At 39.4% G+C, this 144,179-nt stretch overlaps 2 protein-coding genes and 2 long non-coding RNA genes across 7 annotated transcripts; 3 read left to right on the forward strand and 1 right to left on the reverse strand.

Annotated features, from left to right (window-relative positions):
• Positions 1-5,667: 5,667 nt before the first annotated feature.
• LOC100052006 (MHC class II DR-beta chain) lies at positions 5,668-105,088 on the reverse strand. 4 transcript variants are annotated; one of them, XM_070245391.1, is made up of 15 exons: positions 104,712-105,088; positions 101,175-101,313; positions 100,660-100,683; positions 100,010-100,044; positions 72,418-72,533; positions 32,744-32,911; positions 31,963-32,144; positions 30,755-31,067; positions 20,379-20,444; positions 16,525-17,331; positions 10,663-10,932; positions 7,878-8,159; positions 6,795-6,905; positions 6,311-6,334; positions 5,668-6,011 (listed from the first exon to the last, which is right to left on the reverse strand). In XM_070245391.1, exons 10-15 carry the CDS (start codon positions 16,622-16,624, stop codon positions 5,998-6,000), a joined length of 801 nt encoding a protein of 266 aa, XP_070101492.1. In that variant the 5' UTR covers positions 16,625-17,331; positions 20,379-20,444; positions 30,755-31,067; positions 31,963-32,144; positions 32,744-32,911; positions 72,418-72,533; positions 100,010-100,044; positions 100,660-100,683; positions 101,175-101,313; positions 104,712-105,088; the 3' UTR covers positions 5,668-5,997. The 4 variants fall into 4 exon arrangements, with proteins under 4 accessions (XP_070101492.1, XP_070101494.1, XP_070101495.1 ...); XM_070245393.1 differs by lacking the exons at positions 30,755-31,067; positions 31,963-32,144; positions 32,744-32,911; positions 101,175-101,313 and having other exon boundaries at positions 16,525-16,843; positions 104,712-105,027; XM_070245394.1 differs by lacking the exons at positions 31,963-32,144; positions 32,744-32,911; positions 72,418-72,533; ... (2 more) ...; positions 101,175-101,313; positions 104,712-105,088 and having other exon boundaries at positions 30,740-30,945.
• Positions 16,844-27,721, forward strand: LOC111769304 (uncharacterized). The gene is made up of 3 exons (XR_011430008.1): positions 16,844-16,954; positions 26,602-26,706; positions 27,510-27,721. It is a non-coding gene; the product is annotated as an uncharacterized lncRNA (long non-coding RNA).
• LOC100052063 (MHC class II DQ-alpha chain) lies at positions 80,341-88,149 on the forward strand. The gene is made up of 5 exons (XM_070245399.1): positions 80,341-80,558; positions 83,688-83,936; positions 84,345-84,626; positions 84,878-85,052; positions 85,226-88,149. Exons 1-4 carry the CDS (start codon positions 80,477-80,479, stop codon positions 85,030-85,032), a joined length of 768 nt encoding a protein of 255 aa, XP_070101500.1. The 5' UTR covers positions 80,341-80,476; the 3' UTR covers positions 85,033-85,052; positions 85,226-88,149.
• Positions 105,089-112,566: 7,478 nt separating the features above from the next.
• Positions 112,567-115,467, forward strand: LOC138919472 (uncharacterized). The gene is made up of 2 exons (XR_011429673.1): positions 112,567-112,676; positions 113,693-115,467. It is a non-coding gene; the product is annotated as an uncharacterized lncRNA (long non-coding RNA).
• Positions 115,468-144,179: the final 28,712 nt, after the last annotated feature.

The raw sequence follows: 144,179 nt of genomic DNA on the forward strand, positions 1-144,179 counted from the left end.
CATTATAAAGATATTTTCCTGCCTTCTATCTACCTCCCCAAGTTCCCACACCATCATCATGAACTCGGCAACAGTTCTGGGAGGAGAATCAGCTGGCCCGGAAAAGTAGCCATATATTATATTTGGGAACTCTACAGATCCCAATCTATCACACAAGCCCACAGGGTTATTTAAAACTTTGCCAGTTTCTTCTTACCCCATCACAAACTCCCTTTCTGTGCCAGGGGCATTCTTCCACTCATGTTGATGTTCAGTAGACGACCCAAGGGAGGAGAGTGGGCGCTTGTCCCTCCTTACCCAAGCAGAAGTTGCCCATATCCAGAATTTGGCATTGTTACGTTTCTTTTCGTCTATAGCTCTTTGAAACAGAGACTTCAAAATGAGATTTTTTTCCATTTCATCCATTTAGTTTAGTTATTATTTTTCCTGTTCTTATGGTGGAAGTGATTGCCCTTTGTAACTTTTATCATCCTAACTGGCACTGTAACTTAAGATTTTTTTTCCCTAGCCATATTGATAATGCGAGTTCATTCATTTAAAACTCTGTACGTTATTCCTTTGTATGTTCATACCATAATTAATCTGTTCTCTATCTGAAAATTTAGAATGTTCCTTTTCTCTTCTATTTTTTACATGTCATCTTGGACATGTATGTGGGAATTTTTCTAGAGTGTCAATGCCTAGGATGGAAGTACTAGATTATCCAAACTACCCAAAGAGGTTTACCAGTTCATGCTCACATCACCATGCACAATGCTCAAATATCGTCCTGCAGCATGCTGTCATTTCACATATTTTTTTGTCTTTTGATGTACAGAATTTTTATAATCAAGACAAATTTATCAGTTTTTCTTTCTGAGTTTGAAAATGTTTTTATTATTCCAAACTCTGGTGCAGCAAACATTCAATTTTAGGTCTTCTGGGGCTCATGTAAGATTGTTTCTTTAAGAAAGATATCTAGAAGTTGATTTTTGTTATTGTTGATCCTGCAGCATTTGTATTTTTATCTATAATACTGCCAAGCTGTCACCTGTTCACGATCCTAATAACAGTATATGAGAGATTCCATTCCCATAGAATCTTCTAAATCCGTGATTTAAAAAATGAGCTATTATATTGGCCAATTTTGGGGAAGAAATATTTCTTCACATTGTTATTTGAATTTGTATGTTTCATATATTTTTTTTAAGTTGTATTTGAGGTATGCTCTCTTTTTGTTCTCTTTTTGGTGAGGAAGATTGGCCCTGAGCTAACATCTATTGCCAATATTCCCCTTTTTATTTTCTCCCCAAAGCCCCAGTACATAGTTGTATATTGTATTGTAAGTGCTTCTAGTTCTCCTATGTGGGATGCCACCACAGCAGGGCTTGATGAGAGGTGTATAAGTCCACACCCAGGATCTGAACTGGTGACCCCAGGCCACTGAAGTGGAGTGTGCAAACTTAACCACTACACCACTGGGCTGGTCCCTGTTTCATATTATTGATGAGTTTGAATAAATATTTCATGTTTATTGACCATTGGCATATTCTCTTCTATAAATAGTCAGTCTATATCCTTTGCCCAATTTTCTCTTGCACTTTTGTTCATTTATTTACTAGCTTGTTGGAAATTTTGCATAATAAGAAGACCCAATGTCTGCCTTGTGTGTTGCAAATTTTTTCCTGAGAGCTGCATATTTCTTTTAATTTTGTTATTTTCTCCATGCAAAGAAATTTTTAATTTTTATCAAATATATTTTTTCCTTTATATTTTCTGGATTTTGTCTTGCTTGGAGAGTTTGTTTTTTTTTTTTTTTTTTTTGAGGAAGATTAGCCCTGAGCTAACTACTGCCAGTCCTCCTCTTTCTGCTGAGGAAGCCTGGCCCTGAGCTAACATCGTGCCCATCTTCCTCTACTTTATATGCGGGACGCCTACCACAGCATGGCGTGCCAAGCAGTGCCATGTCCGCACCAGGGATCCAAACCGGCGAACCCCAGGCTACCAAGAAGCGGAATGTGCGAACTTAACTGCTGCGCCACTGGGCCAGCCCGAGAGATTTCTTTTTTAAAAGGTTGTTTTTAACAAGTTTATTGAGATATAATTTACATACCACAAAATTCACTCTTCATACATGGAAAATTCAATGATTTTAGTAAATTTACAGATGTGTGTAACTATCACCACAATCCAGTTTTAGAACATTTCCATCACCTCACAAAGTTCCCTGTTCACAGTTAATCCTCTCTGCCATCCCCAGCCCTAGGCACCCATTGATCTGCTCTTTCTTTCTACAAATTTGTCTTTTCTAGATATTTCATGTAAACAGAATCATGTAACTTGCAGTCTTTTGTGTCTGGCTCTTTTCACTTACTATAACATTTTTGAAGTTTATGCATTTTGTAGCATATATCATTATTTTCTTTCTATATTTTAGTTGTTCTGTTTTATTGCTGAATAGTATGCCATTGTATGGATATGCTATATTTTGTTTATCTATTCACTAATTGGTGAACATTTGGATTGTTTCCAGTTTGGGGCTGTTATAATTAATGCTGTTAAGAACATTTGCACACACATATTTGTGAGGACATATCTTTTCATTTCTCTTGGGTAGATTCCAAAGAGAGGAACTACTGGATCATATGGAAAATGTATGTTTAACTTTTTAGGAAATTGCCCAAGAGTTTGCCAAAGTAGTTGTAACATTATACTCTCCCATCGGCAATGCATCAGGTATTAGAAAGGCTTTTTATCTTCAGATATAATTATGACAGTGATGATGATAGTAATAGAAATAATAACAATCCCTGTTTTAGTTATTTTAAACTTTCTTTTTATGTTTCAATTTTTATTCATCAAGAAATCATTTTGTTGAAAGGAATGAGTTTGAGATATAACTTACCAATGACTTGAAATTCTCTATATTCAACTACCCAACTGTTCAAGGATCTAATTCTGGACTGTTCTACTGGTGCATTTAATCCGTAATGAATCAATGCAAAAAAAAAAGAGCTTATTAAATAGATGTATAATAGGTTTTGGCACCTTATAAAGGTAGTCACTCCTTATTATATGTCTTTTAAAAAGATTCCCTGGAAAATATATTTTTCCTCATAAAATTAAGAATCCTTATATTAAGTTATAAAAACAAAGAAATAATCTTCTTGCTTGCTTGCTTTTTTCTCTTGGCAATTGGGCTTATAGTTGACATTTAATACTCAGTGTTAAAATAAAACAAAACTTTGAATTGATGCTGCCCATCAAGAATCTATCATCCTTCATGAAATAATTGAAAATATAAACAATCTAATAGTACCAGATACTATAGCTTCCCTACTCTAAAATCACTCCCCCCACCCCATCTACCATTTCTTTCTTTCTAACAAAGATGATTTTGCTCCTTTTCTTCCCATGTGCATCAGAGGAGGCAGGCCATGTCACAAAGGGTGCATCATGGCTTGTCTGAGCTTACCATTGTAATCCCATGGTCCCCCTAATGTGTGGGGAAGTGGGTTTACCGTGAACACTCTGGGAAAAGTTTAGTTGCTCCTTATAAAAGCACATGAGAAGAGACAGTTCTCTTTCGCTGCCTTTAAGATCAATGACGATGCCACTGGCCTGATGAATTGACCAACTCTGGATATTCCCTACCTTGTGTCTATCTGCTATGTAAGATACTAAGTTAAAGAAAAATAAAGGCAATTAGGTTGGGTTTTCTGCTACTAGTAACAGAAAGCATCTTCATTGAACTATTCATACCATACCCTTTAAATCTACCTTATAATTTCATATCACAGGTCTCAAATAAAATGAGACAACTCATTTCTTCAAGTCAGAGAACAAAGTGAGAGTAAAGTTGCAACCCTGGGATCAAACAGAACTTATCCTAACCGTATGTGTACTGCAGACGTTACTATCAGCTTACTAAATTCCTACACAGTGATAACCTGTTTCACACAAATAATACATAGCATAATTAAAATATGCAAAAATAAGCTTTGAATTTTCTTGAAAATAAAGTAATAGTTGTCTCTGACAGTGGAGAAATTGTGTTCAAATGACTATTACTTTGAAATAAACTTCTCAATCAGTGATTTATTCTTTAGATTTGATTTACATTTGAAACTCACTCTTCAGATGGAACACAATTTCAGAACTCATTGTCTTCTTAACTGTTTTAGTTACCTTTGTATGAAACCTATCTAACGCCTCTGTATTACTGAAGTGTATAGAATTTAGAGCTATGTATTGATTTACAATTATAGTTCCAGTGTTTTATGCAAGGGTGAAAAAAGTTTGATTTACTTTTCTAGTTTCTTTCCTATCATATATGCTTTGTCAAGCTTGTTTCAATAGTTACAGTTTGTTTTTAGTTTTTATGTATTGCCTTTTTAAACTTTTGATTTAAATTTTTGATTATATAAAATATTTGAAATGTTCCTCAAGTTAAAACTATTAAATAAGATATATTCTGAAAGGTCAGGTTGCGTCTTTGTCCCTTCAACCTATTCCCTCATTTTGCCCTATAGGCGACCATTAGATAGATAGATACCAAGAATGCGTATAGCTATATATTCCTATTCCCCTCCTCTATTTTAGTAAATAAAATGCTATGTACTGTACAAGCTCTCCTGTACCTTACTCAAAATTCATTTTGGAGATTATTCCTCAGAGTATTCTCATTTTTTCTGCCAGCTGCAGAGTTCTTCATTGTTTGGATGAACATTAGTGTATTCATAGATTCTCTTTTGTTCCCAGCATTGTCTGATTTCTGCTAAGGTAACATCTAGAGAGGATACTCTTGTGACAGACAGTAAGTATGTCACATAATCTGGAGGCCCTCAGAAATGCCTTTTGTCGTTAAAGTTGTGGTTTCGTCTTGATGGCCTTCTGAGACCTATTTATGGGGAAGGATACAAGCCAAGCCAAAGAGTCAGCATGGCACTGTTTTTCATCTGAGAGACAGAGAAAGAGTGAAGTGTTGAAGCCCACCATTAGTCTAATAAAAGGGGAGTTTAACTATCCTGGCTTAGATACTTTCTTTTAAAGGTGAGGTTTTTTTGTTGTTTGTTGTATTCTTTTTTAGCTGTGTATTTTTCCTTTTTCTTCCCAACCCCCCCCCAGTACACTGTTGTATATTTTTACTTGTAAGTCCTTCTAGTTGTGCTATGTGGGGTGCCACCTCAGCATGGGTTCGTGAGTGGTGCCATGTCCAGCGAATCCCTGGGCTGCAGAAGTGGAGCACGGGAACCCAACCACTCGGCCACAGGGCCGGCCCCTAGATACTTTCTTTTAAAACATCAGAGAAAAAGAGACAAAAGCACATGATTATAAAAATTTTGAGGTCATCATATCCTAAAAGTTACCCGTGTTTCTTATATCTATAGTCGCTTCGCCGTATCCAATGATGGGAAGTGACTTGTGTGTTTATCTTTGAGAACACAAAAATGTAGGAGACCATCATGATATGGGGATATTAAGGGCTTTCTCCTAGCTCAGCTAAATATTCCTAATCAAAGAATACAGAAAACTCAAGATAAAATAGGGAATGTAGCAAAGAAACCTTCCTGATCCACATGTGACCAAAATACAGGAATATAAATAAAAAACATTATTGTATTGTGATGCAATCTTCTCTTTCTCTTTTCTTGCTACTTCTTGTCCTTGAAGTTGCACGAAGCAGAAGATTTTCACTCCATGTTTATTTGAGAAAAACTTTATAAAGAAATGTGGGCAGAGGTGAGTTCAGGGCATAGCAGGCCATAAGGGTTGAATACAATGGGGAGGGAGAAAGAATGTAGACACGGTACTGAAATCAATACTGGGGACTTCCAGGACTAGGGCAGGGGCTGAGGAAGCCACATGGATGACATTGTTTGCAGGGTCACTGAACCAGGACCAAACCAAATCCTGAGAAAGTATGCTCTTGGTAAAAGAATAAGGGCCAAGTAGGAAACCTTTTCATGCTGAGAAGCTGGGACAGAAGGTTCTTCTTTGAGTGTCGTCATCTACACTTCAGTTCAGGAGTCCTGCAGAAGACAGAGGAGAGTGTTGTTTCCAGACCTAACTCTACAAGCAGCTTCCTTTCCCCTCTCTCAGGGCCTCATGATAAAGCTCTGCAGTAAGAAGGGGAAAAAATTTTAATGTCACCTTGAGCCAATGCTACTTCAGGGAGCAGGCCACTTTATTAAGTGCAGAGAAGCTTTACAGAAAACTGCATGATCAGAATTCAAAGCCTTTCCCATTATTTCTTCTCTCATCTTGTCATCTCTATCATCCGTTCTAGGAAAACCAAACTGATCTCTAAAAGAGGATTAAATAGCATTACCTGCTGGCTGAAGTCCTGTGTGTCCTGGGAAAGAGAGGGGAAGATATATAGTTAAAGGTATGGAGGCCAATGTGTCCCCAAAGACGATGTTCCCAGCCTCCCCTCCTGAGATTTCTCTAATAGGACAACCCACAGGGCAGAGAGGAGAGCAGAAACTGAGAGTGTGTGACCCATGAAGTTTCTGTCACACAAATCCAGTGTAATTTCATCAGCCTTAGTGGCTCTTCCTGTGTTTGTCTCAGGATCTCAAAGCAAGATCTCCATGCACATTAACCCTTCTCTCATCTCTATGGGCCATAACTTCTGATGTTTCAACACAGTAACTATCCACTGTTGATTTCTCGATTTCCAGGAAATTTGAGGTTGATCAGTTACAGAAAGGCTTTATACAGGGTCACTGGTACACAGAGAACTAACTTGAGCAAAGCCATGATTCTTCCCCAAAAGGCCTGTGGGGAGTCTCAGCTGCTGACAGGGTCCTCACCTTTCTGGTTTCTGCAGTGGAGGAACAGCCCCGCCCCAAGGAAGAGCAGACCCAGCACGAAGCCGCCGACTCCACTCAGCATCTTGCTCTGCGCAGACTCAGACCGTGCCCCTGAGAAAAGAAGCCAGGTTTAGTGATTTTTATCCCAAATACAACTTCCCTAATTGAGACTCTGGGATTAAGATGCTTGAGAGGCTGGCTTGGTGGCACAGCGGTTAAGTGCGCACATTCTGCTTTGGCAGCCCGGGTTGGCCAGTTTGGATCCTGGGTGCAGACAAGGCACCGCTTGTCAAGCCATGGTGTAGGAGACGTCCCACATACAAAGTAGAGGAAGATGGGCACGGATGTTAGCTCAGAGCCAGTCTTCCTCAGCAAAAAGAGGAGGATTGGCAGTAGATGTTAGCTCAGGGCTGATTTTCCTCAAAAAAAAAAAAAAAAAAAAAAAGATGTTTGAGAACTGGGGAAGAAGGCTGCCCTGGAAGAACTACAATAGTAGGCCATTTCTGGAAAAGAGATTTAAAAATCACACTGAGTAGCTACAAGGTTGAGGCATTGAACTCATTTAAATATCACAACCCTGATATAGGGCCACTAGTTTAATATCTGAGGGAAGAGGAGGCTGGGACTCCGTGAGGTTGAGTAGCTTGTCTAGGGGGACACAGCTAATAAAAGGCAGAGCTGATATTGGGCTTCACTCATGTCAGGAAGGCCCCTACATTACAGAGGATGCGCCTGTGCTCAAATCACAAAGAATAACTCAGAGCAACAGTGCCAGGAGTACAAGCTCAGCCCGAGCAGAAGACTGGTGCCCAGAGCGAAGGGGGAACCATGACCTGTGATATCACAGAAGCCTCAAAACAGGGATAACCTCTCCTCTGCCTGCCAGGCATAACTTCCTCCCCAGGGGGCATAGGTATTTATAGAAACAATCACAGCTCTACCCTCTGTGACCTGTGCTGAAGGCAAGGGGAACAAGAAGCAAATGAAAATATGGTGTGCGGAGAGGAGAAACCTGACACCCAGGGATAAGCAAAGTGCCCTCCTTGGTGGGTGAGGAATTTATGGGGCCAGAGAGCTTCTCACTCCATTCCACTGTGACAGGGCTCGTCAGACTTGGGTGCTCCACTTGGCAGGTGTAGACCTCTCCACTCTGAGGAACTGTCTCAAGCATCACCATGGTCTGGAAGGTCCAGTCTCCATTACGGATCAGGCCTGTGGAGACGACCCCAGCCTCCTCTTCCTGGCCATTCCGGAACCATCTGACTTCAATGTGGCCTGGATAGAAACCATTCACAGAGCAGACGAGGAGGTTGTGGTGCTGCAGGGGCTGCGTCTTTGCAGGATACACAGTGACTGTAGGCTCAACTAGGAGGGAAAAGGAGGAGGGAGTAAGTGAGGAGGACAGAGGAAGCCTCCTTGGCTGGCTGCCTTTCTGCCTCCAGTCTCCAGTCCTCAGCTTCGGTCCGGGGCAGGCCTCCCTCAAAGCTGCCCAGGTGGCCCAACAGGAGTTAGTGTCTTAAGTGTGGAATTAATCCTTACAGCAGGGGCCCACTGGATTTGAGAGATGTTCAGGAAACTTGTGGGTTTTTTTCCATAGTATTAAATAGTTATTTATTGTTGAATGGAAGTGTTTACAAATCTTTGTAAGGCATTTAGTATATTAATTAAAAGTGTGATTTCTGGAGTCCAGGTTACCTGGGTTCAAATATAGGCTCTGTCTCTTCGGAGTGATCCTGGGAGAGTTTTTAAATTCCTCTATGCCTCAGCTCTCTCACCTACAAAGTGGGTAATAATGCTAACTTACCGCTTAGGGTTATTTGAGCATTAATGCACGTAAAGTGCATAAAACAATGGCTGGAATTTAGCCTTCAGTATACATCAGCTATTTCTCATCCTTGTTTGCTTGGAGAGAAAATACGATTCAAAGCAGTGTGGATAAACTGGGGAAAACTTCAAGGTAGATGGAGATAGAATGCGAAATTCTGGGAATGCTACACCACCACCTTAGAATGTCACAGAAATGGTTCTACCGTGGGAAGCAGGCGTCTTAGACAGAGGGGATTCCCTAAGTCTGTGAGTTCAGTCCCAAGAAGGGCGTGATTCCTGAAGGAGAGGGAAAGGAGCAAGGAAAGTCATTCATTTAAAAAGTTCTTACAATTACATGAGCAGATCAACCCCTCTCCTTTGCAAAATAAGCATATCTACTATTGGAATTGTTGTCGTTTCACAACTCTCTCACTTTAAGCTGACATTTGAGTTCAGGGCACGGTCTAGGATTCATTAACGCGTGCTCAGTGCCTGAGACAATTCCTGACACTGCCAGCCTCAATACATACAATTAAAAAAGAAAAGGATAAAATTAGGGGAAAACATCTTTATAATACCACAAAATGGTAGAATTAAGATTCCTGGTGAATCATTGCTAACAGTTTTGCAACATATTTTGTTAAATAAAAATGTTTAAATTCCTAGCATAGAAAGTAATCAACAGAATCAAAATATAAATCACAAACTGGAGAAAACGCTGAGTCAAATACCAGGAAACTGTTAATCTTACTCCATAAAGAACCACTAAAATCACTGAGAAAAACACTAGGACCCCAGAGGTGATAGACAACGATAATTCTTAGAGCAATAACAACAATTAGCCAATAAATAGTGACAATGTTCAAGAACTTTAGAAATCAAAGAACTAAAAGCTACAAATTAAAGAGAAATTTTCAACTGAGTATTTGGCAGTACTGAAAAAAAGTCTAACAAAAGGGAATCGGAGGTAAATTGTTACAACTGTAAAAAGAAATAATGTGTAACTACTTAACTATTAGCTTCTAAAAATAATAACATCAGTATAGTAAGTAACAAAATTATAATTCAAAAGATTAGTTTCACAATCATTTCAACTAGGTCAAGATTTACACACTAAGAAAAAAAACACACACACAGGAAACCCAGACCTAAAAGAAGCCTCAGAAAGATCAGAGATGCCTCAGAGTCGGCACCGGCTCAGTGGCAATGGTGGTGGGGTTTGTGCAATCCACTTCCATGGCCTGGGTCCGCATGTTGGATCCCGGTGCAGACCTGCACACCACTCATCAAGCCATACTGTGGCGGTGTCCACATATAAAATAGAGGAAGATTGCCACAGATGTTAGCTCAGCGACAATCTTCCTCACCAAAAAAGAAAAGAAAAGAAAAGAAAAAAACTGATACTTTTTTTTTCAATGAAATGCGTCTGCACAGCAACACAGGCACACTTATTTCAGAGGTTTCAGGATTAGGAAGGGCGGATGCTAAGATCAGTCTGTGACTGGTCTCCTCGCATTCTCCCAAACCTTTTACAGTCCTCATCTCTCCTCCACTAAAACTTTACCTCAAACACAGACCTCACCTTAAATGTCCCTCCTGATGTGTCTAACCACCCACCCCAACCAATGTTTCCTCCTTCTCCAGCTCCCTGTACTGCCACTGCACGACCCCCACCCCCACACCCCTCCCCCACAGCGGCCCTCAAAGCCGCCTGAAGCCGCCCTCCTGCACCCACCACCTCACACCTGCCCCCTCTCTCCCTCCTCAGACCCCAGACCCACTCCTCCCACCACACACATTCTCTCTGTCCCACCTCGGCTCACAGTACACCCCTCACACACACTCTGTCCCCCCCACAATCACACACTGACAACCACACACTCTCTCCACAACCCGCTCTCACACGGTCCCTCGTAACTTGTACTTGCTCACAGTCCTACACTCACCCGGACTGAGTCTCTCTCTGTCTCTGTCTGGGTTTTTATCTCTCTCTCTCTCTCTCTCTCTCACGCACACAAACACACACGCACACATACACACTCCCCCCATCCCCCGGGCTCACCTCGCCGCGGCACCAGGAAGCTCTCGCTGATGCCGTAGTTGTGCCTGCACAACGTGTCCACCGCGGCCCGCGCGTCATCCAGGAAGTCCTTCTGCCCGTTCCAGTACTCGGCGTCCGGCCGCCCCAGCTCGGTCACCGCCCGGTACTCCCCCACGTCGCTGTCGAAGCGCACGGTCTCCTTCCCGTTATAGAAGTATCTGTCCAGGAACCGCACCCGCTGAGTCCCGTTGGAGAAATGACACTCGGACGTAGTATACTCCAGGAAATGTGCTGTGGGGACAGGAACGATCCGGTCACCGAGGCGGGTTCCCGAGAAGAGACTGACGGCGACGGCCACCAATGCGGGGCGCCCAGGAGCAGGTGGGGCACTAGCACACCCCTGACTGGCTCCACTGGCACCTCGAACTACCAGCACCCCACGGGGTCGTCTTTCATCCGCCCGCGGAGGAGGGAGGCCTGGCCGGGCGGGCGGAGGAGACCCCTCTGGTCCGCAGCCATTCGGGATCCACTAGGCTTCCGCGCCTGGCTGCGGACCTCCAAGCAGGAGGTGGACTAGGATTGTCCCCATCACGACCTCCTCCTGGACACCTCCACCTGAGAGACTCTCACGGCTCCCTCCCCTTATCCCACAGCTCTTTCCCCATCTTCAACACGTCGCACCTCCTTCATTCTACAAACACCTCATTAATGCTGATTTTGTTTCAGGCCCCTGCTGTCTCCTGGGAATCCCAAGAAGGGAAAAACAGACATCTTCCCTCTACTCTCGAAGCTTAAAATTCAGTGAAAATGATGGACAAAACCCAGCCACACAAGATTTTATACAAGAGTGAGAAATGTCAGAAGAAAAGTGTGGAGTTCTAGGACAGAGAATAACAGGATGATCTCAATTACTTCAGGATGCCAGAGAAGTGGTCTCTGAGAGTGACATTTAAGATGTGACAAGAAAACTGAAGTTGATGTGGAATAGAGAAGAGTGAGTGTGTGTGTTTGAGAAAAAAGGGAGGCACATTTCAGGTAAAGGTAATGCCATGTGGAGAAGCTTGAAAGAATTGTTGCACCTCCTCAAGAAACCAGAAGAAACCAGTGCACTGAAGCACAGACAGTGAGAGGAAGGAGATAAAAGATTAGATGGAGAAATCAGGTGGATCCGGGACTTAAAAGCCTTGTAGGTGATGTTAGGATTTTGAATTTATACCAAATGTAGTGGGAGACTCCTGAAGAGATTTAAGGAGATTTAAACTATGATCCTAATATAGTTCCACAATTCTTATCTGAAAATCCAAATCCAGAAAGCTTGGAAACACAGATTTTTTTTTTTTTTTTTTTTTTTTTTTTTGCGGAAGATTAGCCCTGAGCTAACTACTGCCATTCTTCCTCTTTTGGCTGAAGAAGACTGGCCCTGAGCTAACATCTGTGCCCATCGTCCTCTACTTCATACATAGGATGCCTACCACAGCATGGCTTTTGCCAAGCGGTGCCATGTCTGCACCCGGGATCCGAACTGATGAATCCCAGTCCGCAGAGAAGCTGAACGTGCGAACTTACCCGCTGCGCCACCAGGCCAGCCTGAAACACAGATCTTTTAAAAAAATTTGATGCCAAACTCATTTGGCAAATCTGACCTGATGAGGTAAAGGGTCAGACATGTCTCACAGCTGTTATTTGTTAGCTGGTCACATGTGCTCCTGCAGTTTCAATATATGTAAACATATATATATGTAATATGTATACATAATATGTGTGTATGCATAATATATGCATACATGTATGCATATATATCTACATATATGTATATATTTTTGATGTCTTTTGTCTTCATATTTAACTGAACTGAGAAATTTTCAAAAAGAGATTAAAAAGTTAACCTTGTGGTTAATAGTGAGACAAATGGGAACATCTGACATTATCAGTAGAACAGAATATAGATTACTGCAAAAGTTTGATACATTTTACTGAAAAATATTTGTGACAGTCACAATTTATGACTTATAGAGGCAAGTTTTTGAAAGTTAACAGAGATCATGATGACCAAAACAATGAAATATTGCAAAAAATCACATAAGGCAACAAAACATAAAATGAAGATCTTGAGTTTGCATTGATTGAATGGATTCAACAAGAAAGTGGTGAATTTATGCAACTGTCTAGCTTGCTATATTTTTGTAATTAAACAAGCAAAAACAAACCACTAGTGACTGAATTGGGAGGTGAGTGTGTGTATAAAATGTGAGTCTAGAATTTTTGGAAGCAGCACAGTACAAACCAGCGTTTTCCACCTCAGCACTGTTGGCATTTTGGACAAGGGAGTTCTTTGTTGTGGGAGGGCTGTTCTGTACGTTGCGTGATGTCTACCAGCATCCCTAGCCTCTGCCCACTAGATGTCAGAAGAAAACTCTAGTTGTGACAACAAAAAATGGCTCCAGACATTGCCAAATGTCTCCTGGGGGGTGGAGGAACCATCCTTGACTGAGAACCTATTATACCATCTGAAAAGCCTATGGTGAAAAAGCTGCTGCTAATTACACAGCAGCTGAGAATTACATTGAAAAAATTGCCAACATTATATCTCATAAAAACTTTAGTCCTGAAGAAATTTATTTTGCTGGAAAAATAGCTCTGCACCAGGAACAGATTCCTAAAAATCATTTATAGTGCCTAATAAAAGAGTGTTAAGAGGGGCCAGCCAGATGAAGCAGCAGTTAAGTTCACACGTTCTGCTTTGGTGGCCTGGGGTTCGCTGGTTCAGATCCTGGGTACAGACCTATGCACCGCTTGTCAAGCCACGCTGTGCAGGCAACTCACATGTAAAGTAGAGGAAGATGGGCACAGATGTTAGCTCAGGACCAGTCTTCCTCAGCAAAAAAAGAGAAGAGGATTGGTGGTGGGTGTTAGTTCAGGGCTAATCTTCCTCAAAAAAAAAAAAAAAAGAAAAGAAAAGAAAAGAATATATTAAGAGCCAACCCTGATGGCCTAGCAATTAAAGTTGAACATGCTCTGCTTTAATGACCTGGGTTTTGTTCCCAGGCATAGAACCACACCACTGTCTGTCAGTAGCCACGCTGTGGTGGCAGTTCACATAGAAGAACTAGAAGGACTTACAGCCATATACAACTGGGGCTTTGAGGGGAAAAAAGGAAGAAAAAGGAAGAAGATTGGCAACAGATGTTAGATTAGGGGCAATCTTTGCCTGCAATAAAAACTAAATAAATAAATAAAAGAGTATTAAAAGCTGTTATGAATTTTAACCAAAAGATGACTGTTCTTGGGTGTGCTAATGCTTCAGCCTCTCCCAAAACAAAGTGGACAGTGATTGGAAAAATCCAAAATCCAGGATGTCTGAAAGGCGTAAGTATTTTACTTGGATATTATTTTTCAAAAAAGAAAATATAGATAACCAGGCATGTATTTTCTACCCAGTTCAATAACCACTTTGTCTCAATGCCTTACTTTATTACAGGCAAGCTGGACTACGAGAAAACTGTAAAATGTTATTGTCCCTGTACAATTACTCCACACGTTGCACTCCTGAACTTCTTATAAAAAGTAAAGTTTTTGGCCTTTAATTTCCCCCAGTATGACACCTGTGCTGAAATCTATGACCAAGGAATTTTTTGTCCCAGGAAGAGCAAGTAGAAACAATTTTTAAACTCCATTCTTGCTGCAGTTTACAGAGGCCTGCAAATCCATGGCTTTCTGAAAGAAGTCAATTGCTAGTGTTTATTATGAAGCTAATAATTAATAAATCAACCTTAACAAATGTTTGGTGAGATGCTGGGCTATATTCATGTTTGCGAATGAACTAGTAGATGAAGATTTTGAAAACTATCATGTCATTAATGAGAAGAGAATCATAACAAACTTCAATATATATAAAAGCTCATCAGACAAAAATCTAAATAAGTTTGAGGATGCTGACATCAAAAAAATATTGAGCACTGACAATAAGTTCCCCTTTGGACATTCCCTGAGTGATACAAAAATGGTAGTGTGACATTGAGAGCACACCCCCCTTGCACACTATGCTTCACCAACTCTTGCTTTCTTTCTGTCCCTTGAACACAGCAAACATCTTCCCACACTTCAGTCTTTTCCCCCTGTTCCCTCTCCCTGAAACTCTTGTCCCTTGGATCCTTCACTTGACTGGCTTCTTCCCATCATTCATGTCTCAACTAAATGTCACTTTCTCAGGGAGAGCTCCCTAGCCACCTGAACTGAAGTCAGATGACTCCAATTCACTCTGTTCCATAACTCTGATGCATTTTTTTCAGAGCACTTATTGCTCTCTGAAATTTTTTCTTTGTTAAGTATTTATTGGGCTTTTTCCTCTGTCATTAGGCAAGTTCCAAGACAGTAGGGGACTTTTCTGTCTTATTCAAATAGAATTCTCTAAGGCTAGAAGAGAGCCCAGTATTTAATAGCTGCTCAGAAAAATATTTGTGTCTAAATGAATAAACCCGGGGTTCTGGGAATTGATTATTGTGAGGATCCTGGAAAACAAGAAAGGGCTCAAGCTCCAACACTCTTTTATTCTGATGACACCTTATATCCCTTCAGTTGCCTGTGAGAAATTCAGACAGACTTCCTCTTTCTCCTCCTACTAGTTGAAAAGGAACATTCACAGGTAAGGAAAAGGTGATTTTTAAGAAAGAGGGAAAATTTCATTTCTTTTCATCTCATCCAGTGGATCTGTTATAGTGCTGAGGGTCTGTGCGAACTTTGGGGATTTTCAGTTATGGTGATGACGTAGCTGGAGAAAGAATAGGGAAGAACTGGAAGTAGAGGTAAACAAACATGGCTAATTAAGGAAAACAGAGGACACGATGAATGAACCTATGACATTTGGGATCAAGACCTCAGTAGGCCCATGAGTTCCCTCGACTTGCTTATTGGCTTCTAGCCCTATAGGAGGTAAACAACCTTCACACTCTTTATACTCTGCTCAGGTTGTATACTTTGAACCATACGAAATTGCTGATATTTGACTATTTTTGACTTACAAAGCCAGAATTTCATATAACTTATCCTATACTAGTTGAATCCCTTCTTGTGGGCTCTGGCCAGAGAAAGGGGAGAGATGTAAGAAACTGATAGCATAAAAAGGTTCAAAATTTATTCGTAATGAGCACTAACCTGTGCCAGTTTTCCAGAAGATGGCTTGAGTTCCTTAAGGCATCAAAGAACAGCCCATAGATGCTCCTAACTATAGAGTCATTCCAAGGTCTAAGGACCCCTGCTTCAGCTCCAGGGTGCTTTCCATGGGAGAAATACAGAGCACTAACACCAACTTCTGTCAGAGAACCCCCAGGACAGGGACACAGGCCTTGTAAACATTGGGGCTCAGGGAGAAAGGAAAGGAGATAATGGGGGAGACTCTTGATACATGCTCACATCGGGAGCGGAGCCAACATCATAGATCCTGTTTAAGACATCACACAGGATCTTCTAGGAGAGATCTTTCTAATTCCTTTCGATGCCTCATAAAATTTTCAGAGAAATCTTCCCTTTTTTCTGGCATAAATCAACATAATAAAGGGAACTACTGAATAAGGAATTATCTTGACATCATTATTTCTAACTCTTATCAAGATCCTGAGGGAATGGGATGCAAGGCTGTAGAGATTTTATTAGAGAAGAGATGAGAAGAAATGACCTATATATATGGAGGCTCCTCAAGCAGCTCTTGTAAAGAGCGCAAGCATCCAGGCTCCTTCTCTGGTGGAGTTGGGATCCATATGGTAAAGATAGGTGGTCACTGAAGAAAATGTCACAACTTTTAAGGGACATGGCCTGGACACAGTGACAAAATTAACTCCTTTCCTCCCCCCACCCCACAATAGCTCACCACACAAGGTGTGCACTTACGTTGGGTGTTCCTGGCCCAAGCGAGAGGAGGGCTCAGTACCATCAATATCACTGTTAGAGCTGCCATCCAGGAGCCTCCGGGGAACCGCAGACACACCATGCTGGAGAACAGCAGAGACAGGGTGCAAGGGAGCAGGCAAGTCTCACTCAGTGAGGACTATGACCCACCTCCACCAACACCCCAAGTAATACCAACTAGGGAACTCATTTCTTTCTTCCTGGATTGGGTAATCTCAGTGTTGAGAACCAATCAGCATCAGAGATGAACAGCATCATCAGTTGCTGGTCAAAGATTCAGTTTGAAGGTCCTCTTCTGAAACTTAGATTTCCTTAATTAGAAGGATTGTTTGAGTTTGGTGCTTCAAAAGTTTGATCCAGTTGTATCTGAAAATTTTTAATTGGGCTCCTATTTCAAGCCAGCTCTGTGCAGGTCAGTGATGTGTACATAAGTTTGAGCCTTTAGGGGCATTCATCTCTCTCACTTAAAGACAGAGCTGCTTTGACAAATATATATTTGTGTGTCTAGGAGTTGAGGTGGTGGAGGGAAGATAATTGCAAGTTAGGAGACCTTGAATCTGGTCCTTATTACACCATAACCTAGTGTTGTCGATTTGGGCAAATTACTTAATTTCTCACAGTTGAAATGAAGGCACTGTGATCTTTCAGGTATTTCAATACTGGAAAATGTGTGATTTTGTGGACAGTTCAAGAAGCAGTATCCCCTGGTAACTGATGATATGACAAAGTTATTGCTGTTGATTGGAGAATATGATGTACCTCCTTAAAGATAGGCATGCCCCTGATAAACTAAAGGAAATTGAAAGTTAGTCAGTAACTAAAGTGAAGTGAAAAGGTTTTTCAAGTTTGTCTCCTGATGCTGTCATTGAGTTTAATGGCACCTCCAGAATACACATAGAGAAAGGGACTTAGAGAAGGTGACCTATGTAGAAGGGAGGGTCTTGAAAGTACCTTTGTATGACACCTAACCTAATAATGTGATGAGGCCCACTGTCCAAATCAAAGTACGCAGGAGGCTGAGAGATTCATAAAAGACTCAAAGTCAGCCTTTAGCACAACAATTCTGCTTTAGAATAATTAATATTTTATGTGAAAAAGTGTTCAGTTTCTTACTCCTCATCCCCCTTATGATTTCCTCATTTTCTTGGCGATGTGTCCCTTTATTATCCACCTTCTCTTGCTCTAGCCCAAGGAAAGATATAAGAAGACTTTTCTAATAAATACATTATAGAGTGTTCAGGAAATAGAACACGATGGAAAAACTATGAATTACATCCTTTGATTTTAAACCTATAGAATTTCAAACCTATAATTCTACTTTTGGATGATTATTGCACATTATGTTAATATAGACGTAATCTCAGGTTCTGAATGGATTTAAAAGGACAACTCTATACCTAAAGTTCTGCATTAATTCTCACTCCACCATAGTTCTGATAAGCGGTTGTTCTTTATGTTCTTTAACATTTCTAGTGACAGAATGCTCACCATGCTGAATAAAAATAACTATAACTTGAGCAATTTTTTAGCATTTTAGTTGGTATCCAGAATTATACAAGGGCTTTTTATGTATTATATTTTTATGTAATTCTCACATCATCTCAGAGATTTAGGTACACTTTCCATCCCTGAAGATCAAGAGAATAAAATGGTGGAGGTTAAACAACTTTTGCAAGGATACAAGGCTAGTAAATGGTACACTCCAAATTGGGCCAAGTTACATGTGATCCCAAACCCTACAAACTCAACTGTTATTTCACACTGCCTCACATTCAATTTCTGAAGACAATAGTGTCCCTTATATTAAAACTATTTTTATCACTTTAATTCATGGATACATATATCAAAAGACTACTCCTTTTGATGAATGACAGCATTTTATGTAAATCGAGACAGCTATTACATAGCAATTCTACTTCCTTAAACAGATTCCCCTTGTTATCATTGTTACTCTCCTCTGGAAATGACAAAATCTTCATTTATCTTGTGTAATGACACCCATAGCTCCCACACAAGTCTCCTTCTTATTAAAGAGAACAGTGGCCTCCAAATTCCTAAATCATTATTTGACATTTTTGAGCAAAATGTAGTGCAAGTTTGAACATTTCAGAATAGAATAGAAATAGTACATCATTTACTGCAGAAAAATATATTTCTGTTAATGTGAAAGTTCAAAATTTTTTGGAGAAGTTGAGTAGGGTCACTATTGTTCCTGGATTTGAGAAGAAACTACGTCCCTGGACCCCGGTGATAATTCAGTACTGTTAGAAGTTGTGCAAATGCAACCAGGAGAATATCACATTTAACTGGACAAACAGAAAATCATAATTTACTCAGAATTGACTATTTGTGACATGTGATAATCTGGGGAAGCCAAGCCAAGTTTCATCCTTGTAGATTAACAAGTTTCTACTCTGAAAAAGTAAACTTACCAGTAAGTATTCTCCCCGAGGTGGAGAATGAGCTACTCCCTTTGTCTTGACATCTCTTCCCACGTGGTGTGCCTGTCAAACAAACCAGCTCTTTCAATATTGTAGAGAGGTTTTGAGAACACTGATTATTGCTGCACCCCTATTTTGGTCATATGTTCATTCCACAGGTTACAAGATAAAGGAACAATACTTGGTGCTATTACACATCCATCTAGAGATGCTAAAGATGATCTGTGTGCAAAAGATACCCTGTCAATCTCTATAGTTCAGAATTTGAGACCTGACCTTAGAGAAGAAGTTTTCAGAGGAATCCTGTTAGTTGTTAAAATAAGAACAAAGGGGCCAATTAATAATAATTAAAAAATCTAAACTATGACTACGCTATTAACCAGAGGAAAAATGTTTTCTAATAACTACAGTAGAAGATACATAAGGACTATTAAGAAGTTTAAGCTTCTCCAAAAGTGAGCAATCCTTTTCGCATTTACAATTTCTAACCTATGAAAAACACAAAAGCATAACAAGACTTGGTCCTATGGGCAATTGGTTCTGCCATCTCTGCAAAATATATTGCAGTTGTTTTATTTTCCTTCCACAACAGAAGTCAAAACCAAATTCTTTTAACTGTAAACATTTCCTTAAGTGCCATTGCTGTTAATTACAATATAGTTAGTCTTTTTATTTATGATTTTTTTTAAGATTGGCATCTGAGCTAACATTTGTTGCCGATCTTTCTTTTTCTTCTTCTTCTCCCCAAAGCCCCCCAGTACATAGTTGTATATTCTAGTTATAGGTCCTTCTAGTTGTGGCATGTGGGATGCCACCTCAGCATGGCTTGAAGAGTGGTGCTAGGTCGGCGGTCAGGCTCCCAACCAGCGAAACCTTGGGTCACCAAACCGGAGCACGCAAACTCAACTACTTGACCTGGGGGCCAGGTTTTACAGCCATTATGGTTTTACAGCCATGTGACTTCAGACCATCAGAAACAAACTGCTTGTTGTGCTCTATATGGGCAATTCACTGGAGTGTTTGCCTGGATAGTGTTCTAAGGGTGCCTGTAGTTGCCCTCTCTGTTAGTTAAAGACAGAGTCACTACCACGATAAAGAGTTAAACTAAGTGAGTTATAAAATTCTTGATAGGCTTAAAAATGTTCAAGAAGGCCATTAAATGTTGGGAGATGTTTGTGACATGCAGGAATCTCTGACACACTTCTGGCAGATCACTGTTGTAATATGAAAAGTACTAACATCAAATCACATTTAACTCTGTTGGCTCAGTCTGTCTCTCTCTATCTCTAATGAGTAACTGATATAATATAATATATGAATTCATAGGCTCAGTCCCGTTAAAATCATGAAACAAGAGGCCAGCCCAGTGGTGTAGTGGTTAAGTTGCATACTCACTTCAGCGGCCTGAAGTTCACAGGTTCTGATCCTGGGTGCAGGCATAGCACTGCTCATCAAACCACACTGTGGCAGCATCCCACATAAAATAGAGGAAGATTGGAACAGATATTAGCTCAGAGACAATCTTCCTCAAGTAAAAAGAAGATAGACAACAGATGTTAGCTTGTGGCCAATTTTCCTCACAAAATGAAAAAAATGAAAACAAACAAAATGAAAAAAAAATCATGAAACAAGAATGTATGCAAACTATTACAAATAGTGTTGAATATTGCACCAATAATTCTAGTTGATGAGAGATACTTGGAACAAAAGAGTAAACAAATACCAGAAACTCATTAAACTTTATACTAGAGTAACCTTTTGACAAGAATAATAAAAATTCAATAATTCTAACAGAGGTTCCTCAAAAAGTTAAAAATAGAATACTGAAAACACTAACTCAAAAAGATATATGCACCCCTGTGTTCATTACAACATTATTTACAATAGCCAAGATATGGAAAAAACCTAAGTATCCATTGACAGTTAGATAAATAAAGAAAATGTGGTATATATATATATATATATATAACACAATGGAATATTATTCAGCCATAAAAAACAATGAAATCTTGCCTTTTGCAACAACACAGATGGATCTTGAGGGCATTATGCTAAGTGAAATAAATCAGACACAGAAAAAGAAATGCTGTATGATCTCACTTATATGTGGAATCTAAAAAAAAAATAAACAGTTCATAGATACAGAGAAGAGATTAATGGTTGCCAGAGGCAGGGCGTAAGGAGGTGGGCAAAATGGGTGAAGAATGTCAAAAGTTACAAACTTCTAGTCATAAAATAAATAAGTCGTGGGGACGCAATGTACAGCATGATGAATATAGTTAATAATACTATTTTGTATATTTGAAAGTTGCTAAAAGAGTAAATCTTAAAAGTTTTCATCACAAGAAAAAAAATTCTGAAACTATGAAAAAAATAGATAATTTTAATATAAACTATATTCAAATAACACTGTAATAGGAAATATTCTAAATGATATGAAGAAATTCTACTACTTTATTAAGCAAAAAAACAAGGAAACCAAAACATGAACTCTCAGGCATTCCTTCTGGGAGTCACTTGGTCAATAAATGTCTAAAAAATTTTTTAAATATTCTTGTTCAAGATGTTGCCCTGGGATCACATACTGGACTCTTTTTTTCTCCTAAGATTTAAGTTTAATACCAAGCATCCATTTAAAAGGCAATTTAATGAAGTCATATAAAGAAACATTATTATCTGTGGTGTGGTTGTGGGGAAGATGACTGTAGGGTCAGTCATTGATGAAAATTTCAAGCTATTAAAAAGCAAGGGGTAGAAGGTAGCTCTCAGGTGTACGAGAGGATGAAGATAAACCCTCAAATAACTTCTAGAGGTATGGCCGAGGTGAGAAGTGTGCCAAAAGCAGAATTGGAGACTAGGGTATCAAAATTAAGTGTTTGCTGGATATATATCTTTTCACTAGCTATATCCATCATCACCGTCCCACCATCCCCAACCAAATTCAGATTGTCATCAAATAGGAAGGTGGGGGTTGAAGAATGGCACCAACCTGACATTTATTCCCAAGTATGTATAAACAAATAAATATACATAAATACATAAATTTGTAACAACATAAACAGATAAAGGGGAAAACAGCATTTTTTTTTAAATGAAAGGTCTAAAGAACTGGAGATACTTTTGTGAATATTGGAGCAGATAAAGAAGGCAAGTGCAGGAAAAGGAGGGGAAAAATTTCTTTGAGCACAAATCTTGTAGAGAAGGAGTTGGAACTGGGCAAAAAGCTGAGCATTGTGTTCTGTGGCAAAAAGCATGGTTCATGGGAAGTAGCACGTGAATCATGAAAGGACAGTAAGATATGGAAATGAATCAAGATGTGCTCTGGATCAGGGGTGCCGAAGTCTGGTCGAAAAAACGAAGTAATATCTCAGTAGCAACACTGAATAGGGATACTGAATAATGAGAAAATATTGGAACAAGTTACTGGTTTTCACAGGATATTTTAGGAAAGCTCTTGACCAGGGCATCAAAATAAACACACTACTAATGCTAGCTTCTTCTCACTGCATGGACTCCAGCATTTGGTATGGAGGAATGAGGAAATGAGAGATGGATCTCAACAGGGTCTGAAATAGATAATTCTATGTAATATCAAGATCCAGTTTTGACAAGATTTTTTGTGGATATGTTGAGGAGTGGGGAAAGTAGAAATAAAGGACATCCGGAAGACCCAAACGGCAGCATCCAGAAAACCTTTTGAGATTGATAATTGAACTGTGAAATCAAGAGCATTGGGTACTGTCTTGGACATGATCCTGGGAACAGTTAACCCTTGGTTACTAGTCAATTCATCCTCCCGTTTTCTAAGAAGAAATAGTTATTTATTTCTACATAGAAGAAATTGTTGGAGCCACACTGGAGCCACACAGGGTGGCAGCAGTAGGCAGTAATTTGGTGAAAAGACAATTTTGTGGAAGAGATTGTCCCTCTTTCACATATTTCAAAATCTAATATCCTCACAGTCAGAAAAATATTCTTTATATCTATCCTTCATATCTTTTTGCCGAAATGATGTTAACCGTTCACCATTTTGTAAATTTTAGCTGAGAACCCATCTCATATGCACATACATATACAATCTGGCTGGGGATACTGAATTCACAAGAAGTTTGTTGAGTGCTTCCTATCTGTGCAGAATTCTTCTGATGCTGGAAATATAAAGATATATATGATTTAGACTCTACTTTTAAGGAAACTAGAACCCTCGGTAAAGATAGACAAATAAAATTAATATAAAATAGCATGACAAGATCTACAATAGATGCATCTATAAAAAACAATCAAAATAAATTGGTGACATTGATTTTCAAGATGAAATGAAATGGTTAAATTTAAGTAAAATCTTGTAATTTACAGCACAAAGGAAGTATTTGTATAGATGTGAGTTCTAGAGGAAGTGAGACTTAGAACACAGAGGAACCGGTTATGTTTCAGTCCCCAGAGACTATCTGGGGACCAGGAACCATAGTGAAAAAGATGCGTGCAGGGGAGGGGGTGGTGGGTAGTGAGGAGTTTTGTTTTACAGGAATTGAAATTCCTCCTTAAGTCATGCTGGGAGATCAGAGTAGATATGCAGAGTCGAACTATGCTAGGAAAGGTACTGAAAAATTGGCAAAGAAGTTATATCTTCTAGAAAGATGGGAATTGGAGCAGAAAAAATATGAACTAGGAAGATCTTTAGCAATATAAGGTTAGTTATGGGAGATTGGGCATAGAGATTACTGTGATGACAATCAGCATAGACCTATAGAAATGGACCATAGGAATACTGTGCATATTTTGCACGGCCAGACATGCATTAAATACTGGTATTTGCTGAATAAGGAAGGAACATGAGGTCTTTCAAAGGGAATATATTTTCTTTCCTTTTGGAGATAACACCCAAAGGATCAGTTCTCATATTGGTACAGGTGTTGGCCTCTGAATGAGACACTTTGGAGAAGACAGAGAGATTTGTTGGAAATCCCCATCCTTGCTCAGATGACTGGTTTTTGTTTTTTTAAGTTTTTTTGATAACCAATGGGGATAAAGAGTGAGGCAGCATCACTTATCTCTAGCAGATACATCTGACAAGAAGTCTTATTTAATGTCTTGGGTAGGAGTCAGGGGAGGAAAAGATGACAAAGATAGATGTGATAAGAAAGGCGGAAAATTTCCTTTAGTGGAATGAATTAGGGCATGATTAGGTGGTTAGCCAGGAAAGAGCGTTTGCAGAGTAAAGTAAAATGTGGAGTGAGGATTGGAGGAGCTGGGCATTTAGAATGATAGAGACACGATGCCTAGTTTTTCATGCCTTTGTGGGAATCCCCAGGCCATGATTAAAAAGTACAAATAAAAAGCTATGGCGCTGGTATATCCCTGCTATTCCTGTCATAGAAGAGATGGGGACTGTGAAAGAGATCTATTATCCCAACTCTGACTGCACAGACAAAGGAAGTGGGAATCAGATAACAAATTATCACTTATTTTCTACCAGGCATGAGTTATGTACTTTCAGATACTTTATTTCATTAATTTTCATCATAACCTTTGCAACGGCTAAATTGTATCACACTATATTTTCAGTTAACTGCGGCATCCCCAGCCGGTTGAAAAATGCTGATCACTTAGTATAACTCAGTAAACATTGACCACTAGGATCTGATCTGGAAATTAAATATTTTACACTTTTAACATTTTATAGTGAAATAGAATACACATATAAAAATCACACAAAGCATAATTGTACAACTTATTAGATTATTTTAATGCCAACATCCACAGAACTAACTCTGAGATCAAGAAACAGAATATTTGGCCAATACCCTGTAAACCCATAATCTGCCTCTTCCTATCCACACTTGTCTCATTTCCCACCAAGATAACTTGCCATCCAGACTTGCTGTTCACTGCACTTTCCCAACCTGATATTTCTTTCTAAACATGTCTAGTGGCATTAGAGAAATTGAATCAGACAGTATTCTCGCTTTTGTGCCTTACTTGTTTTCAACTGAGCAGCCAGGAAAGGATGGTCTTGTCAATAAATGCAGCTCTATAAGTTGGATGTCCTTATTGAAAAAAGAAATCTGACACCCATCTCACACAATACACAAAATTAATTCCAGTTGAATTTATTTCAACATGTAAAAAACAATGCAATAAAACCTTCAGAAGATAATAGTAGCGAAACTTCATGACCATGAGGTAGAAAAAGATTTTTAAAATAGGATACAAAGTTCACTAGTCACAAAAAAAAGATTAACTGGTAGTCACAAGTATAACGCTTAAATAGGGACAGTAAGAAATTATTGGGCACAACTGATGAGTGTCATAGATGCACTAGGAAAACTCCTAAAAAAGGCCTTCAACGAGCACATTACACATGCTAGAAGCTGCTCATGAGGTTGGCTCCAGTGTTTGTGGTCAGGAAAAAGAGAAATAATAATGACAGAGGAGCACCTACACCCTCAGAACTTTGGAAGTCACTGAAAGGAAAGGGACAGTTAAATCTGGGAAACAAGGTGACCTTTAGGAAGGTGATGAACGGAAGTGTGCAGACACAGAGGGGAGGGGAGAGTGGCACGGCAGAGATTACCTCCCTAGTCATCACTTCCAAAGTCAGAAAAGCAATCTTTTCCCTAGCATCCATCTTAATTTTCTCTGCATGAAATAATATCAATGAAGCAGAAAATTTTACCTAATCACCTAAAAATGTCAAGCATTATGTTAAGTGGTATGTGGACTATAGAAGCATGGAGCATAACTGTGAAACTCAAGGAGCAAACACTTATTGAGCACTTCCTATGTGGAAAAGGGTGTGCTAGGGCCTAGGAATACCAAGACAAAGATCTCAGGAAGATCAATATCTACCAGGAAAGAAACATCCATAAAGCATATAACATAAAGAGACTTTATGTTCTTTGTGCACCATTCTCTCCTCAGTCCCTAGAGAAACACCTGGTTCAGATTGGGAATCATTAATAGTTGTTGAATTGATAAACAATATATTAAGGATAAATATAGGCATTATAAATTACAATGAAAATACAAATGGGTATCATTTAAAAGTAACAAGATTTAAAAATAGTAGAAAATGGGCATATCCTATAGGTTGGAGTATTTAAATGAAATGTGAAAATGTAGTTCTTTTGCAGAAGTGAGACTTGAAGCAGAGGAGGAAGAGGATATGATTCAGAAGAACAGCAGGGGAAAGGAACAATCACGAGCCACGTGATCAAGAGCAGTACTGGGTAGGGGTTGGACGTACTGCGGGGCAGGAGTGTATTAGTTTGAGAAGCCCTGATTACTGGAATGAGCATCCAGATTAAAGAACAGTGTGGCATAAGAGTAGGTATGCAGAGAGGACCTGTTGTATGAAAGGCCTGGGAAGCTGGGCAGACCAGTTCCTTCTTTAGGAAGGTGAGGAGCTGAAATGTACAAATGTAGAGTGGCAAAATGAACTGTGGTAACCCAGGTGCCATATAGGTAGAGCATCAAGACGAGGGAGGTGACAGTGAGACTAGAGGGCTGATATTATGGAATACTTTGTGTCATCACAAACTTGAGTAAGGGACTACTATTGGATAAGCAGGGAAAGAAAATGTAGAGCTTTTTGGAACTGTCTCTTTTCTTCTTTCAGGTACAGCATCCAAAGAGTCAGTCCTCCAAACTCCAAGGTTACTTTTCTATCCTGTGCCTTAGACTCTTTCTTTTAGGATAAAGCAGGCCAATTTGCTGGACAAAGGTACTTTATGAAAATTCTCATTACTTATTAATGTCCTTCCTATCCAATCAATAGGTGAAGTCACATCACGTGTCTCCACCAAATAATGCTACTGCAATGATCCTAGCATTAGTCTGGTTTCAAGATCCTGTGAGAAAGTTGAATAGGGGCAAGTTATAAGTTACATGGTGAGAGGAAGGTTTAACACCTAGAGTTCATGGGAAGAAACAGGACATGGCTATGTGGATTGCTGAGAAATTTCTCCTTTGGGTTTTCAAGAATGATTTACATGAGTGTAGAGTGCTATAATCAGGATACTTGCTCTTTTCAAGCATCATTGGAAAGCCCCTGGCCAAGATTAAATGGAAATGAAATTGCTATGATGCTAGTATCTTATTGCTGGTAGAAAATCAATGTCTGTGGTGGAGAGAAGATTGAGAGGAGAGACGAGTGAGATTAAGAACTCTCTCTCCACCTGCTGGTTATCATGAGAAAGTGCAGGGACTATGACGGAAAATGAAATCAATAGTTCTAGGCCCTGATGAGGCATTTTTCAATTATCTCATTTAATCTTTATAACAACTTTGCAAATAACATTTTATACCATTTTTGGAAGTGATAGTAAGAATATATAAATTATATTCTGACTTCAAAAAGAAAAAAACATTCTCTTTGGGGAATATAAATTTGAATTTATATAAATTTGAATACAAGTTTGAATTTACTGAACACTAATATTCTTGTAATTGTGTTAGGAAATATAATTTACTGAACAGGGAAAGATGAGTCCTTTTAGAAAGAACGTATCTTCTCTCTTTTCACAGGCAGCATCTACAGGCTCAGCCCTCAAACCCCAAATCTGCCTCATCAGTTAATTCAGGTTCGGGTTAATTCCTTTTTGGGAAGGCATCCCAGCTTTTTGCACTGAGGCATTTAAGCAAGAAAAGCATTCCTGGAAATCCCCATCCCTTCCTCCACCTTTCTCTTCAACCAATAGGGATACAAAGTGAAGCAGCATCACTTGTCTCCAGCAGATGTATCTACTAAGAAGGTCTGATCTGACCCCAAGTCTTGGGGGGAAGGTGGAGAAGTGGCAGGGTGACAGATAATGTGGTGAGAGGAACAGCTGACAGCCTAGTTTCTTGGAAAGAAATAATATACCACATGGAGACCCAAGAAACTACATTTTCTAGTTGTGAAAGAGAGTGGAGATTGAAGATCTAAGCATTTTGTGTTGGCTTGGAGAGGGAAGGGTACCTGATATTTTCCATTCATCTGTGGGAAGTCCCTGCTCAGTTTGAAAAAGAGAAGGAAATGGCTGTGACGCTGAACTCTCCCTACTGGTGATGAATGAGTACCTGTGGTGGACGAGATGGAAATCGTGAAAAAGTCCATAATCCCACCTGCTGATTGTCATAGGACAGTTTGAGGGAAAGTCAAAATATCCCATTCTTGATTATTTTGCCCTAGTGAAACAGCACTTCCAGATGTGTTCTCTCTCTATTAACCATCACAACAGACTTGCATTTTTGATAACTGCTGAATCTTCAGCACCTAGAATAGTTCTTAGTACTCAATAACATCTGGTTAATTATTAATGAATGGGTGGGATACTAAGAGAATCTGGAATAAAAGTTGAGTGAACCTTCATTCTATGAATTTCACACACCTCAACTTACCGTTTCCTTTTTCAATATCCCTCTAATATAAAGCAATATCTCACTTAATCAGAGTTACTCGGGAGCTCAGTTAGAATATACACTGTAGGGTGGAAAAAGCACTGTGTTCACTGTCATGAGATCAGAATTCTGCATCTGATCTATACGTTGGTCCAACGATTTACTCTTTTGAGCTTCTATTTCTTCATCACTAAAATTAAAGGGTTGAATTATATTATTTCCCATGTCAACACCTAACTGGTTCCTGGAACATGATAAATATTAACAACATTTAATTTTTTATCCCACTGTCATTGATCATTTCAGTAACTGAAAATAATTACAGAAAGGAGAAAGGGAATGGCCCGAAACCTGACTTCCGCAAAAAATAAGGATACATTTTTCGATTAATCCAGAGGAAAATGATTCCTCAATATGGCCAAACAATATTAACTAATAAGAATATTAGCCCTTTTTTGGGTTCTTTTTCAAGCATTCCTTAGAGGTAAGAGAAGCACACTTTTGTTGAAACTGTTCTGAGGAGAGCTGTGCTCACTATAATTTGGGCGTTAGCCAGTACACTGCTGTGCTCCTTGCCACCTGACGTAGAATTACCGAAGGGGATCTTCACTCTTTGGGTGAAAAATATGTCTCCCAAATTAAACAAAAGTCATTGTAGCTTAATTTTCGTCATTATGTATTCACTAACTTTCCAGTCCATTCCATGATTAACTGACTATGGAGGTAGAAATATTAGTTACCCTCTTGGCAACATCATGTCAATACTTCTCTGAAAACCTGGCAAAGGTTGTTTTTCTGAGACAAACGGACAACCTCATACTAGTCTAGGCACGCCAATTCCTAGGCAATGATGAAAAAGTGTAAATCCTTGGTTTGTAAATGAGCCAGCAGATTTTACTTCATGCAGACAGGAATATCCTTAAGTAGGACTTCCTGACGTACGCTATAGATATCCCTAGAATTTAGAAATACCTGTCAAGGAAGGATAGAAACGACTAAGTGATCTGCCATCTTCAGCATTGGAAAGAAAACATCAATAGTCATAATAGAGTTCTACTTTAGGCCTAAAAGTTGGCCCAGAATGAAACCTCCACATACGTGCAAAGAATGTAGGGAACTGGTCCATGCTTTCTTTAATGATCTATAATGTACAACAGAGTATTTTTACCGCAACACTGACTCACTGTTGCTGATTCTTAGCTACCTCTCAGTGAGGTTACTGGATGCTAGAAGAGTTCCAGGACTTCCAAAACCCAAGTCCATACAAGTACAGTATGTCATTTTTTATTTGCTTAAAAAAATTAAATATTAACACATTACTTTTCCTATTATAAAATAACACTTGTTCAATGAAGAAGATTGAAAGTCTACATAATTAATTAAGACAAATTAATCTGTTTCTGTTCTATCACGAGATAAGCATTGTAATCATTTCAATGTACATTTCAGTCTTTTTTCCAAAATATATGCATCTGTAATTTTTATAAAAGTGAGTTTATGATATAGAATTTTTTATCATGCATGTTGTGTAACACTGTATTTTAAATAATTCCTCTTCTTTATTATATTTCTATAAATATTCACTTTCAGGCAGAAATAATTATTCATGAAAACATGCTCCATGATTTTATCTGCCATTGTTTATTGCTATAGTGGGGAATATGTTCTGTTAATTAAGCTTGTTATTTTGCATAATTGTAGATCCACATGAAGTTGTAACAAACAATACAGAGAGATCTCATGTGCCCTTTACACAGTTGGCCCAGAGGGTAACGACTTAAAAAACTGTAGCATAATATCACAACTAGGATATTGACATCAACGCAGTCAAGATAAAGAATGTCACCACAAAGATCCCTCATGTTGCCCTGTTTTAGCCACATCTACTTCCCTCCCACCTCCCACACCCACCCCCAACCCTCCCCTTTACCTCTGGCAATCACTAACCTGTTCTTCATTTCTATGATTTTTTCATTTCAAATATGTATATAAGGAGATTGACTCCCAGCATGACAGTGTGAGGAACTCTGCTGACCTACCCTCCAGAAAAACCGATGAAAATTGAAAATATATGATAAAATATATATATATATATAATATATATGTATATAAAGCACTATTTAAAGCCTCTGGGTCAGAGGTTACAAGCTTACTGCAAATGATGAAACATCTATTGAAGAAAATCTATAAAAATTTAGTAAGAAAGGTGAGAATCTGTGGTTTGAGAAAGATTCTATCCCTCCCCACTTCCAGTTCAGCGAGGCAGAGACTCTCCACTCGAGACTGCTGCAGCCAAGAACACAGGGCTGTCTCTCCCCAGATTCAAGCCAGAGGGCTTTTTTTCCTGGGAGAACCACAACTTTAACATTGCTCACCATGTCTCCAGCTACCTGTTGCTGAGGCTAGGTCTCAAATGAGTAGAGTCTAGAGGTGGCAGGTCCCATCTTCTTCCCAAGCCCCACTCATGGAGTGGAGGCTCTATTTCGAGTGTGGCATGCTGGAAATACCGAGTCCCAATAGCCCTTTCCTCAGCTAATGAGGTGGTGATTCCATGCTAGCAGAGGCAAGTAAAGAAAACTTCAAGGTGTTGACCACTCCCTCCACCAAGTGCTCAACTCCCTCCTTTGAGTGTGGGTGTCACTCGAAGAGAAGCTTACCATTGTCCTCATACCCAGTTTCTGGGTATTGCCTGAGATATTTTGCCTGTGGGGAGAAACAAGCTTTAAACAGATTCCTCAACGTACTCAAAGAAAAAAAAACCATCAACAAAGTATCCTATGTCCAGGAAACCTATCATTCAAACATGAAGGAAAAGTAAAGACTTTCCCAGATAAACAAAAACTGAGATAATTTGTTGCTAGAAGACCTGCTTTGCAAGAGATGCTAAAGGAAGTTCTGGTGAAAGAAAGGACAAGAGACGGTAATTTGAATCCACACAAACAAAGAGGACTGCTAAAGGTGATTAAGTAATTACAAATGACACTATAAAAGCATATGTTTTCTCAATTCTTCCCTTGATTGATTTAAAAAACAATTGTTTGAAAAAGCATGGATTTTTTGCTACGCATGTCTAATATTATGCACTTTCTACTATTACAGTATCTATGCATATGTGTAGAAGACAATCTTAATAACTATTCAAAAAACAATGTCCTACAGGGACAATATGGCAACTCTCTTTCTACACCAGCACTGTGTAGTGGAAATATAATACAAGTTATGTATGTAATTTCAATTTTTTTAGTAGTCACATTTGAGAGCTGAAAAAAATGTGTTAATTTTAATAGAGTATATTATTTAACTTAATCTGTCTAAAATATTATGATTTCAACATGAAACCACAAAATTATTCACAAATATTTATATTCAAATTTTTATTTTAAATCTTTAAAATGCGACGTATTTTACGCTTACAGCACAACTCGATTTGGATACTAAATTTTCATAGGAAATCTGTATTTAGATTTCATAAAATTTATAGTTAAAAAAGTGGATTCATGTTTGAAAGTTGTTCAAAACATACTTAAGTTTTTCAACAACTGAAGTGAATATCAATTTTTAAAGTTAAATAAAATTTAAAACTCAATTGTGCAGTCACCTTGCCTTGTGTTTCAAGGTTTCCGTAGCCACATGTGGTTAGTGGCTCCTCTACTAGATAGTTCAGTGCTGGACTCTCAAACAACTCTCCTCACACACTAGGCCAGTTATTTCTTTCACTTCATCATCATGACATGGCATCTTTGTCTCTTTTACCTCCATGAGGTAGCTGGAAAACTTACCCTGGTAACAGAGAGAGAAACAGAATAGTATTCACAAATGTGTTTACCTTTGCCCTTAGCAATGTACATAGCAAACTCAACATGTAGCTAAATCTTGGTTTCTCTACTACACTGTTTTGCATGGAGGAATGAAAAGGTGTGCCATTTCTTATCGTAGAAAGTCAACACTTACCATCTGAGGCATTTTTCAGTCCCCAGATATTTTGGCTCTGCCACTACCATGCATTGGGGCCATCTCCTTCAACTCAGTATGTTGCGGGAACATGGGTTTAATTCTAATAATAAGCTAGTCAAACCACTATTGAGATGGTAACTCTGCTGCAAACAGATAATTCTTTATGAAGACAAGTATAAATTGAGGCCAAGGGATGATTTAATCTCAGCGGCAATGCTGTGCTAGTGGCCCACATACTAAAAAAGAGAGGAAGATTGGCATGGATGTTAGCTCAGAGCAAATCTTCCTCAGGAAAAAAAAAATAGAAAATATTGACTAAGAAGTTCTTCCAGTTAATTTGGTCTTAAAATCCTTAACTTCAACATCGGATATTATCTGATTTATCTACTTCCTCTAACATTTTATTTCTAAAATGTAAAACTTACCACAAAAATATAATCAATGTATTCAATAACTACATCAAAATCATCCTACGAAGCCTTCTTAGAGGCATCCACTCCTAGCCTCCTCTAGATGTCTCAGTATTGATGGTTTCAGCCAAATCTCCAAGTGGAAGGGTAAAGCTCACTCTAACCTTGGTCTTCTTATACCTTCTGTTGACAAAGAGCTCTTTTAGAAATTCCATAAAACATTGAGAAAGGAAAAAAAAATCCGTATAGTTCAATACCATCACTAATATCAAGGGTACCTTCTGGTCCAACTCTACCCATTTCCAGCATGTTGGACAGAATTCCCAAGGAGAATGCCTTGTGCACTTAAGCACACAACAAATATTTATTGGATTAAATTGTGTGGATCCTTTACAACTTCTTTCTTTTCATGGTATGACTTAATCTTCTTTTTTGAGGCAAAACTCGAAGACCAACTAGATTAAACCATAGGCAGGGTTAAATTTTAAAAAACACAATTGTATAAAATAATATACATATGACGTACTATGGGGTCTATAATATGTAAAAATATATGTTCAATATATTTGCCAATAACAGCATAAAGGATATGGGTGGGAGCAAACCTGTAATGGGCTAAGGAAATGACAGACGATAAAGTAATAATTATAACAATGTGTTGTTGGGTTTGCAACATTAATAGATATAATATATATAACAATAATACCACAAAATGAAGGAAAAAGTAATAGAGCTTTGTAGGAGGAACATTTATATATATTACTAAAATTAAGCTAGTATAACACTAAAACTGATTCTTTTAAGTCAACATGTATATAGTAAACCCTAGATCAACTATATATAGATATATAAATAATGAAATTAAAATGCTACATTAGAAAATATTCAGTAAATGTAAAAGTGTCATAAAGTTGCAATAGAGGAGCAAAATATGAAACTTAGAAAACAAAAAGTAAAATGGCAGATCTAAATCCAGTTATACAAAAATAACATTAAATTTGAATGGATTAAACAAGCAATCAAAAAGCAGAGATGAGGGGTGCTCTGCTTTGGCAGCCTGGGGTTTGTGGGTTCAGACCCTGGGTACAGACCTATACACCGTTCATCCAGCCACACAGTGGCAGTCCCCCACATACAAAATAGAGGAAGATTGGCACAGATGTTAGATCAGGGTCAATCTTCCTCAATCAAAAAGAGGAACATTGACAACAGATGTTAGCTCAGGCCCAATCTTCCTCACCAAAAAAAAATAAAAAGAAAAAAGAAAAAAAGGCTAAGATGATTATCAGATTGGACAAAAAAGATCCAATTGTATGTTGTCTATAGAAGACATACTTTATACCCAAAGATGCAAACAGATTTAAAATAAAAAGATGAAAAAAGGTATATCATCAAGCCACAACCACAGAAAAACTGAAATGGCTATACTAATACACCAAATAGACTTTAAAACAAAAAATCTTACTAGAGACAAAGAGGAACACTTTATAATGATGAAAGCATCACTCTATCAGAATGATGTAATAATTATAAACATATATACACCTAATAACAGAATGTCAAAGTACATGAAGTAAAATTTGACATAAATGAAGGGAGAAATAGACAATTCAAAAATAATAGTTGGAGACTTTAATACTCCACTTTTAATATGGATGGAACTAGGCAAAAGATCAACAAAGGAATAGAAGAGTTGGCTAACACTGCAAACCAACCAGAACTAACCAACATCTATGGAACACTCCACCCAATAACAAAATGTACATTCTTCTCAAGTGCACATAGAACATTCTCCAGGATAGACAACGTGGTAGACCATAAGACAAACTTCAGTACATTTAAAACGATAGAAATATTGCAAACCATATTCTTTGACTTCAATATGATGAAGTTAGAAATCAAGCAGGAAAAATTAGGAAACAACTATGTAGAAATTAAACAACACATCCGTAAATAACCAATAGTCAAAGAATAAATCAAAAGGGAAATCAGAAAATACTTTGAGATGAATGCAAATGAAGACAAACTATACCAAAACTTATGGAATGCAGCTAAAACAGTGCTTAGAGGGAAATTTGTAGTTCTAAATATCTATATTAAGAAAGAAGTAAGATTTTAAAAAAGCATTAATTTAACCTTGCACCTTAAGACACTGAAAAAGAGAGGGGTGACATCAGCACGATGAAGGGCTAGGAAGTCACAACACTTGTCTCCCTCCAAAAGCAATAAATATATAACCACAAACCAAACAAAATAGCTCAGGGTATGCTCTGGACTATGACAAAGTAGCAACAAAAACCCTATGGAGCTCAAAACCTGAGTCTAGCCACATAGAAAAATACAAGAAGAATTTTACCCATATCATCCCATCCACCAGGCCAGAACAGCTTGGTGCCATGAGGATTCCTTGGAGGAATTATACACCACAAGGAAAAGGAGAGCAGGAGAACTCCAGCCAGTCTCATCACTGTGGACACCTGAATCCTTTGTTACAGAGGTCTCCCACAGTCTCCACCAATGAGGATCCCAGCTGATGGAGATACTGGAGGTCTCCCATACCCTGCATCTACTCCCCAGGGCTGGAGATGTCACTGCAGTTAGCCCTGCCTTCAGGGACCCCAGTCAACGCTGTGCCCCACTCTCCAGGCTTGGGATGCCACAGCACCTCATCATATACAGCACCAGAGCTGCCACTGATCTGCACCTTACCCCAGGCCCCAGGTTGTAGCTTTGTCTCACTATTAATGGAAGTTGGGGCAGCTTCCATTGCCCTGAGCACCACCTCCTGTTCTAGGTCACGGCTCTGAACCATCATTTCCAGCAGCATTGCTGTTGCCCTAAGCCCTTGTTCCCTTGGGTCCTGACACATGGCTTTAATAGAGCACCACTGAGGACATCTTTCTTCTCTCCTATGACTTCTTTTATCCCTGGGTCCTGAGTTGGGACCTCGGCCCATCATCTCCAAGCTGCACTGCTGCTGCACCCTGTTCACTGGGTGCAAGCCACTGCTGCACTTTGTCATTCTTGGACCTGTGCTGGTGCTACATTCCCCTCACCAGAGTCACTACAGGGAGCCCCTGAGACCTAAATTCCAGGTCCATGGGAGAGCTGCACACATCCACATCTTAGACACCAGTGCCACTGCCTCAGAAAGCACACTTATGCACCCGGACCCAGGTGACGTGGTAGCTCTCTGTGCACCTGATCTCAGGACCCTGCCAGCATGCCAGAGCAGGTGCCAAGAGTGATCCTCTGGGCTAGAACTTCCACCCATGAGCAAAAAAACCCAGGAAGACCCCAGCAGCCTTTGCCCCCAAGGATCCCAATGGTCCTACCCACCACTGCCACCCACAGAAGCTCAGCAGTCTACACCACGGAAGGCCACTGCAGTCTGGCTGATGTCAAACTCAGCTGACAGAGCTATATGGAGACTGTGCCACTGTGCTTTCCAAGGAGCCAAGATGCTGCATCCCTCTCAGCCAGCATCATCACAGCCACCTTCAGGTGAAAGTCTTTCCCCACTGAAGTCAGTGCAAAATGGCTGGAAGAGATTACTGCACCCTCAAATGTGTGAGTATCATAAACATGAAAAAGCAAGAAAACATGACACCACCAAAGGAACACAATAATTTTCCAGTAACTGACCCCAAAGAAGTGGAGATCTTCAAGTTATCTGAAAAAGATTTCAAAATAATTATTTTAAGGAAGCTGAGTGAGATTTAAGAGAACACAGATATACAATTCAATGAACTCAGGTAAACAATACATGAAAAAACAAGAGATTCAACAAAGAGATAGAAATTATAAAAAAGAATCAAGCAAATGCTGGAGCTGAAGAATGCAATGAATAAAATGGATAAATACTTAGACTCATACAACCTCCCAAAATTGAAACAAGAAGAAATAGAGAATCTGAATAGACCAATCACAAGTAAAGAGATTGAAATAGTAATCAAAAATCTCCAAAAAAAAACAAAAGTCCAGGACCAGATGGCCTCTCTGGAGAATGCTATCAAAGATTCAAAGAAGACTTATTACCTATCCTTCTCAAACTATTCTAAAAAATTGAGGAAGATAGAACACTTCCTAACACATTTAACAAGGCCAACATTACGCTGATACCAAAACCAGACAAGGACAGCACAGAGAAGAAAAATTACAGGCCAATGTTGCTGATGAACAAAGATGCAAAAGTCCTCAATAAAATATTGGCAAACTGAACACAGCAATACACTAAAAAGATCACACACTATGATCAAGTAGGATTTATACCAGGGACACAGGGATGGTTCAACATCCACAAATCAATCAATGTGATACACAACATTAATAAAATGAGGAATAAAAACCACATGATAATTTCAATAGATGCCAAGAAAGCATTTGATAAGATCCAACATCCATTTATGATAAAAACTCTCAGTAAAATGGGTATAGAAAGAAAGTACCTCAACATAATAAAGTTCGTATATAACAAACTCACAGCCAACATCAAACTCACTTGGGGAGGGACAGAAAGCCATTACTCCGAGAACAGGAACAAGACAACGGTGCCCACCCTCACCACTCGTATTCTACATGGTACTGAAGGTTTGTGCCAGAACAATCAGGCAAGAGAAAGAAAGAAATGGAATCCAAATAGGAAATGAAGAAGTGAAATTCTTGCTGTTTGCAGATGGATGACATGATTTTATATATAGAAAACCATAAAGAATCCATCAGAAAACTATTAGAAATAATCAATAACTACAGTAAAGTTACAGGGTACCAAATCAACTTACAAAAATCAGTTACATTTCTATACTCTAATAATGAACCAACAGAAAGAGAACTCAAGAATCCAATCCTACTTACAATCGCAAAAAAGAATAAAATATCTCGGAATAAATTTAACCAGGGAGGTAAAAGACCTATACAATGAAAACTATAAGACATTACTGAAAGAAATCAATGATGACATAAAGAAATGGAAAAATATTCCACGCACATGGACTGGAAGAATAAACATGGTTAAAATGTCCATACTACCTAAAGCACTCTACAGATTCAGTGCAATCCCAGTCAGAATCCCAATGACATTCTTCACAGAAATAGAACAAAGAATCCTAAAATTCATATAAGGAAACAAAAGACTCTGAAGAGCTAAAGCAATCCTGAGAAAAAAGAACAAAGCTGGAATCCCTGACTTCAAAATATACTGCAAAGCTACACTGATCAACACAGCATGGTACTGGTACAAAAACAGGCACAGAGACTAAAGGAACAGAATGGAAAGCCCAGAAATAAAACCACACATCTGTGGTCGGCTAATCTTTGACAAAGGATCTAAGAACATACAATGGATAAAGGAAAGTCTCTTCAATAAATGGTGTTGGGAAAACTGGATAGCCACATGCTAAAGAATGAAAGTAGACCATTATCTTTCACCATACAAAAAAATAAACTCAAATGGATCAAGGACTTTAAGGTGAGACCTGAAACCATAAAACTTCTGGAAGAAAATATAGGCATTACACTCTGACATCAGTCTTGAAAGGATTTTTTCAAATACCATGTCCACTTGGACAAGGGAAATAAAAGATAAAATAAACAAGAGGGACTTCATCAGACTAAAGAGCTTGATCAAAACAAAAAGACAACCCACTAACTGAGAGAAAATATTTGCACATCATATATCTGACAAGGGGTTAATCTCCATAACATATAAAGAACTCACACAACTGAGCAACAAAAAATCAAACAACCCGATCAAAAAGCGGGCAGAGGATATGAACAGACGTTTTTCCAAAGAAGATATACAGATGGCCCATAGGCACATGAAAAGATGTTCAATATCAATAATCATCAGGGAAATGCAAATCAAAACTACACTTAGATATCACCTTACACCCATTAGAATGACTATAATCACCAAGAGAAAAAATAACAAATATTGGAGAGGTTGTGGAGAAAAGGGAACCCCCATCTACTGCTAGTGGGAATGCAAAATGTTGCAGCCACTATGGAAAATATTATTGATATTTCTCAAAAAATTAAAAATAGAAATACCATATGACCCAGCTATCCCACTACTGGGATTTATCCAAAGAACTTGAAATCAACAATTCAAAGAGACTTATACACCCCTATGTTCGTTGCAACATTATTCACCATAGCAAAGATGTGGAGAAGCAACCCAAGTGCCCACTGACTAATGAATGGATAAAGAAGATAAGGTATGTAGATACAGTGGAATATTACTCAGCCATAAAAAAACACAAAATTGTCCCACTCACAACAACATGGATGGACCTTGAGAGTATCACGTTAAGTGAAATAAGCCAGACAGAGAAAGACAAACACTGTGTGATTTCACTCATATGTGGAAGATAAACACACGGACAAAGAGAACAGTTTAGTAGTTACCAGGGGGAAAGGGTTCGGGGGGTGGGCATAAAGGGTGAAGGGGTACATTTATATGATGAGTGACAAATAATAATGTACAACTGAAATATCACAATGTTAAAAGCTATTGCAATCTCAATAAAAAAAACTCCCAACAAAGAAAAGTACAGGACCAGATGTTTTCACAGGTGAATTCTACCAAACATTTTTAAAGAAGAATTAATACCAATCCTTCTCAAAACCTTCCAAAATTTGAGTAGGAAGGAATACTTCTAAACTCATTTTATGAAGCCAGCATTACCTCAATACCAAAGCCAGAGAAGGATGCTACAAGAAAAGAAAAATTACAGGGCAATATCCCTGATGAACATAGATGCAAAAATCCCCAACAAATGCTAGCAGATCAAATTGAAGAACACATTAAAAGAATCATACATCGTGATCAAGTGGGATTCATTCCTGGGATGCAAGGATGGTTCAACATATGGGAATCAATAAATGTAATACACCATACTAATAGAATAAATGATAAAAATCATATGATCATCTCAATAGATGCGGAAAAAGCATTTGACAAAATTCAACATCCTTTCATGAGAAAAACTCTCAACAAATTGGGTATAGAAGGAATGTTCCTCAGCATAAAAAGGCCGTATATGACAAGCCCACAGCTAATATCATACTTAATGGTGAAAAGTTAAAAGCCTTTCCTCTAATATCGAGAACAAGACAAGAATATCCACTCTTGCCCTTTCTATTCAACATAAGTAGTGGAAGTCCTAACCATGGCATTTAGGTAAGAAAAAGCAATGAAAGACATACAAATCAGAAAGCAAGAAGTAAAGCTGACACTATTTGCAGATGGCGTTATCTTATATAGAGGAAATCCTAAAGATTCCACCAAAAAAACCTGTTGTAACTAAAAAATTAATTCAGGAAAGTTGCAGGATACAAAATCAATGTATAAAAATCAGTAGCATTTCTGTACACTAACAAGGAACCATCCCAAAGAGAAATTAAGAAGACAATCCTATTTACAATAGCATCAAAACCAATATGATACTTAGGAATAAATTTAACCAAGGAATTGAAAGACCTGTACACTGAAAACTATAAGACATTGATGCAATCAAAGAAGACATAAATAAATGGAAATATATTCCATCTTCTTGGATTAGACGAATTAATATTGTGAAAATGTCCATATTACTCAAAGCAATCTACAGATTCAATACAATCCCAATCAAAATTCTAGTAGCATTTTTTCACAGAAATAAGACAGACAATCCTAAAATTTATGTGGAACCACAAAAGATGCCAAATAGCCAAAGGAATCCTGAGAAAGCACAAAGTTGGAGGCATCACATTTCCTGATTTCAAGTTATACTACCAAGCTATCGTAATCAAAATAACAGCATACTAGCATAGAAACAGGCACACAGACCTGGAACAGAATAGAGAGCCCAGACAAAAACCCATGCATATGTGGTCAACTAACTTTTGACAAGGGTGCCAAGAACACACAAGGGGGACAGGACAGTCTCCTCAATAAACAGTGTTGGGAAAACTAGACATCCACGTGCAAAAGAAAATAATTGGTCCCCTATCTTACACCATTCATAAATATTAACTTGAAATGGATGGAAGACTTAAATGTAAGACTTGAAACCATAAAATTCCTAGGAGGAAACTTAGGTAAAAAGATCTTGACATTGGTCTCATCAAAGATTTCTTGAATAAGATATTAAAAGCACAGGCAACAAAAAATGAGACTACATTAAACTAAAGAGCTTCTTCACAGCAAAGGAAACAATAAATAAAATGAAAATGCAACCTGAAGAATGAGAGAAAATTTTGCAAACCATATATGTGATAAGGGGTTAACATCCAAAATGTATAAAGAACTTATACAATTCAATAGCAAAAAGTAAATAATCCAATTAAATAATTGGCAAAGGACCTAAATAGATGTTTTTCCAAAGACATACAAATGATCAATAGGTATATGAAAAGGTGCTCAGTATCACTAATCATCAGGGAAATGCAAATCAAAACCACAATGAGATATCACTTTACACCTGTTAGGATGGTTATTATCAAAACGACAAGAAATAAATGTTGGTGAGGAAGTGATGAAAAGAGAACCCTTATAACACTGTGGGAATGCAAAATGATACAGCCATCATGGAAATCAGTGTGGTGGTTCCTCAAAAAAAATGAAAAATTGAACTACCATATGATCCAGCAATCCCACTCCTGGGTATATATCTGAAGTAATTGAAATCAGTATCTCAAAGAGATATCTACACATTCATGTTCATTGCAGCATTATTCACAGTAGCCAAGATGTGGAAAGAACATAAATGTCCTTCAACAGATGAATGGATAAAGAAAGTGTGGCATGTAAGGTGGCATACAAATACATACTCCCAATGGAATATTATTCAGTCATAAAAAATGAAGAAATTCTGCTATTTGCGACAACATGGATGGAACTAGAAGGCATTAGGCTAAGTTAAATAAGGCAGACAGAGAAAGAAAAATACTATATGGTATCACTTGTATGTGGAATCTTAAAAAAAGGACATTTCATAAATAGAATAGAATGGTGGTTGCCAGGGGCTGGGGGAGGGGGAAATGAGGCTGTTTGGTCAAATTTTAAGTAATAAGAAGAAGAAGTTCTGAATAACTAATGTATAGTACATTGACTATAGTTAATAACATGGTATTGTGTACTTGAAAGTTGCTGAGAGTAGATCCTAAATATTCTTACTGCACACACACATAAAGAGAGTTAACTATGTTAACTATGTGAGGTCATGGCTGTGTTAATTATCTTGACCTTGGTAACCATGATATAATGTATATGTATATCAAATCATCACGTTGTATACTTTAAATATACACAATTATATTTGTCAATTATTTCTTAATGAACTTTCAAAAATTACACTGAAAAAGAAGAGCAAACTAAGCCTAAAGAAAGCAGAAGGAAGGAAACAAAAAATATTAGAGTGGCAACTAATGAAATATAAAGAAGAAAAACAGTAGAGAAAATCAATAAAACCAAAAGCTGGTTCTTTGAAAAGCTTAACAAAACTGACACACTTTTAACATTTCACCAAGAAAAAAAGAGAAAAATCAGAAATGAAAGGTGACATGTTAATACTGATCTCACAGAAATAAAAAGGATTATAAAGAAATACCATGAACAATTGTACATAAATAAATTAGATAACTTAGATGAAATGGACAAATTCCCAGAAAGACACAAGCTACCAAAGCTGAGTCCAGAAGAAGTAGCAATATGAAATCACCAGAATTCTATCATGGAAAAGCTTTCAGAAACATCCTCAGACTCTCTTCACCATTCACCAAGGATGCACAGAACCTTGATGTGAACATTCTGGTCAAAATGCTCCTAGTAGGGAAAGACATCAGTGCCTTTCACTGAACCGCACTCAAATTATCAGCCATCACATTTAGGAAATTCTGTAATACAAAGCAAATTTGGTCTGATTTATCAGATTTGCCATTGGGTGGGGTGAAGGGAGAGGAAGGTGCTAGCTGATTTAGCCCAGGCCCTGAAAGTTTCATTGTTCCAGAAAACAGACTTGTGCCCTTACTGATGACCCAGCATACGCACAGGACTCAAGGACTGGCCTCCAGTAGGGGGCTCTTTTGTTGCCTGGACACTGAGCTGGTGGTCAGCATGGTTCCGCTCTCTGCTCAAGTGTGAGCGCTACAGATCCAGCCCCCTGGTTAATGCAGTCCTTATGGTTCAAGCCCAGACTCTTTCGGATATGGAGACAGTGGCCCCAACTCTGTCTGACTGGCTCAGAGCTGGACACAACACTCACTATCATACCAAACAATTTCAGATCCTTCTTACTGCCACCGGTTTCCAAAATGCCTTTTTTAATTTTTGGAAACTTCTACAGTGTAGTTACTAATATGTTGGACTCATATGCCCAGGAAGTGTTCTGTGAAATATAACTCTTATTGAAAAGTTCCTTCACAATTGGGAGTGTTAACCTACACTCTTGATATCCTTATAAATAATTTGATTTTATGTTCTTCACATCTTGTGTGACGATTGGTGGAGGATTGACCAAAGGCTATATTGCTATCTAAGATTTACGCTGAAAATCTCAGAGAAACTAATAACACATTCAATGCTTATAGGAAGGGAGGAGGTATCTGGGCATAGGAAGTGGTTATTAGACCAGGGTTGAGGTTGAAGAGGAAGAATGATGACGTAAACCTTTGCATAAACCACATTTACACGAAACCGTGATATATCATCAAATAGTTTTCTTTCCAGCTAATGAGGCAAAGGAGGGAAGGCAGCATCATTTGTCTCTGGCAGATGAAACCATCAAGAAGGCATGCACAAAGTCGTGGTGGCAGGCAGGAGTGGGGAGAGAGAAATTCCATTAACGTCTCAATTCAGTGAAATTTGCATATGGATCATTTGTACATGGAGCATCCTGTAGAATTTCTGAAATTACCTGCCCATGCTGTCCCCACTATGTCTGTTCTCTGCTTTTCTTCTTCTCCCACAGGACTTCAAGGTCCCCCTGGGATCATGGCCACAAACACAAAAAGTTTCTAATATCTTAGTTGAGCTCTTAAGCCCACTTTTCAATCCTTTTACATATCTCCAGTCATTTCTGCTTCTTATTTCCCTTTAAAGTATTTTTTTTAACCACTTACCTCATGGAACTAAAATAATGACCTAATTTCACCTCACAGATAAAGAGAAGAGAAAAGATATGAACACTCCCTAAGTCTGATGAGCCTTACATTCTGAATCCATGAACCCTGTGGTGCTCAAGTCAACAGGGATAGAAGAGCACTACTGAGGTTCACAAACTTTTTGCTGCAAAAGGAAACTTTCAGAAGAAATGTCCAGTCTGCAGTGAAAGCACAGTAACTTCTGTGTTGGAACCTCTGGGATTGAGTGCAAGCCCTGACTCTTTAACCCCATTTAGCGATGGTCTCAGCTCAGGAACATTTCTTTGGTTATTTGATAAAGCTCGGAAGTTTTGTTAGCTTCAAAGTGTTCACACCTATAAGATTTCTAAGCAAGTCTGACTGAATAAAATTTCAGATTCCTCAGCTGATCATGAAGGCTCCAAAGTGTATCATCTTTTTAAATAACCTGCAGATAAATTATACTGCATCTGACCAGGAGTGTTCATTTGTGAATGTATGCATGAATCAAATGCATGTCAGGTATGAGAAACAAATCAAGGAAGAAGACCCCTTTTCTACCCATAGGAGTCCACATAGAAGAACTTAGTCAGCTGCAAAATTGCAACTTCCCACTTCTTTGGAAGAACTGAGTGGGTGGTTTAACAAGTGGTCCAGTGTCTGTGAGGGGAGTGTGGCATAAATGGCCTTCCGTGTCACAGTGTAGCACAGTCGCCCCTCTGGCACATCACTCTGAGGTTAAACTGCCTGGGCTTGATTTCTGGCTCCACCTTTTAATAATGGTGTAGCCTTAGACAAGGATCCAACTCCTCCATGTACAATTTCCTAACTGGTAACATGGGGAAGGGAAGTAATAATGATAGACCTGCCTCATGGTATCATAAAGATTAAGTGAGTAAATATAGTAAAAGCACTTGGAAGATTTATGGAATATAGTAGGCACTCAATAAATATCAGGCATTATTATCATTATTATTAATTATCTTTATCATGATGGCTGGAGGGCAACCTGGCAATCGGTCTTCATTTTCTCACCACCTTGGCTGTTAAGGATCCAATACATCTAGGGAGAAAGTCTCAGGGATAAAAGCTAAAAGAAGCCTGGCTTTCTTTATATTGGGTGGGAGAGGGGAGGAGGGAAGGAACATGAGAGGAACAGCCACTTCATGCTTTAGGTTCTGCCATCGTTCTACCCACCTTCAGGAAAATAACCAGCTCCCAGAGATCTGGGGAAACAGCTGGGTCTATACCCTCCATCCCGTCCCCCCATCCTGATTTCCCTTTCTACCACTTACACATCCCAGAATTTGTTGCTTGACTCTGAAATTGCAAGAATCAAGTTCACAACAGTAGGCCAAATTCACAGTAGATTTGGGGGCTTATTGGCAGTTTAGTAAACAGAGCCTAAACCACGTAGCATATCCTGGAACTCACTTGGGGCTGAGTGGACATAAAGAAATGAAGTATCCTCTGCATTTCCAGAAGTGTAAACCCTTAATCATCTGGAAGGCAGCATCTTAAAGATGTTGATATTTATAGTAGTCACTTCCCTGCAGACCTGTGGGTGTGAGCCCATCCTTGGTATAAGTTCCAACACTTGATTTTGACCTAGATCATAAGGGTAATACCTGTTCCTTCATCTGACTGCTGAGCCTTTCACTTCTCTTTGCATACAGGACATTTTTCTAGACAGAAAAGCAGAGCACCCTGGAAGGCACACCCATGTACTAAGTGTTATCTACATTTCCTCACCCAGCCCCCAACGTCCACAGCCCCAGTCCTCTCTAGCTAGGCTTTGGTTACAAACAACCTTTGCGGAACCTGGGTTTAAGTGAAACCAATATAAGACATTGGATACTTTCCCCTCAGACAAATCAAAACCATCTGGAAGGCAGCATCATTTGTCTCTGGCAGACTGAGCCATGAAAGACTGTAAGAAAAAATACTTAGTTACAGGAAAAGAAAAAAGTATCCATTAACAAGGGCAAAAAGTTATAAAACACTAAGTCATACATTTAACAAAGAATACAAAGAATCATCAGAGAAAATATTATGAAACTTTTCTGAGACCACAAAAGAGGATGAAAAAATGGAACAGAATACAATGTCTCCAGAGAGGAATATTATGTGTAGATTTAATGCAGTTTTAATCAAAATCTACATGGAATTTTAAATACTTATATTTTGTTTCCAAAAGCCAATATGCAAAGTGTCTTGATATATAAGATTGCCACTGTATTGAGCAATGTTTTTAAATAGTTAGCTTTGTCCTCCACTATATTGCTTAATTTCCAAAGGGCTCTGTTTCTTTCTTGTATTATTTTGTTCTTCTGGTATGGAGATGACTTATTCCATTATCTTTGATGGAATATTAATAATCATAGTTTTGGTATAAAGAGCTAAATCCTAGAGACAGGTTCAGGACACCACATCCAGAGTGGCTTTGCAGGCTTGCCTTGCTCTGTTCAACTGCCATGCCTTGTACCCACACAGAGAGCACAAGCTAAACTAGAATTTACTGACAAAGAGCATTTGCAGAAGTTGTGTTTAAGTGGAACAGCAATTTGACGCTGAATGTGTTCTCCCCAGCCAATGAGGATCAGACATAGAGCAGCATCACTCGTCTCTGGAAAACTAAGCTATCAAGAGAACTCACAGGAATAGAGCTACTATGTACTGAAAAAAGGGTCTCTCTTCACAACACCAAAAAAATGTAATATGTAAGAAACAAAGAATATAACAGAACTTTACTAATGTATTTAACATAACATGAATACTGAAGAGATATAAATCAAATGCAACATGAAATTCTAAAATTAACACTGCGATTCTAAAGGTCAATGGGATTGATGAATAGGCCAGACTAACGAACAACACTTTTCTCTTTTACTGAACTTATTGCTTAGTTTATAATTACTCTCTTCTCAACTATGATGTTTAATTGATAATTTGTCAAATATTTCTGTAGTTTACAGGGATGGGATATTTTCTAAAGTGAGTAGTTGGAAGGGGCACACAAGCACAGATTAACCCTTTGGCCCTACACACCCCACCAATAAAAACAGAGCTTTTCTGGTGTCTGCATTCCTCATGAAAGTGACCTGGACACTTGAGTGGTGAATTCCACCTTAGTTCTGATTGTAAACATTCAATTCCTTGTCACCTCACAGCCAACCACTAATCTCAGTAGTATATGTCTAGGTATTTGAGAAATACAAGGCTGGATAAAAGCATTCTGAAAAGCCTATGATTGCCTCAGCAGGCTTGGATTTTGGACGTGGGACCATGACAAACATATCTCCTCTCCCCATATCAGAGGCTCAGGCTGTCACCTATAAAATCTTGTCTCGTCAGTCTCTCAAACTCCACTGGCAAAGTTTTTTAAGGAACTAAGCTCTTTCAGGTTTATGACAATTTGTATTCAGTTATTTGAAGGACCAGGAATCCTTCTCAGCCCCAAAGATCTGCAGGACTCTAAGGAAAACAAATGCTCATCATACTAATCCATGGGATGGGGAGTGAGAAAACAGATTTGCATAATATAGAGGTAGTAATCACAGCATCATCTTTTTAACGTGATTTAGGCAGTAAGGACACTGGATCATTGCTGACTGGGCTGTTCACTACCTCATCACGTCCTAAAAGCTCATGACTTGCAGATCACGTGATCTCCTAGGTTCAGAAAGAAGGCCATGTTGGGCAGAAGTAGGGGATGGAATGCCATGTACTTCATCAGCATGGTTACTTGAATCTGGGTTCTAGGCTTGCATATGTCTCCTGTCCAGACTTTGTCCACTTAACAAAAATAAGATCCACAGATCCTGAAGCACAGCCTCTGTGTTTAAGGTATCCAGATGATACCACAAAACCTCTAAAAAATATCAGAGGCATTAATTTCATGGTCTACTAATATTTTATTTTGAATTTCCACAGCTTGACTGACACCCTCCCGCCACCCACCACCATCAGTCTCCTGATAAAGGGTCAGAATTCAAATGAACTCCAGCCATGCCCTGGATGTGGTGAAATGGGATTTCTCTCATAATATAGTCCAACCTGACACACCCATAGATATTGGAGAGAGATGCTGCAAATATTAGGGCAATCCAGACCTGTGTACATTATTGACTAGAGACTGTATCTTGTGCTTATTTCTTCCATTAATTGACATAGGAGAATCTACATTACACATTATGAGGGGGAGCTTGAAGTACTAAAGCATAGCTTTCAGGCAGTGAAGCATTGGATAAATGCAGCCTAATATGCCTTGAATATCAAGTACCACTATGAAAGCTAGAACTATCATCTCCTGCAAGCCACCACCAATATATCCCTCCATGAATCTCCTCTTAAAGAGGTTGAAATACAAGAGCACCCTGGAGTTCCCACTATCTAAAGGAGATTCAGTATGTGATGCCCAGATAGATACACCCTAGATCCATTAATTCAGGATCCCTGGGAGAGAAAACCAAACATCAGTATCTTTAAAGCTCCCCAGGTGATGCCAGAATGTAGCCAACTTGGGGACTAGTACTATGGAGCAGTGGTTCTCAATCAAGGGCAATCCTCACCCCAGCCCCACCAAGAGGACATTTGGCAATGTCTGGAGCATTTTTGGTTTTCACTGGCATCTAGCTGGTACAGGCCAGGGATGCTGCTAAACATCCTATAATACACGGGACAAGCCCCCATCAACGAAGAATTACCCCACCCCAAGTGTTAGTAGTGCCGAGGTGGAGAAACCATGCTCTAGAGCCATGTCACTCCAAGCACAATCTGCAGACTTGGGGAGTTTGTTAGAAATGCCAAATCTCGGGACCCACCACGGATCTTCTGAATCATAATCTGCATTTTAACAATATCCCTAGATGATATGGATGTGCAATAAAGTTCTACAAGCTCTTTTCCAGGGCTGAGCTCTCAAACAGCTGCGCATAAAAATCACCTGATGTCCGCACTCATAGGTGGAAATTAACATATTGACAAGGAGATCTGATCGGTGGTTACCAGGGAAAAGGGGGGGGTGGGGGGAGGGCACAAAGGGGGAAGTGGTGTACCCACAACATGACTAACAATAATGTACAACTGAAATCTCACAAGGTTGTAATCTATCATAAGACTAATTAAAAAAAAAATGAAAAAAAAATCACCTGATGTCCAGCCCTTCTTCCTAGTCAATTAAATGAGAATATATGAGAGTTGAGCAAAGCATATTTTAAAATCTGCCCAGGTGATCCTTATGCCCAGGCATGGCTGAGAACTACTGCTCTTATGTCAAAAAAATGGATATGACATGTAGCTCACCATCAGCCGCAATCAGTAGGGAGAAAAGGCCCCTGGCCTGCAGGCTTTGAGACCCGATTGAACACACCAGGAAACAAAGGGAAGATTCAGCAAATCTAGTGTTAGTACAGATGCAGAGTCACAGGCAGAACCACAGGACAGGAAAGGAAGGAGCAGGGTCCTGACCTCAGGCTGAGGTAGTGGACACAGACAGCCTGATCACAAGGTCTGCCTCCTAAAAGCTAAAAAAGAACACCTCCACAAATCCTTCCCCTAATTTGTCCCATAAACTCAGAGCAACTAAGTGGCTGTACATAAGAAAAGAACATATTGTGTATTACTCTGCAAAAGGAAGGAGGGACAGTACCAGTTGGTTGAGGCCTAAGATGGCATAGAAAAAAGAATTAAGAAGAAAATACAAAAGTATAAGCAGTAGAAAAACATTCCCTTATTTTCTCTTCATTGCCAAAGATAAATGAGAAGTGTTCTCTTTCTCTCTCTCTCATTATATGTGTGTGTATGTATATGTTTGTATATGTATATACATATAACAAAATTACAGAAATGTTGCAAGTGCAGTACAGATAACATTTTTTTTTCCTGAACCCATTTGAGGATAAGTTACTGACCTGGTGCATTACTCTCAAATACTTCAGTGTCTATTTCCTACAAACAAATACATTCTCTACACGGTAACAATAAACCCATCAAAATAAAAAAACTGATACATGACTACAATCTAATTTTCAGACCCAATTCAAGTTTCATCAATTAACCCAATAATAGCATTTACAGCAAAAAAATCAAGTTCAAAATCACATTGCATTTAGTTGTCATGTCATGTCAGTCTTCTTTAACACGGAACTGGTGTTTGCAAGTTCTTGACAGATATCAATCTTCAAATTTGTGAAGAAGATGTTAGAATTCTTGGGAATTCTCAGGAATTTATAAAATCATAAGTTTTCTGATATTTTTATACTTCCTCATTCAGTGTTTTAAAAAAATAATAAACATGGGGCTGGCCTGGTGGCGCAGCAGTTAAGTTCACATGTTCCGCTTCTCCATGGCCCGGGGTTTGCCAGTTCAGATCCCGGGTGCAGACACGGCACCACTTGGCAAAAGCCATGCTGTGGCAGGAGTCCCACATATAAAGTAGAGGAAGATGGGCATGGATGTTAGCTCAGGGCCAGTCTTCCTCAGCAAAAAAGAGGAGAATTGGCAATAGTTAGCTCAGGACTAATCTTTCTCAAAAAAAAAATAATAATAATAATAAACAGTGAATTATTTTTCTGTTACAGTGTTATTCTAACTTTTCAGAGGTTTTCTACAGAAAAGTAAACATATGGAAATAAATGCATGGTTTATTATTATAAAACAATACATTATAAAAATATATATTTTAATAACAATGTAAAATTATCTTTATCTGATATAAACATTTGATAATAGAAAACATTAAAAGAAGGGAACATAAGTCTGGTCCAGTGGCATACGGGTTATGTTCACACACTCCTCTTTGGTGGCCTGGGGTTTGCAGGTTCAGATCCCACGTGTGGACCTAGCACTGCTCATCAAGCCACACTGTGGTGTTATCCCACACGAAATAGAGGAAGATTGGAATAGATGTTAGCTCAGTGACAACTTTCTTCAAGCAAAAAGAGGAAAACTGGCACCAGATGTTAGCTCAGGGCCAATCTTCCTAATAAAAAACCAAAAAGGGAACATTAATGGAATACATATATGTCAAATAAAAACCACTTAAAATTTAAAAATATGACAAATTTCTAATATTTAAAAGAGCATTGTTAAATTAAAATTTTAACTGCCCCATCTGATAGCCTTACTCTTTCTTTCATGGCAAATTTTTCAGATATAGGACCATTTCTTTCATTTCGTGATGGTGTTGATCAAATTGCTAACAGTACCTCCAAAAACGTCTTCATCTGAGACTTTGGGATATGGTGACTCATGTAAGCTTGTTTCCTTTTTTAATGATGAAAATATTTTGTCTGCTTTACAAATGACTCCACCCTATCGTGAATATTGCAACATTCAACAGGGACGAGGCCAGCCAACATTGCTGAGTAGTATACAAATAACAACATTTGAATCTCCTAAGCAAGATTAACAACATTACACAGAATCATGTGTCAAAATTGTCAATTTAAGGGCTTATTTCACTTCTAAAGCTTGTTATTTCTTGGAACACCACTCATAGGGACTGTATAAAGTAAACTATGTATATAAACTTATTATCATTTATTGTATTTGTAAGAATGACTCACCATTATCAGCAGACAGGGACATAGACACACATGTGTAACATGCAACGGCTACAACCGACTGACTGATTCAGTCATGACTTTCTCTTTTATCAGCTCCTGACCCCCTTCCTGGAAATGTTGACCTTAACCTTTGACTCTGTGTGTCTGTGTTTTCAGCTCTTGCCTTGAACTTGCCGTGGTGGATTCCTTCAAACCAGTAACATTTCTACGTTGATTGGTAATTCTCTCCCACTCTCCTATTTCTCGACTGACTTTGGGGGATTCAAAATTTGGAAAACATAAACTTTATGAAAAGTGCCAAGAAGGAATACCCACATGAAATCATTACCTCAAATAGATGTTCAGTCCTCTCTTAATGTTCATAATCTTGACCCTCTTGAAGATTATAGACCAGTTATTAGGTAGATGGTATCTCAGTTTTAGGTTGTCTGATGTTTCCTCATCAGTAGATTCAGGTTATGCATCTTTGAAAGGGATGTCAGAGAAGCGATGCTGTGTTCTTCTACTGCATCCTACCAGAGGGCACTTCTTTTTCACTTGTTCCATTAATGATGGTTTATTTTGATTATTTGATAAAAATGGTGTCTTCCAGTCCTCTACACTGTTAATATATATTATTTGTCTCTTTGTAATTCTTATTATTTTGAGACATCTCTTTAAAACTAAGTAAATATATCTTTTCTTATAAATCATTTAATTTATTCAATTATTCATGTATGTATGTGTATGCAGACTCATGTTTTCCTATTTAATTCAGTGGGTTATAATCCATTACTATTATTATTTTCGTGTTCAAGTTTCCCAAAATTTGGCTACTGAGGACCTTTTCAAATTGGCTTCTGTGTCCCTTTGACATATTCTTATCACGCTTTGAGAATTCCCTTAATTTCTGTCACAAAAGACATTCCAGACTTGTCATGTTTTTTGTGATCCATCCCTGGAATCAGCCATTTCTTCAAGGAACACTGGGTACTTTCAGTTAGGAACAGTATTAGAAGACAAGATTTGGGTCTAAGTGTGCTCATTGCTCTCGGGGTGTTGCTGCTTCCAAACTCTCTCAGAAGACCTACGTAGGAACACACATACACACACACACACACATTTTCAAATATATCATGTATATATATTTACATATATATATTTACATATATATAACCATAATATCTCACTGATACCTCTGATTACAATCCAACATGACAGGATTCAATCTAGTTTTTTCCCTTCCTACCTTTGTACATTCCTTCACTGACAACAAAAAACCTGGATCCTGTTATTCCTAATTTTTTTACTTTCTTGAACAACCCCTCAGTATACAACCAATCTCCCATCTCTTCCCTAACCCTTTTCCCTGCACAGATGCTCTCTTCACACTAAAACTGAGCCACCACGCCATGTAGATGCCCTCTTTACTGTGCTCAGGCTCTGACACCCACATGAGACCATGCATTCATGTAGAAGTCCAATGCCTTCTCTAAAATATTCAAGCTCCACTACCCCAGGCCTGGCCACCCCTCTAAGTGCCTTTCTCATCTCACTTGGGCTCTGACTCCCTAATCTAGGCCACCTACCTTCACAGATGCTGTCTTCAAATTATTGGGCTCTGATGGACAACATGGCTTCTTCCATTTCAGTACAAATGACTGCTGTGTTCTACTCCCAATCCCTAACGGCTTTAGGACTAAATTGTTCAGGAAGAGAAGAAAGAAGAGGAAAAGGAAAAGTGCTACTTCCCTTGAAAGTAAGATTTGCTCATCCACTCATGTTCTACCAGTGTTACAGCCCAAGGGGTGGCGTCTGCTCATTGAAAGACATGCCAATAGTCAGGAGGCAAGGTGGCAGGAGAAGAAGAGTTTATTACAGCTTGCTAGCAAGAGGGAATATGGCTTACGCATGTCTGAAAGAACCATCTTACAGAACAAAGACTACAGACCAGTTATATACAGGGCTGGTCTCTAGGTAGGGGAGGTGGCTGGTCTCTGGGTGTGGCAGACATCTGGTCCCAGTTCCTGATAGTCCTTTGTTTTTGTTTTACTGGGTATGCATCAGAGAATGGATCAATGCCCTATACCCTGATCTTTCAGTTGTCATTGATGATGGCTATCAGCATATATCAGCATAGGCTCTCTGACAAGGAAGGGGGGGCAGGGAGGAGGGGGAAGGGTGAGAGAGGGGGTCATCACATTCCTAGAGAACTCAAAAGAACAAAATTATCATCTTAAAGCAGCTGGGAGGGGCCACAAAATCTACAGAGTATCCCTGGGGTAGTTAATCGGAAATCATTTAAAGTTACAATATGGTTTCTTTTCTACAATATGGCTTCACCTATGTCAACTTTGTGTTGAGCCGGTATCACCAGGCCCTGGCTAATATAACACTAAAGTCAATAACCCAGTCACTGGACGGGCACGAGCAAATTCTCTCAGCCTCTGGAAAAGCTCCAAGCAAGAGGCCAATATGGCACCAATGATCCAGGGGAGGAAAACAAGAGCCCACTCTCCAAGAAAAATAATCTATCATCCCCCTCTGCTTTAATGTAATCTCATGTCTAAGAAAATCAAGTCCCAAAATTTTAATCAACTTTTAGATTTTTTTTCCTCACTCACCCCACCTCTTCTTCCTCTATATGGTTGGAAAAGCCTCTTCAGACAGACAGTCTCATATCCAGCACTGGACTTTTTTATTTCCATCTTGGGGTTCCTATGTTTCTAACTTAGGAAATTTTGGCCTCAGAATAAAAACCCTAACATCTTGCTCTGAGAGCATTGAGTCTACTTCTGTTGAGATCAAGCCGTGAGTATCAATGTTTTTTGCTGTACCTTGATGTCTTCATATTTAATATTGAACCCCAACTGAGGCATAGAAGAGACACAGAGGTGCCAGGTGAGACTAATTCACTCTATGACCCTATCTAGAGGAAGAAAGGAACCAACTGCACCTTTGGAAGAGTGGATGAGGGAAAGGAAAAAGAAGAGGCATGTCCATTCATTATCCAAGAGGCCACTTCCTAAAATCCTACCTTAAAGAAAAATAAATAGTGCATTTTAATTGTAGATGAAGTGACTTCTGTACACTGAAAGGTAATTCAATCAGAATTCCAAAATATTCTTGCCCTGGGACAAGGGAAGCTCCACACTTGAATAAATCTCAACTTAGCATGGCCATCAAGGAACCATATAGGAAGCAAGGGATGTGCAAAAAAAGTTTGTAGAATACCTAATAAGTGATGCTAGAGTTGTTCTTTATCTTGTTGTACTTCATCCATTTGTAAGGGAACTTCCTGTCACTCCATGATCTAGGGAAAGAGACACTTATCTATAGAGTGGATTTGTTACCACCAAATGGGGGCCTCTGTTTGCTGCAAGACATGCCAAAAGTCAGGAGGCAAAGTGGTAGGAGAGAAAGGACTTTATTAGCTTGCTAGCAAGAAGGAAGATGGCCAACTCATGTCCAAAAGAACCATCTCACTGAACAAAGACTACAACCCAGTTATATAAAGGGCTATTCTCCAGGTGGGGGAGGTGGCTGGCCTCTGCGTGGGGCCAGGCATCTGGTCCCAGTTCCTGATAGTCCTTTGTTTTACTGGATATGCATCAGAGAATGGATCAATGCCCTATACCCTGATCTTTCAGCTGTCATTGACAATGGCTACCAGCATAGGCTCTGCCCTCTGCCCAGGGGTCATCACATTCCTAAGGAACTCAAAAGAACAAAGTTATCATCTTAAAGCAGCTGGGAGGGGCCACAAAATCTAATCTACAGAGTATATGTGGGTTAGTTAGTCAGAGTTCATTTAAAGTTACAGTATGGGGACTGGCCTGGTGGTGCAGAGGTTAAGTTCGCATGTTCTGCTTCACCGGCCTGGGGTTCGCTGGTTCAGATCTTGGGTGCAGACACGGCACCACTAAGCAAGCCATGCTCTGGCAGGCATCCCACATATAAAATAGAAGATGATGGGCACAGATGTTAGCTCAAGGCCAGTCTTCCTCAACAAAAAGGAAGATTGGCAGCAGATGTTAGATCATGACTAATATTCCTCCAAAAAATTTAAAGAATAAACTTACAATATGGTTTCTCTTCTACAATATGGCTTCCCTTATGTCAACCTTATGTTGAGCCAGTATCAGATTGTTCCCTATGGAAAATGTAGACCTCTTTTGGCATCAGCTGGATCCCATAACCATCCTAGTCAGAGCTGTGCTTCAAATTGCTCTTGGCTTCTTTTCATTCCAGTACGATCTGACTTTAGACCAGCTAGTATAGAAACCTTTCAGGAGGAGCAGATTAGGAGGTTGTGGTGGTTCGTGGACTCTGCGTTAGCAGGAGTAATGGCCGATGCAGACAGCACTGCAAGGAAGAGCAGTCGGAGACAAAGTGAGTGAGAAATACAAGGCAAGTTGGCCAGTCTCTCCATGGGGAGGAAGTCCTCCCTGTGAAATGCAGTGTGTTGAACAGAGTTCTAGCACTCAAAAGAGATCCTGGACTTGTTATTAAGATTGGGTGTAAATCTCATCTCAATAACCTACTAGACAAGTCAGTCTAATATCTGAGCCTTGGGGAAAGATCTCTTTCTCAAAAGTCTGCTCAAAAAAACAGATGAGAAGGGGCTGGCCCCGTGGCCGAGTGGTTAAGTTCGCGCGCTCCGCTGCAGGCGGCCCAGTGTTTCGTTGGTTCGAATCCTGGGCGCGGACATGGCACTGCTCATCAGACCACGCTGAGGCAGCGTCCCACATGTCACAACTAGAAGAACCCACAACGAAGAATACACAACTATGTACCGGGGGGCTTTGGGGAGAAAAAGGAAAAAATAAAATCTTTAAAAAAAAAAAAAAAAACAGATGAGAAATGCAATTGAAAATGTATTTTTCACATCTATTTCTAGACTCTGTATAATGTTTCATTAATTGATTTGTGTATCTGTCACTGACTAACACCCCCAAGTAACTCAAAGGATGTTTCCGAAGCACTTAACTGTTTCTCTTTTAGTTATATTAAGAGATGCAATTACCAACAGCCCAGAACTGGTGCAAACCCCACCGCAAGAGCTACACCTGCACAAACCAGTGGAGAAGTACCCAAAAGTCACCTTTGCTTCATTTTAATGTTAAGATCTCGGCCCCAGGAGGAGCTTGGGTCTTATTACAATAATATATGATGTAGGTGGAAGCACATTTTCAAACTGCATCTGTGTAAGTGAATATCCACCTCTACATGTGGTGATGAAAACTCCCTTTTGAATATTCATTCCCCATTTGAAATAAAAGGTACCTGTTTTCCCTTGATTGGGGGCCATGGCTTTGGAAACAATTCCCTGTGGTCTCATTATTTGCTACAAATAAATCTTACTTTGTGTGACAACGACTTCTGGTGAAGACTTTGATTTCAACACACCAAGAAGCAAACCCACTTTGGTTCAGTAACATATCCTGATACTGATGAGGGGTTGGCAAGCCGAGGAGTCGAAAGAAAGATTTCTTGGACACTTAAGTTCTGGGAGTACTGCTTTCAGGAGGAGCTGCTGCCATCATGGGGGTAGGACCCATGGGCAGTCAGAGCCGCTGCAAACATGGGTTGAGAGTAGGGCTAAATTTAAGGCATAGTGTGTGTGAGTTATCTCTTTACAAGACAAAGGAAAGAATATGTAAAAATTCATTAAAATGGTATCAGTGCTGGTGGGGTTTGGTTATCGGGTCCTATAACTTTAGATAAGAATCAGACCAGATTAAGTCAGGATGTCCTATGCTTCCTGGAGGATGTTGGTGGTGGGGAGATTCAGCTACATGAGGTTACCAGACAAGAACAATAAACAAGACTTAAGTCCTTGCCCTCCCCATTAAGAGTTTCTAGAGATAAGGTCATCCCCCCTTCCTCCTGGTGCAGAGAGGGAGACACCCCCACAGATGGAGACTTCCTTCACAAATGCAAATGTCTCTCATCAAAGGGCAAGCAAATTCCACTCCTCAGGGCCTGCTTCCCGTCTGCAGTTTTTAAAAGTAACCAGCCTAAAATAATCCTCATTATAAACCCCACCTGAACCCATTTGGCCCCAAAATCTTTTGGGGATATGGACGATGTTCAGTCTTCTGTAACTACTTCCGGCTGTACAAGGTTGTAGAGCTGTCCCTAAATGGGGCCATAGGTACAGGTAGGAGGTTCAGTGGACCTGAATGCTGTGCCCATGGAGTCCAAGGCTGACAAGGTATACAGAGTCTCTGGAGAGGAGAGAATCATTTGACAAGAGGTGGTTCCGGAGGTGAAACTTTGTTGAAGTGTGGAAGACAAACAACGAAATAGACAACAAATTATAATAAGAAATACAAGCAATACGATTAACCCAATGAATAAGTTTTGATAGTAGTCCAGAAACCTGGTCCTGACCAAGAGTTCAACCAATCATTTGGAGATAGGGTAGGGTCAGACATGGATTTAATTTGGTGGCTCATATCAGATAGGAAGCCAGAGATATTTTGATGGTAGTCAGGAATATAGACACAACATTCAGATTTTATAAGGGCACAAGTGCCCCCCTGTCCTGCTGTCAAGACATCCAGTGCCATTCGGTTTTGGAGGACTGCCTTACGCATTTGGGATACTTCTAAATCGAGCAGTGAAAGTCTATGTTGTGTATTATTTAATGCCTTCATAGTAAATTTATTTAGAGCTTCCATGAGTAAGATGACACTTTCGATTCCTAATTGAGGAAGGAAAATTGAGGCAACATGGTCATACCAGTGGAACACAGAGCGGGTCGAGCACTGTTGCAGGTTGAGTAGGTTAACAGGAGGAGATATAGTAAATGTAGTTCTACCTTGCATCCAGACAAAGCCTAGGGTGCATCGTCCAATCCATCCAGGTAGCAGCCAAGGCCATAAGTTGGAGCCACATAACCACTGAGTGCCATTAGGGGCTAACCAACATATGCTGGGCCGCCTGCCTGAGTCAGTCCCAAACCAATCAGTATTTTTTAAGGCTATGATATGAGAACACATATAACAGGGAATTTTTCCCATAGGTTGGGTGCTATTAGGCCATGTAGCACAGGTGTGATTGGTTTGTTCCCAACATAGAGTGGCCTTTTGACTGAGTTGACCACTAGTAGGAGTGAGCCAAATATATTCGTCCCAAATTTGATATAGTCCATCCTGTGTGTATCGATAAGTTGAGGACTTTACCTTTGGAACTTGTTTATGATCCATCTGTGACAAGGCAAATCTAGTCAGTATTTGGGCAGTAGTATTGAAGGAAAAGATTTGATTGTGGCCAGGGAGCTTCCAGGTATCAGAGAGGGACGGCCACAAGGAGCCAATATGATTAGTAATAGGTGAATCTTGTAGAAGAGAAGAGATAGAATCTAATATCCATGAATGCGTACTATAGCTTCTACTGAAACAATTTTTCTCTCTTTAAAATCACCTCATTTTTACAAGTTAGCCAAATTAAGATTAACTGGCTTGCAAAATAAGTGGTTTCAATAAAACTTCAATTATTTACATAAGTGCAGCAAGAATAGCAATTGATTATACAGGCTCTTTTAAATCTGCTTTGCTGGAATTTTTATGAGGAACCACAGATTGAACTGTAAAGGCCTCTCGAGGCCAGAAAAGCCAAGCCACGGACTTGCAATCAGATTTTGCCTGCAGTACCTACAGGTTTGGGTGGATTCCTCTCTTCTCGAGGTCCCCCAAAATATTCTGAGGTTCCTTGCACCTACCAGATAAGCAAGCTTCCTTACTTACCAGGTAAGATTCCCAGAATCTCTATAAACAAGGTACCAGGCCAATATTTCCAAGTGGCTTTATTCTAGAAAGTCCAATCTTTGCTCCTGAAAAGCTGTCTTGTCATATCCGAGCCTGTATGTTTCTCTCAAATATGACATTCCAGTCAAAGCCTTGGTAATATAACCAATGTATCCTGTTAGAAGGACAATAGATTCTTATTGAACTTATGCAAATAACTGTATTGCCATGAAATAACCATACTTACTCACAAAGGGTTTCCAAATTCTGGAGGGATAAGGTAGGGAGAAAAAGGTAAATCATTCAGTTTTACAATCCAAAAGTTTATCAGAAACCTGTAGTTTAGAATCTTGTGTCAGAATCATTTCCACGAATTTCTCTGAAGACGAAACATATTTGCAAAAGCAAAAACATCACAGTAAACCGGCAACTATCTGTAAATGGACAAAAGACTCAAAAGGGCAATTGACAAAGAAACTTGGTTACTTCTGTGCCATACAACACTTCTAGATAATAACTGGAATTATGACCGATAACCAGGACAGATTAGAATTTTAGGAATGCTACATAATTTTAAGACATCTATATCAATAGTATTTACCCACATAATACCACCTAAGAAATTTTATCATCACTTATTTGACAATGCTTCCCATGTAATTTAATAGACCAAATAAGCCTAATTAGTTTAGTATTTTCCTCCTCATAGGAAGACAGAGCAAATTTCTTTGAGCAGTCTCAGGGGCCCCCTAAAAATCCCCAGAGAAAATTTCCTCCTTCTTTCGGGTCAAAAGAAAGCCTTCATTCAGGATTTGAATATTTTTTTTGAGGGACAAGCTTGTCAAAAATATCAAAACTTTTTAAAACACTTGTTCATATAGCAAACAACGCTCACTGTGAAACAATGCTTAGGTATCCATTCAAAGTGACGACAGAAATAGTCAAGAGCAAACAACACAGTCAAAATATTTTAGAGAGACCTTTTTCTTTCTGAATATAGGAAATTTTAACAAAACAGATTTTCTGTCTTTTAGGTAGACTTACTCAAAGGAACACCTTTTATAACCTCTTTATCAAAAGAAGACCAAAAGTTCAAGAAAATTATCCTTCGAGAGAAAACCAAATTTTAATTTCTGCACCAGCTTATTTTTAACATTAAAACTCATTTACTTAATTGGCTTTACTTTAATCTTAGTCTACTTGACCAGGTGTAAAACTCCTTTCTGCATTTCTTTCACAAACCTTCTACAACTTTCTTTTTATATTCAGAATTTGTCCCATAATTAATTTAGAGGCCTCCTTAACTAAAAGAGCTGTAGCTGCTACAGCCCTTAAGCAGGCTGGCCATCCCAAAGCCACCGAGTCTAGAGTCTTTGAGAAATATCCAACAATTCGGGTCTTTGGGCCTAGTCTTTGGGTGAGGATACCGAGGGCCTGGCCCTGCTTTTCAGTAACATATAGAGTAAAAGGCTTGTTGGCATTAGGCAGAGCCAAGGCTGGGGCGTAAGACAATTGCTGTTGAATTGACAGAAAGACCTTGTCTTCCTTTTGTGTCCACTCCAGAGGTTCAGTATCAGGTCCTCTGGTTGCTTCATATAAAGGCATTGCTATTACCCCGAACTGAGGAAGCCATAAACCACAGAATCCTGCCATACCCAGGAAAGTACGAACTTGTTTTGTCTTTGTTGGTCCAAGTTTGAGGATAGCCTTTTTCCTATTTATAGAAAGTGCCCAGTGTCCTGGGGTTAAATCATAGCCCAAATAGGACACCTGCTGTTGTGAAATTTGTGCCTTTTGTGGGGACACTCGATATCCCCGTTGGGCTAAGAAAATAAGGACAAGGACAATATTGTCATCAGAATCCTCCTTTGTGGGACTACAAATAAGAATATTATCAACATATTGTATTAAGCCACCGACAGGGAGTTTGACATCCCGCAGATCCTTGCTGAGGGCACATTCAAACAAATGCGGGCTATCCCAAAAACCTTGAGGGAGGACTGTCCACGTCAACTGGATAGGAAGAGCTTCATTAGGAAACTTCCATTCAAAGGCAAATAAAGGTTGGGAAGTTTCGTCCAGAGGAATACAAAAGAAAGCATCCTTTAAGTCCACGACTGTGAACCAATTAGAGTTTTCTGGGATCTGGGAAAGTATAGTATATGAGTAAGGCACGATGGGGTGGATAGGAACAGTGGTCTCATTAGTTATGTGGAGGTCCTGGACCAAACACTAATCTCCATTTGGCTTCTTTACAGGCAACATAGGAGTATTCCAGGGAGATTGACATCATTTAAGGAGGCCATGACTGAGGAATTTTAATATAAGGGGTTGTAATCCCTCAATTGCCTCTGGCTTTAAAGGGTATTGCTTCTTATGGGGTACAAGAGAAGAGTCCCGCAGGGTAATAGAGACTGGCTGTGCTGTTATAGCTCTCCCTGGAAGGGAGCAATCCCAAATCTGGGGATCAACTGCTTCCCACATATGCAGTGGAATATTGGAGGGTATCTGGGAATCAACAGAGCTTGGAGACAGAGCGATAAACAAGTCATCCTCCTCACGTGTTAGAATAAATTGGCTTCCTAATTTTTTCATTAAGTCTCGCCCTAATAGTGGAGTAGGACAAGTAGGTAGGACTAGGAAAGTATGGGAAAATACCTGAGTCCAATATTGGCAAGATAAAGGAAGAGTTTGGTAACAAAACTTAGAATCTCCCTCTATTCCGATAATTTTTTGATGGGACTTACGAGTTGGGCCAGAGTGGGAAACAAGTACAGAGTAAGTGGCTCCCGTATCAATAAGAAAATTGATTTGCTTACCTTCCACATCCACTGTAACCCGGGGCTCAGTCTGACCCATGGTGATGGGAGCCAGACTGGCCTCTGGGCCCCTTCAGGCGGAGTACTCAGGATCATATCTCCGGGCAGGGAAGTGTGTTCTTGGCCCCTCCTCACTCTGGAGGCGAGGACAATCATGCTTCCAATGTCCCTCTAGCTTGCAGAGAGGACAAGGCCCAGGAGGAAGATCCTTTCTTGGGCACTTTTTGCTCCAGTGTCCAGATTGACGGCAATGGTAACAAGGGGACTTACCTGGGCCTCCGGCATTGGTAGTTTGAGACTTGGGCCCCTGGTTAGCCTGTTTCTGTGGCATATCCGCAATGGCGGCTGCTAAAACGTGAGCCTGTACCTTACCCTGTAACTTTGCCCTTCTGTCCTTATCCTGTTTAAGAGTCAAGTCCTGATCATTGAACACCTGAGTAGCAACCCCCAAAAGTCTCTGTACAGGTGTTTGAGGACCCAAGGCCTATTTGGCCAATTTTCGGTGTATGTCTGGGGCAGATTGACTAATAAAGTACATGTTTAGAATAGAAATCCCTTCTGGAGAAGTAGGGCCTAGATTAGTGTATTTTCAAACAGCTTCCACTAATCTCCCTTGAAAAAGGGCAGGGTTTTCATCTGTTCCCTGAGTTATTTCCCTGAGTTTCAAAATTGACTGGCTTTGTAAATCCCTTCTTCATTCCCTCTATTAGACAAGTAACCATGTGATTCCGTTGTCCTCGATCTTCTTCATTCCTATAATCCCATTTAGGGTCTGTATCTGGCACTGCAGTGCCACCTACTGGATATTTATGTCTGTCTCTAGTGTGTAAGTCATCTTTGAATTCATGTGCTCCCGCCCAAATACGACTTTTTTCATCTGTAGTGCAGCAATGAGTAAGAATAATATAGATATCCTGCCAGGTTAAATCAAACATCATGATGAGATGTTGAAAGCTATCAATAAATTGGGAAGGATTTTCGCAATATCTACCCAGTTGCGTCCTTAATTGAGCCATATCAGACATTGAAAATGGAACACGGACTCAAATGGTCCCCATTTCCCCATTTGTTACCTCATGGAGAAGGAGATGTCCAGGATTATAAGAGGCCCCACTCTTCACATGACCTGCAGGACTTATAGGGGTAGAAGACTCAATGTTACGTTCCTCCTTATAGGGAGGATGTATACTGGTCTTTGAGTCCTCGGGACAGGTTAATTTGGCAGGAGCTGCGGGGGCATTAGGCAGAGGTCTAACAAGGCAGTCATCATCTAATATATCAGGTGTGGGTTTTTCTACTTTAGTGGGGGAAGCTAGACACATGCGACAAACCACTCTGAGTTCAGGATCTTGATTTAGGGCCATAAATGGTTGAATGTTAGGGATTTCAGACCATTTTCCCAGGAGGCGGCAAAATGTGTGGTTGAAAAACAGTATTAAAATTTGGGGTGCCGTTCATGGGCCATTTTTCCTCCTTCAGAGTATACTGAAGCCAAACAGTATTATAGTAAAAGATAAGTCTCTTTTTCTTTAGATCTAGTAGATCAAATTTTGCCCAGTTATTTAAAAAGTAACCCAAATGTGAGTCCTTAGGAATGGAATTAGAAGCTCCCATGGTCCTAAGAAGCAAAAAGGCAAAAGAAGAGAGATGAAAGAAAAGGGGCCATTACCTTTAAAAATCCCCCCTGAACCTAGGGCAGCATCCTACCCATTGTTCCTCCTGTGGGATTCCCATAGCAAGGGGTGATGGGGGCATCCCCCGGCATTGCCTCCCTTGTATATCTTCCCTGTTATGCCTGGCAGTAATAGGTGCCTGGTGAATGGTCCCCAAGAGAAAAGGATCCATTACCTGAAATCCCCCCGATGGGGTTCCTATAGCAAGGAATGATGAGGGCACCCCCCTGCATCGCATCCTTTGTATATATTCCCTGTTATGCCTGGCAGTAATAGGTGCCTGGTGAATGGTTCCCAAGATAAAAGGATAGAGAAAAACAGTGAGGAATTTTCTTCCAGTCTAGGGGACATTCTACCCAATTGTATCCTGGAGCCATTCTCCCAAGAAGGAGTTCCCATACTCAACCAAAGGTTAGAGTTTGGTACTTTCCTTGAACCAGAGTCCAAATTGGGACTTTCCCGTGGTTCAGAGTGTGGTCAGGAACCATAGGGAGGGATAACAATCCAGCCTTAGGAAAAGACACCTTCCACGGGAGTCTTGGAGATTGGCGACCATCTTAATGACTTAAGTGATCAACCCATGTCCATGTAAAATTTATATATTAGAGATAGGATTAGAAAGGAATGGATTAATTCATTCTACACCACCCTCAGGCTTCAGGTAGTAATTCGCTTCAAGCTGAACGCCATGATTCGCCCCATAGAGTAGCCATGGGTAGCAAACATGTATTCATACAGCTGTCTGGGAAGGTTCTCTATGGAGAAGTGAATTTAGATCCATCCTTGGAAAAGAGAAAAACACAAAGAAGAAAAGGGCACTTACCAGAACTTGAGCTCACAAGCCAATGAAGCAAGATCCCCATACGGGCCACCAGAAATGATGCAGGGTCGGTGAGCCAAGGAGTTGAAAGAAAGATTTCTTGGACTGCCAAGGTCTGGCAGCAGTGCTCTTTTTATTGATAATTACTTCTGGCGAAGGCTTTGATTTCAACTCACCAAGAAGTGAACCCACTTTGGTTCAGTAACATATCCTGATACCACTACCAAACTCTCTTGATTACCATACCTTTATACTAAGTCTTGAAGTCAGTTTAAGTCCTTCAATTTTTTCTTCTTTTTTGAAAAATGTTTTTTCTATTCTAGGTCCAGACTCTATATAAATTTCGGAAATAGCTCAGAAACTTTTGTGGAAGTGATGAGGCTTATTTTAGGCTGGTTACTTTTAAAAACTGCAGATGAGAAGAGGCTCTGAAGAATGGAATTTGCTTGCCCTTTGATGAGAGACATTTGCATTTGTGAAGGAAGTCTCCATCTGTGGGGGGTGTCTCCCTCTCTGCACCAGGAGGAAGGGGGGATGGCCTTAACTCTGGAAACTCTTAATGGGGAAGGCAAGGACTTGAGTTGTTTACTGTCTTGCAACCTCATGTGACTGACATGTTGACCCCAACATCCTCCTTGGTCTCTAGCTGAAGATAATATTTAAGGTGGTGGCTTCTGCCATTTACTTAATCTGGTTTGATTCTTATCTAAAAGTTATAAGACCACACAATAACCAGATCCCCCCCGCACTGATACCATTTTAACGACTTTTTTCTTACACATTCTTTCCTTTGTCTTGTAAAGAGATAACTCACATACCTATGCCTTAAATTTAGCCCTACCCTCAACCCATGTTTTCAGCAGCTCTGACTGCCCATGGGTCCTGCCCCCATGATGGCAGCGGCTTCTCCTGCCCATGGGTCCTGTCCCCATGCCAGCAGCAGCTCTGACTGCCCATGGGTCCTGTCCCCATGTGGCAGCAGCTCTTTACTGCCCATGGGTCCTGTCCCCATGCTATTCCACACTATTCTCTAAAAAAAACAGCACTACTGCCAGACCTTGAGAGTCCAAGAAATCTTTCTTTCTACTCTTCGGCTCACCGACCGTGCATCAGAAGAAAAAGAAGATGATGAAGATGAAAATGAAGACAAGGATAAGGAGGAAGAGGAGGAGGGAAAACCCTGCTGGGATATTGGTTAGGACTATATTGAATCTATAAATCAATTTGAGAGAATTGACATTGTAACAATATTGAGCCTTCAATTTCAAGATATATATCTCAATGTATTTAGATCTTATTTAATTTCTCTCAGCTGTATTTTGTGGGTTTTGATTTAGAGATGTTCTATATTTTTCATTATAATTATTTAAAATTATATTATGGTTTTTGATGGCTTCATTACTAATATTTTTCCAAAAAAATTAAGGCATAATATACATACAGTAAAATTCACCCTTTTTAGTTTACAATTCTGTGAGTTTTGATAAACATATGCAATCATATAACCACTACCATAATCAAGATATAGAATAGTTTCAGGTTCCTGTAAAAGGTGGTGCCATAAGAGGATCCTGTACTCCCCTGCCACAGACATACCAAATCTACAGCTACATATTGACAAATAAAAATGGCAAGTAATAGGATATATTGGAATATATGAGGAAGCCATTTGGTAGAAACCTAATTCGGCCTGACCTTGTCTTTCCAAAAGGGCCTGACCATGGCCATTGAGCATGCATTGTATATCTGCTTTAGAGATTCCCTATGGCAAGAACAAAGGCCCTTGAGATAAAGGTGCAACTTTCCTCCCCCTCCCAACATTGACATTCCTTAAGGATTAAGCATCTTTCCTTAGGCTAGGAACTGATTGCTGTGCTCACCTGTGACCACCTAGCTGGAGACAATAGACTTGCCTCATGCTATGCCCGCTGAGATAGCAGACCCACTACCTGCTGTGTCCATCAAGTGCTGTGCGGACAGGGCAATCTTGTGACTATTGTGGGAGGGACATTTCAATCATATGTAAAGCATCCTCTTTGGGGGTATATAACCACTCTGTGTACCTCACTTCTTTGGTGCCCCTTCTTCCTTTGGGAAGAAGGGCCCTGGGCCATGGTCCTCAGATTTTAGCTCAGAATAAACTCACCCAAATTTTCATTTATAGATTGGTTATGGAATATTTTTGTCAACAATATGGAACAATTTCTTCTGAAAGAAATGCAAAAACTAGCTGAATGACTCCTATGAACTGGGTGAAAGAGAAAAAAAACACATCAAATTAGGTAGGAGAGGCACAATCTCACCATAAGCTCCACCCCTGGTGTGGTGACCCACAATTGGGAGAGAACTCACAATTCTGAGCCTCTCTGTGAGGAATGAAGAGTTTGAACCTCACAGCTGGCACCTCAGCTTTTAAGAACTGCACCTGAAAGATGAGCCCTCAAAAGATCTAGCTTTGAAAGCCAATGTGATTTGCATCCATGAGACCCACAAGGCTACAGTGAACTAAGAAAGACTTCATAAAGAGCTCACGAGGACTTAACCCACCCAGGGCCCAGCAGGGAGGTGGCCCACTGAAAAGCACACAGTCTTTCTGTGAAAGAGATTTATTTGCTTATCTTAAAGCTTAGGCTGAGGGTCAGGCATCTAATTTAAAACACATCTAGGAGCCTACTAAAATAGTCTCCAAAAATGGAGGCATCTTTGTGTCCTCCCTCTGCCTCTGTTCAGGTTGCTGATATCTCCTGGAAAGGATCTTGTGACATCATCTGGTACCTCAATTTTTGCTGGCCAGGGGACACGTGTTGACAACCTGGCTCTGGTGGCCAGTGGTCTTATGCCTGCAAGTCCCACAGGATTGTAACAAAGGGAGAATGAGTTCTTCACAGGCTACCACACCCAAGGCATAGCAGAGAGGCAACAGACTCAGGCACTAAATCTTTTTCTGAAAGAGGCTTATTATCTTATCTTCATCACTGCAGCCTGAAGAGTAGGCTTGTAATTAAACTCACATAGAAGGCCCACAGTAATCCTCTCCAGAGACCACAGAGGGGAAGTGTTATCTTTGAGCTCTCCCTCTGCCTTGCTCCAAGTCTCTAGTATTTCCCAAAATGGAGCTGGAACATATGCCTGGTGCCCAGTTTTTGAGGCTTCCACCGAGGGGACACCCTTTTATCACTTGGCTCTAGTGGCCAGCAGGAAATTACAATCATGGATTCCATAGGACTGTAGCAAATGGAAAAACTGTTCCGAATTGGATAGCCCCCCAGGTGCAGATCCAGCAGACTGAAATGCAAGCCAGTCTTTATATGAAAGAAGTCTATTAGCTTATCTTCATAGTTGTGGCCTGAGGAGCAGGCTTCTGATTAAACACATATCTTGGGACTGACTAAAATCCTCTCCAGAGACTGGGGAGGCTCGTGGTCACCACCTTCATGCTCTCCCTCTGCCCAGCCCTAGCTTGTTAGTGTCTCTGAGAAAGGAGATTATGTACATGTCCAGTACCCTAGCTTTAGTTACTACTATCCAGAGGACATATCACCTGATAGCCTATGTCTGGTGGCTATGAGAGCTCCCTTTCACGGGTTTAATGGGAAAGTAGCACACAAACAAACAGTTCTTCACCGGCTATTACCCAGGACTCCAGGCAGAGGGAACAGACAAAAATGCCCATCTCCCAATCTTTCCCTGAAAGAGGTATATTTGCACATGTTAAAAGCTGCTCTCCGAAGAGCAGTCTTCCAATCAGCCTGAGTCTAGGTGCTGCTGAGATCTTCCCCTTTGGGATGCTGACAGGTCTTGGCACACCCTCAACTATTAGGTGCCACTGAAAATAAAATAGGCTACTTAGAAATTTGCAAAGGTTTGAGAGACAATTAAGAGCTAGGGCAGGGTTGAACCACAAGTTTCATCTCCTACAAGATGCCACTCTTTCAAGACTGGAAGAGATGGCTATTTTATCTAAGGCATAGAATCCAACACAGAGAGTCAAGGAAAATGAAGAAAAAGAAGAATATATTCAAAACAAAAGAATAAGATAAAACCTCAGCAAAAGACCTTAATGAAATGGAGTTAAGTGATTTACCTGAAAAACAGTTCAAAATAATGGTCATAAAGATGCTTACTGAGCTTGGGAAAAGGATGGATGAACAAAGTGAGAATTTCAACAAAGAAATAGAAAATATAAGAAAGTACCAGATAAAAGTCACAGAACTGACTGATACAATCACAGAACTGAAAAATACAATAGATCAGTCCCAAATCAGAATAGATAAAGCAGAAGAAAGGATCAGTACACTCAAAGACAGGGCAATGGAACCTGTCCAATCAGAGCAGCAAAAAGAAAAAGAATGAAAAAAGTAAAGATAGCTTAAAAGTGAAATATGGGACAACATCATGGGAGGAATAGAGAATAATAATAGTAGGGGACTTTAATACCCATCTTTCATCAATGAATAGATCATCCAGACAGCAACTCAATATGGAAGTATTGGCCCTACACAACATGTTAGACCAGATAGACTTAACAGACATATACAGAACATTACATTTCTACAGAACATTACATAAAAAAGGAACAGAAACACATCTTCTCACGCATACATGTAACATTCTCCAGGAGAGAACATATCTTAGGCCACAAAACAAGTCTTAATAAATTTAAGAAGATTAAAATCATATCAAGCATCTTTTCTAACCACAACAATATGAAACTAGAAATCAGTTACAGGAAGAAAACTGGAAACTTCAGAAATATGTGGAGATTAAACAACTTGCTACTGAACAACCAATGGGTCAAAGAAGAAATCAAAAATGAAATTTAAAAAAATTCTTTGAAATAAATGAAAATGGAAATATAACATACTAAAATTTATGGGATGCAGCAAAAGCAGTTCTAAGAGGGCAGTTCATAGCAATAAACACCTACCTCAAGAAACAAGAAAAGTCTCATATAAATGATCTAACTTTATACCTCAAGGAACTAGAAAATGAGAACAAAGCCCAAAATTTGTAGAAGGTAGGAAACAACAAACAGCAGAGCAGGAATCAATGAAATAGAGACTAAAATGACAATAGAAAATATCAGTGAAACTAAGAGATGGTTCTTTGAAAAGATAAACAAAATTCACAAAACTTTAGCTACACTTACCAAGAAAAAGAAAGGACTCAAATAAATAAAATCAGAAATGAAAGAGGAGACATTACACTGATAATATAGAAACACAAAGGATCATAACAGATTATTATAAAGTATTATATACCAACAAATTGGACAACCTAGAAGAAATGGATAAATTCTTAAAAACATAAAATCTACCAAAACCAAATCAAGAAGAAATAGAAAATCTGAACATACTGACTACTAGTAAAGAGACTGAATCAGTAATAAAAAATTTCCCAACAAACAAAAATCCAGGACCAGATGGCTTCACCAGTGAATTCTACTGAACATTTGAAGAAGAATTAATACCAATCCTTCTTAAACTCTTTCAAAAAATGGAAGAGTGAGGAACACTTCCAAGCTCATTTTACAAGGCCAGCATTACCCTGATACTAAAACCAGACAAGGACACCACAAGAAAAGAAAATTATGGGCTAATATCCCTAATGAGCACAGATGCAAACATCCTCAACAAAATGTTAGCAAACCAAATTCAACAATATATTGAAGGGATCATACACCTAATCAACTGCGATTTATTTTAGGGATGCAAGGATGGTTCAACATCAGCAAATCAATTAATGTGATAAAGCACATTAACAAAATGATGCAGAAAAATTATATGATTGTCTCAATAGATTCAGAAAAAACATATGACAAAATTCAACATCCATTTATGATAAAAACTTTTAACAAGTGGGTATAGAGGGAACATATCTCAATATGATAAAGACCACATATGACAAGCCCACAGCTAACGTCACACTCAGTAGTGAAAAAGTGAAAGCTTTTCCTTTAAGATCAGGAAGAAAGCAAAGATGTTCACTCTCACCACTTTATTCATCATAGTATTGGATATCTCAACCAGAGCAACTGGATGAGGAAAAGAAATAAAATGCATTCAAATTGAAAAAGAAGAAGTAAAACTGTCATTATTTGCAGATGACACAATATTATATACAGAAAACCCTAAAGACTCCACCAAAAAGCTGTTAAAACTAATAAATTACTGTAAAGTTTCAGGATACAAAATCAATGTACAAAAATCTGTTGTGTTTTTATACACTAATAGTAACCTATCGGCAAAAGAAATTAAGAAAACAATCTAATTTAAATTGCATCAAAAAGAATAAAACACCTAGGAATAATTTAACGAAGGAGGCGAAAGAGCAACCCACAGAAAACTATAAGACATTAGTGAAAGAAATTGAAGAAGGTATGAATAAACGGAAGGATATTCCATGTTCATGGATTAGAATAATTAATACAGTTAAAATGTCTATACTACTGAAAGGAATCTACAGATTCAGTGCAATCCTTATCAAAATCCCAATGGCATTTTTCACAGAAATAGAACAAACAATCCTAAAATTTGTACAGAACCACAAAACATCCCTAACAGCTAGAGCAATTCCAAGAAAGAAGAACAAAGCTGGAGGCAACATGCTTCCTGGTTGCAAGCTATGTTCCAAAGCTTTGGTAATCTGAACAGTATGGTATTGCCATAACAATAGACACATAGGTCAACAGAACAGAGTAGAGAGTCCAGAAATAAACACACGCATATGGTCAATTAAGTTATGACAAAAGATCTAAGAATATGCAATAGGAAAAGCACAGTCTCTTCAACAAATGGTGTTGGGAAAACTGGGCAGCCACATGCAAAAATAAAATAAAATAAACTGGACCACTATTCTATACCATACACAAAAATTAACTCAAAATGAACAAAAGACTTGAAGATGAGACCTGAAACCATAAAACTCCTAGAAGAAGATATAGACTGTATGCTTCTTGACATCAGTTTTGGTAATGATTTTTTGGATTTGACACCAAAAGCAAAGCCAACAAAAGCAAAAAACACAAATGGGACTACATTATACTAAAAAGCTTCTGCACAGCAAAGGAAATCATCAAAGAAAAGAAAACACAACCTACTGAATGGGGAAAATATTTTCAAATCATATATTTGATAAGGAATTATCATCTAAAATATATAAAGAACTTACACAACTCAATAGAAAAAAAACTAACAATTTGATTAAAAAATGGGCAGAGGATTTGAATAGATATTTTTCCAAAGACATACAGATGGCCAGCAGGTCCATGAAAAGGTGCTCAACATCACTAATCATCAGGGAAACACAAATCAAAGCCGCAATGAGATATCACTTCACACTTGTTAGAATGGCTATCACCAAAATGGCAAGAAGTAACAAGTGTTGGCAAGGATGTAGAGAAAAGGGAAGCCTAGTGCACTACTGGAGGGAATGAAAATTAATACAACCACTATGAAGAACATGGAGCTTACTCAAAAATTAAAAATAAATCCACCATATGATTCAGCAATTCCTGCCCTGGATGTCTATCCAATGAATATAAAAACATTAACTCGAAAAGATTTCTGCACCTCCATATTCACTGCGACATTATTTAAAATAGCCAAGATATGGAAGCAACCTACATGTCCATCTATGGATGAAAGGATAAAGAAAATGTAGTGTATATACAATGGAATATTATTCAGTCATAAAAAGAAGGCATTCTTGCCATTAGCGACAGCATGGATGGAACTTGAAGGCATTATGCTCACTGAAATAAGTCAGACAGAGAAAGACAAACACTGTATGATCTCACTTATATGTGGAATTGAAAAAAAACAACAAAAGAGAACAGAGCAGTGGTTGCCAGAGGTGGGTTTTGGGTTGGGCGAAATGGGCAAAAGTGATCAAAAGGTGCAGACTTCCAGTATTTTATGCTGGTCTCATCCTTTGGATAGTGATGCTATAGGCCAGAAATGCCTGGGGGCACTCACCTGGGCCTGTGGCAAGCTTCCACAGGCATTTCCCCTTTCAGAACCGAAGTTGTGGCTGGACCAGCCCTGTGGTTTTATGATTGCAAGACGCCATCAGCAATAACCATCAGGAAACACTGAAAGAAAAAAGGTTAATTACTCACAAGTCCTGGAGTGTACACGGCATGTCTGGAACCACACAGCAAGGTCACAGGAAGAGAGAAAGCATAGGTCTGGGGTTCTGCTTTTATTGGGGTCAAGGGTGGAGGGCCTAGAGTTTCGCGGGTTCACTCTTTTACAACATAAGTGGGAATTAAAGGGCGGGAAGGGAAAAACAAGTCAAAAGGTCAATAACTAGGTCTACCAGAGATCTCTAAAACAAAGGAAACTTCAGGGCTTGGGTGGCCTGGCTCTTTATCTAGTCGTGTAGCTGGCAAGGGGTTTATTTGAGACTGCAGTCTTTAAAGTGGATGCCTTGGCAATCAAAAGCTTAATGTCAGGCACTTGTATTACAAAATGAAAATAACTGTCAGGCGCTTATGCTGCATTCAGGTATAAAATAAATAAGTCCTGGAATGTAATGTACAGCATGGTGACTATAGTTAATAATACCGTGTTGTGTATTTGAAAGTTGCTAAGAGAACAAATCTTAAAAGTTCTCATCACAAGAAAAAAAATTTGTAGCTATGCCTGGTGATAGATGTTAACTAGACTTATCGTGGTGATCATTTTGCAATGTATACAAATATTGAATCATTATATTGTATACCTAAAACTAATATAATGTTACATGTCAATTATATCTAAATAAAAAAATCGTTATTTTAAAAAAGTTGGACACAAGAAGGTACATACTATAGAACTCTTCATATCAAGCAAAATTAATATTTAGAGATATAAATCAGGTCATAGGTTATTTGCGATGGGGGTAGAGAGAGATTGAGCACAGAGGGGCAGACATAACTTTCAAGGGAGTTAGAAATAGTCTATATTTTGATCAGGCAGTTGTTTACACAGGTGTCAGTATTTGTCAAATACTATTGAACTGTACACTGAAAATGTGTAGTTTTTACTGTATGTGACATATCTCGATAAAGTTGATTTGTAAAAATAAAAATGTACAATAATAAATCAGGTAAATAAAAATAAAATTAGAGGTTAGGGTCACAGTTAGCATTCAAAATAGAACACACTAAATAAAATTAAGATGTACATTTTGTGATGCTTAAAGGCGATAATTCACAAAGAACAAATAATGTTTGTTAATTTCTAAGCATCAAATAGCACAACAGCAACTTAAAGACAAATAAGAGAATATTTAATTTTAATAAGAGAAGATTGTTAGACACCTCAGTCAGTCAAAGACAATAAAGTAGACACCATAGTAAGGACCTAGAAAATTGAAAGAAATAATCAATGATATAGAGTTTATACATATTTTCAACTCAGTACACCTGTAATAAAGAAAATATCTTCTTTCCATGTGCTCATAAGATATTTATGAAAACAGATCACGTATTAGGTCACAAAGAAAACCTCCATAAATTCCATAAAGTAGAAATAATACAAACAGTATTCTCTGTGTAAACAGTAGAAATTAGAAAATAATAGCAAACAAAAAAGAAAAGCCCTAAATTCCCTGCTGCTTAGAAATTTGAGAGCTTCTGAAAAATAATTCTTAGTTCAAAAGCAAAACAGAAAATAAAAAATTTTAATTTCTGCAGAAAATGAAAACATGACATGAGCTGTGATATTTAACTAAAGCAGTGTTTAGTATGAAATTAATAATAGTCTTACATACATATATCGATAATCAATTTTCCAACTCAAAGGCTGCAAAATGAATGAGACAGTAAACTGAAAGACAGAGAATAAGAAATTAGCATGAAGCAGATGTCTGTGTCATCCTCCCCTGCCCAAACTTCCCGAGTCTGGTCTCTGTGTCTGATCACAGACCTCTCCCTTCAAGGCACATAATGGACTTAACTATCCTTTCTGTTGAAAGAGGCTCTGGCATTATTTTGAACTCCTTTAAATCTTTTCTTGGTTCTGGAACTGTAGAAAATTTCTTTTGTTACATCCAGTCTCACAGCCCCCAGGAAGAGTTTCACAAAAATGGAATTGCGGAGAAGCAGCTGCCCTTAGTAGAAAATTGTTCTTCCTACACCATGAGTATGTTCAATACTCCATCTACTTTGCATTAAAGAGGATCCTTAGTCTTCTGCAAAGATATTTTTCTAAACACGAAGAGGACAGGTGCGAAAGAGAACTAGTAGACAGCGTCAACAGAATGACCAATATTCCCACATCTCAAAGGTGAGAATTAATGAATGACTTTCTCAAGTGCACAGGCAGGGAGAAGAGAGAAAATAGGCTGTGGGTGCATTCCCCTGCCTTCTCACCCTCTCTGTTCAGTGTGCACTCAAAGCGTTCTAAAGCTCCGCCATTTGTCAGGTGCAAGATTGTCCTTGTCTAGACATGGCTATAGATTTTCTTTTTGTAATGCAGCAGTTATAGAGAAATTCTCCAGCAGGAATAATTTATAATAAACTTCTATAATTTTAAACATAATTTTATGATATTTCTCCTGTTTGAAGTCTTTTCAAAATTTCCCAACTTCACACATGTGGATTACTTTTCTCTAATATTCTCAGTTATTGAAACATTAGAATTCTACCTGTGTTATCATTTGTAGTTTTAAAGCTCTGGTTAAACCACAGTTTAAAATTTTCCAGGTAAAATGCTTTAAAAATATATTTGACATTTGTTTAAAAATATGTAATTTAAAATAAACAGTTGCTTTTAAAGTTTTTTTTAACTTTTTATTGAGATTATGATAGTTTACAACCTTGTGAAGTCTCAGTTGTACATTATTGTTTGTCAGTCACGTTGTAGGTGCACCACTTCACCCTTTGTGCCCACCCTCATCCCCTGCTTTTAAAGTTTTTATTTAAGATTCTTTTTCATTCGTTTTCCTGTTTAATGCCAAGTTAAGATTTCTGTATGACGAGAGTTCATGATAAGTACATTAGGATTGGAGAGCTCCTGGGAAGAGGACCAATCACCACCGGAGCTGAAGAACATCATCTGTCTCCAGGCAGCCAGCTCCGTAACCTGGTTCAGATGAATTAAGAGCATTGACTCAACTCAACAAGCATTTGTTGATTACATGCTATAATCATGGCACAAAGTATTCATCAAATAACATTCAGCTCAGCTGATGAGTTCACCTGAGCAATGGTGAAAGTCGATCCAGACACGGAGGTAATGTTGTGTATTTTTCAGTGGAAAATTATGAGGGAGCAGTTTATTTAAGAGAGCCATTTAAAGCAACTGGTTCATGCACATAGGACTTGTTGGTGGCAAAGAATAGGTAGGAATGATGTTAAATGAAAAACAGAATTATTGTCTTTGCAAGGTCCGTCTGTTTCATTAACTTTATCATTGTGAGAGGACATGTGACTGGATATCAGTACCCAGGCTTTTGCATCAGAATAACGTGCTTGGTGACCACAACAGGATTACTTACAGTTCTCCAAGTATCTTTGTTTTCATCTGTAAAATGCTGAAAGATTTTTTGTGAGAACAAATCATAGTACCTTATGCATATTGTAATTCAACAGACCTTAGTTCAAACCTCCCTTGAGAAAGCACTGCTGGGTTTTCAGTGGGGATAAAGTAAATGGTGACAGGAAGGTGAGTGAGTGGAATTCATTTCAAATATGGAGGCACTCCAACTTTCACACACCAAACTCATTTACACACACCTAAAAGCCAGAAGATATTGTAGTAGATTGCAAAAATAGCCACAAGTTCTTTGCAACTCATTCTATCAAGAAACGCAATCTATTAACCCGCCTCTTGATTTGAGCCGCTACTGTGACTTGCCTTGACTAACAGAACATAGGGGAAGTGACGTTGTGAGTCCAGGTTTAGACTCAAAAGGCCCTGTAGTTTCTCTCTTGCTCTAGGGAGCCTTCCAGCACCTGTGCATAAGCTTCAGTCAGCCTGCTGGACGATGAATCCACGTGGAGAGAGGCCCAGCAAGCCCAGCTGAACCAGTTGAGGCTGCAGACATGTAAGAGAGGCCACTTGAGAACATCTGAGACCAGCCTAGAATATAAAGACTGCCCAGGTGGGTCTAGAACAATTTGAAGTCTTTCGGAATCATGAGAAAATAATGAACCATTGTTTGAAATCATTAAGTTTTGGGGTAGATTGTTACATAGAAAAATTTGACCAGTGCAATCCTCTTCAAAGAAATCTATTTTCCAGCAATTTCTTAGAGCATCTATGGCTCACAGGCTTCCAAAAGCCTGGACTGCCACAAGGAGAAGGTTGGATGAATGAGGGAAAAGTTACAGGCTATCATTACCATTATCATTATTAATATTTGCCATTACACAGTGGTTAACATTTGGGAATGCTTACTACGTAGCAGACACTGGACTGTGTTTAAACCTTATAATTTGTACTTGTTTATAATTTTGTGTCATCATATTAACCATTGTGTAATAGTTTTCATTCCATTGTATGGAAAAGGACCCTAAGGATCACATATTTTGAATGATTTGCCCAAGGTGGTGAAGCTTATAAAATCAAAAGCAGTATTAAATTCTTATTTATTTGGTTACAAAGCCCATCTTCTTTTTGCTTTGCCACTCTGAACTCTGTTGTTACCGTGAAGCACCTTCAACTATTGCAAGCTGGTGGAGGACTTGGCCTTCATAGTAAAACCTCACCAATGCGTAATAACTAGGATTGTATCAGGGAAAAGTAGTTGATATGACTAAAGAATTTGAAAATAAGCATGTTTTTAGAGACTATTATAAGTGTTAATTAGAACTAACATGAGTTCTGTCTAAATAATTTCTTAGAGGGCTCTCAATGATGTAAGTAATGATGATACATCCTATTTATATTGACAATTTTAATTATGAAATCAATAACGTGTAAATCAGTACTTAAGAAAATTGTTGAACAAAGTAAAATTTAAACTCTAAATTTCATTGCCACCATTAATTTATAAAAGGGCCTTCCATTTTCCTATTAGACAGGTAACAAATTAGTTTCTGTCAAAATGGTACACCTTTGCTCTGAGTCTAAATTACTAATAATTTTACTTTATATTATAATTATGACCTAAAAACAGAAGTGACTAGAACAAGGATCCTTGTGTGACAGCTGGATGAAGAAGGAAGAGGAGAAAAGGTTACGTTGAAGACAGACAGCTCATCTCCTATTCCTTAGTTGATGACAGTGCCTTGCCGGGACTTTCCCTGCATCCCCCGGGAAACGAGATCTGAGACCAGACATTCAATTTCCCATGCAAGATAAAATTCTGATCTGGCATGGGTTTTTACGAATTTTTTTAAACTGTTATATTAATAGGTGAAATTCTGGAGCACTGTCAAGAAAGATTTTGATCATTTGCCAAAATCTTGAGTAACTCCTGCGAGATACAAGGCAGGTAAGTCTAGATCCAGGAAAAAGCATAGGAACATGCTATTTACTGCACAGAAAGGAGGATACTGTATGGTGAAAGGAGCACCTCTCAAGGGGGACCTCACAAACCCTCTTGGTTCACAGTGGCAGTGGCTAGAAAGAATGATAAGGCCAACTATAGGATCAAATATCTATATCAGTTATGTTAGGGCACTGGATTCTGAATCCACAACAGAAAGAGATCCCCTCCCCTGGCAAGGATCCCTGGCTTGCCCTTGTCACATTTCAGCTCCTCCACTTACTAGTTACATGACCCTGGGCAAATTCCTTCACCTCTCTGAGCTCCAATGTCCTCCTTATAAAATGCGGATGATATTAAAGTATGACAAGTATATTTAAAGAGACCTAGGAATTTTTCGTTCCAAGTATATGCATAATCCTCACAATCACCTAATTAGATACTGCCAATGCCTCTAGCCAAAGACCACCAGGAGCCCACCCATGGATGAACAACTTGGTTTTATTGTTCATTGCAGTGAAGGAGAAAACTCACCATGGGAAATCATGGAGTATCTCATAAGTCAGGGTTGGAACCAGCCTCTTTGTCTATTGAGAGAACTATTGTAAGGAATTAGTTTACACAATTGTGGGGGTGAAGTAGGCAAGTCCGAGATCCATAGGGCAGGCCATTGTCAGGAACAGCAGGCTGGAACTCCCAGCACAGGCTGAGCTGCAGGCTGCAGTAGAATCTCTTCTCCCTCAGGGAAGCCTCAGCTCTGCTCTTGAGACTTTTCAGCTGATTGGATCTGGCTCACTCAAATTATCTAGGATAACCTCTCCTACTTAAAGTCAACTGATTATTGACCTTAATAGCATCTACAAAATATCTTTGGAGCAGCACCTAGATTAATGTTTGATTGGATAACAGGACCATAGCCTAGTCAACACATGAAACTGATCGTTAAATATTTTAGGGTTTGAGATTGTGTTAGGTGATTTTGAGGATGATTTTAAAAAAGAAGGACTTGCCCTTAATTGGATCCTATGAGGAAGTGGGTGATGGGTGGGATAATACTATAACTGGACATCTTCATAATCCTACCTAGACGGAAAGAAGACTATACTGAGGCTGAGGCTATAATTGATAAAGAAGCAGTAGTCCTTCATTTCATTTAAGAGAAAGATATGCTTGGCCATTTTTGTGGTTTGGACAATGTTCATATTTTGTTTGTGTTCAGACATGATTACTGAGTGGCCTTGTTTTCTGTCTTGATCCACTGTGGTTACAGCGTGGCTGTCTGATACTGCTGTTCTGTGAAATTGTTTATGTTCAGCAGGAAAACACCAAAACCGAGCTGTGAGTACCAGGCCAGCTCCTGGCATCACCAAGGCCTAGCTAATTGTACCAGGAAGCTCCCAGATGCCAGGGCTTTTTCTGTCTCACGTTTCTTTACAGTCTCTGTCACTGTGAGGTAAGGCAGAGTGCTGAGGAACTGAGGGCCATCTAACAGGGACAGGGTGACTGATTCAAAATGGAGCCCCCTTAATTTGTGGCTTCCATAACATAGAGAAAATTGATTCTTCTGAAAAAATGAGTCTCCCTCTGATCACTGCCTTTGACTTTAGCTCAATCCCTAGTCCTCTGCAAATATCTGGAATTTTGATGTGGCAGGAGAAAGAATATAAAAAGATCCAGTAGATCAAGAGAAGAAAAACAATATTCTGAGTCACAGCAATTCCTCTCATTCCAATCTCAATGTTTGACTTGACATTCTTTAATTTAAAAAATAAAAATCATAGAATGAGGCAGCCAGAGCCTTCTCTAATATAATCAATGTCTCCAAATTTCCTTTCAATGTAGACAGGTGGCAGCAAAATACAAAGCATAAAGAATACTTATGGCAGGGAAAAAATTCAGATGGAAGATCATGCAGTTACTGTAGGCAGCACTACATGGCATTATAACTCCTTTCATTGCCCTGGGTACAAATATTGAAGCTTTTGAGAGCATGAGAAGAACTTACTCAACTGGATTTATATAAATAGAAAAGGCAAAGGTATTCCTTGGCTACCTCCAGAGGAGATGCCCTAGTTAGGCGAGTCAACTCAAAATTTAGAGAATTCTATATGTGTTATGGAAACAAAATTAAAGACAGCTAACCCACATATGGATGCCAGGGAAAGCAAGGGGGTGGGGACTGCCAGGGAGGGGGATCAACTTGGGAGAATTCTTGGAGGTTGTAACCCAGAAAATCCTGAAGGACACCGTATGGGTAATGACCTCATCTATCCATGAGGCTGCTCAGAAATTCCCACCCCTCTAGTCTTCAGCAGGCATACACACATGTGAGAAGATTCTGATTTAATACCCTCCCTCCTTTCATAGAAAATTCCCTCAGGTCCTCTCTGAGCTGAGGCTACATCAGAACCAGGGGATTTCCCAATCCCTTCCAGGCCTCTTAGTACAAAGTCTTCAACTGGCAACTGAAGTGTCATCATAGCGGATTTTTCTGATTGGCCAGAACCTGATCTGGTAGGGTTTAGTTTGGGTGTCTTTAGAGTTCCTTCTCAGCTCAGTCCTCTCCGTGGCTGTCCAACTCAGAACAGCAGTTGCTGAGACCACCCTGAGAAGACAATGATCCTAAACAGAGCTCTGATTCTGGGGGCCCTCACCCTGACCACCATGATGAGTGCCTGCGGAGGTGAAGACATTGTGGGTGAGTGCATAGTTGAGGGATGTGGAGACTGGACTTGGGGAATAGGGAATTAGAACTGGAACAAAGGATAGATATTGGTACAGAAATAGTAGAGAGTCTTCAAAGGCGTTCTCAATATTGAGCAGATTTAAAAACTATGCTTCTTCTTCCTTCAGGAAACTAGAGTCCCAAGCCACTCTCTTTGCTGCCTGTGCTGTTGCAGAGTTCACCAAGGCATTATTCTGTTCCTGTTACTGGATCCAGTGAATATAGGCTGGAAGGTCCCATGGCATTCATTCATGATTGCCTCAAAGACTAGGGATGTTTTCACACGTGGATGTTTTGTTACTAAAATTTTGTGAACTATTTGCTCCCAAACTTCTCTGAACAACTTTTGAAGTTCTTATATATTTCTCCTATGCTTTATCTTGGGGTAAATAGTTCCATAAATTACAGATATAAAGAAAGATGACCTTTTCTTTGTCTCAGATTTACCTACATTTCCATGCTGGGAACTGGCACAGGTCGGGAGTGGGTAAATGAGCCCAGCTGAATGCCTTTAGACAAGTCATTTTACCCCATAATCCTCATTTTATCTCAGTTACCTCAAATATGCTACCTCACAAATAATCAAACACAATAGGTATGTAGATATGCTTTCTAAATAATGGAGGCATATAAATGTCAATGATTATTCTTATTTTTTATTATTACTACTACAGCTGTAGCTTCATTTTTTTCTTTAATCAAGTAAATATCTTTATTTTTATTTTAAAATTGAAAACGTTATGATTGAAAAACTTGGTGAATTAAATCACATTATTCTCAAATCCTCAGCCCAAATTGCCTATCTTACACTTCATCTAATGGAGACCTATCAGAGGAAAACTGGGCAAGAACAGGGTAATTATTTGGTCCCTTAGGCCCCGCTACCTCTTGGTGTCCACCTCTTTCCAGGCTCTCTTCATACATTCCTTTACCCTCCTTTCCTTCCGGGATCCATCCCTGGCTCTTTGCCCTGTTGTTTTATAGACATGAAGAGTGAGTTTGTAAAAGTCAAAGTACAAAAGCCAAATAGTTAAAAGGGGAAGTGAAATGGAAGTTACTTTAATTTTCAGCAACTTTATTAACCGTGGCTGCTCCCATTCTAATGGTAGTGGAAGTTTCATCTGCTTCTCCAGAGTGCTTCCAAATTTTCTTTCTTCAGTGTCAGACCATAGTGCCGTGCTCGAGCTCGACTTACACTTGAGGAACAGGGGCACAGTGCCAAGGGCCTGTGATACTTGTAGGGCTCCATGAATATGTTTTAATTTCTTTTAAAATTAAAGGAAAAATGAACTTTTAGAATGGAAGAAAATATTTTAATTTTTAATCCAGCCTGAATTATATTTGTCTTCATACCAATACAGTCATAAAATACAATTTTTAATGTTTTTATGGAAGAAGGAGTCCACAAAAGCAACAGTGCTTAGGGCTCACAAGTCATCAGGCAGCTCTGATCACCACTGATTCTGACCATCATATCGCTCTGCTACCTCTGTGTCTGTTGGTCTTCCCCCAAATCTCTGTGATTCTCAAGAATAGCAATTGATATTCAATACCCATTTTTGCGCACATAGCAAGCTGTTTTGGGGATTCAAAAAATGCTGTCTGTCCCCTGGAGGGTGCACAGATTAGTGATGGAAAGAACATGGTGCAGGAAAGCAGAAGGACCATTGCTGAGCAGGACAGTGGACTCAGTTGAGGCTAAAACTATAAAAGTGAATTGGGTCCAGTTGGCCATCATCAGTGTGATGTTCTTCATCAACTGTAAGCAGCCCAGGACAAGTACCAGATGAAAAGAATAATCACATATATTCACGTCTGAAAAAGGAGTCAAGAAGATTCATTGCAAGGATAAGGAGGCTTTGTTGGACAGCCTTTTAGGTGATCAACTGAGGGAGCCATGCTGGGTAGGCAAGAGAGTGAACTTGGTGAGGAATAAAGAAATGTGGAGAGCAGAACACTTGGATGAAAGGGTTGGAGGTCATAAACGTGATCAAAAACATATTTAATAAGAGAACTTAGCTAAAATGTTGGTAACTAAGTAGGAACTTCAAGAATGAGCTGGATTTGCCTGGGAAATCCTAAAAGATAATTTCATTTCAGGGAGAAAAACAGACCCCTGCAAAGATCAAGGACCATGAAAGGATAATATAGTTTGGTTTGATTGGCACATGAGGTAGCTGTATAAGATGTTGGACTATAAGGCTATTGATTTTCCCACCACAGAACTTGCCACAGTATATGATATATGATCCTTTACTCACCTGACTCTCACACTGTTCAATAAGCTCCTCGAGGGCAGAGACCATGCCTGGTTGGTGTTTGACTCCCTGCTCCTCACGATGTCAGAGGAATAACAGAAATTGAAAATCTAATAAAACTTCCATTTTTTTCTTTTGGAAGGAATCAGGTGCTCTCCTTTAATGATCATTACTGTTAAAAAAACTTTGACCTTGAAAGCATTGTTTATTTTTTATATATTTTGTAATGTTACTGTCATTGTCATAATCATTCTTATACCCTATAACAGAGCAAACTCTTTTAAAATAATAAGATCCTGTGTGCCTTTTCTCGGTTAAAAAAAAAAAAAAGAAAAAGAAAATGAGGACAGAATTGCTGTGTAGTAAATATTCTGCTCTGAGGAGAGTCCTGAGGGGAGAACAACTATGATGAACGTGTTGTTAACTGATGAAAAAATTAAGTGAGAGATAAAACTTATGATGTAGAAGGAAGTAAACTGAATCTCTGGGGAAGAAAGCTAATACAATGATAGTTAATTCACTTCTTCTTTCATCCCATTGCAAGCTGTATCATAAGCCGAGAGCATGCCAGGCACTGAGCCAGGCACACAGGGAATAGAATTAGCATGGCCTGTGAAATTCCGCCCTCCTAGAGCATACATTATATGAAAAGACAGACTGGATTCTAAGTGGACAGCTACCAACACTGAGGCGGAAGGAATCAGGTGCCGGGAATTTTGCCTAGAGACAGCCAAAGATGAAGCCTACAATATTTGAAAGTCGATTTCTTCTGTCACTTTGTTTAATAAGGTTCTTTTCTCTCCCCCTGTTTTCCACCGTCCTGCTTCTCACTTTCACTCATCAGCTGATCACTTTGCCTCCTACGGCACAAACGTCTACCAGTCTTATGGTGATTTTGGTCAGTTCACCCATGAATTTGATGGAGATGAGGAGTTCCATGTGGACCTGGAGAAGAAGGAGACTGTGTGGCGGCTGCCTGTGTTTAGCGAGTTTACAAGTTTTGACCCACAGGGCGCGCTGCAAAACATTGCTACGGCAAAATACAACTTGGACATCTTGATTAAACTCTCCAACTCTACTGCTGCTACCAATGGTACGTGTCCACCATTCTGCCTCTCTTTATTGAATCTATCCCTTCATACCAGCCTCACTCCCTTCTTCCCTAAGGATAGATACTCATCCTTCAATATTCTATAAAATTATCTCCTTTCCAAAGAGTCCTCAGATCTTTTAGTAATTACTGAACCCTCATCCTCTCCCGTCTCAAAAATCACATATTCTGTTTAATACAAGGATCCTTACCCCCTAACACAATCCTTGAATCCTTCAAAGAGGGGTCCCGTAGACCTCCTACCTTAGCAAGCACGCCCACAGAGAGAAAGGCACAGGGATAAAGTGCAGGCAATGTATATTGTTTCCCAAGCAGAAGGGAAAGAATAACTCTTCTTTTCCCAGGGCAAAGCTATTCACAATTCGTAACAGTGCTATTTTCTCACCATAGAGGTTCCTGAGGTGACTGTGTTTCCCAAGTCTCCTGTGGTGCTGGGTCAGCCCAACACCCTCATCTGTCTTGTGGACAACATCTTCCCTCCTGTGATCAATATCACATGGTTGAGGAATGGGCACTCAGTCAGTGAAGGCGTTTTTGAGATGATTTTCCTCCCCAAGACTGATGATTCCTTCCTGAAGATCAGTTACCTCACCTTCCTCCCTTCTGCTGACGATATTTATGATTGCAAGGTGGAGCACTGGGGGCTGGATGAGCCACTTCTGAAACACTGGGGTATGTATGAGTTCCACTCCTTTTGGAACTGTCTTTTCTCTGTCAAATTCAGAACATTCTGTCTTTTAGCTCCTAAATCTCATGGCCCAAACCTTGTTTTCCATGCTTCAAAGATTCCTAATTATAGACTTCACTCTCCTACCTAAACTTTTTGCCCTAAGTCTTTGCAGAACCAAACCCCAGCCCACTCCATCCCACGTACCAGCACAGGAATACTCTGTATTCTGATCTCCACAACTTCACTTTCACAGAACCTGAGATTCCAACCCCAATGTCAGAGCTGACAGAGACTGTGGTCTGCGCCCTGGGGTTGGCTGTTGGCTTCGTAGGCATCGTGGTGGGCACCTTCCTCACCATCCGAGGCCTCCGCTCAGGTGGTGCCTTAAGACGCCAAGGATGCTTGTGAGTTGCATCATAGAAGGGAAGGTAAGGATTCATATTTGTCAGAACTGGGAGCTGGAGACACAATACAGGAGGAAGGAAAGTGGGAGGAGATTATGAACACAAATGTGGTTGAAAAGTAGGAGAATTGGGAAAGGGCTTGATGATGGCACAGGAGCACTATAGGATCCATCAACCTCATGTCTGTCCTATTGCAGGCACATTGCCCATCTACAAGAGCAGAAGAGTGGATGTGCTAGACGACCTCGCACTATTTACTGGCCCAGTTCATCATACTCCTTCTCTTCTTCATCGTTTTTCCTCTAACCTTTTCCCTGGGACTTAAGGTGCTGTATCTCCTAAGAGCTCTCATACTCTTCAGAATTCTCCCCCTGACTGCCGGATTATTTTTTCTCTTCTCACTTGTTACCTACTATGGGATCCCTGGGACATTCCACCTAGTTACCTAATCTCTAGGGACCCTGATCCAATGTCCCCATGGAAGCAATAAATTCTCCTTTATGAGATCTTTTATTAAAATTTTTCCTGTATTTCATCTCAGGGCTGACTAGAACCATGGTCCCTTATGCTCCAGGCTCATTTAATGTCATTTTTCATTTTCCAGATCATGTTTCATGCCCCATAACCGAAGTGCATCCAAGTATAAACTGATAATATTTTGATATCTTAGCTAAGGTTAATATTTCTCTCTTCCTTGTGTTCCCACACTTGGCCACTCCAACTCCCCCAACCCTTGCCCCCCAGTTCAGGCATCAGTGAAGGTAACACATGCCTTAAGCCTTTAGTGTTCATTTGTTATAGCAGAAATATAAAAAACAAGAAATGTCTGTATTCATTTTAATATAGCTTTTAAAAGTTATAACAGACAAATAAGTTAGGGGAAAGGAATTTTGAACCTCAAAAGTACCAAAAGTCAAAATTTTTGTACTGAAGTAAAAATTTGTTCCCAAAAGTTTAAATCTGTGAAAAACAAATGATGATAGTAGAAGCTTTCTTCTCCCTGCCTCACTCTTGAGGAGATAAGAATTCTCCAGGCAGGAAAAGAAATGAAAGTCAGTTAGAAGAGCATTAGAATAGGACAATAATGCAGGTATCTGAGAAGGACCAATACTTTGTCCTTACTTAGAGTTAGTAACAATGGAAAAATGAATAAAGGTAAAAACCACAGACAAATTTAGTGTCCCTAGAACAAGGGTTTACCTCACTTCTTAGATGAAGCCCTGCTGGATAACCACATAGATTTTCCTGTGCCACTATGGAACGTCAGGGACAGTAGAATGAATGTAGCTGCAGGATGTTTCTAGGCAGAAAGCCTAACTCAGGCTCACAGAATCCCTATGTGCCCTGGGAAACAGTCAAACACCCTGTATGCCCAGGCCCCTGTCCCTCACCTATCCTGGCTAAGGAAGGCAGGAGCCCATGAGAGACAAATCCCAGGTGGGACAACATTGTTGAGACAATGTAGCAGCAGCTATGGTGCTGCATCCTCTTTTATATTCAGTTTCTCCTAGCGGAAACTCTTGCAGAGGAAATGGATCAACAGATGGGACTCTCTGGCTCTGCTGAGTGTGTCCAAGACCACACTCTTGAGAGTATGTGTGACTTGACTTGGAGTCATTTTGTCCTTTGAAATTGTTTTAGGAACTTTGCCTCATTCTTCCCACTCTGCAAATACTGTGTCCATACACTGCATCTAGGATGGCATTATTTAATGTAAGAAGCTAATCCTGCCCATGCCATCCGCATCAGTGAGCTAAAAATATAATTAGGGAAAAAAGACAAAATATTAACACATAACTGGTATAGATAATTTGATGTGAAGAAATCTATATCCCAATCCTGGACTCAGTCGTTTATAGCTGGTATTTTAAACTTTATAACACTGGCTAAAGTATTAACATTTATGAGCTGCATTTTTCTCATCTATAATGTGAGAGTGATAATACTTTCCTTGAAGATACACTGACAGATTTTTAATAATCTCATTATATAGTCAGTGCCTTACAGACAGTATACAAATACATAAGAAAACATTGCTAGATACATCCATAATTAATTTACTTAAAAGAATGAATCATATTATAAAAAAGTCAATTCTGTTTTTCTGAGCCCTTTAAGGATTTAGGAGATTCAAACGAAGAGCTATGGATGAATTTCTTTTCATATGTCAATCGGAGAATTTTTTTCCACTCTAGAGTGAGAGGGGCTGAGATTTAGTTAGGCTGAGAAAATAGATACAGCATAGTGGTCAGTGACATATCATTGGTGAAGAGGTTGCTAAGATAACTCTTAGGGCAAGAATTTGCAATATATATCTTTTTTTTTTTTTTTTGAGGAAGAGTAGCCCTGAGCTAACTGCTGCCAATCCTCCTGTTTTTGCTGAGGAAGGTTGGCCCTGAGCTAACATCCATGCCCATCTTCCTCCACTTTATATATGGGACGCCTACGACAGCATGGCTTGCCAAGTGGTGCCATGTCTGCACCCAGGATCCGAACCGGTGAACCCCGGGCCGCCAAAGCGGAACATATGCACTTAACCGATGCGCCACCGGCTGGGCCCTATATCTTTAGTTTTTAATCTCTAATAAAATACATGTCTCCTCCATATGGCTCCTAAATTTTTAGTCAAGCTATGTTATATGCAGCAGATCTTTATGCATGTCTAGTCTGGGGAGGAAATAGAGAAGATTCAAAGAGAAAAAGGTATGATGTAAAAGTAAGAAAATAATTAAAAATGCAAACTGGGAATTAGTAAGTGCAGGAAATCTGAACCAGAGATGATCATTAAAATGAAGGTAACAGAGCACAGAGGATTTTTAGGGCAGTGAAACTATTCTGTATGATACTTTAACAGTGCATACGTCATTACACATTTGTTTAAACCCATAGAATGCACAACACCAAGAGCAAACCCTAATGTTATCTATAGACTTTGGGTGATAATGATGTGTTAATGTAGGTTCATCAATTGTAACAAATGTACCACTCTTGTGGAGAATTTTGATAATGGGGGAGGCTCTGCATGATGAGGACAGGGGGATATGGAAAATATTTTTACCTTCTGTTCAATTTTGCTGTGAACCTAAAATTGTTCTTTAATAAAGTGTATTAAAAAAAGAAAGCAAAAGATCAACTATTATGATCCTGAATGTATAAAATATAAATTTTAGTATAAAAAAAAGTAAGTCACCTGAAAATGCACAAATGTGCTGAGAAGAGTTTTCAACAATAGTATTTCAAATAAATCTCAATGATTTCATGGGGTAAGACTCCAGCATTTTGGAGGTGGGGGGTGTGTGTGTGTATGTGTGTGTGTGTGTGCAGGTGCATGTGTGTATGTGTTTGTACATATGTATATATGTATGTTATTGTCACATAAAGCTTATATTGAATGGCATTATGACTAGTGTCCTAGAAATATACAAATGCTGCCCTATTCAGACTTCTTCCCCATGAAGTACCGAGGAAAGCAAATTTAATAATCATTGCATTTTATTAAAGGACTCATTCATAAAGTGTCCTCATAATTTTAAAACATCAGAATTAAAATTAATTCTAAAAAGAAGAGCAATCATTTCTTTTTAATAAATGGGAAAAAAAGTTTTGTTTTAGAATCCCAAATGAAAAGATATTGTGTCTATAAAAGTAATAATAGGGGATGACAAAAGTGAAAAATTTAAGAGAAAGTTTGGAAAATTAAGAAAATATCTGTGAAATGAAAACAGAAGACAAAGAAATGTAATATAAGGGCCGGCTCCATGGCCGAGTGGTTAAGTTCACATGCTCTACTTTGGCAGCCCAGGGATTTGCCAGTTCACAACCTGGGTGCAGTCATGGCACTGCCCATTGGGCCATGTTGAGGTGACATCCCACATGCTACAACTAGAAGGACCCACAACTAAAATATACAGCCTTGTACTGGGGGAATTTTGGGAGAAAAAGAAAAAGTAAAAAGAAGATTGGCAACAGTTGTTAGCTCAGATGCCAAGCTTTAAAAAACAAACAACAACAACAAGAAGTGTAATATATTGTAGAAAAGATAAGACACAGAGAATAGACCCAGGAAGTCCAACATCAAGTAAGAGAGCTAAAGAGAGAAAAAGAGAAATGAAAAAGAAGATTACCAAAACAAATCATAAGAGAAAATTTCCCAGATATAATAGACCTAATTCTTTACACATAATGGGGTTTTCAGATATTTAGCAAAATTAATGAAAAAAAGATTCATCACTAAATACATCATTTTAAAAATTTGAGAACCTCAAGAGTTAAAGGAAAAGCATAAATTATCCCAGTGGGAGAAAACAAAATAAAACAACCTGACAACAGACTAAAAGTCAGACTGCCAGATACTTCTATCATTAAGATAATAAGGAAGGCCCTCAAGTTCTAAAGGAAAACTATTTTCTATTAATAAATGTATACCTTTTGAAAATCACAATAAGGCACAAAGAATGAACAAAAATACTGTTAAACAAGAAAGAATCTAAAATTTACCTACCACGCATAATTTTATTGGAAGTCAGTTAAGGATATGACTTAGTAAAGTGAGGTTGTAAATCAGGAAATAGAAATGCACTTGGGGAATGACATCAGCAACATGGCCGAATAAGACCATCTCTCCTTCATATCCCACTCTTAACAACTGGCGTTTATCCACGGGCAAAACTGCCTTTGTGGAAGTTTTAAGACCCAGCACCATACACTAAGGGACTCGGGAGGAGTCTCACCAACCTATGCATCTGGTAACAGGCTTACAGACTTCACTTCAAGCTAGGGACCCTGTAATGGCCTGTGAACTGGCTTTAGCCCCTCTGAGCCTGGTCCAGGAGCCCCTGGAGAACACTGTTTTAGACAATCACCCACAGACAAGAGAGCCTTTGTGGAAGTCCAGGTTTCCAGCAGAGAAGTTCCAGCATACCACTGAAGCAAAGAAAGACAAGGTTGGATGCACAGGAGAGGGGAAGAGGAACAGTTTGACTTTACCTGCATCAGCACTCCTCCAAAAGGTGGCACAACTCAGTGCCAAGAGAGACTTTCTTAACCTGTGATCTCTCCCATGGGGAATGTAAGAGAGTGTGAGTGAGTGCCTGGCCTCCACAGCTGTGCAAGTTGCTGCGAAAGAGGACCATATCTCTCTCACTCCATCCAGAGTAGAGAGTCATGAGTTGCATTGCATTACCGAGGGTGGGAAAAGGCTGGGAGAGCAGCAGATAGGACTCTTGGAGGATATTTAAGGGGCACAGATCCTAATAACTGTGTCATGGACTCCACCAAGAAGTCTACGCTTGAGCCACCAGGGATCCCTCACCAGTGGGTCCCACCAAATGGACCACAGGCACCCCCAACACTCCGTGAATCTTACCCACACATCCTCAAGCTGTGGTTAACTCTCTCTGCACTCTAACCAATGGCAGCAAGAACGAGCTTAGGCAAACAACTAGTAAGTAGTGCAGAAAGATAGCCAAAATCTGCAGGCCAATGAGAGAACACAAACTTAAGCTTTAGCTCTACCCTTGCAAAAGCAGAAGGGAGACTGTCAGCACCCAGCCCAGGATGCTGCAAGATCTAGACAAAGCATACAAGCTTAAGAATTCTTCCACAGGAAGGACCAAGAAGTGTGGTGCAGGCATATGCATAGAAGGTCTGAAAAAGCCTCATGTCCCTAGCAAGACTGGTGAAAGATATTTCTATATTTAAGTCAGTTAATAATGACTGGAGATAACTGCTACTTTAAACGCAAAGACAGTAATGCAGGACCTAAAGGAACATTAAAAATCAGGAAACATGACACCACCAGAGGATCAAAATAACCTCCCAGTAACTGGGGCCAAGGCATCGAGATCTGTGATTTACCCAATAGAGAATTCAAAATAGCTATTTTAAGGAAGCTCAAATAGAACACAGAAAACAATTCAATGGAATCAAGAAAACAATACATGAACAAAAGGAGTTTAATGGAGAAATATAAATCACAAAAAAGGACCAAACAGAAATTCTGGAGATGAAAAATACAATAAGAGAAATGAAAAAAATGCAATAGAGAGCATCAACAGCAGACAGGGTCAAGTAGAAGAAAGAAATTATGAATTAGGAGATAGGAACTTTGAAACTATCCAGTCAAGGCAGAAAAAGAAAAACAAATGAAAAGCAGTGAGAAAACCTAGGTGTCTATGGAATATCATCAAAAGTAACACTCTGAGGGGCCAGACCAGTGGCACTGTGGTTAAGTTCGCACATTCTGCTTTGGAGGCCTGGGGTTCACTGGTTCAGATCCTAGCTGTGGACCTATGTACTGCTTGTCAAGCCTTGCTGTGATAGGTGTCCCACATATGAAGTTGAGAAAGATGGGAACAGATGTTAGTTCAGGGCCAGTCTTCCTCAGCAAGAAAGAAGAGGATTGCCAGCAGATGTTAGTTCAGGGCTAATCTTCCTCAAAAAAAACACAAAAAACCTAACACTCTGGATGACTAGAGTGCCAGAATCAGAAGGGGACACAAAACTTATTTAAAGAAACAATGGCTGAGAATTTCCCTATTCTGGGATGAGATTTGGATATCAAAGTTTGTGAAGCTATAGGTCAAGAAATAAACCCAATTTAGAGATCTTCTCTAAGACCCATTATAATAAAACAGTAAAAAATCAAAGACAAAGAAATAATTTTAAAAGCAGCAATAGTAAAGAAGCTTGTAATTCTTAAGGCAATCCCCATAAGGCTATCAGCAGATTTCTCAACATATATTTTATAAGTCAGGGGAGAGGGGGTGATATAATCAAAATTACTGAAAGAAAAAACTGCCAACCAAGAATACTGTAGCTGACAAAGTTATCCTTCACAAGTGAAGGAGAAATAGAGTTTCCCAGACAAACAAAATCTGAGAGAGTTCATCACCACTAGACCTGCTTTGCAAGAAATGCTGAAATGAGTTCTTCAACCTGAAAAGAAAGGACACTAATTAATAACACAAAAACAGATGAAAATATAAACACGCTGGTATAGGTGAGTATATAGTCAAATTCAGAATACTTTGATAACTGTAATATGGTGATGTATTAACCACTTAAACGTAGTATAAGATTGAAGAAAAAAGTATTCAAAATAACTGTAGATATAATATTTTTTAATGAATGTACAAAATGAAAAGAGATAAACTGTGACATCAAAAATATAATGGGAGAAAGGAAAAGGGGAGAGTATTTCTATGCAATTGAAGTTAAGTTGTTGTCAGTTTAAAATAGATTACTATTATATATATATTTTATGTAAGCCTCATGGTAACAACAAAGCAAAAACTTACAGTAGATACACAAAAGATAAAGGAAGGGAATCATGGCATACCACTACAGAAATTCATCAATTTTACAAAAGAAGGCAGCAAGAGAGGAGGAAAAGAATAAGGGAACTACAAAACAGCCAGAAAACAATAAGATGGCTTAGTAACGACTCTCCTATCAATAATTACTCTTAACATAAACAGATTAAATTCTCCAATAAACAGCATAGAGTGGCTGGATGGATTAAAAAAACAATCAACAGCAAAAAAGTCTTAACTATATGATGCCTACAAGAGACTCACTCCAACTTTAAGGACACACATAGGCTCAAAGCAAAGAGATGGAAAAAGGTATTCCATGAGAGTGGAAACCAAAATAGGCCAGCGGTAGCTATACTTACAAAACACAAAATAAACTTTAAGTGAAAAACTGTCAAAGAGACAAAGAAGGTCATTAGACAAGATAAAGAAGTCAATTCATTAAGAGGATATAACAATCATAAGTATATACATACCCAACATAGAAGCACCTAAGTATATTAAGCAAATACCAACAGATCTGAAGGGAGAAATAGACAACAGTGCAATAATAGTAGGGGACTTCAATAGCCTATTTTCAACAAGGGCTAGATCATGCAGACAGAAAATCAATAAGGAAATAATGAACTTCAATTATATTTTAGACCAAATGGACCTAACAGACATATACAGAACATTTCATCCAACAGCAACAGAATACACTTCTTCTCAAGTGCAAATGGAATATTGTCCAGGATAGATCATATCTTAGGTCACAAAACAAGTCTTAATAAATTGAAGATTGAAATCATATTAAGTATCTCTTCCAACCACAACAGTATGAAATGAGAAATAAAAAACAAGAGGAAAGCTGGAATTTCTACAAGTATGTGGAAATTAAAGAACACATCCTGAACAACCAATGGTTCAAAGAAGAAATCAAAAGAGAAATCAAAGAATATCTTGAGATAAATAAAAATGTAAATACCACTTATGGGATGCAGCAAAGACAGTTCTTATAAAGAGGGAACTTTCTAGTCATAAATGCCCACATTAAGAAAAAAGATCCCAAAAGAGCAACCTAACTTACCCCTCAGGAACTAGAAAAAGAAAAACTAAGCCCAAAGTCAGCGGAAGGAAAGGAATAATAAAGATGACAGCAGAAATAGGGGTTAAGAGACTATAGAAAAGGCCAAGGAAACTAAGACTTGATTTTTTGAAAAGATAAAGTGGACAAGCTTTTACCTAGACTAATAAAAAAAGACACGTGACTCAAATTAGTAAAATTATAAATGAAAGAGGAGACATTACAACTGATACCATGGAAATATAAAGTATCATAAGAGACTACTATGAACAATTATATGCCAACAAATTGGATAACTTAGAAGAAATACATAAATTCCTGGAAACATACAACCAATAAAGACTGATTCTTACATAGAAAATCTGCACAAATCAATAGCACGTAAGGAGATTGAATCACTAACCAAAAACCTCCTAACAAAATAAAGCCCAGACATTTTCACTGGTGAATTCCACCAAACATTTAAAGAATAATTAATGCCAGCGCTTCTCAGACTCTTCCAAAAAATTAAAGAGGAGACAACAGTCCCAAATTCATTTTACAAGACCCGCATTACCAAAAGCCAGATAAGACACACACTACAAGAAAGGGAAATGTCCCTGATCAAAATAGATGCAAAAATTCTCAAAAAAAATCAGCAAACTGAATTCAACAGCACATTAAAAGAATCATACTCTCTGATCAAGAGGGATTTACCCCTGGGATGTAAGGATGTTTCAACCTATGCAAATCAATAAATGCAAAACACCACAAAATAGATTAAAACATAAAAGTCTTATGATCATCTCAATAGCTTTAGAAAAAGCATTTGAAAAAATACAACATCCTTTCATGATAAAAACTCTCAACAAATTGGGTAGAAGGAATATACCTCAACATAATACAGGCCCTATATGACAAGCCCACAGCTAACATCATACTCAATAACCTCGAAAAGTTGAAAGCTTTTCCTCTAAGATCAAGAACAAGGCAAGGGTGCTAACTCTCACCACTCCTATTCAACAGAGCACTGAAAGTCCTATCCAGAGCAATCAGGCAAGAAAAAGAAATAAACGGCATTCAAATTAGAAAGAGAGAAGTAAAATTGTCTCCGTTTGCAGACTATGTGATCTTACTCATAGAAAATCCTAAAGACCCCACCATAAAACTGTTAGAACTAGTCAATAAATTCAGGAAGTTTGGACGATACAAAACCAACATGCAGATCCACTGCATTTATGTACATTAACAGCAAATGATCTGAAAAAGAAATAAAGAAGACAACCCCATTCACAATACTGTGAAAAACAATAAAATACTTAGGAATAAATTTAACCTATCAAGAGGGTAAAATATCTGTACACAGAAAATTAAAAGATAATGATGAAAGAAATTGAAGAAGACCCAAATAAATGGAAAGATATCCTGTGTTCATGGTTCAGAAAAATTAATACTGTTAAAATGTCCGTACCACACAAATCCATCTACAGATTCATTATAATCTCTAACCAATTCCAATGGCATTTTTCACAGAAATAGAATAAGCAATCATAAAATTTGTATGGAAACACAGAAGACACCAAAGATTCCTAAGCACTCCAAGGAAAAGAGAACAAAGCAAGAGGTGTCACATTTCCTGATTTCAAACTATATCACAAAATTAGAGTAATCAAAACAATATGGTACTGGCATAAAAACAGACACATAGACCAATTGAACACAATTGAGAGCGCAGAAATAAACCCATGCATATACAGTTACCTAATATTTGACAAAGGAACCAAGATTACTCAGTAGAGAAAACACAGTGCCTTCAATAGATGGTGTGGGCAAAATTGGATATTCACATGTAAAAGAATGAAACTAGACCCTTATCTTACCCCACATGTAAAAGTTAACTCAAAATATATTAAAGACTTAAGTGTAGGACCTGAAAATCTAAAACTCCTGGAAGACAAGATAGGGAAAAAGCTAACTGACATAGGTCCTGGCAATGATTTTTTGGATATGACACCTAGAGTATAACCAACAAAATAAAAATAAACAAGTGGGACTATATCAAACTGAAACACTTCTGCACAGCAAAAGAAACAATCAGCAAAATGAATAGGCAACCTACGGAATGGGAGAAAATATTTGCAAACCACACATATGATAAGGAGTTAATATCCAAAATATACAAAGAACTCATACAAATTAATAGCAAAAATGCAAATAATCTAATTAAAAAATGGGGAAAGGACCTGAATAGACATTTTTCCAAAGAAGATATTTAAATGGCCAATAGGTGCCCGGAAATGTCCTCCACATCATTAATCATCAGGGAATTGAAAACCAAAGCCACAATGAGCTATCATCTCACATCTGTTAGGAGGGTTATCATCAGAAAGATAAACGATAAATGCTGGTGAAGATGTGAAGATAAGAGAACCCTTGTGCACTGTTCGTGGAAACGTACAGTGGTTCAGCTACTATGGAAAACAGCATGGAAGTTACTCACAAAACTAAAAATAGAATTACCATATGATCTGGCAATTCCACTTGGGGGTATATACCTCAAGGAAACAAACACACTGTGTCAAAGAGATATCTGCACCCCCATGTCCATTGCTGCATTCTTGACAACAGCCAAGACTTGGAAACAACCTGTCAATGGAGGATTTGATAAAGAAAATGTAGTGAGTATGCTCATACAATGGAAAACTACTCTGCCATAAAAAGAAGGAAATCCTGCCATTGACGACAACACGGATGGATCTTTAGGGAATTATGCTAAGTGAAATAAGTCAGACAGAGAAAGACAAACACTTATGATCTTATACATATGTGGAGTCTAAAAAAACCAAACTTATTAAAAAAAGAGATCAGATTTGTGATTGCCAAAGGCAGGAGTTGGGGGAATTAGGTGAAGGCAGTCAAAAGGTACAAACTTCCAATTATAAGACAAATAAGTACTGGGGATGTAACGTGCACATGATGACTATGGTAAACAATATTGTATCATATATTTAAAAGTTGCTAAGAGAGAAGATCTTAAAAGTTCTCATCATAAGGAAAAAAAACTTTCTGTAACTATATGAGGTGATGGATGTTGACTAAACTTATTGTGGTAATCATTTTGCAATATATATATATATTTTGAGATATATATATCAAATCATTATGCCATATGCCTTAAATCCATACAATGTTATATATCATTTGTATATCGAAAAACAGAAGAATAAAAAATAAAATTTAAATTTCAAAAAGAAAAGAAATTGGACTCCTATATTACACCACTCACAAAAGTTAACCAGATAAAAAACTTAAATGTGAGACCTGAAACCACAGAACTTTCAGGAAAAAACTCCTTGACACTGTCATTGACATTGGCAATGACACCACAAACACAAGCAACAAAAGCAAAAGTGAACAAGCGAGACTATATCAAACTAAAAAGCTTCTTCACAGCAAAAGAAACAATCAACAAAATGAAAAGGCAACCTACAGAAGGGGGGAAAATACTTACAAACCATCTATCTGACAAAAAGTTAATATCCAAAATATATAAGGAACTCACAAAACTCAAGAACAAAGAAACAAACTATCCAATTGAAAAATCGGCAGAGGAACTGAGCAGGCATTTTCCGAAAGAAGACATACAAATGGCCAACAGGTACATGAAAAGATGCTCAACATGGCTAATCATCAGGGAAATGCAAATTAAAAACATGAAATATCACCTCATCCCTGTTAGAATGACTGTTATCAAAAAGACAAGAGATAACAAGTGCTGGTGAGGATGTAGGGAAAAGGGAACTCTTGTGCCCTGTTGGCAAGAATGTAAATTGATATAGCCACTATGGAAAACTGTATGGAGGTCCCTCAAAAAATTAAAAATACAACTACCACATGATCTGGCAATCCCACTTCTGTATATATATGCAAAGGAAATAAAAACAGGATATCGAAGAGCTATCTGCACTCCCATGTTCACAGCAGCATCATTCACAATAGCTAAGATATAGAAACAACTTAAGTATCTGTCAACAGATGAATGGATAAAGAAGACGTGGTATATACACAATGGAATATTATTAGAAGAATATTATTAATAATTATTATTAATATTATTAGACTAGAAGGAAATCTTGTCATTTGATTGAAGGTAAGACCAAATACTCACAATTAGTAGGTAGTTCTCTAGTACCCTCATACACTTTTCTCCAAGGTATGTGTCTACTAAGACTCAGCCCCTGTTGTGAGCAAACTTGTTTATAAAGGATGCACTTGTTTATTTTTTTGGTTTTTGGGGGTTTTTGTGAGGAAGATTTGCCCTGACCTAACATCTGTTGCCAATCTTCTTCTTTTTGCTTGAGGAAGATTAATGCTGAGCTAACATCTGTGCCAATATCCCTTTATTTTATGTGGGATGCCAACACAGTGTGGCTTGACAAGCAGTGCTAGGTTCCCTCCAGGATCCGAACCTGGAAACCCCAGACCGCTGCTGAAGCAGAGCGCACGAACTTAACCACTACGTCACCATGCCAGCCCCCAAGGATGTACTTGTTTTTTTGATTAAATTATCAATTAAAGATTACGCAAAGAAATCCTGGTGCAAAAAATAGTTGCATCTATGAAACTGTCACTGAAAGGAAGGAAAGAAGATACTGGCCCTCATTAAGAAGGAATCTTCTAGCATGGGGCCAGTGTAACAATGTCGAACTGTAAGAATGTCTTAGAGTATTCTCTACCACTCACCACGATAATAGGTCTTAAGTTTCAAGTAGAAAAGTCAAATCTCAATGTCTCTGGTTCAATCTCTAGCCCTGCCTCTTGTATTTGCAGGGTCACCAGCAAAGAACTTATAGAGACCAAGGGCTCCCTGGATAACCAGCACAAGTCCTTCTCACTTCCCCGAGAGTGTCACTCCCTCTTGACTCCTATGGTGACTGACAAGGCCCACTCTGAGGAAGATGACAAAACCTCTGGCCACTCAGCATCTTGTTCTGGGTAGATTTAGACTATGACCTTGGGGAGCAGAGTCCTGAGTGTCAGTATTCGTTCACACAGTCATAAGTGCTCATGTCTGACAACCTGCATTACAGCCTAGAGATGGAAGAGGAAGGCCCCAAGGAAGGCTAGTTTTCATTCTCACCTCACCCAAGAGAGGAAAGGACCTGCTATTGGCTCCTCAGGCCCTATGGGTGGGTGAGGGAGCAGGGAGGAGAGGATGCTGGCTCCTCAGTGGCATGAGCTACCATAACCTCAGAGAGAAGCTCTTAGCCACTTGTCTTAATGTCAAGACCCAAAGACTGAGATGGAGACCAACATTCAATGCTGGGCCATGACAAAAGAACCCAGTGTGTAGTGATCATCCTAACATCTGGGAAGAGAATGTCTTTGGGAATCAACAAGTCACCATATCCACAGGCAAGGGGAGCACTATCATCTGAGAATTCTAGCTCAGCAGGGTCATCAGGTAACTGGGCAGGAGACAAGGACTAGGAGGGATTTTAAGTTGGCACCCGTTAGAAGGGACCCTAGAAAGACAGGGAGCTCTGCCATTTATCTCCTGGGGTCCATGCTATAAATAAACAAAATTGCCCTTTATGTCACTTCACTGTGATAGGGCTCTGGAGGTCAGGGTACGCCACATGGCAGGTGTAGACATCTTCACAACGGGGAGTCATTTACAGCATCACCAAGATCTGGAAGTCCAATCTCTGCTCCCAATAAGGCAGAGGGGGTAGACACAAGGCTGGCTATTTCAACTCCATGTACATGATGTTTTTGAGAAAGGTGTGCCTGTTACTCAGGCTTGGCCAATCAGAATCTTTCCTAAAATTGTTCAAAATTTGGTATACACTCTAGAAACACACAACAGACACACACACACACACACAGAAACAAAGATGAGATAAGATGTGAGGTGATGAGAAAGAGAGATGCACAAAATAGAGATACGAGAAGAAACAGAGAGGTAAAGAGATGCAGATGAATAGTGCGAGGGTGCAGACAGAGAAAAATGAGAGAGAGACAGAGGCAGAAATACAATGAAAGAGCAAGAGACACAAGAGAGACAGAGATGCAGATACAGACATAGAAACAGACACATTGAAAGAAATATACAAGGACAAAGAGAGACATGGAGAAAGAGAGAAAGGTGCACAGATAGCGATATAACAGAAAGAGAAGAGAGGGATAAAGACCTCACTAAATTTCTGGATCTAATTACTTCCAAAATCAAGTTGACCCAGGCTTCCTTGTAATATGAGCAAAGTAAACCTGAGTTGGGTTTCTATCATTTGGAATCAAAAATAGTACTTTTATTGCTGGTTATACTTTTTCAAAAATAAAAATTGACCTCTATCAATGTGACCTACCAAGTTGTATTTGAACCATCAGTTTGGTTCACTGCACCACCAGGGGCCTCTATATCTGTGTCTAGAAAGGCTCTGGGGTCATTGTAAGAAGCAGCATCACAGTCACATCCATAGGGCAAGGGTCACAGCAGGTTACCAGGAGACCACATCAGAATCACTGTAGGACTCCGATCTTAGAAGTGGACAGGCTGATACAGGCAGCTGGGAATTCTTAGCAAAGACAGACAAGCATTACAGAAGAGCAAAAACCAATACCTGTCGAAGTATCCTCAAGAGTCAGTGCAGGAGCCCTGTAAAAGAGAAACAGAGAGCAATCAGCACACGGCATCCTGAGAGATGCACCCTCTCCCCTCCCATTTGGGGCCCTGCAGCATCAGACAGAGAAAGTTGAGGTCCAGGGCACATCATCATCACCTCCCCCAGTATCTGTGTAAAAGTGAAATCAGCTAAAGAGGACACAGCACTTCCGCTCCATGCAGATGTGTGGCAGGCGGGGAATCAGCTGTTATCCTTTTGGAGGATACAAAGATTTCACTCCTTTTAGTAAAGGAGATGATAAGTCATCTCCTTTCCACCACTAGCAGCCTATTTCAGTCACTTATAAATGCACACAATCAGTACCTACCAATATGTGGCACAAAATAGGCATCATCCTGGTGTCTAACACCCAAGGTGTGGCCCTGGGTCCCACTTTGGCAGAAAGATGCCACCAAAGTGATGGTCTGGTTCTGGGGAACCACCTTGGGAGCGTCCTACAGAAACCAGGTAAACTTCTCCCCCAACCTTGATTCTGGCAGCAGGGAAAAGGCCATGAACCAAGACCATCGTGCCCAGGTATGCTCACCTCAGCCCTTCCCTCTTTTACCTGTCACCACACCCCCACTGAATCCAAGCAGAAATAGTACCTGCTGGCGAAGGCCCACGAGGTCCTACAAAGGAAGTTATAGGGAGAAAGTTCTCATTAAAGAAACAGCCAGTCCCTCTCTTCCCCCACAGGGAAATGAGACATGTAGCTTCATTGAAAATTTATTTCCCTCCTACCCATCGACCACAAGGTGTTAACTGTTATGAGCTAAATCCCCCAGAATGAATGAAACTGTCCCTAGAAGGAAGGGAAGGCTATACTCTGACCCTCTTAAAGGAGGAAGCTTTCAGAAAAGAGCCAGTAAGACATGATGAACTGGAAGGAAGTCCTAGAACACACTCCACCAGTCACCTCTGTGGTCGGAATACCTTTCAACCAGTGAAATCAGGTTCCAATGTCTCCCCCTAGGTTGTTCCATCTCCTCCCACCACCAGCCCAGCCTCCTTCATACAGGGTCAGGAGGAAGAGGCCTCCCTGAACATCTAGAGGCAGAGGACCCCTGAACAGAGGGTCTCAGTCACAGCTCATCTTCCCCCTTTCCCCACAGCGCCTTACCCTTCTGGCTCCTGCAATGGATGACTCCTTGGTAGCAGAGTGGATAAACTTGGCCACTTTATTAGCTTGAATAAACACATTTGTCAGTTTACTTTTCAGAGTCTCAAGAGACAACAGTAATCATCCAATGGGAGTTCTTCTGTTGATCAAATTGATAAAAAAAAAAAGAACCACTTTAAAATTATAAATTGCTGTTTTATACAGGCCACTCTTCATAAAATTTTTTAAAAAATAAAAATAATAAATTTAGACTTCTTTCCCCCCACACCTACTGAAGGTGATCATTGGGATTAGCTCTAGTGACTCATGATAGGACAGTGACACTGTTTTCTGTTAGTCCCAGTGCCCCCACAGTAGAGAAAGTCCAGCAGCTTTGACTCTCTCCTACTGGCTGGGGGACCATCAACACCACACATGGCCCTATGAATAGTGACATGGACTGGGAATTAAGCATGTATAGACATTTCCACATCCAAAAAGTCAGAGCACAGTGACCAGCACATCCTTCCTACAAAGCAGTGATTCTCAAACAGGCTAGATTCCATAATTCTCACCCTGTAATACTGACAAAATTTGAGAGTTAGAGCACTTCTTACAAGCCGCTGATCAACAAAGCATCTCTCAGCTTTTAGCCTAAACTTTGCTCAAATGGCATTCTATGGTGAACTCCTCACAATAATGTATATTATTAAATACATGAACTTCCATCTCCACATCATATATACCACCTATATTTGACTCATTTGTTGACTTGCTCATTTATCCATTCAACAAACATAAATTTGACAAGCACTGGGAATCCAAAGATAAACAACAGACCATGGGCTCTGACATTAAGAACTTGCAATCTAGTAACAGAGCTGAAAAACATGAATGTGGAGCCAGCCCTGATGGCCTAGCAATTTAAGTTCTGCATGCTCTACTTTGGTGGCCTGGGTTTGGTTTCCAGGCACAGAACCACACCACTTGTCTATCAGTAGCCATGCTGTGACAGTGGCTCACAGAGAAGAACTAGAAGAATTTACAACCATACACAGTTATGTACTGGGGCTTTGCAGGGGAAAAAAAGGTAGAAAAAAAATAAAAGGAGAAAGATTGGCAACAGATGTTAGCTTAGGGCAAATCTTCTTCTGCAAAAAAAAAAGAAAACAGAGTTTGTATACAACCTCAATATATGTATAAAAATAAAAACAATTTTTTAAAATGAATGCTGTTTCAAAAATTTGCAATTTTTGAAGGAAAAGAAAGGGAACCTTGAAAACAAATATCACTGATAAACATTATGTTTGCCCATACCTCAATTCCTTTATCTTCTGATATTGCTATTCATGGTCAAATACCATACACCTCTCCCTACTTATTTTACACATCTCTCTTTCACATCTCCAACCATTTTATTGCATCTCCCTTATTCCCTTAGTGTGAAACTAGAGTAAATATTTTATGTGTTTTATTTGATAATATGTTATATTCTCTCATTTTCTTTTTTTCCCTAATTTCCTTTTAACATTCAAGTTTAATTACTAGCTGCCTACACTACTCCATCCCCTTGCTATTAAGAATTACTTCCTTGTTCTGAAATCAGACATTATTATCATGAATGTTCTCTATAGAAAATATTCTGAGATTCTTGCAGAGGTTGGCCTGGGTTACTGAGAATGTAATGTAAACATGCAAGTATAACTGGGGCTTGCTGAGGCCAGCGGGCAGACTCTGCATCCTGATTAAAGGGCACCCATGAGCCATCATCTGGAGGGAATCATGCTTTCAGTGTGGACTTTAACTCTGGTTCAGGTTCTCCTTCCTGGAATCTGACTGAAATCGTGGCCAGCTTTATGGACTTATAAAATCTGTTCATCTTAAACAGATTGGGAGTAAAAAGAGCATAAATTCAAGAGAAAAATGTTACAACAATTTTTATGAAACAGAACTGAAAGAGCAAAAATATAAGTACTTGGTGGCTTTAGGATGTGGGTCAGATGACAGAAGAGTGAAAAGTCAGCTAAAAGTTATGTGAACGTGCAAAGCTAACAGTGTGGTCAGACTAGGGATTAATCAGGGAGCTTCCAGTCCCTTTGAAAGTATCATTTTGCCGCACCAACATTGAAAATAGGCAAGAACAGACTCATATCGCTGCTCTGGTCATAATCGGCTTTAATGAGGCTTTCCTTCCATTAGACTCTATACACAAGTGGTAAAGAACATAATGACTGTTGTGGATTTGGGGGAGGCTTCAGGACCTGGTTAACTGTGGGCTGAGTGCTTCAAGTGTTTATTATGTGCCATTATCAGCATATTAAGGTGATGATGCTAATCCCTAACACACAAGGTAGTTGTGAAATTAAATAGCAAAATACGGATGATGTTTGGGAAGGTAATTGCCTAGAAATAGGTGCTCATTAAATTGTCTACCCCTGAAGTAGATGGTGATGGGGCAGGAAGGGGCGGGGGAAGGGAGGATAGGCAGGGTCTAGGCCAAAAGAAACCTGGAAGAATTTTTATTCAATAATTTAATAGCATCAATTTATTTACTCCCAAACTTCAGCTGTTTCTGTTGCGCTATTTGTTGAACTTTTCTAAGAAATTAAAATTCTGCCTTACAACACCATTAAGTGTTGTTTTTATTTTTAGCAAAGACTTTTTTCCTCAGATTTTGCACTCACAAATTCTAAATTAGATCCAACTCAATTACAGTTTAAAGCATTAAGCAAAATAGTAAAGAATAATCAAGAAAGTCCATTTTTAAGGGTCTTCTTACCCTTCTGTTTTCTTTTGAGCCTAAGTAGATGGCTAGCTGAGCACATGCATTCATTAATTTTACAAAAGTTTATCGATCTCATACTGTGCCAGTCAGTGTGTCAGGTACTAGACATACAAGGATAATTAGTCCCTCACCTCAGAGGTCCAGAACTGGTGATAGCCATTTAAGAAAACAGAATTGAGATGAATAACAATATGAAACCAAAAAGTTAAAATATGTCACGACCTGTACACCACGCGTGCCAGGTGCCCTGGCGCAGCTATGGGGCAGCCCTAATGCCACCAGGCCAAGCTGTTAAGCCTCTCAGCCCCAGGAGCCCTGAACAGGGGCCTTGCAGGGAGAGCTCACAGCAGGGCGGCGGGCGGGGAGGAGGGAGGGAACTCTGCACAGGGCGCTGCTCAGGCGAAGTGAGGAACCAGGAAGCGCACACACCGCGGGCAGGAGGCGGGGATGCGCAGAATTACTGGAAACAAGAGCAGAGAGAGTGACGCCACACTGGGAGGCCTGGCCCGCCTCTGGGGGGGAGCGTTCCAGCGCTGCTGAACTCGGTCTCCCCGTGCTGCCCTCGGCCCGGCCCCTCCGCCGCGGGACGCGCCCGCCTCCCTGTCCCCTCCCTGGGTCCAAGGCTCAGGCCCCAGAGGCCGCCCCGCCCTCCCCGCGCGGATGTGGCCGAGCCCAGGGTGGGCCCCGCGGAGGGCGGGCGGCCGGCGGTCACCTTGGCGCTGCAAGGTATAGGGGGCCTCCCCCTGGTAGTTGTGTCTGCACAGCCTGTTCACCTAGGCGCGGTGCTGCTCCAGGACGTCCTTCTGCCCGTTCCAGGCCTCGGCTTCCGGCCGCCTCAGTTCGGTCACCGCCTGGAAGTCCCCCACGTCGCTCTGGAAGCGCACGTGCTCCTGCCGGTTGTAGATGTATCTGTTCACACTCCGCACCAGTTCTGACCGGGAACCGCACCCGCTGTGTCCGGTTGGTGAAGTAGCACAGGCCCTTAAACGGGAACAGGAAAATCTCTGCGGGAAATACAGCCCTGCCATCAGTCAGGCCGCAGCCCCACAGCCCAACGCAGTAGCCGCTGTGCCGGCGCGTTCTGGGTCCCGGCCCATTGGGTGGCAGAAACCTGAAACCCAGCTGCCACCTTGGGTTCCCGCCCAACGTGGCCCTGCGCCTCCCACTGCAAGCCTGGCATCCTCAGGCAGCTTTTCCTCAGGCCCGCCCAGCTCTGAGGGCTTCCAGAACTGTCTTCATATGAGGAAAGGAGAGCCCTGTCTCTAAGGGCAAGCCCTGCGACCTGAGAACTGAGTACAGAGGGCAGTTGGGTTTATTTTACATTAATCCCCATACTTGGAGGAATCAGGACATTCTCACATGAAATCCCATTCTCCATAGAACTCCTGGGAAGCTCGAAGACATGAGCACAAGCGTTCAAGGGAATGGCAAGAAAGGGCTAGAATTAAGCTTGTCCTCTACCTGAGAAGCATTTGCTCTTGGTCCCTGGACAAAATGCCTCCCTCCAATGCTTGGGTTTACTCTGAGTTTTTGCCACCCCTACCTCACCCCAGTGTGAGGCTCTCTCACCCCTGTGTGTTTAGAAGGGACAGACATCTCCTGAGTGGTAAAAAGGAACATTTTATTCACAGAAAGAGCACAGACATTTGAATTAGATAAATTGGATTCTAATTAAACTGTGAGAATTGCCAGCTTGGGCAGGTTACTTAGAGTATCTATATCATAAGTATAATTGTATAAAAGGAAGTCATAACATCTACACATGGGGTATTAGGAAGATTGTGAGAGAATTTATATAGAGGTACTAATCTGTGTCTGAAGTGAATGGTTTCTCAGTATGTGTTATTTCATTTGTTTACGTTCTCCTTTCTGCTAAATTCAGTCCACTGTCAACTCAAACCATGAACCCCACTCAAGTTACCATTCGACCATAAATCAGTGAAACTTAAGAGTTCCTGTCTGTGGTCACCCTGTCAGCTTCACTCAAATACCCAGAGTTCGCCTCCGCGAGCCCTCCACTCAGAGTCAGGAGTGTAGAGTCCTTCCTCAAATATGAGACTACAGAGACCATTGCTGCCCTACATTTTCCCCCAACCCAGAGTCCCATGGTATTTAGTTGACACCCTGAAATGGGAAATCCCACTGTGTCCTCTTTGGAGAAATTTATATCTTCAAAAATAACCCCAAGTTCCCTTGGTCCTGGCGCTGGTGGTAGATGCACACTTTGTCTCCTCCCCATTATAACATTCCCAGGCTTGAATTCATGAGATGAGGATTGTCCTCACCTCATCATTAGAAGGTGGAAATGAGAATGTAAAATTGCTCTCTTTGCCATAGAAAGACTGTATCCTGAGACCATAGAATCCCCCACACCCCAGCCCGCGGGTCCCTCAGAGCCTGTTCCCCAGGGTGGTGGCTCTGGGGAGCAGCTGCCCTGCACTCAGGTGCAGAGTCTCTGCCCTCAACCACCGGGGTGCTCAGCACCACCAGCATCACCATCACAGCTGCTGTCCAAAAGCCTCTGGGGATCTGCGGAGCCATCTTCCCAGACATAATTGAGAACTGTCGACGAAAATAATCCATAACCAATCTATAAATGAAAATTTGGGTGAGTTTATTCTGAGCTTAAATCTGAGGATTATAACCCGGGGCCTTTCTTCCCGAAGGAAGAAAGGGCACCAAGGAAGTAGGGTGCACATGATGCGGGGTCGGTGAGCCGAGGAGTCGAAAGAAAGATTTCTTAGACTCTTAAGATCTGGCAGTAGTGCTCTTTTATTTAGAGAATAGTGTAGCATGGGGACAGGACCCATGGGCAGTCAGAGCTTCTGCTGCTGCCTCTGCTGCTGCCCCCGCTGGCATGGGGACAGGGCCCAGGGGCAGGCAGAGCTGGTGCGTGGGGACAGGACACACGGGCAGTCAGAGCTCCTGCTGCTGCCGCTTCTGCTGCCCCCGCTGGCATGGGGACAGGACCCATGGGCAGGCAGAGCCGCTGCTGCTGCCCCCGCTGGCATGGGGACAGGACCCATGGGCAGGCAGAGCCGCTGCTGCTGCCCCCGCTGGCATGGGGACAGGACCCATGGGCAGGCAGAGCTGGTGCGTGGGGACAGGGCCCACGGGCAGTCAGAGCTCCTGCTGCTGCCCCAAGTTGAGGGTTAGGGCTAAATTTAAGGCATAGGTATGTGAGTCATCTCTTTACGAAGACAAAGGAAAGAACAAAAAAAAGTTAAAATGGTATCAGTGCAGGTGGGGTCTGGTCATTAGGTGATCCCATGACTTTTAGACAAGAATCAAATCAGATTAAGGAAAGGTTAGACGCCACCATCCTAAACCAGTTACATGAGATTGCCAGACAGCAACCAACTTAAGTTCTTGCCTTCCCCATTAAGAGCTTCTAGGGATAAGGTCATCTCTCCTCTTCTTCCTGGTACAGAGAGGGAGGCACATTTTACAGATAGAGATTTACCTTACAAATGTAAATGTGTCCCAACAAGGGCAAGTTCCATTCCCCAGAGCCTCCTTCCCTGTCCCAGTTTATCGAAAGCAATCAGCCCAAAACAATCCTGATGCCAAAGAGACATATCCTGGGGTGGCCAATTTCAGGTCCCTACAAGGTCATCCCCCCTTCCTTCACAAACGCAAATGTCTCAAAAGGGCAAGCAAAATTCCAGTCCTTGGAGCCTGCTTCTCATCTGCAGTTTTAAAAGTAATGTGGGGACCTGGAATTGGCCACCCCAAGATATGTCTCTTTGGCATCAGGATTATTTGAGGCTGATTGCTTTTGATAAACTGGGACAGGGAAGGAGGCTCTGAGGAATGGAACTTGCCCTTTGTTAGGACACATTTACGTTTGTAAGATAAATCTCTATCTGTAAAGGTGCCTCCCTCTCTGTACCAGGAAGAAGAAAGGAGATGACCTTCTCTCTAAAAACCCTTAATCAATACCAAAGGCAAGGACTAAAATCTGCATTTTATTGTGCTAGTCTGGTAACCTCCTGTAACTGACTTCCCTCCCCCTCCCAACGTTGGCATTCCTTAAGGATTAAGCATCTTTCCTTAGGCTAGGAACCAATTGCTGCTGGGCTCACCTGTGACCGCCCAGCTCCGCCCAGCTCCAGACATAGACTTGCCTCCTGCTACGCCCACCGAGATAGCAGACCATTACCTGCTGTGTCCATCAAGCACTGTGCCGACAGGGCAATCTTGTGAGTATTGTGGGAGGGACATTTCAATCACATGTGAAACACCCTGTTTGGGGCTATATAACCACTCTGTGCACCCCACTTCTTTGGTGCCCTTTCTTCCTTCGGGAAGAAAGGCCCCGGGCCATGGTTCCTCATAAAGCTTTGTTTAATTTTCTCTTGCTATTCTGTCTCATGTGAATTTAATTCGTTCTCCAGCCAGACGAACCCCCATTTGGGGAGAGGAAATGTCCTCCTCCCCTACAGTAACCAGCCTAAAAATCCTCATCATAAACCATTTTAAAATTAAGCAGCCATAAAATCCTCATCAGCACAGACTGGTTATATACCCCCAGAGAGGATGTTTCACATAGGATTGAAATGTCCCTTTTACAATAGTCGCAAGACTGCTCTGTCGGCACAGCGATTGATGGAAACAGCAGGTAGGCCTTCTGTCTCAGTGAACACAGCAGGGTGGCAGTCTGCTGTCTCCAGCTGAGTGGTCACAGGTGAGCTGGGTGGTCAAAGGTGAGTGCAGCAATCAGTTCCTAGCCTAAGGAAAAATGCTTACCCCTAAGGAAATGCTAAGGTGGGGGGAGTTGCATCTTTATCTCAAGGGCCTTTGTTCTGGCCATAGGAAATCTCTAAGCAGATATACAATGCGTGCTCAATAGCCAGTCAGGCCCTTTTGGAAAGAAAAACAAAGTCAGGCCGAATTAGGTTTATACCAAATGGCTTCCTCATATACTCCAATATATCCTATTGCTTGCCATTTTTATTTGTCAGAACAAAGGAAGAAGTAATGGTAGTCAACACAGCTTGTACCTGATGGATCTGATGTGCCCACTTCAGAGAATAAAAACCTGCAAAGCTTCCATGCACTGTAGAATCAGAGAGCCCCTAGGAAAGGAACCAATCAGCACTGGAGCTGAGGGACTTCACCTGTCTCTGGGCAGACATTTTTTGTGAAGATTCTCAGTCCACCGCCTGTCACTGTTTCTCCAGCAAACTGCGCTGGATGAACATTTGAGGTGAAGATTCTCTCTCAGTTGCAGAAGATCTGAAGATTGAATGCCTTAGGAATTTAAAGAACTAAAAGAAAAATGATTCAAGAGTTGACATCTTTGTGATATTCCGTTAAAACCTATGGTTCTTAGTAGGGGAAAATAAGTGGGGATCATATGTCAGGGGAGAGAAACTTATTATCACAGAGATGTTCACTTCTGTCATCTGTGATGCTCTGAGGATCCTTAAGTTGTGGAGGGAGGAGCAGAGCTCTTAGAAGAGGTTTTCAGCTGCAGTTCTACCACTAATGGGCTTTATGAGGGTCAACAAATTACTGAAACTTTGTTCCCTCAGGCTTCTCTCTGTAAAATGTGGATCATGTTTCAAGCATTTTACATCTAGATCTTCAAATATACGAACTTAAGAGTGTTATGACTTCTTTAATACTGCAAAATGTTCCTCAGCTGCCACGTGTAACTGTTAGAAACATCAGGTTAATAACGTGAAGCAACAAAACAAGCAAAGAAAAATCAACACCCAGCCCTGCTGGCAAGTGGTTCTACATTATGCAAGAACCTACTGCATTCCTGCTCTTTGATGAAAGTATTTGAGAAGTTGTTGGCTTTTCTCTTATCAGCTCTTCAGCTGCTTAAATCCTCCCTGACCATGAAACAGGGTCATCTAATGTCAGCAAAGCACAATCCACAAACAGGCACAGCATTCAGACACAGTCAACTTTAGTTCCCAGAACAGAGAGCAAAAGATGTGGAGAAGCATTTCCTGGGGCCTGAATAGTGTTAATGAAGGAGCAGATGTTTAGTGAATGTACTGTACCAGCCCTGAGCATTAAATCCCAAATCACAGAAGTATCAATGTATTTTTCTTAATAAATATTATTTATCAGGTTCCTCTTGCCCATGACTAGGGGCAATACTAAATGGTTATGGAGCAATTAGAACAGTGCATGGCAAACATTAATAAACGAGACAATAAGTATCTACCCCTCTGTTCTTCTCTCTCTCTCCCCTGTATTTTACCTTCTCCTTTTAAAATAGAGGACAGGATAGAGATTGGCCCGGTGGTGTAGCAGTTAAGTTTGCGTGCTTTGTTTCCGTGGCCCAGGGTTTATGGGTTCAGATTCTGGGCGTGAACCTACTCATCCTTTGTCAAGCCATGCTGTGGCAGGTGTCCCACATATAAAATAGAGGAAAATGGGCACGGATGTTAGCTCAGGGCCAGTCATCCTCAGCAAAAAGAGGAGGATTGGTGGCAGATGTTAGCTCAGGGCTGATCTTCCTCAAAAAAAAAAAAAAAAAAAAATAGAGGAATAGAGGGCAGGATGTAAAAGCAGAAGATAAGGAGTTTGCCAGGTAAAAAGAAATAGGGAAGAGGCAAGGACAAAAGTTTCCATTAGTGGCACATAGATGCAGTGAGTTATTCCAACATTCTGTATGAGGTGTGTCGATGAAAATAATCCATAACCAATCTATAAATGAAAATTTGGGAGAGTTTATTCTGAGCTGAAATCTGAGGACCATGGCCCAGGGCCTTTCTTCCCGAAGGAAGAAAGGGCACCAAAGAAGTGAGGTATACAGAGTGGTTATATACCCCCAAACAGGATATTTCACATATGATTGAAATGTCCCTCCCACAATAGTCACAAGATTGCCCTGTGGGCACAGCGCTTGATGGACACAGCAGGGAGTGTGTCTGCTGATGAGGATTTTTAGGCTGCTTAATTTTAAAACGGTTTATGACGAGGATTTTTAGGCTGGTTAATTTTAAAACTGCAGATGAGAATCAGGCTCTGAGGAGTGGAATTTGCTTGCCCTTTGATCAGAGACAATTGCATTTGTGAAGGAAATCTCCATGCCTCCCTCTCTGCACCAGGAGGAAGGGGGGATGGCCTTATCTCTGGAAACTCTTAATGGGGAAGGCAAGAACTTAAGTTGTTTACTGTCTGGCAACCTCATGTAACTGACCCCCCACCCCAAACTCCTCCTTTGTCTTTAGCTGAAGATAATATTTGAGTGGTGACTTCTGCCATTTACTCAATCCGGTTTGATTTGATTCTTATCTAAAAGTTGTGGGACCGCCCCATGGCCGGACCCTACCGGCACTGGTACCATTTTAACTTTTTTTTCCTTTGTCTTGTAAAGAGATGACTCACATACCTATGCCTTAAATTTAGCCCTAACCCTCAACTCGGGGCAGCAGCAGGAGCTCTGACTGCCCGTGGGTCCTGTCCCCACGCACCAGCTCTGCCTGCCCATGGGTCCTGTCCCCATGCCAGCGGGGGCAGCAGCAGCGGCTCTGCCTGCCCATGGGCTCTGTCCCCATGCCAGCGGGGGCAGCAGAAGCGGTGGCAGCAGAAGCTCTGCCTGCCCATGGGTCCTGTCCCCATGCCAGCAGGGGCAGCAGCAGCGGCTCTGCCTGCCCATGGGCTCTGTCCCCATGCCAGCGGGGGCAGCAGAAGCGGCGGCAGCAGAAGCTCTGACTGCCCATGGGTCCTGTCCCCATGCTATTCTATACTATTCTCTAAATAAAAGAGCACTACTGCCAGATCTTAAGAGTCTAAAGAAATCTTTCTTTCGACTCCTCGGCTCACCGACCCCGCATCATCTGCTATCTCGGCAGGCCTAGCAGGAGGCAAGTCTGTTGTCTTGAGCTGAGTGGTCACAGGTGAGCACAGCAATCAGTTCCTAGCCTAAGGAAAGATGCTTAATCCTTAAGGAGATGCCAACGTTGGGAAGGGGAGGGAAGTTGCACCTTTATCTCAAGGGCCTTTGTTCTTGCCATAGGGAATATATAAAGCAGATATGCAATGCATGCTCAACGGCCACAGTCAGGCCCTTTTGGAAAGACAAGGTCAGGCCGAATTAGGTTTACACAAAATGGCTTCCTCCTATACTCCAATATATCCTATTACTTGCCATTTTTATTTGTCAGGTGCATAGTTCCAGAGCACCTGAGATTAGAAAATTTGTCACTGGGCTACCACCAGTGGTGGTGTATCAGGATCAGGGTAAGTCCAGAATAAGGAGGGTTTCCATGGTGGTATGGAAGCGTAAAGGAGGAACATCAAACTCAGACCTGAAATAGGGTTCGCGGCAAAGAATAGTAAAAGATGGACTTTGAAGGTGACTTAGTTCCTGCATTCCCCACCTCAGGGTCTCTGAGAACAACAGAGTCCTGTGGTCCATGCCCTCTCTCCTGTCCTAAGGGGGAAACTTCCCTCAGTTCTGTTCCAGGGCTGTGCCTTGGAGGTTGCATCAGACCTGGGGATTTCCCAGCCTCACAGCACTCTTCACACAGACTTTTCAAGTTGCAACAAATATCACCTTAGAATCTTTTTCTGATTGGCTAAAACCATATCTGAAAGGCTCTGGTTTGGACTTCTGCCAGCTGCTTCCCCCTGACCCAGTTAGCATTCTCTACATTTTCTACAGTTCTCTGCACTGCCCATATCCCTGCTGCATTACCCAGGGCAGACACTGCTGGTCTGGCCTGAGAGGAAGGCAACTCGGACAAACATCCTCATTCCAGGCGCCTCACGTGAGTCACCCCCACCTGGCCTCTGTGGAGGCAGGGCATATAGGATGAGGGCAGGGTGCCCATGTGCATAGACAATGGGATAAAAAACAGTTACTGATACGGGTTAGGGTTACAGTAGGGAGACTCTCCCCAGGGGACATCCTCTGTTCCCTCAGGATAGAAGATAAAAGTTGTAGACTTCTTCCTTTTGGAAATTCAGGTTGAAATCATTATCCCTGGTCAGCATCCCTTGGAATCTGTGCTTGGTCAGTGGGGTCAACTGTAACCATAATAATCATCTTGTCATCAGAAGGGCCATCTAGGATCTTATCGTGTATTCACTTCAGGAATCAAGAAACATCGTATATTCTGAGGGGTTCTGTAGCCTCCTTAATGCGAGCAGAAATGTAATTAGAAGTGCTGCCCCTAGAATATTTCCCTTTCATAAAAATTTATCAAGCGATTATCCCTAAATTTTTCTTAATCTTTGTGAAGCCACTTACATGTGTTCATTATATCAACCCTTAGGCAATCAGTTAGATGAATTTTCCATGACACGTACAAAGTAGATTCTTCGTCTTTGAACAAAGTACCTCTTTAAACACATTTTGGAGAATCTGAAGACAGAGTCAAATTAGTAGCAAAGTGACATTGGATAAGCCGTTTCAGCCCTGAAAGACTTAGTTTTGCCTCATCTGTAGAAAGAATACACACTTCACAGGACCACTGTCATGAATACAGGCATAATTTGTAAATCTGTGGTGAGCTACATATGCATTTGTCTTTAATATAACAGTAGTGAGTTCATTTTTCTAATGTCAGTAGCAAAAACAGAAAAGTTTTCTTGTTATTTCTCATCTCTGTGCAGATCATGGATTCATTACTGTTTTGAATCCCTACCTCTTACCTCATCGTTATGGAGAGAAAGAGAGGGGAGAGCATATTAATTGTATTTGATCATGCATCTGCTGCAATTTCCCTCTCTGAAGTGCCATGACCACCCTTGAACAGAACTGTCATTTTAACTATAATTTCAGATCTCACAAATGTGGAAGCTCGAGCGCAAGACACTGAGTCTTAATACAAACTGATAAAAGAAGAAAGTGAGTGAAGCCTTTTGAGCTACATGGACGTTTATGGCAGAGAGTCCAGGACCATATTTCACACATCGTGATTGGATTTAGAGGAAGAGGGACTGGCCACTCCTCATTGTGGCTTCTGAGAAATGTCTAAAAGCCTGTCCTGTGCCACAGGCTGAGGGCCCTGCATTCCTCGCCCTCATGATCAGGGGTCCCACTGTGTCTGAGCTCTGACTCATTGATGTGGTTTTGTTTTCAGTAGTTTGGTCTCCCTTCTCAAAAACCCAACAGATCCAAGACGGTGGGTACTGCCATTTAACAGTATTTCTTATACACCTACAGAGGTAGGATACTGGGTTTCAAAGATGAAAATACACCGATCCTCCCTTTTAGGAGTTCACACGTTGGAGGGGAGACATATATGGGGAAAAAACAAAAGAAACAAAAGTTTGCAGCAGCCGCTACAGGGCATGTTGAATACTGCTGCCTAAAGACACGACTGAACAGTGTTGACGGTTCAGGGGTACCCTAAAACTAGAAATTCATAGTGGTGCCCATTAGTTTAGGTATTTTCTGTTCTCTTGGAATGGGTTGGCAGCATAGGATTGGAAGATTATTATTATTTGTGTATTAATTTGTGAATAGTAATTTTTCAAGATGAGGAGGGTGGGGAGTTGATGGTGTAGAGGTCACGACAGAGTTGAAAGACAGGTTTTCTAGGTGCACTTCTCAGAGGAGGTGAGGGCTCAGCAGATAAAAGGCTATGTTCATTCCAGGCAAAAATGCTTACCTGAGTGCAGACAGGGAGGATTAGCAAGACCCTGGGGGGGGTGGGGGTGGGGGGGGGCGGGTTGGTGTCACTCACAGCTTGTAGTTGGTATGATTAGAGAGTGGGATTCATGTATTCTAGTCTTTGTGAGGTTTGATGACAACATCATTAAAAGTTACCTGGGTTTTCTTCACAGCATGACAAGAAAAAATAGAGGGAATTTAAGCAGAGGGTTGCCATGACATGCTTTTTCCTTCATAAAGCCACCTTGGAAGCAGTGTGGAGGGGACTTCCCAGAGGCTCTGCAGATTACTTTATGTGGTCCAAAAGAATTCAGGTTAATTTGCTGAACCCAATCCACCAAAAGCCAGTTTACTGAGGAACCAATTTGCCAAAATTATTAGTGTACCTCAAACTCATTTCTTTTTTTTCTCTTTCTAAAGTTTGTATCAACTCACATTTGATGGCTTGGAAGTGTATTAGAGATCTGTGAATCGCTGACTTCTGAGTTTCTGAGGCCCCCTTGCTGTTCCATGGCCCCCATTCTCTTGCTCTCTGGGACTCCACTCCATCTTTCTGCCAACAAACAGCCCTCAGTTTCCATGAAGCTTTATAACAAACACATTTGAAAAGACAAAATGAAAACTGATCAGTTACCCTGCCAGAGATAATTTCAGAAGTTCTTTAAAATGCTTTTAATATAAATTGGAATAACATATTAAATAGTTAAAAAAAACATGTTGTAGTTGAATTTGTTAAATTTTACAAATTGATCGTTCAGAGAAATTAGCAAAAGAACCATTAAAATATTAAAATTTATAAAATAAATTTGTTTTATAAAATAAAACATAACTTTTAAAAGGATTTGATATCAATATGAATATAAACTGCAAATTGTCTATCTGAAATGCTGACATTTGTATAATGTTCACTAGACTAGTAATGAATAAATTCAATAAAACTATTCCTCAAGCAAAGTTTTGATAAATTACTAAATTTACTAAATATGGTCAGTATATCATTCAGCAAACTGATGCACGGGCCAGTTGCTATGAATTGGCCATTCATTCAAGAATTGCTGACTGACCCAAACTAGCTGACTGACCCATAAGACACAGCCTTGAGAGGGAACAGGAACCTCTACCCACAAGTTGTTTTATTCGGTTCTTGTTTCTGGACCAGACTTCTCAAATATAAGGTCCTCCAAAGAAAACTTCCAGTGCCTGGGGAACCTCAGATAAAGATAAAGGAAACTCTCATTTTGTACTCAGGCTCTTTCAAGCATGGATTCCATTCTGATTAGTGTTCATGCACATTGTCAGATCCACCTCCCTTTATGCTTACCCATCCTCTCCTCTTTCTATGCTCTGCCATCTTTGATCAATAACTAACCACAAAGGCACTATGGCACACTCTTTATGCCAGTTGCCCTATAATTTTTATTCAGACTAGCAGTTTTATATGGAACTTGGAAAAGAAGACCAAGTAAGAACAACCTGATATTGACAGGTTTGTAGAATTCGACCTCTTTGGAGTGCTGAGGAACACTGCTCACTCAAAGACTAGTTTGGACACCATGACAGTATGCTCCAACTCTGCCCACACCCTCATCCTTGCCCGTCTGATCACTGGACCCTTTCTGCGTTGCAGCTACCCTCTGGATGCTGTCCTTCCTAATCCCAACACCTTTTTTCCCAGAATCCTTGATGCCTACTCATTTTCAGAGAAAAGAGAGACACTGGACTGTGGAGGTTGACATGGGCATTGTGGAGGACTCCTTCCTCATGAGCCAAGGTCTGTGCTCAAATAGTGCCCCCTCCAAGCAAGGAAAACTCCATAGCGGATATCAGGTAAGGACTTGAAGGATGTAGGAGGATGAAAGGACCAGGACTACGGGAAAAAGTTTAGCAGGAAGATAGGAAATCAGGTGACTCAAGAAATTTGGAAAATTTGGCGGTAAATGGGCAAAGTAGGTGATCCCGGCATAGGAGCCCAGAACTCACCAGTCATGGTTCCTCCAGCTGCAGGGAAATGGCTAAAAACAGAAGAGAAATGAGACAAGAACCCAGGCTCCCTGCTATGGACTTGCTGTGTGAGTGAGTTTTGTCTTCTGATCCATTTCTTCAGGTTCATTCCTCTCAGTCTCCTCATCCAGTCCCCTCCTCAGTGGGGCCACTCACTGGTGATTTAACCACTCAGAGCTCATCTACACATGGCACCCTTTCCTGCTCACCTCTGACTTGTTTTTCTCTCAACTCTAACTCTGTTTCCCTATTGATTTCTGGGAGATTTCCAGAAACCACTCTTCCCCCAGCTGCTAGATCTGTAGTTACCATGTTGTTTCATCTCCAGAAAAACCTTAAGCATCCCTCTGTGTGATCTTTATAATATCTCCCTCTTCTATAAGTTTTTACAAGTAAAAAGAAGCCTTAATATTCAGCTATTATAGTCATGCTCCACATAACGATATATTGGTCAATGATGAACCGCACATAGGATGGCGGTCCCATAGGACTAGTGCCTTATAGCCTATACCACCTAAGTTTGTGTAAGTGCACTCTATGAAGTTTGCACAATGATGAAATCACTTAGTGACACATTTCTTAGAAAGTATCCCTGTCATTAAGGTATGCATGGTTATATAAAAGATATTTCAGCCTGCTTAAACTCATACCCAAAGTCATGGTTTGCACACAACAGCAACATCAACAATAATATTTTGAGGGCAATGACCTTATATCCACAAATAGGAAAACTTAAGCTATTCTGAGGGACCAGTGACTAAGGCTGGAGTGATACTACATCCACCATTACTCTCAGCTCTTCTAATAATCTTACTTGAAGAAGGATATGTAGCCAGGATGAGATTTTACAGTTCTGGATATGTGGTCAAGCCCTTCCCACAAGAGTGATATCATCTGGCTTGGAGACAGTTGAATAAATTCTATCTGGATTCTCTCAGATATCTCTCCTCATCCAATATTCAGCATCTACATTGAACCTGGAACAGTGCTCTGAACCATTGAGCATTGACGAAAACTGACACAATCTCTGTCCACTGCATATTCTTTCAGTGAATTAGGCTCTGTTCAGAGAAAATAAGCAAAGGAAATATTTAAAGAAAAAGATATGCCTTATAGTGTATGCTTTGCTGTCATATGATGGTTAAATTTAAGCTTTATCAACTAGTATTTTAGAGCAAGTAAACATCTCACATCTCAGTTTCTTCATCACAATGCAGTAAAACAAAATTTTTTTCATAGTTATTGTCAGAATTTGAAATAATTCTCAGCATGTAAAAATACCTTGCATATAATATGTGTTTTGGGGTAGTGAAGATATTAGTTATTATTACAATTACCTTCTAAGAAAAGTGAATATTGCTTATAAATGCCCCTGTTTTCTGTCCTATCAAGAGTACTATGTGCATTCTCTGGATAACAATATAGGACTTATTTTTCAATCTAGTGATGGAATATGAAATGAAAGGGGTAGAGTAAGAGAGGGAGACAGAAGAGGGGGAGGGAGAGACAGAGAAAGTAACGAATTGGGAAAAGGCAAGGTACTCTAAGGAGTGGAATAGTCATTGAGAAACTGAAATTATTTTAGGCAAAAATATCTAATGTGCAATTTTTATTTTTATTTTTTGCATTTCATTGCGACATGTGAACCTTCCACATAAGCCTGAAAACTTCAGTAAAAGATGCTTCAAGCTACAGACTTATACTTGTGGTTGATCAGGGTGGAGAAGGGAAGAAATTCAAGAATAAAGGAATGTGTTCCATAATCATACACACCAAGCAATAGGTAAATTATTCTAATATTAGATAATAAGCTTTACCTTCATGCAATAAAAACGCCAATGGAGGTTGGCTCATGCAGTAAGGACATTTATTATATATCGTAATAGAAAGTAACAAATTAGAGCAGTCCTTAGGGTCAATTGATTTACTTTTTATCCACATCAACACAGATCCAATTACTTCTAAGTCTCTGCTCTTCTGTCTACAGAATTGGTTTCATCCTATAGTTGTTTCCCCATGTAGTCATAAGGAGGGTAGTGGTTATTTTTAATTTTCCTGACCAGGTCCATTCTCTGTCTTTACTGGCTCTGCTCTGTGCCCCAAAAGTTGAGCTAAGAATTGTATCACTTGGTCAGACTTTCCAGCTGCTTTATAGTCAGCTGCAACTAGTGGATTGTACCATCAGTTGACTGAAATGCTGGAAGGGAGCAAGGTCACGGTATTTCTTCTCCACTTCTTCCCTGCTTTAGTTCACAATTGTTCTGGCAGTATCTGGTCCCACCACAACTATAACTTCTGCCAGCTCCCTTTGCCTTTCCAAGGCTTCTCACTCTTTCCAGTCTCGAGAAACCTCAAAACCCTTGACCCATTCACACGTAGCACTGTTTATACCTCCGTAAATGGTCCCATAATTAAAGTATCTTTATTTTAAATTATCCAAGTGGAAATCTGTTTCCTACTGTGATCCTGATTGACACAAGCAGGCTCCCATCAGTATCTGTGGTGACATACTCCCTTATTCGTATAACTGTAGAGAGAGACTTGTTTTGCTTTCTGAGAAGTCTTGAACAAGACTCTCAACACATATCATTGACCACAATTGCTTAAGGTTTGTCCAATCCTGAGCCAATCCATGACAGAGGAGATGAGATTACAATGATTAACTATGCCTAATCACATGACACAGGAAGGATATTAGAGATTTTACAGCATTTTCCTCTATAATTATCAAGACACAGAATACACAGGAATTTGTTAGAATTAAAATTTAGGTCCCAAGTTGACCATGAAAATAAAAATACCTTGGGACTTTAGAATATTCTTCAGTAAGAATTTTGGATTCCATAGAGTGCTTAAATAACCTTTCTATAGCTCAAGGGGTTTGAGCCTCCAGATGATGTTGTGTAAGATTTATCGGTAGATAGAAAGGAGAATATTACTAGATACCAGATACATAGATGTATTTGTGTCTATTTATTTATAAACAGATTTGCTTATATGTTGAGATTTATTCATTTATTTTTTCAATTAATACTTTTTAGATCATACTCCCAGTGATCTTATAATCCAGTGGAGAAAAAAAGAAGTTCGATGAGACCTACCATAAGAAACATAAAGAAAACCACACTAAAGCACATTATAAGCAAATTATTGGTTAAAAAACTGTGATAAAGAGGAAATACTGAAAGTAGCCCTAGTGAAAAAAAGCTAAAGGAATGTAAGCTAAAAGATAATGGAGCAATATTTTTACGTATTGAATGTAAAACTTATCAACCTAGAATTTTATATGCAGCAAAAAATCTTTTGAAAATGATAGTGATGAGAGTTCTGATTCCAAAAAGTAGTGGATGTACTTTTCCCTATTCCTCCTGCTAAGTACAAATAAAGACTCTAGAATATACATTATAGGGTTTTTAATATACCAGAGTTTTTAATATGTATCGATTAATATATATTTAGTATATATAATAATATATTTTATATATAGATAGAGTGTTACACATAACAAGATTCTGAAAGGTAGAGAGATAAAGAAGACTGGCTAAGAATCTCAGGAGAAAAGAAACAACAAATCAGTGAGTTTTATAGGTTTTATCTTTGCCTTCTATACCCCAGACTGAGTGCAGGAAAGGCTGGCAAACAAGAAATGCCAATGGGTGCAGATTTAAAAGCTCCAAGGAAAGCCTGATCTGTCTAGCTAAAGAAACAGAAAAGGGTCAGTCTAGCAAAATAGAAAACTGTTAGAGAATAACTGTTTTACTCCAGCCAATGCCATAGAAAAAATACGGAGGCCTCACCCACTCCAGCCAGGAAAAGCTGAGTGGGAGCCTAGATTTCCACCCTTGCCATGCTGTAATGAGGCACCCTACTTTCATCACTGCAGTGGTGTCAGAGAAAGCTGAGTGGGAAGCCAGGACTTTCATCCCTATCAGTTGGTGATGAGATCCTCCCTCAAACCTGAGTTTGGTGGAGATAACATAGAGAGCCTTGATTTCCATCATCATCTGGTGGTCACTAGGTACCCCTCCCCTTTTCTCTGCTGGCATGATATCAGGGGAGACTCAGTGGAGGACCTGAACTCCCACCCCCATCCAGCAATGACAGGGAGTTGGTAGCTCCTGTGTATCAACAGAGGCCAAGTGGTAAACCTGAACATCCACCACCACCTGGCAGTAATAAGGAAACATTTTTCTGTCCCTCACAAGAATAGTGTTAGAGGAGACCTGTTAAGACAGAAGGTTTAAATGGTATCCAGAGTCTCATAATGTATTAGACAAAATGTCCAAGTTTCAAGCAAAAATAGCTTGTCATGCCAAGAAACCATAAAATTTCAATTTAAATGCCAAAAGATAATGAACAGATGCTACTGTGCTGGCACAGATGTTAGAATCATTTGAAAAGGATTTTAAGTCAGCCATCATAAAATTGCTTCAACAAGCAATTACACTCTTGAACCAAATGTAAAAAAATAGAAAATCTCAGCATAGAAATAGAAATTACAAAGAAGACTCAAATGGAAATTTTAGAATTCAAAAATAAAATGATGTGTTTTGCTTAAAAAAATGGGTAGACTCACCAGCAGAATGGAGAGGACAAAGTAAAGAATCAATGAATGACTTCTGGTTTCCAGTCCAGTGTGTAAGAAGCTGTAACTTGACATTCCATCCTAAAAACAAGTAAAAAACTGAAAAAACTAAAAAATCAACAACTCTTCTTAGATTCTTAAGATAAGTAAGGTCACAGGGCAAACCACTACTCCCAAAATTGAAGAGACCAATAGGCAAATACAGAGACTCACAACTTTTCAGAGCAGAAACTCACAAGCACACAGCACAAACCTCCATGGAAACAAGTGCCTCAGCACAGGGAAACCTGTGGCTAGGGCGCAGCATGACCAAGTCTGAGAGTTAAAAACTCCGGGGGGTTTCAATCATTGGGGCATCCATCTTTTTGTGGCCTTTACTTCCAAGAGCCTAACCTGGTTTTCACAGTGAATATTGGAGAAAATTTTCTTTGTGATTCCAGAAGCAGGAGGGAAAAAGGAGCTATTTTGAAATACACCAGAACATTCTTTTCTTCTTACCAAGGCCTGCCCACTGAAGAAGCTATTTAACTATAGCCTAACCTTCTGGAGCTTTACCAGAACTAACTGACCAGGGGAAGAGAAGTACCAAACTTTAGCCCACTCTCTACATTCTGTTCTACCTAAGGGGGAGAAAAACTGAGAAGCACATGTGAAGTTCACAGTCGGGGGTGAACTCACTAAAAGACTAAGAGCTAAACATAGAGCTATAGAATGCTTCCCCTCCCCCTCATCTTATCACCACATTACTAAAGGTCCATTTACAGCAGTTACTCTTACCTGGTACCTCATGTCCAGCTATCAAGAAAAAAATTACAGCATGCTAAAAGCCAAAAAAGAGTTTAATGGGACAGAGCAAGCAATGTAACCAGACTCAGATATGGCAGGGATGTTGGAATTATTAGACCACAAATTTAAAACAACTATGATTGAGATCTTAAAGGATCTAATAGATAAAGTAGACATCATGCAAGAACAGATGGGCAATGTAAACAAAGAAATAGAAATTCTAATAAAGAAGAAAAGGAAATGTTAGGGATCAAAAACATTGTAACAGAATTGAAGAATGCTTTTGATGGGCTTATTAGAAGACTGGATAAGAATCAATGAAGAATAAGAAAGAAAAATAGAAAATATCCAATCTAAAACAGAGAAAAAAAGTACTGGAAAAAAATTAAATAAGCCTCAAGGACCTGTGGGACTATAACAAAAACCTAGCATTTGTGTCTTTGAGTTCAGGAAAGAGAGGAGAAAAAGGATGAGGGTGAAAAGGTATGAAAAGAAATGATTACTGAAAATGCCCCAATTTAGCATAAGACATAAACTTACAGATTCCCTAAGCTGAGCAAACCTCAAACAGGTTAGCTACAAAGAAATCCATGCCAAGATGCATCATAGTCAAATTTCTGAAAACTAAAGACCAAAAAAAAAAAAAAAAAAAATACTGAAAGCAACAAGACAAAGAATAAAACAAAACAAAACACTTTTCCTTCTGGGAAAAGCAATTCAAACAACAGTGGATTTCTCATTTGAAACGATGAAAGCCAACACGTTGTAGCACAATGTTTTTCAAGTCAAAGAAGAAAAGAAAATCAACCCAGAAATATATCGTGAGTGAAAATATCCTTCAGAAATGAAAGAGAATCAAGACATTCTCAGACAAAGCAAAACTAAGAGAATTTGTCACCACCAGATTGGCCACAAAAGAATGGTTAAAGGAAATTATCTAAACATACATAAAATTATTAAATAGGGAATCTTGGGTTATTCAAAGGAAGAAGGAACAATGACAAGAATTTTTTAAAAATGGGTAAATACAATAAGCATTCTTTCTCCTCTTGTTTTCTAAATTATGTTTAATGGTTTGAGAAAAATTATAATATTTTCTGACGTAGTTCTCAGCGTATGTAGAAGAAACATTTAAGACAATTATATTGTAAATAGGTAAGGATAAAGAGATATAAAGGGAAGTAAGGTTTTGCATGTCAGTCAAACTGGAAAAATGTGGACATCAGTAATTGTAATAAGTTAAATACATAATCGAAATCTAGAGCAACTACTTAAAAAAATCTATACAAAGAGATACAACCAAAATACTAGCAATGAATCAAAACAGAATTCTAAAAAATGTTCAAGTAATCACAAGCAGTCAGGAAAAAGAAAACAGAGAAGAAAAAAAAAACAACAAGAAAAAAAGAGAGAGAGAAAGAAACAACAGAAAAAATAAAATAAAATGCAGATGTAAGCCCTTATATACTGGTTGTTACATTAGTGCAAATGGTCTAAATATACCACTTAAAAGACACAGAAATTAGCAGAATTGATAAAAAAGGATGACCCACTCACTTCAAATATAATGAAATAGGTAGGTTGAAAGTAAAAAAATGGAAAAAATATACCATGCAAAATTTAATCGGAAGAAAGCAGGAGTGGGTATATAGACTAGACATCAAAGGAAAGAAAATTAGCAAGAACAGAGAAGGAAAGGACGTTACATAGTGATAAAAGGGTAAATCCAGCAAGAAGACATAGCAAAACTAAATGCATATTGCCAAAGCAACAGAGTTGCAAAATATGTGAAATAAACTGATTGAATTAACAGGAGAAATAGACAAACTCAAAATTCTACCTGGAGACTTCAACACCCTCTCTCAACAATTGATAGAACAATTAGATGGGAAGTCAGCAAAATATAAAAGAACTTTATGCCCCAACTAATAGGATCTAATCAACACAGCACACTCCGCCCGAGAACAGCAGCAGACACGTTGCTTCCAAATGCTTATGGCACAAAACCCAGATAGACCATATCCTGGGCTTTATGACAAACTGAAAAACATTTCAAAGAATTGCAATTATACAGAGTGTGTTTTTTGACTACAATGAAATCAAACAAGAAATTAATAACAGGAAAATCTCTAAACACTTAAAAACTAAACAATACCTCTCTAAATAATCCATGAATCAAAAAGGAATTCTCGAGAAATCAAAAAAACAAATTGAACTGACTGAAAAGGAAAACACAATATATCAAAATTTGTGGAATGTAGCTGAAGAGGGACACTTGTAGCATTAAATGTTTAAATTAGACCAAAAAAATTATCAAATCTATAATCTAAACTGCTTCCTCAGGAAACAGACAATTGTGTCTAGACAAAAGAACAAAATAAACCCAAAGGAAGCAAAGTAAAGGAAATAATAAAGATAATAGCATAAATCAATGAAATTAGACACAAAATGATAATGAAACAATAAAACAAAAACTAGTTGTTTGAAAATATTGATAAAATTGACAAACCTCTAGCAAGGCTGACAAAGAAAAAAAGAGAGAAATTACCTTTATTAGGAATGAAATAGATGATATCACTATAAACACTGCTGACACCAAAAGGATAAGGAGCGAGTACTATGAATAATCTAAACACATAAATTAGACACTTTAGACAAAATGGACAAAGTCCTCAAAAAGCATAAACTACCACAAGTCACTCAATATAAAATAGATCATTTGAATAATCTTAAAACCAGTAATGAAATTAAATTCATAATTAAAAAAAAAAATCTCCAGGCCCAGATGTTTTAACTGAAGAATTCTACCCCATCACAATAAAAAGCTTATTTTTAAAAACTTAGTTCACTATAATACCTAATAAAAGTTGCCTGAAATGAAACAAAAAGAGAAAAAAAAAAAGAGGGGTGAAAAAAGCCGGAAGACTATCCAAGAGCAGCAGCACCATATTGAATGGATTGACATGTTTGCCAAAAGAGGTCTTACATTGCCTTCACTTTGAAAGTTTTTTTTTTCCCTCTTTTTTCTTTTTATGATTCACTCTGGATAATTTCTATTAACTTATTTCAAATTCACTGATTCTCTCCTTGGCTGTGTCAAGCTTGCTGATGAGCTTGTAGAATTCTTCACTTTTGTTGTTGTGCTTTTATTTCTAGTATTTCTGTTTGATTCTTTCTTATAGTTTCCATTTCTCTTCTGAAATTGCCTATGTTATGTTGTGTGTGGTCTACCTTTTTCATTAGAAACTTTAACATGTCAATCATAGTTATTTTAAGGGTTTTTAAAAAATTATTCTAACATTTATGTCACTTCTGAGTCTGGTACTGATGATTTCTTTGTCTCTTCTGACTGTATTCTTTCTCTTGCCTTTTGATATGCCTCATAACTTTTTTGCTGAAAAGCCAAACATGTACAAGATAAATGGTACTGGGGTAATTATTTTTTCTTCTTTTCTTTCTTTTTTTTGAAGAAGATTAGCCCTGAACTAACATTTGCCACCAATTCTCCTCTGCTTGCTGAGGAAGACTGGCCCTGAGCAAACATCCGTGCCCATCTTCCTCTATTTTATGTGAGACAGCGCAACATGGCTTGACAAGTGGTGTGTAGATCCGCACCTGGGATCCAAACCGGCAAACCCTGGGCCACTGAAGTGGAACGTGCAAACTTAACCACTGCGCCACTAGGCCGGCCACCCCCCCCCCCCCACCGGGGTAATTTATTTAAGCTTGGAGATGAGCATGCCTTTCATTCTGCTAGGCCTTTATTGTGGGGATTTTCATTAACCTAGTCATTAACTGATCTGGGTTTGAAGTCTGTTGTTGCTATGGTCACCCTCAGTGCATCAGTGGCTTCAGATTGCTCTGGTGCTACCTTACGTTTGTGTCCCGATCTAGCTTTGAGTCTTCCCTTTGTGCCACTTCCCAGAGAGAGTCTGATTCTTGAAGCTCTCCCAGCTGTATCCCTCTTTATTCATTATTTTTACTCAGCAGCTGTTAGTATGGTGGTAGGATGTGGATTGGGTCATTCTCTGAGGTTATGATTATGCATCGGTCTTAGGCAGGCACTGTGGACTTGGGTCTCATCACGGGGGATGATGAGACCCATCAAGGGGGGCCTTCACAAGTGTTTGTATCTCTCCCTATGGGTAGTGCTTCTTCCCTCACTCTCCTCCCCAGATGCAGTTTGTTTCCTCCAGTATCCTCAGGCTGTAATTTTGATGCCTTTCCCCTTGCAGATGAAGATTTTTGTTACTTAGGGGAGATGGGACAGATGCATCTGTCTAGAGAATTTCTATTTCAGACATTGTATTTTAGTTTCTTGATGTGTCTTTTCTTATTTTTATATCTTCCATTTCTCTTCTCATTATGTGCTTTTTTTTCTGTAAATCTTTAAATATTTATCATAGGTGTTAGAAGACACTTGTTTGCTAATTCCATCTTTTTTCTTGTTTTTGTTTCTTTTTACACTGACTTCTTTCTCTCTTCATTGTAGTTCATTATTGTTCTCTTTCTTGGTGTATCTGGTAATTTTCATTAGATGCTGAACATGGTGGATTTTATTTTGTTAAGTGCTTGATTTTGTTGTATTTCTTTAAAGAATTTTATTACTTATTATAATAGGCAGTTCATTTACTTGCAGAATGACTTAATCCTTTTGAAGTTTCTTTTTAAGTTTTATTACAGGTTAGAGTAGTACTAATCTAGGGCTGTTTTTGCTTCTCTGTTAAGGCATGCCCTTCTTAGTAGTGACTGAATGCTGATACTCAGAGTCTTTACACTTTGGCACACTAAAACTTAAATTCCTCTAGTGTCTATCTTCTAGGAACTCTTCATACTACAGCTACTGGATCACTTTTTCCAAGGCTGTAGTTTCAATCTATACATTTCAGCTTCATATTAACCAATACACTCAAAGGGACACCTTAGATTTCTGAAACTCTTTTTTCAGTCTTCCTTCTTCTCTAAAACTTGCTCTTCAGATTCCATTCTCATTAGCCTTCCAAAATTCAAATTACTTTCTCTTTAATTCATGAAATTCACCTGGCTCTGCTTGTGACCTAGTCCTGTGCACCATGTTTTGAAGACATCCTTTAGGCAGAAATCTAAACCAATCGTATGTTTCCTCTTGTTTATGTCCCTCGCTCAGTAAACACAGTCCTTTAGGGCCTGTTGTCCAATGTCTGAAAACAGCCATCCTGTATATTTTTTCCTGTTTTCTAGTTGTTTACATTAGTAGGCTATGTCTGTTACCAATTATTCTATCATGGCCTAAAGCAGAAGTCACAACTTAAACTCTTTGAGCAATTCTATCACACCACTTGTTCCAACATATGACCACAGGGAAACTTTAATAGTAACTTTGCATGAACTTATGTGTTCTAAAGATAAGACCGATTGTGTGTTTTCTTCCTAATAGGCACTGAGCACACTAAGTGATTATATACCTTGTTGCTGGATGTCATAGGATTCATAGTCACAGTTTGGGCATGTACAACACAATCCATTGTACAATTAGAGTGGTACATTTGGAACCAGACTTGAACAGATCCAAAATACATTAGTAAATTACAGAGTAATTTGTAATTAAGTAAGTAATTTATAAGTAAGTCTAAACTCCCACGCCTTTCCTACTTCTACTGCACTATCACCTTTCTCTGAACCTACATCTATGTCATCGTGAGAATTTTGTTTCACTAACTAATGAAGGAGGAAAGAATCCTGTCTGAGTTCCCAAAAGGGGTGGATCACTTTGTGGTGTTGTTTGGAAGTAGACTGCTGCTGTATTACAACCTCACTTGGTGATGGCTCTCAATGACCTGATTACCCACTTTGAATGTAGGAAGAGGTGGTCTGAAGTATAGGTATTTATTCTTGAACAGTGAGTAGCTCATCTGGGTGACCAAACTTCTAAAAGGAACAAGCCTAGTAGATCTGGAACAGGAGGAATAAGAAAGAGATACATAGGTGGACCTTTAGGAATGGACTCAAAGTGTGTAGATCTTTGGGTTTCACATTAGTCCTCACCAGAAAGGATCCACATCAGAGGTGGCTCTCAAAAGTTACAAGAACAACTCATCTTACGGATATTCTCCTACTTCTCTCCTTGGCCACTGCAGTGGTTGTGCAATGAACCCATGAACAGCCATCTTAGTAGAAAAGAGGGATATATATGGGCTCAGCAACAGAGACTTTCACTCACCAAAGATAATCTAGTTTATGCATAGCTGAGTCTCAACATGCCAACAATAGAGAATGACACTGAGCTCTTAATGTGGTAGCATTCCTTGGGGAGATCATCCAAGCCAATTGGCAGCAGGTTGACTATATCAAAACCTTCGACCTTGGAGGGGAAGTGCTTTATCCTTCCTGGAATTGGTACATATGTATTTTGGATATGGGTTTGCCATTTTTGCCCACAGTGCTCCAGAGCCATCATCATCCAAGAACTCTTGCCATGCCATATTCATTGCCTCAGACCACAGAACCCATTTAACAACAAAGGAGATGTGGCAGCAGCCTCATCCTATACACCCTGTTACCAACATGTATCCAGTCCAACAGTATGATTGAATGGTGTTGGCTAGAGGATACTGCCCTCTAAGATGTGGTACAAGCCTCGAACCAACGATGTAAACCAAGATGGAATAGCTCCTCTCACTATTAAACCTACTTGTGGAATTTATGCTAATTGTCTATAAATTCTGAGACTCCTAAAATTTAGGTATTCTGGTTTCTGGAAGAGAAATGCTTCTGCAAACTGACACATTAAGATTTCAATGAAATTTGACATGACTGCCACCTCATGCCAGTGGACTGTCAGACAAACAAGGGAGGTTATCTACTGAGTGCAGAAACTGATCTTAATTACCATGGGAAATGAAGGTTGCACATACACAGTAAGGGCAGGGAAGAATATGTTTGGAACTCATGGAATTTACTGGAAAACGTTTTAGTACTTTTTTGACTGTCAATAGACACTAAAACAATCATAATCCACCAAGGGAGGGATAAATAAGAGTATAGACGCTTCTGGAATGGTAGTCTCTGTAACCAAAACTGAAAAACAATCTAGACTAAATTCAAAGAGTGAGAGGAATTGAGACATGATGAATGTTACTTACAGTCACAAGGCTGACTACAGCAGTGGACACTGTAGCAAATTTCACTAACCTCCTTGCCTTAGTCTTCTAGGAGATCACACCTGGTCACTCTTCTTGAACCCTCTTCTAGAGAAAAAATTGAGGTGAGTTAATTTTGACAGGAAAAAAAATGAGAGGCCCAATATTAAAGTATGGAAGCCTGGGTCCCAGAATTACTGCCTGGAGGAGTGTTACCAATCGTCAACACAAGTCTGTTATTCGATGTTGTCTACGTTAGCGAGATATAAACTTCTACTGCATTTTAGCCATCGTACACTTTTGGATCTATTTGTTACAGCAGTTTGCCCTCCCCTAATTAATGTAACAAGACTAAAAAAGTGTGGGAATATATAATTTTCCACCTATAAAATGGGCAGAGCTCAAGAAGTCTGATCATACAGTCAACATTCATGGTGAGTTGTATATTGGTAACACTTTTATGGAAAGAAACTTGGCACTATCAATCAAAATTACAAATGTGCAGTCTTTTACCTACCAATTCTACCTCTAACAAATTATCCTTCCTATGTCTTGAACATGTATGTAGTAATGTATGTATAAGGTTATTCGTTGCACTATTATTTATAGGAGCAAAGATAGAAAACAACCTAAAGTTCTATCACTATGAGACTACCAAACGGCTATTTTAAAAATATGGTAGATATTTATGTTTAGATCTGAAAACACCTCTAAGATATATAATTAATTGGAAAAAGCAAAGTGTACAGCATACTACGATTTGTGTTAATAATGGAGAGGTATTCAGATGATAGATAGAGATAGATTGGTTTTGCTTATATATGTGTAGACTATTTCTGGAAGGATAACCAAAAAGTACTAATGGTAGTTACTTCCTCGAAGGCACACTTGATAGCTGTTAAGTTTGGGTTGGGAGAGAGACAAACTTTTTTTTTTTAAAGATTGGCACCTGAGCTAACAACTGTTGCCAATCTTCTTTTTTTTTTTCTTCCTGCTTTTTTCTTCCCAAATCCCCCCAGTACATAATTGTATATATTTTAGTTGTGGGTCCTTCTAGTTGTGGCATGTGGGACGCTGCCTCAACATGGCCTAATGAGCGGTGCCATGTCCGTGCCCAGGATCCAAACCCTGGGCCACCTAAGCGGAAAATGCAGACTTAACCACTGGGCCAGGGGCCTGGCCCCAGAGAGATAAACTTTCTATTGTAATGCACCTTTGTACCATTTGAATTTATTGTCATAAACATGTATTAACTATTCAAAAAATTAATTAAAAAATTATCCCCCCGAAAAAGTGTGGGGAAAAATAAATGAGAAGATAACCATTTTAATGATTTCTTTTGGACCAGGCTGAGATAAAATGATCCTTGTTTTCTTATTTTAGGATAGTTGCAGATGTAAGACAGATCTCAGAAAAACTTTCAAGCTGATGATGATGCCAAATCAGCGGCTAGGGTATGCATCTCAAACTCAGACCATATCAATCCTCCCTGTCCACCCCTCACCCTATCCTTCAGAGCAGGGACCCATTTCACTGGCCTTTCTTCCTCTCATGCTGAATCAGGACATGGGGCTTGCCTCTCACTGACATAGCACCTCCTATATCTATATCAATGAAATCAATTCTGATTATTTTGAAAGCACCTTACAGAAAGACTATTTTGTTGAAGGTTATGTTAGAATCTGGGCACTTCATCCTATGCTCTTGTATGATATTACTTCAAAATTGTGTATACCTATATTCCTCACACTTCTGGGAAATTATTATATCGTTGATCAGATAAAAATACTTTGTGAATCAAAACTTATTAAAGAAGTTGGGAAGAAAGGCTTCAGTCAGAAGTTAATGCATAAAACTTGCAGCCCAGACATTCAGGACAAGAGGAGAAATGACTACATGACCACAGAAGACATTTTTTATCACATGCCTGGCTCTTGGAGGAGGGGAGGGTTGCCTTGGCTGAAGAAAGTGGTTACTAGACCAGGAAGTAACCAAACATGGGATGTTGCTTGAAAAAAAGATTCACAGAAGTTGTGTTTAAGTTAAACCATTAAGTACTTTCCTCTCCACTCAATGAGCAGATGTGAGGCAGAGTCACTCGTTTCTGGCAGACTAAGCCATTAAGTCAGTTCCAGAAACAATTCATTTATAAAAGCAATAAATATACAAAATATCAAAATAATAAACTCTACCAGCCATGTGTTCAATCTACAGAAAAGAACAGAAGTTTACTTAAGGACAGAAAGAGGTTTAAGAAATAAAGATACCAGTTCTTGACAGGACGATTTGTGTCAATTTCCCAAACAAAATACATAGATTTGTGATGTTTTAATCTAAACATAAATAAGATAGTTTTGTTAATAAGATGTTTCTATTTTTTTCAAAAATAGTTATTAATAAGAAAAATGGGAGAGTTGCCCTAATAGATGTTTACAAATTATTGTAAAGCTAAACATGTTCATAGTGCTGCAAAAAAGACAACTTTGGGATAAAATTGATGGCACAGAAACAGAACCTAATTTAAGCTAAGATTAATGAGACTGAGAAATTTGCTTATCATATTTCTAGGAATCTGCTAACACTTTACATTTTGAGATAGGAAACAGAAACACACTTCTACAAAACTTTTGTGTTATAGGTTATATTCTTCACCACTCCATGGCACAGCAGGGCCCACTCCACTCTTCTGGAGTTAATGCTGGTATGTAGGGTGAAGGGCAGTAGCTAATGGGGACTGGAAGTCCATTGGATGTGAGGGATCAGGAGACAAGTCTTTTGAGATATGCCTGATCATCATGGCACCTACAGGTGAAATGCAAGGGAAACCAGCACAGTGGTGAGAGAAGAAATTATAGTGTGAGATTTTTAGGGGAAGAAGATATTTTAAAGGAATTTTAAATCATTTTTCTTGGTGTTAGAAACACAACACCAAGAATTTGTGTTCTTGATATTTGATATTTCTGAATTTGATATTTCTCAATACACTGCAACAGAGGTTCAAATTGTTTTTAATTATGTACTGGTCAATTTACTCTTGCTTCTTTAAAGAATGCCACACTGGGACTATTTTCAAGGGCAGAGCAAGATATCCTACCTTCACATTGGATAAATTAAGAATGTAGTGGATAATAAAAGTAAATTTTTAGACATCTTTCTCGTGGCTGAGTGGTTAAGTTCGCACACTCCACTTTGGCGGCCCAGGGTTTCACTGGTTCGAATCCTGGGCATGGACACGGCACTGCTCCTCAGGCCAGGCTGAGGCAGTGTCCCACATAGCACAACCAGAGGCACTCACAACTAGAATATACAACTGTGTACTGTGGAGTTTTAGGGGAAAAGAAGAAGAAGAAAAAGAGACTGGCAACAGTTGTTAGCTCAGGTGCCAATCTAAAAAAAAAAAAAAAGCAAATTTTTAGCTCAGTAGAGTGAGGGAAACTTACTAAAAATAGCCTTGAGTCAATTGGTTAATGACTTGGCAAGGAAAAAGAGCCCATACATAAACACATATATGGGTGGTATTGAGATGGATTAAAAGTTCAAATGTAAAACAAGAAGAAACTCAAAATATAGAAAAAAAATAAATGAACATTTATTTCATTAAAAGATGGTGGGATGATTTAAAATAACAAAACAAAGGAAGAAATTATAGAGAAAAAATCATTAAGTTAGACATATTAAAAAACCACTCTAGGGGCCAGCCTGGTGGTGTAGTGGTTAACTTTGCACTCTGCTTCAGCAGCCCAGTGTTCACGAGTTCGGATCCCGGGCACGGGACTAGCATCACTAATCAAGCCATGCTGTGGTGGCCTCCCACATAAACTAGAGGAAGATTGGCATGGATGTTAGTTTAGTGACAACATTCCTCAAACAAAAAGAGGAAGATTGGCAAGAGATGTTAGCTGAGGGCTGATCTTCCTCAAAAAAAAAAACCAAAAAAATCCCCCAAAAAACGCCTCTATGTTTAAAAATCATCATAGATACCACCACAAGTTATATGAAAAATCAAGAATTAATATGTGAAATGTATATCAATTATTAAGCATTCCAGTTATGTAAAAAAGTCCTTAAGATACACTGTGTAAAACTTAAATGAGCAAAAGATACTGTATCAGTTTTCTACCACTACTGTAACATATTAGTAAAATTTAGCAGCTTAAAACAACACCCATTTATTGTCTCAGCTTTCTAGATCAGAAGTGTAGGTGGGCTCAAACAGTCTCTCTGCTTAAGGTCTCACAAGACTGAAGTCACAAGCCGGGTTTGCAGTTCTCATCTGAGGATTGGGATCCTCTTCCAAGCTTGCTGGCTGTAGGTGGAATTAATTTCCTTGTATGAATTGAGTCCTGTCTTCAGGCCAGCTGTCAGCCAGGAGTCACTCTCAGCTCCTAGAGGCCCCTCTCGGATACCTGCGACGTGGCCCTCTCCACATTCAAAGTCAGTAACACAATCTCCCTCACGTTGAATCTCCTTCTTTAAGAAGAGTTCAGTCTCTTTTAAAGGCTCACTTTTTAGATGATGCTCACTCAGAATAATCTTCCTTTCTTAACGTCTACTGTGGTCAAGGAATAATCCAACCAGAGGAGCGATTATTCCATCATAGTTGCAGGTTTCACCCACATTCAAGGGAAGGGAATTTTATAAGGCATGTACATGAGGAGGTGGTATTCTTGGGGGCCATTTCAACTTGCCATATTCCACCCTCTGGCCCCCGATAATTCAGATCCCTCCCAAATGGAAAACACACTAACCCCTTCCTAAGATCCCCCAAAGTATCATCCCATTACAGCCTCAGCTTAAGTCTCATATCTCATCAAAATCTCCTTAGACTAAAGTCCAAATTCTCATCACTTTCATAACAAATTACAGAACCTGGAGCTGTGAGAATCAGGAACTTGACAGACTGTCTAGTATATAACAGCTGAAGGAGCCATGAGATGGGTTTATTAAATAATATCCAGGGAACCAAGTGTGTAAATGTCATCAGACCCTGGAATTTGAGAGAGGGAAGCACATGGATCTGGTGACATTCACAGTCACTTAACTAGAAGGACTGGGTGCTAACTAGTTTTTCAACCCACAGCTAACTTCTCTGGTAGGATGTTGAGAAGGTACACCCAAGAGGATAGTGAATCATACCTGCAGGAGCCCCTCTTCACCAACACAGAAATAAAACAGTCACTCTACTTATTTGTATTTTATAAAGTTATGTAGGATGCACAGAATACTTTATAAAATTAATTTCATCTGCAATGAATTTATATCCCATATGTTGGTCTTGATGTTGCTCTCATTTACTCTCTATCCTCCCCCCTCTTTCCTTCTGTAAACTATCTAGAGTTTTTAGCCACCTTCCCCACTATCTAGAATTTTTAGCCTCCTGCACCCCAGCTCTTCAGGCTCCCAATCAAAGACCCTGTTCTTTGATGGTCATTCAGGTTTATTGCTTTATGGTAACATCTGGGACAACAACAATCCTCTCAGGGCAGCTGTGGGTGGCTTGCTTCGTCTCCTGGTGGGGAGGCTACTCTGTGTCCTCTCATCTCTCTATATCTATAGTACACTAGTATTTGGAAACATTTTCCTCAACCTCCCTTAAAATCAGGAGAAGCTCAACCTCTGCACCTAGCTGGAAGCAGGAAGTTCATCTTTGACTCTCCTTCCTGCGTGGAGCACTTCTAGTTTCTTTCCCACTTAGTAGTTAAATTCCCAGCTAGTGATGCCTGCTTCCAGACATGGAAGTCAAGACTTCAGATTCACTCACCATATGTGTTTCTGTTTTGTTTCAAGTTCTCAAGAACTTTTGTTTTTCAGCACATTTTTTAATCATTTTCTTTTAGCGTATTGTTTTGTATATCTTTTTCAGTTGTTGCTCTAGGTGTTAAATATAGCCATGTAACTTATCATAGTCTACTGGTGTTGATGTTTTACCACTCTGAGTGAAGTGTTGAATCCTTACCCTTAGCACCATTAGTACCCTTTACCCTCTCCACTTTTTAAATTGTAATTATATCAAGTATTTCTTCTGCATACTTTGCGTACCACTTCAAACGGCGCCATAATTTTTACTTCAACCGTCAAATATGAGTTAAGAAACTCATGAGGAGAAGGATACTGTATTACATTTACAACTATTTCTACCCATTCTGTTGCTCTTTCCTCTCTGAAATTCCAAACCTTTTGCTGTTGTCATTTCCTTTATGTTTGGGAAACTTCCCTTAGCCATTCTTTAAGGGTAGATTTACTAGTGACAATATTTTCTTAGTTTTCCTTTGTCTAAGAAAGTCTTTATTTCCACTTAATTCCTGAAGGATAGTTTTGCCAGATATAGCATTCATCGTTGACAATTCTTTCCTTTCAGCACGTGAAAAACATGTTTTTTCTGGCCTTCATGGTTTGAGATGAGAAATCCACTGTCATTCAATTTGATGTTCCCCTATAGGTAATGTATCATTTCTCTTTGGCTAGCTTTAAGACTTTTTCTTTGTCTTAGGTTTTACAAGTTTAATAATCCAAGTGTCTTGGTATGTATTTCTTTGAGTTTATCCTATTTGGGTTTTGACCAGCTTCTTGAATCTGTAGGATTATGCCTTTAGCTAGATTTGAGAAGTTTTCAACCCTTGTTTCTTTGAATACATTTTTAGTCCCACACTCTTTCCTCTTCTCCTGGACTTCGATGATAAAAATATTAGCTCTTTTGTTATTGTCCTGTAAGTCCAGAGTCTCTGTTCTTATTTTTCAGTCGATTTTCTCTCTGTGGTTCAAATTGAGTAAATTCTATTGCTCTATCTTTAAGTTCGTTGATTTCATTCTCTGTAATTTCCACTCTACTACTGAGCCCATCTGGCAATTATTTTATTTTTCAGTTCTATAATTGTCAGTTTTTTATAACTTCTATTTCTTAGATTTTCTATTATTTTCATTTGTTTTGAGATAATTCATAATTGCTTGTCAAAGCATTTTGTGATGGAGGATTTAAATTTCTTGTCAAATACTTCCAGCATCTGAGTATTGGTATCATCTGAGTATTGATCTTAGTGTTGGTATCAGTTGATTGTCTTTTCTCATTCAAGTTGTTCTTTTCCTGATTCTTGGTATGGCAAGGGCAATATTTTCTGTATCCTAGACATTTGGGCTATTACATTAGGACAATCTGGATCTTATTCAAATGTTTTATTTTAGCAGGTAGTCACCCCTTTTGGGCTTTGCACATGTATCCTTGTCCTACTTTGGGGGGTTATGGTTTTAAAGACAATTTTGTTTTCAGAGCTCTTGCAGTGATATTCTGGTCTGTTTCATCTACTTTGTACCATGGAACTCCCACTCAGTTCTAGGTGGTGTTATCCACGGGGATGGAAGCCACTTACCTGGGCCAACCAGTGCTGCTAAGTAGGGGATAGAGTCAATCAGCCTAGGGACAGAGAGAAATTTACCCTGGTCTAGTTTCCAGGCTCCCCAGTGCTGAAAGGCTTCATTCTTGTTTTTTACTGTACCACAAGGGAAAAGAAGCACCTCATGGGCTGCATCTGCTGCTTCAGGGAGGTCAGGAAATGTTGGTCCTGGGTCATTCTCTCCCTCTATGTGACCAAGAGACACTGGGCCTGCTAGTGCTGCTGTGTGGGGGTGGAAAATTGGGTTCCACACCTAGTCTTTGTCAGCTCTAGTGTGGGCAACATGCACCCACCTGCAATTCCTTTTTTGTTTATTCCTCTTTTTTCATTTTATCTATCTGTGCTGAATTTGTGGAGCAGATGGATTTATCAAGTCTTGAAGTCTCATCACCACTTTGACCAGAAGTCCTCTTCCTTCATCTCCTTGTGATTAATCCATGTGTTTCGTGTTTTGGATTTGTACTTTTTACTGTGACCTCATTTTTATTAGGGTTTTTTTTTCTCTTATGGGATTCTTATACACCCCTCATTATATAAATACCTACAGCAAGTTGCTCTCTTGCTTCTATTATAGTCCCCAGTATTTTCATGACCCTGGACCATTTTTTTAGGTCAATTTCTTACTTTGATATTTTTGCAGTGGTAGGAGATCAAGTCCTTATAGTCTCATTTTTATCAAAAGGATAGATATGTTCATTTACATTAATGAGTAAGGTAAAATGAAACCACAAAGACTTGTAAGAACTTCACTCGCTTGTCAAAGATGTGAACAACATCTTTGCTGAATCAGATAATAGTTTTAAATGTTGGAAGGATATTTTCTCATGTTTTTGTGCTATTTACAGTGTAGTGGCTACAAACATGACATGCTTTTAAGTTTGATCTGTATCCATCACTATCTTAGGTCTAAACCAGGGTCTGCAAACTACAGATAGTGGGCCTTCCACCTGTTTTGGTAAATAAGGCAGCCATGCTCAGTTATTTGTGCTGTCTATGGCAGTGTTAGCATTACAAAGGCAGAATTGAGTACTTGTGACAGAAATTGTATGGCCTACAAGCCTAAAATATTTTCTATCTGGCCTTGAAAAAAAATTTGTAGATGTCTGATGTAGAAAATCAACAAAACGGTAAGTCAAGTCCTGGTTTATGGTGTTAGCTGATTTCCATAGTGTAAATGCTCCCACTGTAGCTAATTTGAAGTTTCCACCCTGATATGGCTGAAGGCAGAGTTGGGAGGAGATGGACAGTAGACACCCTTATACAGCATTTCCAACATGTACCTACAATAGCTGTAAATAACCTCAAGAGCATATACAATAGTAACATGCAGTAAAATAATTAGGAAGTTATGAGTTTTTAGCATTTATCACTTTTTGGTTTAATACAGATTATAACTTTATATAATTTAATTTTTAATAATGGTTGTGCTTAAAAACTCACTGCCAAAACTCAAGAAACAGTTTGCCCTTGCAAGCTTGTATGAGTTGCTCCAGCACAACACTGTAGACATGCATAAAATAATTCTAATTTCTCAGGTGTGGTATATCCTTTTCCAATATCTCCATGAAATATTAAATTTCAGCTTCCATTCAGCTGTAGCTGGGATTTCCCTCTTTGTTTCTGTTATCTATAGATTTCCCTTCTTGGATTTTTAGCTTTTCTTGTACACTTTTATTGTGTTAATCTTTAAGCATTTGTGTGTGTGTGTGTGTTTAGTGTAGGTAGAGATATCTCCCAAGAGATCTCATGTTGCAATATTGGTAGGTTGCCTGATTTCTTGAATTTTTACTACTCATTCTCCACTCTTAAAATTAAATCAGTGTTTTATCTCTTGTCCTAGAGCTTCATTTGCTGATGCTATAGATAGAAATTATCAGTGTTTTCTGACCTGGCTTCATGACTGGTGGTACACATTAGGATTTCATGCTTCTATCAAGGGATGACTTCTCAGGTTTTGGCGCTGAAGAAAAGTGGGGCATTCTGGGAGAAGGGAAACAGTTGGAAGTTGGATTTAGATATGTATCAGTCATGTTCCTGGCAGGAAATAGATGATAAACTCAAATTGGTTAATTTGAGGAGAGTGTAATAAAGGATCTATTTATAAAGCTATGGCCAGCACAGTGTAGGCAAACCACAGGGACAGAGAGGTATCCTGGGTTAGGGGGAGCAGGGCCACTATTACCAGCCTCAAGCCTGAAGAGATGAGGGAAAAGAGTGATAAAAGGGCCCTGGAGACAGAGAGAACCATGTAGAGAGAACCACTTGATAGCATATATGACCTTCTGATTGAGTAAAACTGCCCAGAGAGGGAGTGTGGAGAAAAAAGTCTAGCCCACTTTCCTCCTCTTCACTGCTCACATCAACCCAGAGCCAGGAGGTAATTCCATATGGATCAGCTGCTAGGAGCACAGAGCAATACAGAAAAGAGTGGAGAACAAATATGGAGCTGTAAATGGAAGAACTGTGGTAGGGGGACGATGGAAACGGGAGAAAGAGGGACACAGGTTGGAGGGGGAGAATCAAGTGATGCAAACTCATATCAGTCAGTTGAGTGGTTTCCTCCATTTTCAGAAGCTGAAAAATAAGGGTGATTTGGGAAGGAAGCTTGTTTGTGCACTGGCTAGATTTCAGGACTATTTTGATTAAAATGAAAGTCATAGCTGTTTGTAAAGTCAAGTATATCCTAGTCTCCCCCTCTCTCTATCTCTCTCTCACCTGCATACACACATAAGGTGCAAAGATTCTGAATGATCATAATCCTTAGTTCATGACTTACTCTCATTATCAGTCCAAGGGTTTTTTGAACATGTTTTTTCGTTGTTGTTTTCAATAATGTGATGAGCACTGGTGAATCCAACCCCTGGCACATGTATGAGAACCTTGACAATAATTTTACAATATATCTAAGTACACTAGGTCAAGCTTACTAATTGTGTTGTTTACATCTTCTATATCCTTTGCCTGCATGACCTGTGAAGAATTGAGAGGGATATATTAAACTATCCTACTACAAATTATATTTATTATTTTCTACCTGTGTATTATATTCATTTTGATTCATGTCTTTGAGGTTATTTTATTAGATGCACATATGTTTATATTTGTTATGTTTTCTTGATAAGTTAAATGTTTATCATTACATAATGAGACTGTCTCCTATGATGATTTTTCCTTAAAATTTATTTTTTGACCCTAATATAATCATACCATTTTTTATTTAGTTAGTACTTGCAATATATATCCTTTCCATGTTTTACATTTGATCTTTGAAATGGTCCTTACGTTTTAGGTGTATGCTTTGTAAATAGTATCATCTGAATTTATAATTTTGTGTTCGATCTATCAATCTCTGTCTCTGAATCACAAGTTTAGTCCATTTGCATTTGCTGGAGTTAATGAGATATACAGACCTTTGTACTATCTCATTTTTTCTTTTCAATCCCTCCCATGATTTCAGTGGCCTTTTTTCACTGTTAACTCACTTCTGAAACCATCCTAGCATGTGTATCAGGCCTCAGGCTGCTGCCTGGCAGGTGGCTGTCTTTTGGCCTCTATCATGAGACTTATTTTCAGACTCTGTTCAGGTTTAGGTTACTCATTTCTAGCATCTTTCTCCCCTTGGGAATTATTGTTCCAGACCCAGCCTTTTGCAGATATTGAGACACTGCCCTGACTCTCTGTGTATAGCCTGTCTCTGGATCCCAAACCCCTTGTCTTCATGCAGATTCTATATCTTTATACACTGCCTATTAATATGGGTTCCCTGGCTGCTTGTGTTTTTTCAGGGAAACTTCTAAAAAGCAATTATTAATGTCCTTGAAACTTTAAATTTATGAGTTCTTCTCAAATCAATTAATCTATTGGAAACTATTTGGATGCTCCCAACTATATCTCCTTGATGATCCTATGTGTTTGAACAGATAAACTTCATAGCTAGAATAAAGATAATAGCTACTATTGGAAGACTAATTTGTGGGTGGACCATCTCAAAATTTACTCTGAGAACTTAAGACAAAATATATTTTGTAGGGTAAGAAAGTATTTTTTTTCCAACTCCAATTAGCGGTGAAGGCAACCTCATAGTGACCAGGATCCTAACATATGAAGAAAAGCAAACTAGGACATAAGAGAGAGAACTTACACAAATAGTTCTTTCAGGAGGAAAGGAAATTTCTGGGCATTAGAAAAGGTTGCTAGACAAGATTTGAGGTTGAAGAGTAAGGATGATGATAAAGAGCCTTTGCAGAAGCTGCGGTTAGATGAAAATGTTAATATCATTGAGCATATTTTTCTCCAGCCAGCAAGGAGCATATGAGGAGACAGCATCACTTGTCTCAGACAGTTCAAGCTACTAATGAGCACAAATAAAACATAAGTAGCAGTGGTGGGGGTGGGGTAAATTTTCATTTAAAATAGGGACAGAAATATAAAATTGTAAGGAATAAACCCCACAAAGAACTATAGTAGAGGTGGAAGTGGAGTTGTGGACCGACCTTTCAGTAAAGATGCTTTCAGTTAATTCTCATAAATATCAAAAATTTAAAAGACTAAGTAAATGAATTATGGCACAATTATATGTATACAGTCCTTCAAAACAATATTTTAGAATGACATTTAATGACAAAATTGTTTACCATATGTTAAATTAAAAAATATTTACAAATTAGGCTATTCACTATGATCTAAAACTTCTAAACATTTTTCTATTTATATCTGTATCTGCACTTGAAGCCAGAAGGAGTAAAATGTCACTTGAGGGTCTAGAATACAATAAAGAGATCTTGGTTTCTCCTCTTCCTGCTTCTAATACAGACTGACAGGTCTATTGTGATTGGCTTTAAAAAACACAGCAGTTAAATGAAATCTGTCTGTGAAGCTCTTAGTCACAATATACAGAACCCTGAAAGTTGAGTGACCAACTCTGTCTATTCTGTCCTTTGTTCATCTCCACCAGGCTTGTGGTGTCCCCTACCATCAAGGCAACACATTTTTAGTTTTCAATCTCATTTGAACTGCCAAACCCCTTCTAGATCTTTTTACATGGCTTTTTTCATCAATCTATCTCATTTCCCTCATATATAATTCAATACTTAAAAAAAATTAATCTCAAAGAATTAAAACAATAACTTCCTGTTATACTTCACTAAAAAATGAGAAGAAATGAGACAAAGCTCTCACATTTTCCACATGATGTAAACCTTGAAGCCATAAAGACTGGAGCTATCCAGGTGTTGAGTTGGGAAAGCTGACTAGGATAGGGCACCCTCTTTCACAGGGGAAGGGAGTGGTCAGAAGTGCTCACCATTTGTTGGTGCAGATACAGACCTGCCTCTCTCGGCCTAAATTGACCACGGTTAATTATCTTGGTGTGAGAAAAGAAGTTTTACTAGCTACAAAGGATGTCAGTTCATACAATGTCCACATAAAATAGAGTTTCAGGTTTTTAATCCATGCGGATTCTGTACTGGATACATTCATATATTATGCCTATATGTGCATGTTTACTTATAAGGTATTTATTTTTATTAGGCGTCTACTTAATAGATAATGACATTATAGTAACTACTGAGAACACAGAGATGTCCACCCAGACCTTGCTTCTTAAGAAACTGACAGAAAAGAGCTTAATTGGCAACAACAGTACAAATTTCCATCTCCTGAAATAGGACTGGTCCTGGATACAGAAGTGAAAGATCTAGGCAGACTCATATTCAATTATTTCTTTTGAACAATGAAGGTGGGGGTTGTAAAGACTGGCCCAGTGTCTGTGAGAGGCAGTGTTGCATAATGGTTAAGCATGTCGCTCTGGGATCCTGTAATTGAATTGTGGTTTTATCATTTCCCAATGCTGTAAAATCACAAAAGTTATTTAACTCCTCTGCACCAATTTCCTCATCTGTAAGTGTGAATGATGATTATCATACCTCCTCAAAGGACTGTTGTAAGGACTCAATGATTCAATATTCATAAAGTACAAAGAAAGATACTTGGCACATGAAATTCTCAATAATATAAATAAAATAATATAATGGCATTATATTATTATGGCTGGAGGGTGACCAGACAATCTTGCTGCACCTCCTCACCACCTGACTGAAAAGGTAACCCATGGGTTGGAAAGAGGGTCCCAGTTCCAAAAACATATGACAGAAAGAGGCCAAGCACTTTATTTTTAAAAAAATATTAGGTGGAATGAAGGAAGGGAGGGAGGATTGAACCAGCAGTCATTTTGTACTAGAGTTTGACCATTCCCTTACATTCATTAGAAAATGAATAGGCTCTCAGACATGGGAGAGGCATTTGGGCACATTTTCCCTACTCTCAGCCCTGTTTCGTTCTTACTCGCTAGCATACCATGGAATCTTTTGGTTGACCAGAAACTGTGAGAATCCGCTACTCACCAATGGGTCAGGAATCATCATTCATTTTCATTGATTAAAGACAGGAGCAGGAACACGGCTGGGTTATAATGATGTTTGTTTTACTCTCGCATTCATTTGACCCCATCACGTGCCACCTATCTCCTGGATTTCCTGTGGGGGAAACACATTAAGCTTCTGACATTTATATTCACTGATTTCTTGCAATACCTATTAGTCCTGGGCCACCCCTGGTTTAAGATCAATGATCTGATTGTGATTTGGAGTTCTGAAGTGGTGTGTGTCCCTTCATCCAACTGCTGATTCCATCGCCTCCTTTTGAGACTAGGGTAGTCTCGTGGAGGCAAGGGCAAGGCACCTTGGAAGATACACAAACATACAAAATGGTTTCTTACAACTGCTTCCCTTCCCCAAAACTCTGACATTTAAACCTAACACTCAACTCTAGCATTCAATTGAAGACATTGACAGCAAAGAGACTTTACAAAGCTGTTTTCAAGAATATAATGGTTTCCTCTCCAGCCAGTGAGGAGTAGACGTGAGGCAACATCATTGTCTCTAGCAGACTAAATCACTAAGAAGACCAACGAAAGCATAGAGCTGCAATTAGGGGGGAATAGAGCATAAAACAAACATATCAAGAAATGTGTAGAATCATTAGGAATTACAAACATCTGTGAGGTCATATAGTAAAAGAGTTAATGGAAAGAGGTCCCATATTCTAAGATTTAAAGTAACAATCAAAATCCATTGCATTTTAAAGAGTTGGCCATGTGAATTTAAAGGACTATCAGCAAGGATAGATGGGTAAGAATGACCACAACACTTACCTTTTCTGTCACTACGCTTATCAATTCATTTTATAATTAACTTTCTAATATACTTTTCTTTTTATTTTTTTTCTCTGATTATTCCTTTTATCATAGAGTATTTCCTTCTTATGTGGAGACAATTGTTACACAAATACTTGAGAAGTCTCTAAAATATATAGTTTGGGAATAAAACAGAGCTATTTTATAGCAAAAAGATCAGGGCAACAATGGAAAGAGGGTCATTCAAGTACAATGGAATGTCCTAGCTCACACTCCTGACCACTTTGATGCACACAGACTCTCCTCAGCCACAACACTGATGACAAAGAGCTCTTCTACAGACGAGAGGCAGCTCACATGCCTCTGGTAGATTAAACCACTAAGAAAACATATAAGAAAAATGTACTTGCAGAAAATTTTCTTTTCATAATAGAAATAAAAAGTAAAATATCAAGAAATGAAGTGAAATATATATGTAGAATCATGAAAAAATTAGGAAATCTAATAGAGGTCCCTAAAAAAATATAGATAAATGGAGCAATATACCTGTTCCCAAGGGTTTCTAGACATACTTTTTGTCTCT

This window comes from Equus caballus, chromosome 20 (genome assembly GCF_041296265.1).
Source record: "Equus caballus isolate H_3958 breed thoroughbred chromosome 20, TB-T2T, whole genome shotgun sequence".
Classification (NCBI taxonomy): Eukaryota; Metazoa; Chordata; class Mammalia; order Perissodactyla; family Equidae; genus Equus; species Equus caballus.

What these genes read in the sequence shown, in the direction of transcription:
- LOC100052006 (XM_070245391.1), bottom strand. Translation starts at nt 16,624, where the DNA reads ATGGTGTGTCTGCGGTTCCCCGGAGGCTCCTGGATGGCAGCTCTAACA. An exon ending in TTGGGCCAGGAACACCCAAC is followed by an intron (nt 10,933 to 16,524) that starts GTAAGTGCACAC and finishes CTGTCCCCACAG; the next exon opens with CACATTTCCTGGAGTATACT. An exon ending in CTTCCTGGTGCCGCGGCGAG is followed by an intron (nt 8,160 to 10,662) that starts GTGAGCCCGGGG and finishes TTTCCCTCCTAG; the next exon opens with TTGAGCCTACAGTCACTGTG.
- LOC100052063 (XM_070245399.1), top strand. Translation starts at nt 80,477, where the DNA reads ATGATCCTAAACAGAGCTCTGATTCTGGGGGCCCTCACCCTGACCACC. An exon ending in CGGAGGTGAAGACATTGTGG is followed by an intron (nt 80,559 to 83,687) that starts GTGAGTGCATAG and finishes TTCACTCATCAG; the next exon opens with CTGATCACTTTGCCTCCTAC. An exon ending in CTCTACTGCTGCTACCAATG is followed by an intron (nt 83,937 to 84,344) that starts GTACGTGTCCAC and finishes TTCTCACCATAG; the next exon opens with AGGTTCCTGAGGTGACTGTG.